Source organism: Motacilla alba, chromosome 1A (genome assembly GCF_015832195.1).
Source record: "Motacilla alba alba isolate MOTALB_02 chromosome 1A, Motacilla_alba_V1.0_pri, whole genome shotgun sequence".
In the NCBI taxonomy this organism is placed as follows: Eukaryota; Metazoa; Chordata; class Aves; order Passeriformes; family Motacillidae; genus Motacilla; species Motacilla alba.
In genome coordinates, this window is record NC_052031.1 from 28,526,119 (window position 1) to 28,648,014 (window position 121,896).

The window sequence follows — 121,896 nt, forward strand, 5'->3', positions numbered from 1 at the left end:
CAATACAACTTTCTCAGTGAAACCAGGCCACCAGACACCTGTTGCTTGGTAACAGTCTTTGGAGCAGAATAGGACTGGACACTGAGCTGGATTTTAAGCAGTGGCCTGAGGGTAGAAGCACCCATGTGTCCTAGTATTAAGTATTATTTTTCATGGATTTGACAGGGGGACTGCACTCTGGTCTGGCATGCTGAAAAGCAAAGACTGTATGAAAAGTTTCACCATTGAATACATCTCATGGGGGCCCAAAGACCCAAGGCACTTGCTTAGGCATGGCCAGCCCTCAAGTTCAAGTAATGCAAATCACTGCAAGCAGAAAGTTATGCCAACTAGCTAAGTCACCTGTTATGAACACACTGTTCTCTGTCTGTGAGGTTAAGATCATCACTGACTAAATTGTTCTTTTTTTATTTGTCAGCCAATTTTGCTTATCAGGATACTCACTATATCTTCCACAGCTCACAGGGGTCATCAACAAGGTCACTGGCAGGTGATGAGAAGACTTCTCAGCTGGACACAGATGACAGAATTCCTCATAAGTGTCTTCCCGCAAATTCACGAAACAATTTTTTTCATGATGGATTTTTGTTTCTGCCTGATGAAAACTTTACTGCGTCAGCACTGGCTGGACCAAAGACTTCAATTAAGATTTTACATCTTTGTGAACAGCACAGAGAATGCTTTTATGCACCCCTGCACCTCCTATTTTCACATGGGTCTGGAAGCAGAGTTGGGCATGACAAACACAACTTCTCCACTGCCATGTCTCTGTATTGGGAAGAGGAGAAATGCATCACTTAACAAAAGGTTATTCAGGAAGACTTTCAAACTGGGTCCTGTGCTTTTGAGATTAAGGTACTGGCAGTAAAGAACATCTTTTCAACATTTTGTCATACTTCTCAATATTTTGTCATACACAAAAATGGTACAGGAAAGATACGTGTCTCTTAAGAAAAGAAAAATTAAAAAAACAAGTTGGCTACAAATACTGACTCCACAACAGAGTTTCTTCCTTGACTGAAAAAAAAAATTACTACAGAAAAAATAAGGAGAAGAGTATCTTCTTTTATTTAAACTTACTCCTGCTGCAGTGACAAGGCACAATATCATTAATTTTATTTTTCTTTTATGGTTTTGGATCATTAGTTGTCATCATAGTAGATTGCACTAACTAGTTATGCACTTAAATATATGTAACTGGAAGTATGATCAGTAAATTTAATTTACTGGTTGCCTAATGGGCTCATCTCTATCTTCAGCTTGGTGAAATCAGTAGCAAGAAGCAGTTTAAAGGCCATCCAAGTTAGCTCAGGATTGTTTTCTTGGACTCCAAGACATTTGAGTCAGTATAAGAGCATGTCCATTGACAGATGTAAAAATACTTTACTAAAATATGAAACCACATTTTTCAGAGATGTCTTGGTGCATACATACATGCACTCATGCCATGTTGTATACAATGATACTATTTTGTGTGTATCAGCCTTTCATTTTACTTTCTAAAAGAGGTCTAAAGATAAAAAACAGTTTCAATGGCTAAATTCATGTATGTGCATAAAATGAACTGCTTTCAGTGTAATAGAAATTATGATAAGGTGTGTTTCCACATGTAATGAGGGACAGTATAAATTTTATGATTATGCTGTCTGGCAAATATATAATACAAATTGTTCAAAGGGCCCTTGCAGATATCAGGCAATACTTTGGTTTTGTAGCTTCCAGACTGCTATTGGTCTTGTGCTAGTGTTGTAAAACCCGAAAACACTACAGGAGCTGCTCTACTTTTTTCACTATTCTGCCTTTTGTACCAAACAGACATTAGTACCAGAGGTTGTGCAGAAACATTCTACTCTAGAGGATGAACCAAATGACTCATACTTTGTCACTTTTTTCAGTGATGTAGCTCTTAGAACTGTTCTCTGACCAGAAATACAGCATTAGAAATGCAGCAGTTCTTTAAGTAGTTTTCCACAGATAATCACTACTGAAGAAATGTAATCCCGCTTGATATTCAGTATATATTTTCTTATGACAGTTTTATGGTACAATTAAATTTCATACTTTCTTTTCTACCACTCTGAATATGCATTAGAAAGCCAAGCATCATAATTCTAAACCAATTGGGTTGATTTGCTTGTAAAAATTCAGTTATTGCTTCTTTATGTGCATTTCAAAAAAGGCCATTGCTTGTACCAGTATATTTAGAGTCAACACATGGTCACTAAAGGTCTAGGGTACATCAAAATGGTATTTCTAAGCTCAAGTTATGCACTTTATCTGAAAAATAAACTATGTAATTCTAAAATGGTTTCTTGGAGTAACAAACTGTAGAGAAACAATAGAGCTAATGGAAGGCTAGGGAAAGAGATTAGGAAACACATTGTGTATTACTTGAAAATTATACTGATATTTAGATGGACATAATAACTTAATAAGACTCATTTGAATGCAAAAGAATGAATGTTGAGCTGATATTAACTTTTAATGTTTGTCATTTTATGTTAATTTATATTTTAAAATTATAGTAATTTTTTTTTTTTGTAATCAGACTGGCTAATTATACCTCAAACATGTAAATTTGACATGATGGCAAAACCAAATTAAAAAAAACATTCAACTAAGTACTTGGTTATAAAGACCTATAATTCACTCAAACTGGATTCTGGCTGAGTTCCTCCAACCACACAAATTATTATGTTTCGCAGTAGCAGATTCATTCCGTTTCTCTGAGATTATTTCTGTAGTTGATTTTACAAGGCAACAATGCTAATCCAATGCTAATTTGTGCAATCTTTTCCTCATCACTGATTTGACAATTTTTGAAGAAATCCTTCATCTAACCATGATATTTGCAAATGCAGCTTTCAAAGATTCCCTCATGCTAAAAGCATTGTTAACAAAAATGTATTTTTCTAGCACCAAAATGGTCTCAAATTGGGATCACAAGCTCTGTTCTTAAATAGAACACAGTAAGGTATGTTTGTTCATACTTTTGCCATACATATTAAACAAAGTTATTGTATCTAAGCATGCCAAATTGATGGCAGATTATAAAGAAAAGTGAGCACTTTCTTTACTTACCTTATACTCTGGAATTAGAGTTTATTTCATTTCTTTTCTTGTGTTTCCAGGATTGAAATAACAAATTCCTTCTGTCAGCTCTGTTCAGATAGCTTTTTAAATGCTTATGACTCAGATGTCTTTAAAAAAAACTAAACATTTTATCTTGAATGACCTTGAACTCCATCAAATTAGGAGGTATGGTGTGTAAAGCTTTATGTACAATGCTGAGCTGATAACCTTGTAGCGACAGCCCTCTACTCATTTGAAGTTATTTGGGTTTTTTAGCAAGTATTTCTGTGATAGAACTCAATCACTAAATGAAATATTTTTTTCCTTGCATATGACTGAGCAGATGAGATGATTAACATATATATCAACTTGAAAATCCTTACTCCTTGAGCAAGCCATTCTTTCTCCTGCTTCTGCCTTCCTTTAGGGTCAGGGCTTTATTCATGTTGTCTTTTCCAACACAGATTGCAATGAAATCAGTAAGCTAAACAAGGAAAATATTCACTCCAGCAAAACACCAGTTGATTCAAAAGGGAAATTTCTCCTAAATAGTAATTGAAATTCGAAGTGTTGCTTTGGGGGTAAGAAAGTGTACAGTTAGTGCAAATAGCTATGTTAGGTGAAGTGAACCTCTCCTTCACTTACCTCCATGGAAATGTCAAAGAAAAAGTCTGTCCCTGAGCTTATGAAGTATTTTCCAATGCCATCATAATTCCTCCTCACTCATCCACGCCTATAATCCATGCAAAGTCCCGAGTGCACAAAGCTGCAGGTAGTGTCTCCTACAATGCTGAGAAAGCAGAAGTTCTCTGTGCTGCCTGCCTTTGCTGGGAAGGCTTTCGAGGAGCAGCAGGGTGTTACATTACTACCCTTGCTAAGGCACTGCAGAGCTGGGGCAAGCGTGCTACCAGGCCAGTGGCCCCACGAGCTCACCAGCTGCAGCCACAGGCTCCAGGGGCAGCAGCTCAGTGGTGGCTTTCCACCGCTGCCCACCAGGACAGCAGCAAAGCCACACACAGCCCAAGAGCCTTTTCCAGCACAGCAAAACTGTCAGACTGTGGTAGGAGCTTGGTCTGCCTTGCTTTCTCTAGCCTTTCTGTGTGTGTAGGTGGCCAGACTCACAGTAGCACCCACAGTTACTGCCTCCTTCAACAGAGGTTGTTCAAGCACTTGTAAATGGCTCTGCTCTGGCATCTTTTATCTGCTCTCCAACTCGACCCATAAAATGCATCTAATAGCAGTTACACAGCACCAAGGTTTACATACCCTCAAAGCAAAGCAGTGAAAATAGAAGAATTTTGAAATTTGCAGACCATCCTTATGATAAGAACATATCTTTTCAGTGGCTCAGAGCTGATTTTCTTTTATTAAAGCATCTTCCATAATAGCTAGTGCATACTTACAGTGCTAGTTACATTTTTGCAATTATGTTATTCAGAAATAATTGGATTTCTGGGTTTAATTGGGCTCTAAATTAGCCATAGCTTTCATAAAAGCTATTACAGAGATTTCTAATAGCAGCTTTTCCTGCTATTTAAGGACTGAGTCTTTCGATGAGAGTGATTCAGCAGTGTAAAAAGTCTTGGCTGCTGTGAACTCTAGCACAGGTTCAGATTAATTATGGCAATTTAGGTACCATCCTTTTGTAATTAAACATTTGCTCAAAACATTACCCAGAGTATATAACTGTGTCAAACAACTGGTTGTCCTTTAGAAATATATTATTTTGTTTTCCAACTCTTTGGAAGATTAGGGAGCTTTATGGCAGGTTGGTTCTTAATGATGGATTTCAGAGGCAGAATAAGCCATTGTTTGCTCTCACCAGTCTTTTCACCAGCTCACTTGGCAGGAGGGGTCCTGTGCTCCATTTGCTGACCACTGCTGCACACATGCTTGCGTGCAAACATCCCACTACTGGGAAAACAGAGAAGTAAAAATGCAATCAGCTGTTTTGGAGAATATCCTGAGGCAAGTCCTTTGACTTAGTTGCAGATGATTGAGGCATGATGATGAGGTGATTCAGAGTTAAGAGAAACAGACCTGACCCTTGTGCTTTTCCCTGGTTTCCGTCAGTAGCAGAAACCCGTGCAGAAACCTCTACTCCAGTGCAGCAGTATCTGTGATCCCCACAATCTTCACCATAAACTGTAGGCTGGGCTGCATTTTAGGCATCACTTTGATAAGGAATGGCCTTCTCCTACCAGACAATGTAACTCCTGGACCGTAATGATGCCTTCTGTATTTGCGTCCTAGCCTGGTGGGTGGACGAGAACAGCGATTGCCCAATGTGAACTGATCCCTGCTTGCTGCCTGGTCCCTGCATGCCGTGCTTGCTGCACTGGTTGAGACAGGCTAAGGTTTTGCTCAGTCTTTCCTCATTTAGCCTCAGGTGAAAAATTAAGCTACTCCCAGATGCACAACTCAAGACTACGCTCACTGTGCAATACCGGACTTGAGCATTGAGTGTGACCTGCCATGTCAAAATTCTGAAAGGATTGGAAAGGCAGACTGATTGGGTTCTGTTTTTCAGAGAACAAGTTAGCAAGCCTGTAACTGCTATTTTTTGCTTTGGAAAATGGATAATCTAAGAAAATTTAAAATGTATTGTGGTAAATTTGGCTTATTCTCTAATGCACTCACTCTTCTGATGAAGCCCACTTCTTTCCCAAGGATACTGCCAAAGGAAACAAGCCTCATATTTTTAAAATTATCCCCCAAAAACAGAACACTCTTCCAGTGATTCATATAAGTCTGAAAAATGTTTGCCCACATAACAAAGGTTAGAATACAGCCCCAGATGAAAACATGAGAACCTGCATGCCTATGAATATATATTTACATGTGAACTAGGTGGCCAAGCTTCTGTTTTATCTCTGCAGTTTCAGTCAGTACACCCACATGAGAAAAGGAGGATTAAGCCCACTGTACTACTGTAGCCACTTTAGGGCTCAGCTCTGTACCTGAATGCAGGTGCTCAGAGCTACCTGAGGGACCCTGGGGGATCCCAGCTGCCTTTTGGTGTTGATCCTGGAGGGTGCACATCTCCCAGGGTTCAAGTGTCACAACTGTAACCCCATGTCCAAGACGGGGGCACTTGAAGTGGCACAGGAATCCTGCATTTACACAAATGAACTGATATAAAGAAGGCAAAACATTGAAAGAACTTTGGACACTCAGGGACTTTATAGGACATCATAAGATATCACCATCAACTGAATTTATTATCTTACTATGAAGTCCAAACAATGTCTGACCTGAAAGACATGATGCAAGTCCAAATTTGCCAAAATTAAATATAAAGGTTGAAGCAATTCAGTTAAACTTCTGACTCTTCTTTTTTTCCCTCTTCCTTCAAAATGCTGGAGACTTTGCATTTTCTGGCAAAGAAATCCCCTAGTGACAGAGTTCTCTTTACAGGTATTCTTTAGGTAAATTGTGAGTGATAACATTTCAGTGTTCTGCTGAAGATGCTTTTTGGCTTTTTTTTATCCATAATAGCTTGGAGGACTCTGAGATCTACTGCAAGGCTGAGAAAGTTTTTTGGAAATTCATTTACTAAAGCACATTTTTTCAACTACCTGAGAAAGTTCAGGGCTCTTTTGTGTAAATAGGGAAAAAGGGTATCAAGGCATGTGTCAACCCTCAATCCTTTTCTAGACAACAGGAGTGTCACAACTGATTTCAACAGAAGCAAACTTAAACCTTCCAGTTCAATATTCCAGTTTGCCACAGACAAATAAAACCTTACTAAATTGTAAAATATTGAGTCAATTCAACTAGTTAAATAATTTTTAAAAAATCAGAAAAGTTGTCTTATTAAAAAGCAGTATTAAAGTACATGAACTTCTTTTGATGCCTGTTTCATGTAAGCAAAGATTTATCAATATTCATCAATAACATATTCACCTACGGTGACTGTGAATAATGTGATGTTTAATATTCCCTAAATTTTTTAGATAACCTTAGTGAAAAGTCATTAATTATAGTATTTATCTGCTACTCAAAAAAGAACATGATATAAAATGACAACTCAATTTTCCTCTTTGACATTTCAAATACAACTAGGTCACATTAATCAATCAATAGTGTGCTTATCATATCCTGTGGTCAATTATATCCCAACTATCAGTGACAGTTTTCTGGCTTGCAATCTGGACACATATACTGTCATGACAACTACATTCTTTTTAGCCCTTTTGTATTTTACAAGCAGTGCTCTTGCTTGAGGCACATCATAAATGTACAAAAAGGGCATCAGATACTTCATAATCCCAATTCCTTTTCTGGGTTATTAGTATATTGCCAAAGAATAAACTTTCAGTGCACTGAAATCCAAAAAAAAAAATTATAAGCTTCCCTTCTCTAAAGAGAAAGTTACATATTAAATAAAGCTGACTGCACTACAAATGGAGCATTTGCATTTGCTGATTGCAAGGTAGCAATTATAGCTTACCACTTTAATGAAGCCATAAACCAGTTGAGTGTACTTCTTTGGTTTATTGCACCATGATAACCTTTTATTTTGGAGTTGTAGCCATATAAACTATGATTATTAATGATATCTCTGTCAAAGACATTATTAATACTGTTTGCCAGGACATTATTTTTATTCTGGTCTAGCTGTAAAGATCAGACAGTATCTCCCAAATGAACTTCGATACAGTTTTAAATAGAACTTCTCACCTTCAGACAAATCATATAAATCTTAACCTTCCTGTTTTTATTGAAATTATTCTGAATGAATGATACACTCATCGATCTTATGATACAGTATTTCTCCACTGGAAAATGCTGACTGGTGAATGTTCTAATTGATTATTTCAACAATACTTGACACTAATTTCCCTTGGAAATACTTTCTGGTAAGGAACAATAGAACATATTCAATCTTTGGATGAGAACTTTTATATTTAAACGAACTTCTTTTCAAATATTTAAATATTTGAAAACTTATTTGACTTAATAACCCAGCATGAAGTAAAATTATGTAAGAAACAAGTCAAAAATAAATTATCCAGAATTTTTATTTTGACATATTTGCTCTGATTAGGCATTTGTTTCAAATTGCAGAGCTTCCCATGAAATAGAATAGGCAAGTTTTATGAGGCCACTGACTGATGAACCTTCTTCTCACAGAGGTTATAGATTCTGAATAACTATCCTCCATTATTTCCTGAAAATGAGAAAATATGACTTTTCATATATACTTTTTTTCATCTTTCTTACTTAAAGTTTGTTCCAACTGGCTCATAGATGGAGAGCTGAGAAGGGAGAAGATGTGTGAGTTCTCAGCCCTTCCAAGTGCATGATGAGACACATCATACATCTTCCTTTGTAAGTGCCAGCAGCAGAATATGGAAACGAGAGGAAATTTGAATATCAAAAATCATTCTCCAGTTTACCCACTCTTAAAGCCTGTCACAACACATTCCCAGTAGTAATTACCTACCCTGTTCCAATTCAGAAACAAGGGTATCACAGAGGTGGTTCAATGACCCTATCTGTGGCAAACTGTTAATTTATTCAGGATAAGAACAAAGAAAAAGGAATTAAAAACTATTGTACATACCTAACATTTCAATAATAGCTGTTTGCTTGGTTTTACTGTTTTTATATCTTGTTTTGATGCTGCTATACTCACTGGGACATTTAAAGGGTAATATAGTAATAATTTATGAAATAAGATAGTCTGATATGCAACAGTATTCCTAGCGGTGCATTTCATTTCATATTAGCAACACAAAACCCGTGAAAAGTTGATGGTGGCAGTGGTTCCCACTGAGACATACCCTATTACAGTAGTATCCATGCCAGCATGTCAGCTTTTTTGCTTTTTAATCACTGCTTTGACATTCAGTGACTGCAGTGTTTTTCATTCAAAAATCATAGAGGTTTTCACCCAGGAGCCGAAATCATTTAGATGACATTCCTTCTCCTCCATGAAAGCCAGTTAATGAAAGGAGTGCAGGTAAGTCCCATTGAGGAAGACAGATGTACCAATGCTATTTGTGTGGGAAGGCTGTAAAGGAAAAGCCCCTCCTTAACCCATAGCTTGAGCCCCACTTGGTGCTGCTGGGATATCTGAGAGTGGGGAGCATTCCTATGGAAAACTGAAGGTGCATTTCTTTTGTCCTCACAAACATGACGTTAGGCTACCAGTGCACAAATACACAAGAAAACTGTCGATGAAACCTGACCTCTTGATATTTACAAAACAAAGAAAGGCAAGACCCAGAAATTCTGACCTATAATTACAAAGCTAAAATTAAAATGTTGATGAGAGAGGTATGCTGATATATTGGTCAGCTCAAATAATTAGCTTGGTGAAAAATGGTCTTTCAATCCCTGGAAAAAAAATGTGATACTAATAAAGTTTAATAACTGTAATAAAATTTTCTCATCAGTTGTAAGAGAACTTTCTCTGAGACCTTTGCCATTGCCTGAAGTGTGGTCAGACTGCCAGCCAGAGATCTTGCTCCAGAGGGGGCAGAAAGCTTCCTGTACAAAGCCTTCTTTGGATTTTAGTGATGCTTTGAAAGGGAGATACTGCACGCCCACAGGAGAAAAGAGTAGGAGGTGGGCTTTGACAGATATGCATTGTGCAGTGGCATAGGCTCTGCCTTAGAATTACCTTATTTTCCCCAACAATGTCTTTAAAATTCAATCATCCTGGTTCTACAAAATCACTGAATCTATTATTCAACGTTTAGTTTCTTTTCTTTATAATTTCCAGATTTTTATTATGCTACCATCTTCCATCAGAGATCTCTTTCTTAGAGTAAACTGAAAGTCACTGGTTAGGACAAAAAGGAATTCCCATTAACAAGTAATCATCTAATAATTTTAGGATCTTTGTATCCTATTATCAGCTTCCTTATGAAATACCATTTCTTAATGACAGGGATTTGACTAATACCATGTGAACTCTGTTAACATAATTTGAAAGTTACAACCAAGTGTGTATTTACGGAATAAGCCATCATCTTTTTCATGCTTGCACATAATTTTAGCTTGTGATTTGATCAGGTGTGGATGTTGAAAGTTAATTTTCATCAAATCGACTGGGGAAGGAGGAATATAGTTATCACCATTTTCTGCTGGATTAAAACATCCTGGCATAGAATTCAAGGGGCCTCAAAGGGAATCAGATTTCCGTTCTCACTGTCCACAAGATTTCCTTTGTGGGTGACAGAGGCAATCTATCCATTTAGCACTTTTTTGAAGGCCATGGTACAGCTTGCATATGAGATATGCCACTTTTACTGTATTTCAGCTGGTTTCAATGAAGGCCAAGCATTAGGGAAAATCCAGGCCCCTTTGGTCTCAGTCTTAAACTCTATGCAATGAACTCAATGCCTGATTAATTTCCGCCACCTCCTGCACTCTGAAATGCCACATTTCTTTCCCCATGTTCCAACTGTTGCCAGTCCAGATTGATTTTACCTTAATCTGAGTTGTCTAAATCAGCTGTCCTGGCTCCCCAGGGTGTGGAAATTATACACTGCTGGAACACGTCACCTGATAACATAAGTCTACATGAAACCATGTTGAAATGGAGAAGAAATTTATCTCCTCTTCTTCTTTTTGTTCTGTATGTCTTGTTCCTCATATCTCTAAGTCAGGGACACACCACATTTATATTTAGTAGTTCACTTTCCATCCATCTGAAGACACATGTCTTAGGTAACATCTTGGGGGAAATGCTCTCCAAGTCAGAAAAACAAATTTATCAACTTTTTTTATTGTCTTGAAAAGACAATTTTGATTCCTTTCTCATTGATGATGTTCATACCACCCTTCCTAACATATTAAAAGAAAAAAGCCATTAATTTATTTTTAGAAAATAGAATCTTCTATAAGAAACCAACATTTTGGATCTATTTAAGAGATATATACTCTGCTAGTGGCAGATTGATTTCCGTGAGCCTTGCATCATGCTTTTACTTTCTAATTTGCAAAATCTGATAATTCACAGTACAGCCCATAGAGTTATTAATTTGAATTAGAGAAGTTCTCTACCTGATTGATTTTAAACCAATTTATATACGCTTGTCTGTTTAAGCTGTTAATGCTGTTGAAGATTACTATGATATTACTGCAGTCTGCAATATTTCAAAGCTTATGGAGCTGTATCTCACCAAATCCTCAAAAAGGATTTGACTTTCCACACCACTTCTAGTCATCTAGGAGCTATCACTTGTGAAACAAGCCCCTGAAAGCCTGGGCCAACTGTGCCAAGTGCCAGAAAACAGAATTTACTGTGCTGAAAGAGCCAGAGCAGGAATTCAACTACTCAGCATAAAAACAAAAAACACATTTTTATTTCATCCAACTTCAGGTACCTGGATAAACAGTTTGGTTAATTAAGGTGTAAAATTCTTTGCTGGATTTAGAGATTCTGATAGTTTTAGTGATTCAATGTTTAAATTCAACCTGTACTTTCCTTTGTGATTCATTCATTTTAGTGAATAATTACTCATTTAAAACAAGTACTGGTTTTGCAAACATGAAAGGAATACCTTAATAAATGTAAGTCACTTCTCTGCTCTAACTGCACTGGGAAGATAGATTAGTGTTGTAAATTAACCCACAAACAGACTTTATGCTCTCTTGCTCCTTAAAATAAAACCAATGCATGGCTAAGTAAACCATCCCTGAAAATATGTGGCTCCAATTTCTCAGCCAGTACAGAAAACATTATTAATACTCTCCAGTTTGAAAAGTTTAGTGAATGACAACAGCCTCTAGCAGAAAGGGAAACAGAGCACCATCTGCTGTACAGTCCTGCAAATGTTTCAGAACAAAAGCTGCAAGAAAACCATCTTTACCTTTAGTTTTCCAAATAGTTAGGATATATGGAAGGTCACTGTCATCCAACAATGCATGACCGTGAGCTTTGGATGGAGAGAGTCCAAAATTAGAGAGACACGTGAAGATCCAGGGTTCACAGTAAGTTGTCAAAAACTACAGGGAGAAAGCAAAGCATGGAGTTTTGTTTCTTTGGAGGGACTAGCATGGTTTTAAAACTACAGAATTTGACAGCCTATATATGTATATCTATATGCTACTATATTGACATGGCATCTGGCAGACGCGCTAGCTCAGGCTAAAACACTGCTATGATAAACCACTCAGAAGTCGTGTTAGTATCCCTACACCTCAGGAAAAGGAAAATTAATATGCTCAGGGCCCACATCTCTGTGCAAATCCTGCTCATGATCTGTAGCTATTTGAAGATGCACCTCTTGAGGGGCCTTTATTTGCCAAAGTTCTCTGGGGGAATCTCAAAAAGCAGATCAGGCTTAGGCATGCCCATCACAGGCTGCGGAGGATCTGAGAGTTAGGAAAAGTGATGCCAGTGACTCCTGAAGCACCCAGCAAGCCTGAGGGTAACCTGTCTTCAACATGTCCAACATGAACCATTGATCAGCACAAGAGTGATGGAAAGTGATTGATTTCTGTCCTATGAGTAGAAAAAAATCTTCACATTTCAGACTTCCAAATGTCCAAATCAACATCAAGACCATCTCCTGCAGAAGATGAGGAAAAACTACCTCTTTTACAGGCTATAGATTTCATAGTCACCAACTGAAAGAGCACATAAGGCGTGTAATGAATCCTTCCCAGTCCTGAAGAGAATGAGGGACTCTCCATAAGCCTGACATCCCAAGATATGCCCATCTTCCTTTACGAGTTGCTCAGAAGAGTCACCAAGGCTCTTCTAAATTGCCCACTAAACAATGGGCAATAAAAATCAGCATTAATCACACAATCACAGAATAGGTTGAGTTGGAAGGGACCCACAAATATAATCAAGTCCAACTCCTGGCCCTATACAGCACCATCCCCAAGAGTCACACCATGGTGCCTCAGAGCACTGTCCAAATACTTCTTGCACTCTGTCAGGCTGGTGCTGTGACCACTTCCCTGGGGAGCCTGTTCCAGTGTCCAAACACCCTCTGGGTGAAGAATCTTTGCCTGATATCCAACCTAACCCTCCCCTGACAAAATTTCAGGCCGCTCCCTCAAGTCCTGTCGCCACAGAGAAGAGATCAGCATCTGCCCCTCCTCTTCCCTTCACAAGGAAGTTGCAGACTGCAATGAGTTCTCCCCCTCAGTCTCCTCTTCTCCAGGCTGAGCAGACCAAGTGACCTTGGACACTCTCTAATTTACTTATATCTTTCTTAAATTGTGGCATCCCAGCACTCGAGGTGAGGCTGCCCCAGTGCAGAGCAGTGTGGGACAATCCCCTCCTGGCTGGCAATGCTGTGCCTATATTAGATCAATTTGTCCTCAGCTGGGACCTCCAGGTCGCTTTCTGCAGCACTGCTTTCCCCATCATCTCATTCCCCAGTCTGTCTGTACATCCAGGGCTGCCCTACCCCAGTTGCAGGATCTGGCACTTTCCCTTATTGAGCTTTATGTGTTTGGTGGTTGCCCGGCCCTCTCGTTTGTCGAGGTCTCTCTACCCAGCCACAGCAGCTCTAAGACTGGCAGTGGAACTGAGTCACAACTTAGAATATTTTGTCTTTGTCTTTACAAGAAAAGGCCCTAATGAAAACAGGAGTATCCTAGGGATCAGCACATGGTTGTGCTAATTACAGTATTACCAAAGAGGATTTGGTTCTTTGTTGTGGGGGAAGAATGTTATTACAGAGGTGAGGAATCATTCCTGAACTAGAAGATGGGGATAAGGATCAGAATGAAGCCCCCATATAATCCAGAAGGGAATGGTTAGAAATCTGCTACACCCCTTGGACACCCACAAGTCTATGGCACCAGATGGGACCCACACAAGGGTACTGAGGGAGCCGGTGGAATTTCCCACCAAGTCACTTTCTATCATGTATCGGCAGGTGTGGCCAGTGTGGAGGTCCCAGGTGACTGAAAGTTTGCAAATGTGATGCCCATCTACAAGAGGGACTGGAAAGAAGATCCAGGGAACTGGGGGAATCCTTCAGTTCAGTATCTTTATTGGTGATCTGAATGAGGGAATCAAGTGCACCCTCAGTGAGTTTGCAGGCAACACCAAGGTGGGGGGGAGGAAGGAAGGAAGGAAGGAAGGAAGGAAGGAAGGAAGGAAGGAAGGAAGGAAGGAAGGAAGGAAGGAAGGAAGGAAGGAAGGAAGGAAGTGTCGGAAGGAAGTGTCGGAAGGAAGTGTCGGAAGGAAGTGTCGGAAGGAAGGAAGGAAGTGTCGGAAGGAAGTGTCGGAAGGAAGTGTCGGAAGGAAGTGTCGGAAGGAAGGAAGGAAGTGTCGGAAGGAAGGAAGGAAGTGTCGGAAGGAAGGAAGGAAGTGTCGGAAGGAAGGAAGGAAGTGTCGGAAGGAAGGAAGGAAGTGTCGGAAGGAAGGAAGGAAGGAAGGAAGGAAGGAAGGAAGGAAGGAAGGAAGGAAGGAAGGAAGGAAGGAAGGAAGGAAGGAAGGAAGGAAGGAAGGAAGGAAGGAAGGAAGGAAGGAAGGAAGGAAGGAAGGAAGGAAGGAAGGAAGGAAGGAAGGAAGGAAGGAAGGAAGGAAGGAAGGAAGGAAGGAAGGAAGGAAGGAAGGCCCTGCAGAGGGATCTGGACAGGCTGGATCAATGGGCCAGGGCCAATTGTATGAGATTCTACAAGGCCAAGTGCCTTGGGACCCAAGGTCCTGCCTTTGGGTCACAACATCCCCAGGCCACACTACAGGCTAGGGGAAGAGTGGCTGAAAACCTCCTCATCAGAAAAGGACCTGGGGGTGTTGCTCAACAGCAGCTAAACATGATCCACTGTGTGCTCAGGTGGCCAAGGAGGCCAATGGCATCCCAGCTTGGATCAGAAATAGTGTGGCCAGAAGGACCAGGGCCATGATTGCTCCTCTGTACTCAGCACTGGTAAGGCCACACCTTGAATCCTGTATTTAATTTTGGGCTGCTGATTACAAGAATATGGAGGTACTGGCACATGTTCAAAGAAGGGCAACAAAGTGATCGATGCACAAAACCTGCACAAAAAATCCCCTAAACAACAGCAACCTAACAGTGTGAAATAAATAGAGAGGGTCTACATATTGATTAAAGCCTCCCAAGAGGAGTGAGAATGAAGAACAGAGGACTGTCTAAGCAGCTTTTCAGGTGGATAGATATCAACAAATGCAAACCTGGAAGCAGAGTGATCAAACATCTTTGTGACCTGCTGGAAAAGGCTGGCAATGTTCTGCTCACTTCAGCTCTGTCATTCACTTAGCATGGTTTCAGTGAAACCTATTAGAAAAAAGGTTGATTCAACCCTTCCCTACTTTTAAGAGCAGTAGGAATGTTTTGATTGCTTCCCGTGAGCTCTAAATCATGTCCATGATGTGTAAGGATATTTTATTGCATCAACAAGCCAGAAGAAACACAAGCCATTTCTGACTCCTTCTCCTAAAGGAAAAAGCTGTACTTTGCAATGTCACTGCCCTTCTACAGGCCTGTGTAAATAAGAAATTAGAGTTCCTTGCATAACTTACTTCATATCAATCATTACCAAGTCAGACAGCTCTATTAATAGCCTGCAGAGATCTACAATCCATGGTTTGGTCCAGTTTACAAAAGCACCTGGATAAGACCCCAGAATGAAAGAGTAGTCACGGTCTGGTCTGTAGGGAATCCTTAACTGGATGGAGCTACCATTGTCATCCTAATTTGGAGAGAGCTGCTTTTGTCATTGCCATTTCATTTGGACTTTGTGGGCTGCTGCTGTGTCAAGATCCCACTTATATGGTGGTTGGTTTATCTCAGAATTTATGCCCAGCAGCTGAAATTGTATAAAGCAGTAAAGAGCTGTCTCTTGCCATGAACTGGTGAATTAGGCTGATGGCAGCACATGAGGAGAGGTTGAAACAAATGAGAAGCAGAGGGGAGCGGACAGGTGGGTTTGCAGCCTCCATCACAGCCTCCCACACTGTGGGCTGAGCAAACAGGCTGAGTCACAGTGGAAACATTCCCATGAGGGTGACCCTAAGGATGGGATGGTGAGTCTGGAGGCCACGGGCAGACCACAGGGGGACACACAGATGGAGGGTGAAGGTGTGAGGCAGGTAGAGTGTTGGAACCCAGGGCATTCCTCTGACTGCCCTGGATGGCTCGAGACCCTGGCAGGGGGCTCAGAGACCTTGGCACAGTCAAAGACACCTGTGCCTTTGATTTTAACTCATGGGAAAAATTACCAGCTTTGTGTGAGGATTTACAAGCCACAAGAGTTTGAGTAGAATGATAGTTAATTCGTCACAGGGTGAAAAAGTAGAATTTTGGGGTTTTTTAGAATGGGGGTTCAAGAGGCAAGATGGAGGAATCTGTGTGTGTCCTGTCCTCCTTGTCCTTCTGGTCCTCCATCTTCTGCTGTGATGGTGACACTTTTGGATTGGTTTAGAGACAGACTGTCTAACATAGGTGATAGGTATTGGAAAATTATTGTAAATAAAGTGTATGCAGTTCTTAAAACTAACACTTTAGTTAGGGCGGTCAGTGCGCCACTAACTGACCTGCCAGACAGACCTCAGCAGGTCAGAGAAAGAATGTATTAGATAAGAGAAAATAAGAACCAGAGAGAACCAGAACAAAAGAGTCTCGGCTTCTTCTTCGGTCTCGGGGCTGGGAGAAGATGACTTTCTAACACCTCAGGAGTCATCACAGGCAAAGAATCCCAACGGCAGAGCGAACTGCAGGTGCCGGCAGGGGAGCACCACAAGTCCCAGGCAGAGCAGCCTGATGTGGAAGTGGCCCAGCCAGCAGCCCCCATCAGTCATGGCAACAAGGGAATGAATCCAGAGAGGAGATTAAAAAGAATAACAGTCAAGGGGAGACTACCAATTGGATTTTACTTTAACAGTTAAGCTGTCAGTGACTAGTGAAAACAACTAGACTAAAAGAACACCACCAAAAGTAGGCAGATTTCACCCTATAAGTGAGACCCCAACGTATAAATTTCAGCACTCCTCTGTCTCTTCCTCTTCACTGAGCACTTACACAGGATTCAGGAAGTCCAAGAGAAAAAACAGGAAAAGTCATTCTCCTTCCTTGGAGAGATGCAGTACTGTGATCCTTCACACTAGTCTGGGATGAAAACATCTGGATTAATTTTTTTTTTCCCATCTACTGAAGTAACAAAATCAAAATTGAATCATCTAGTTTATTCTGCAGTTATAGAGGCTAAAGAGATTTAGAACATCTTATTTCTTATAGCTATTGAATTTAGTGTGTTTTTCATTTTTCTGGGTTTACATCACTTCATTGGAATGAGTGACCAGTTGAAAGTCTACAGCATCTCTTTCCAAAAAAACAACCCGTCATGAAAACCTTCTCTAACAAAACAAAGGTTTTGGGCATCAAAAAACATGGCCATGTTCTTTCTGTTTTACTCCAGACCACAGAAAAATTTTGGATTTACACACAAGAAAACTGAAACTAATTTTATGTTTAATGTGCTTTCTTAGAAAACTCAGTTTTGCACCAAGTAACTTCTCTCAAAAATATACATATGAAGAAGTTCAAGGAACACAGCTTGTAGTAATACTCCTAATAGAACAGATTTAGAAAGCAAACAAAAAAGCTTCAGATAAACATGCATCTGATGCTATTAAAGTATCGCTGTTGTGCTCCCTTTCCCCTGAGATTCTGCTGAATCTAGGGCTCCTAGATGACTGTAAGCAGTAATGGTCTCTTAAAATTAAGACCAAATGTGGAGGAAATGCAAAGCAGTTTGTGAGCTCTTCCTGTCCACAGAACCAATTACATTCCACACTGCCAAACCATACTGTGTTTTAATTGCTGTTTGAGATTTCACTGCCTCCTGAAAAATAAAATTCTGTTTCCTTTTCAATTAGTGCCCCAGAGATATTTAAGAACAAAACTGCATGAAAACAATGATAACACTAGAGGTTTTATTGAGATGAATGCCACTTCATTTTCTTAATTTCATGCATTTCCCAAAAGAACACAACACCTAATTCTTTGCCTATCCCATGTTCTCTACAATTCCCAAATGTACCCCACCAATTTTCAGCCCATAGAGTGCAGGGTGAAGAAAAACAGTAACTTTATAGAGAAAATATTGATTTAAAACCCTTGATTCAAAGCCCTAGGGTATCAAAAGATTAGTTACTTTTAAGGACTGTATTAAAGGTGACTTTCAGCTACTTTATTATTGAAATGCAAAGCAAATTAATCCTGCTAGTCAAAGCAGCAAGATACCAATGTAAAAGCAGTTTAAAAACAAGCTGGTTTGACTCCCAACAGACCAGCAGTAAGAGACCCAAATAGGCATTGATAACGACTGTTACAGTAAATGCTACATCTTCCAGAGGCAAAAACCCCCCAAAACCTCAGTGTTTTAGTACCAACAGCCATGATGTGCAAAGGTTTCACACCAGCCCCTAATCCAGGGCTGGAGCTGACATCCTGCCTCACTGCAGCATGACTGTGGCTCACACTGGGTACTGTTGTCAGAGCCAGGTGAGCTGGGGGCTGCTGCAGGTTCACCCCACATTAATGGGGAGAGGAGTGGGGCACAAGGTGTGTTGGGTGTGCAGAGCTGCCACAGAGAGCCATGGTCATGGGGCAGGGGAAGCTCTGAATTCAGTGGAGCAAGCCCCAGGGAAAATGCCTGAGAGCACCAAAGGAAAAATAGTATTTAATCCACTCATAAGGCACTCCCAAAATCTCCTTATAAAACTCAGGACTTGTAGTAGTGAGGAAGGGCTACTGTCACTAAACCTTGTGTGGTAGAATGACCCTGGCTGGATGGCAGGTACCCACCAAAAGCCATATCACTCCCCTCCTCAGCTGGACACAGCAGAGAAAATAGCACATAAAGCTTGTAGGTCAGGATAAAGACAGGGAGAGATCACTGACTCACTGTCACGGGCAAAACAGCCTCAGCCTGGGGAAAAATTAACTCCTTACCAATGAAATCAGAGTAGAGCAGTGAGAAATAAAACCAAATCTTTAAAAACACCTTCCCCCAACCCCTCCCTTCTTCCCAGGCTCAAGGTCACTCCTGAATTCTCCCTTTCCTCTGCCCCTGCACAGGGGGATGAGGAATGGGGGCTGCAGTCAGTTCCTCACATGTCTCTGCTGCTCCTTCCTTCTCAGGGGGAGCTGGACACAGCACTCAAGATGCAGCCTCACCAGTGCTGAGTACAGGGGGACAATCACTGCCCTGGTCCTGCTGGCCACACTATTGCTGATACAGACCAGGTGCCATTGGCCTTCTTGGCCACCTGGGCACAGCTGGCTCATGTTCAGCTGCTGTCAAACAGCACCCCCAGGTCCTTTTCCACCAGGCCACTTTCCAGCCACTCTTCCCTCAATCTGTAGCATAGTGTGGGGTTATTGTGACCCATGTGGAGCCCTGGGCATTACTGAACTTCAGTACTGTCAGACTCAGCCCATTGATCCAGCCTGTCGAGATCCCTCTGCAGATCAGCATTCCCTCCCAACTTGGTGTCATCTGAAAACTTACTGAAGGTGCAATCAATGCTCTTGTCTGAATCACTGAAGACATTAAACAGAACTGGCCCCAATGCTGAGCCCTGGAGAACCCCACCGGCACCCACTTGCCAAGTGGATGTCACTCCATTCACCACCACTCTCTGAGCCTGGCCATCCATCCAGTTTTAACCCAGTGAAGACTGCAGCTGTCCAAACCATGGGAAGCCAGTTTCTTCAGGAGGGAACCATGGGATGCAGTTTCAAAGGCTTTACTGAAGTCCAGGGAAATTCCATCCACAGTCTTTTCTCACCCACCAAGTGGATGGCCTTGTCAAAAAATGTGTGCATGTTGCTCAAGCAGGACCTTCCTTTCTTAACCCCTGTTGGCTGGGCCTGATTCCCTGGTTGTCCTGTACATGTGGTATGACAGTTCTCAAGATGCTCTGGTCCATGCCCTTCCCTGGCACTGAGGTCAGGCTGAAGGCTTGTAGTTCCCTGGAGATACCTCAGCAGTTCCCTTTGCCCAGAAATTCAGTTACTTGGCCTTCTATGTCTACTCAACCCTGTATCACAGCAGGTGGGAGGTAGTAAATATGGTTTCTGTGCTGAAAATGCTGAAAATGAATCCAGATCTCGACTGTGGGCATTTGGCAGAGACTTGTTCAAGCTGCTGTCTAGCCAGTACTTATGAGCATACACAGAGCACAAATGAAAAGACAGTAACTTGTGGAAACATCTTAATTGGCTTTGTTGGCATAGATGGATTACTTCCCAGAAATGAAAGGCAGAAGGGTCTTCTATCAGTCTCTGAAGTTCAGTATTTTTTATTTTAATTATACATTACCTACACAAAGGCCTTCTTCTGTGATCAAAAGGACTTTGGGAAACAAACCAGCAGCCGGAATTAGAAATGCTGACTGAGGAGCAGACGTAGAGATTACCATAATTACATATCAGCCAAAACTCTCTGATCAGCAATAGTCTACAGATCTAATGTATAGATGCTGCAACAGTCAGTTGACCTGAAGATAATTTTCTTTAGAATCACTGAATATCTCCAGCCATAAAAGACCCATAAGGATCATTGTGCTCCACTCTCTCCTCCTCACAGGACAAACTAAACCAAAAGGCCAAGAGCATTGTCCAAATGTTCCTTGGGCTCTGGCAGGCTTGGGGCTGTGACCACTTCTCTGGGGAGCCTGTTCCCATGACTGACCATCTTCTTAAGGAAGAACCTTTTTCTAACACCCGATCCCAACTTCACTGATCATTGTTAGATCACCTTAGAGGTAGGTTACTAACAAGAGTAACACAAAGTGGCTTTTTCAGATATAGTAGCTAGGGGGAAAAAAATTACATTTGTATTTGCATCAGAAACCCTAATGCAGGATGTTATCCTGCCAGGAAGCGGAACACATATCACTTACTGATTTCTCTTTAACCACAGACCAACACTTAGCATTTCAATAATTCCAAAAATATTTCAGGAAGAAAAATTCTTTCCTGGACATATTCACAAATATTGGAATAGCAAGGAATAAACCTTAAATGGATCTGGCATTGGCTGGGATTCACCTCAGCTCACATTAGGAATCTGCATTGTGGCACTTGATTCTAAGCTCACTTTCTGATCTCTATCAGCAGGGGGAAAAAAACTGCTTTTAGAGTAAAATTTCTTTGATTTACATTATATGTCTACCTTAGGATGAGATGACTCAAGCTACAGAATTTCCTTTAAATGGTGGTCTAGAACCATTAATTCAGAGAATTTGGTGTTATGAATCCAATATATGTTTTCAGTAAAGGAGCTTTAAATTTCCTGATGCATGAGTCCCTCATTAAGGCTGTGTGAAAGACTGAAATGTTAAAGGTTAATGACTCAAACAATTGGCCACTTGCAAAAGCAGCAGGATGCTGTGCCCTAATCTGCCTCAGGTAACACCAAAGAATATTTGAAAAGTAGTACTTGGTATATTGTATGAACAACAGTCAAAAATCCTTCTCTTCCATTACAAAGTTATGAGGTTTAATATTATTACAGTGATAAAAAAGAACTGAGTTGCACCTAAATTTTACATGAATGCAACAGAAATAACTACTTGAGAACCGTTAGCCAATATAACTATACATGAGACCATCAACAATAATTACAATACAATAATAGTTTTGTATCAATTCAAGTTTGCAACTCAAAGAATTGCCATATAAAAACTAACTTACAGGCCCATTCAAGGACACCAGACACAAAAGCTAAAACACCCTGATAGAAATAAACTGAATATACTATTAGTAGCAGAAGTGTTTTCATGGAAAAACATCTCCATTCCTTAACAGTTCATCATTTGTTTATTTCCTAGTAATTTGCTGAGGTGATATAACTCGACTGTTAACTTTAAGGAGAAAATACACACACAAACTCTGTTCTGAAGCAGGTACCAGCCTCACCAGCAAAGTCTCTCCTTGTTGCTGTCTGAAGAGAATGGGCATTACGTACACTCCCTGAGGAGTTTGATTTTCAATAGTTTTAACAACAGGCACAAACTGACACGCAGAAGGTTCTCTCTCAACACCAGGAAAATTTTTTTTTTTACTGTGAGGGTGACCAAGCTCTGGCAAAGGTTGCCCTTGCGCATTGTGGAGTCCTTGGAGATATTCAGAAGCCAACTGGACACTGTCCTGGGCAAACAGCTCTGTGTAGCCCTGCCTAGGTGGTGGGGTCGAAGGTCCCTTCCAACCTCAATCCTTCTGTGATTCTTAGATGTTTCTAGAAGCTCAAGAAACCACTCTGTGTTTGGGTTCTGCTGCTTATGCTCTAAAATGTACTCTTATTCAGTTTACCAGCTGTTTCACATCCGTGAAAAGTGAATGCAACATCCATCATTCATTACTTTTTCATTCCCATGCTCAATCTGGATATTAAAAAATCTAGAAGGTGGGGAGAGGAATGTTCTTCCCTGTATCTTTGTACTACACACGTACAGGCAACTTTGTGCACAAAACAAAGAATGTGAGAGAAAGAGAGAGAAGGAAAGATAGGGATAAGGGTATTGATTTTTCGTTTGACTCAATACTGTGTCACAGCCTCTCTGAACCTTGTAGCATGATCCCAAAGCAAATAAATGACTAGGATATCTCCTTTTTTTTAGCAAGACATCACTCCAACACATCTCCAAGACACCACCTCTAAAATGATATTATGGTATTTGTGCTTACCAATGAATTAATTTGAAAAGCAACACTTCTTCCCACCACCTCCCTTCCCAATTAAGTGGGATGCTGTACTTTTGGGAATAAATTAAGAACTAAAGAAATTAAAACTGTGTTCATTACTAATTAATGTTGTTGATAATGTGAAGGCATTCAAGTAAGTCTTCTGAATTCAGAAATAAGTTTGCATCACATGTGAGTGTTGAAATACTTCCATGTCCATTAACAAACCAGAAGAAAGTTAAGCAAACATTGACCAAGTATAAACATTTCAAATTCAGCAGATCTAGACAATTTACAGTAGGAAATCATGAAAAAAATTTCTAGAAGAACACTGATGTTAATAGGTTCAACAAATCTTAGAATTCCCAGAAAACTCCACAAAACAATCTAAATAATTTTTATATTATTTAAAATACTGAGTAACTTTTAGTTAAGACTGCTGTGAGACTATTGTCATGCACACAAAAAAAATATTACAGAAGTTGCAACACAATTATCTGGAAAGAAATTAAAACAAAATAGTAGAATCAGAGGTAATCAATGTGCTTTCCAGGAAAATAAAGCTTGTCAAGCAAATATGATATTTATTCCTGAATATATTCTGTTGTTCCATGAAGCTGAAATTAGCTATGCAGACAAACCAGAAAAACAAAAAACCTGCAAGATTACCTGGCCACTCTCAACAAATAATCTTTGATAGAAAATCTTTATCAAAGAGATGTTTCCAGTGAAGTTATGAAGGACATTATTAGAAGCGTTCACCGGTAATTTGGAAGGAAATATAAAATCACAGCTGATGAAGTTTGCAGATGACAATACCTGGTAAGATGATAAACAGTGATAACAGCAGCAATTCCACAGCTGAAGCTGCATTACCGTGATGAAACAGCATTAGGCTGAGCTCACTCTAACAAAGACAAATGCCCCCACAGCCAGGAATGAAGATCCAAGCCCAGGAATGGAAAGTAAGCTAACATGAGCATTTAATGTACAAATTTAGAAAGTACTAGGAAAATTTTACCTATGTACTAAAATTACCAAACCCTTAACTATCCTGCATACCATACTGAAATCCTGCATACCATATTTTATGCTGTGCCCGTATTTTAAGGAGGCTTCTGGAAAATTGATGAAGGTATTAAAAAGAGCCACAAAACCTAAGAGATGTGTTTGAGCAAAAGTTCATGAACTCAATTTGTTTGAGTTATCCAAAATTAAACTGAGAAGTGATTTGATTGCTACATTTAAGTATCACCACAAGGAGAAAGTGCAGCATATTAAGGAGCTCTTTACCCCAGTGGGGAGAAGCATGAAAAGAATCCATGGCTGACACCTAATACCAGAAAAAATTCAAATGAGGCATGAGGCACACACTCATCACTGTGAGAGCAATGAACCATTGCAACAAGCAGGCAAGGGGAAGCATCCTCTTTCTTCATGCACTCAGACCAGGACTGGACATTTCTCAGAAAGGCATGGGCTAGCTGGACACAAGTTATCCTTCGGTGAAATAAATTACTGGGTTCATTACAGCTGTAGCAGGGAGAAATTTGATGGCCTGTGATATATGACTGATGAGACTAGATGAACTAACATCCTCCCCCCCATGGCCAAACTGTATTAATTGATTTATCAGTGCTTTAGGCTGCCATCCATTGCTAGGGTATCTGAACACTTTCATATTAAATCAATAGCAAAATCCTTAATGGACTTCAAGGAGCTTCTGACACAACTACTTTCAGGACTAAAACTAATTAGGGGAGGATTTCTGAAGAGGTCAGAAGGTCTGTATTTATCCTTCTTGTAGGAGACTGTGTATTACTGTATTTCCTCTGTGCTTATGGGGTATTTTGAAGCATGAGCCAGTGATTTCAGTCAGGCACAGTACTGCCAAATGGTTCTGTTTAAGAAACTCAGTTCAGTTTGTTTCCTCTAATGCCTACCAGGGTGCCAGTGGGTGTCATGACAAAATTCTCTGCATTTTTCAGTGCTGTTTAGGGTAACGAACACTTGCTTTATTGACACAAAAAATAAATTTGCATCCTCAGAGAGTCATAATTTAGATGAAAATGAAGAGTGCTGGTATGCACAATGCACCACATAAACGTGCTCCTCTAAAAATTACAGCTTTTCAGAGACACAATAGTATTCTATGTGGAGAGCAGCACTTTCACATCTAAGAGTTCTAAAGTTATGGTGTAGGATGTGGTGTTCTCAAAATACAAGTATTTTGAAAAAAGGTATCAATTGCACTTGGACTCTAAAATTTATAAAAATACTTAAGTTTATTTTGTGCAAATATATAAAAAATTGTCAATGTATTATTTGACAAATGTACACTAATAAAGTGACTTCTAATTAATTTAGAGACTGCTTGAGGTCTAGCACATAAAAAACCTGCAAATTTGCTAGCTGCTTCATTTTTCTTACAATAGAAAACTGTTAATGCTTTATTCTTCAAGTTAAATCAATTTTCATTAATTACACCCTATCCTTCTGGGCAAAGAATCATCAAAATAGGCAAAATAGGATTACTGCAAAAATAAGATATTGATCTAGTTTATAAGCAGTATCCTACCATGACTAACTTTTGCTCAGTTTAATCATTGTTTTTATGGACCAGTGAAGAAGGTACTTCTCAAAATCCTGTGTGTTTCAGTGGGCTATTTGCAGCCGTTAAATTTTCAGCAAGAAACATTTTATATACTGCACACTCTATTGTATTCAGCAATCCCTCTAAAACTTTATTTGGACCCTTTGAAGTCATAAATCAATTTTCTCTCCTTGTACCTTCACAGAAAGAAGAGTTAATTGAAGATTGCATCTTCCTTAGAGGTCATCCAGCACGTACAGGAACAGGGCACAGACCAAGCCCTTCTCTGACACCAGGTGCCCTGGCAGCCAGGTGCTCAGCTGCTCTCAGAAGCCCTGCTGAGCCTGCCTGCCTCAGGCAAGCAGAATGGCTCAGATCATCCCCTTTCAATTGAAATGGCTCCAACAGCCAAGCTTTCTTCCTGAAAGAAAGCCTCTGGTAAAAAGCCTTTATCTCTACAGCAAACTAAATATGGTTACAATTTTGTAATAGTCTATACAAAGCTGAAAGGGAAACTCAATTTATTCCCAAGTTGCAATGAAGAAGCACACAGAAGCTTGTGCACTACACTGGCTCAAGAACACGCCCAGACATGGTGCTCATGCAGCAGCTCTGTGGAGAAAGCAGCACTGCTGCTCCAGGGAACCCTCCTGGCTTGAACCTGCACAGTTACCTTATCCAACAAACAGCTCTGAAAGCACAGTTCTGCATCCTGGTGGCAGAACATCTGACAGGGAGATCCAGAAAGATCAGAGAGAGACAGTGACACCAACTCCTGGAGAAGACAGGCAGCAAGTAGGCTGGAGGGGTAGTGAAGAAAGGAGACAAACCTTTCTTTCAGGAAGAACAAGCAGAAAGGATGAGAAGTAGTAAACCCCAATGTGGTGCCTGAGGTCCCCAGGATGAGGGAAGAGATGAGGAATTTGACTCCATGTTCTCAGAAGGCTGATTTATTATTTTATGATATTCTATTATATTTAAAAATGCCATACTAAAACTATACTAAAGAAACAGACAAAAGAATACAGACAGAAGGCTAGAAAAAGAATGATAATGACACAGCTGATGGTGATTGGTCATTAAATTAAACAATTCACATGGAACCAATCAAACAATCACTTACCACATTCCAAAGCAGCAGATAATTATTGTTTACATTTCTATTCTGAGGCTTCTCAGCTTCTCAGGAAGAAAATCCTGGCAAGGGATTTTTCATAAAATATCGTGGCGACACCCCAATATATCAATTTTACCCACAAGATTGAAGAATAATATCAAATCAAAAGACAAACATACATAACACACTTTGGGTAGGAAAATTGGGTGGTTTTATTTCTTGGGCTTAGATCTGCAATCCAAATGCACCTTGAATAATACTATCCACGTCATCAAAATGTAAAACAAAAGAATAAAGTAAAACATAGACAATTTTTTAAAATTTAAAAAATAGCAATACCAGTGACTAGCCAGAACTGCATTGAATACTTCACAGAAGTTTCATGATATCCAATAGGCAAGCAGAGTTTCTTAGACACCACCTGCTCAGTGAGACACAGTAGGTCAGGTCAGCATTATAAGGCTAAAACATCAGCTTGAACTAAATTTGATTTCCTACTCTTAAATCATTTGTTGAAATGAATTATATTGCTTTAATTTTCTTGGAAGCCTAAAAAATCATGCCCTAAATACTCATTAATTCAACCACAAAGATTTGCATTTTAGGATAACTTCTACATCTACTTTTGTATTCCAAAGCTATTCTTATAAATATTACAGACTGATTTAATGTGAATTACTCTAGTAAAATGTGTACAGAAATGACTGGCAGAACATTAACATTCATATGACATAAAGGAAGAAATGGATCTGTTGTACTCAGATTATAATTCTGAAAATGAGGGCATGATATTAAATGACCCAAAGGAAGAACAGGAGGGAAAGTGACCTCCCAGAATATGAAGGTAGTAGAAAATGATAATAAATTGCTCATCTCAGTTTAATAATTTAATACAAGCTGCATAAAATAGAAAGGCCACTTAGGAAGGCACAAAAAGCATTTTTAGCTATCAGTGTTCAATGCCAGTAATGAGAAAATTAAAGACAGCACAATATAGCAGCACTTCTCCAAGTGGTGAGAAAGCCACAGGTAAACCCCAAGTTTTCACTCTGTGGCCTTAGAGAGGTCTAAGTGCAGAAACAACCCCTAGCAAATAAACTTCACACTCTCTTTTCTCCCCTTGCAAAATTCAGCTTGGTTTCAAGTGAACATTTATTAAAGCAAATTCTCAAATGTTTGCTTCGCTCTAAGGAGACAAACAAATCAATAAATTATCTGTGGAAAATAGGGAAGGGGAATTTGAGTGAGAATATTAGCTCAGCAGCTACCTTGAAAAGTCATCATAACACTTACAGGGTACTTACTTATAGGGTTATATTATATGTTTAAAGGCTTCTAACATACAAATAAAACCAGTACAACAATACAGCAGCAAGGGGGAAGTTATGCCTAGTTTCAGAGAGTTTAGATAGAGTGATACTAAGGATCTACAGTGACAAGTTACAGTTCTTTTCCTTGAAATTCACAGTAAACAAGGAATCAGTCTTTTAAGAATTATCTGCCCATCCCTCCACATAAGGGGCCGACACAGAGAAAAGTCAAATCATTTGACAAACAAAGGACACTAGCCCTTACATGCACCAAATCAGAAATTAGATTCAAGGATAGAGAACTATTTCAAATTTGTTAACTGTATCTCAGAAATCTGTAGTTATCTAGCTCCTGCTGTGAAAAATTGTGCACTCCTTGTTATCTCTCTATTTTATTCCTATGGATTAGCTGGAACTAAAACAAGGAAATTAAGTAACAGATGGACACCTTAGAGCAACCTTCTGGTACCTGAAGGGGGCCTGCAAGAGAGCTGGAGAGGGACTTTGTAAAAAGGCTTTAGTGGCAGGATAAGGGAATGGCTTTAAACTGGAAGAGGGAAGGTTTAGATGAGGTATCAGGGAAAGAATTCTTTATTGTGAAGATTGTGAGATGCTGGAACAGGTTGCCCAGAGCAGTTGTAGATGCCCCATCCCTGGAAATGTTGAAGGCCAGGTTGGATAGGGCTTTGAACAAGCTCCTTGGTCTAGTGGGAGGTGTCCCTGACCAGGAGAAGGGGTTGGAACTAGATCAGCTTTAAGGTCCCTTCCAACCCAAACCATTCTATGATTGTATGATCTGTAAGTGGAAATAGACTGGGTCCCTGGTTTGCGCAACTGAGGTGGCACCCAGATACAGGAGAAGCACTTGAAATCCAGATCTAACAGAACTGATGGTCATTGCTTTGATTAAAGAAACTTGCAATCATATGGGTAAAGGAGGCAGGCACCACCCATGCACCTACAATAAAAGAACAGATATTCAGAAAGAAACTACCAGAAAATTACTTTACTAATGGTTGCAAACTTCCTCCTACCTGAACATCATCAAATAGCAGTCTGAAGAAAAAATAAACTCCAACCATAGCAGGGATACAGGTCCTCCTTTAATTGCAGGGTTCTGCAAAGAGACCTGTAATAATACCTCCTGCAATTTTTATAAGCATTCAAATGAAAGAAGAGCTTAGTGATTATCTTTTAAAAGCAGTGCAGGGAAAAGGCAGAAGGGAGCATAAAGAAGCCCTGCAAAAATTTGCAAGCAAATATACAGGAAGATGCACATTCATAAGATTAAATGAGGACTCTCTCAAGAATTAACTGCAGCTGTGCATAAAGCAACCACAAAACTGAAGAGACACAACTGAATTTTAACACAAGACTTTCCAATTACTCAATATTCCTTCAAGAAACTTAAAATTTTAATAGGTCCATGAAGGCTTGAAAAGGCATAGGAGACAAACATATCTTAAATTTCATGACAACTTTGCTGGACAAGCTGTTCTTGTACAGATCCACTAAATGGCTACAAGAGAGAGATTTTGAGAACTACTTTAAAATGAGATTTCCTCCTCACTTCCTGAAGTGGAAAATTCACTATTACCTCTGTAAACATCTTCTGTTTTGAAACCTGAGTAATAGTTTTGAATACTCTACTAGGACTACAATGCAACTGTGAGGCAACCTGCATTTCTATAGGAAATTATCCTGCATTAAGATTTGGCAGCTGAATACAGAAAGCAAGCTGTCAAATGTTTCTCTGTAGTGTTAAAAAGATCAAACATTTTTTGTTTTCCTAAGGGAACCTAGGGTGCATAACTAAACTCATGTTTAGTTATTTTTTACTCACTGGGTTCACACTGCCTATTTGGACAACTGCCAGTAAATGGATATTGTTAAACCTGTTTACTAGTTGAAAATCCTTCAGTTTGAAGAAGAAAACAGACAATGAAAAATACCTTAAGCTTTCTAAGGAGTAGAAGTTCTACATATGTCTATACATTTGGAGACACCTTCATAAACCAGGCAGAAGAAACCAGAAGTCTAGTGTTTTCCTACAGGTAAGCTGAAGTTAGTGCTCAGTTTCACTCCATTTAATCTGCCACAAACATCATGACAGCCATAAATGTGAGTTAAAAAGCAGCAGTAATTAATTGTATTTCCACACCAAAAAAAAGCCCAAAAAAGCACATACAGCTAACACATTAGACCTTCAGCTATACCTCTTGCATGTTCTGCTTCTACACCTTCCAAGCAGACCCAGACCATCTCCTCCTCCCACCATTAGATTGTAGCTACTTCATTTTCCATGTTGAGTAGATAGGAAGTATAATTTGGGAGGAGGAAAAGGAAGACAGCTGGCTTCTTATTCATCCTCTTATGTAATGTGTACAGATGGAAGTGCGGAAAGCCTGAATGGTTGGAGTATGTCTGGTATGGACAGAAATCTGGTATAAATCAAGAAATACACTGACAGCTCAGTCTTCCAATCAGCATTTTGCCAGAAGTTTACAACTTGACCAAATTTAGGTCAAAGCCAGCACAAGGTAACTCCATACTCTTTTAAAATATGTTTAAAATAAGAATAACAAAAATATTTTCCCCCCCAAACCTGTTTTCTTAATCATTCTAAGCTTAAACCAAAAGCTTACCAAAACCAATTCAACTGGCATTAAAGGTCACCACAGTCTAAATTTCAGCAAAACTACAAATAACTGGACAGACATTTTCATAAGGCTTGTGCAGCCTTAGTAACTGGCAGAGGCACAAGCACCACACACGAGGACATTCAGTCCCATGAAGGGACAGCTTGCTTTTCATTCTGCCTACAGTGAGTGACAGAAGTTCATCCAGATAAGATATTAACATCTTCACACAGATCTCTTTACCATGAGACTGTGATCCCTTTAGAAGAGACAGAATAATGGTACCATGATATAGAGACTAATCAAGCATGAGGAAGATAGATTTATGGTCAGTTAAACTGAATGTATATTTCCCAATGTTTATATTTTTCTATTAAACTTTACACTTTATAATAACTTTATAGCAAATAAATAATTAAAATTTTGATTCCTAAAGGTCTGTAATTTGTTAGTACTCACGATGTTTGTAGAAAAAGCAATGTTTGTAAAACTAGAGAGATAAGAATCCCAAGGTAGATGTAACCTCTACACTTCTAAGCATCTAACCTTACAAATCAGGTACTGAAATGTTTGGGAGCATAACTGTTTCTATCACGTTATCTGGATTCCCAGTCTTTTTAGTGCCTCTAAATGTCTCCCTTATAAGCCAGATTTGGGTTTTTGTTCATAAAGGGAGGTCGTTTTCCTAAATTTAAAACACAAAATGTACTTGAAGCAGACAAATACTCTGCAGAATTACTTAATGGAAGCTTCTTGCTATTTTTTAAACTTTTCTAAAGTGTTCATGAGTGTTACCTGGAGGTGAACAGAGATGAGCTGCTTTCATTTCTATTTAAAAAATTAATCAAAACCCATGGCATAAGGCCATATTCTGCTTTTTGTAATATGGTAAGTAAACATTTCTAGTTATAAGCGCAAAGTAAGAATTTTTGTGCTACAATAAGCATCAATATTAATTCTTTTTGTTCTACTCCCCCATAAAATTTGAAATTTAAGTGGAAAGATTGCTGCTAAGGTCCACATTCCCCTTTTTTACTTAAATGGTCCATTAGGTTTTAAGAGTATCTTGACATGTGTACAACACATCAAAAAAAATTCAAAACTGAAAGATTCTGCAAAGACAAACACAAAAAACAAGTTGAAAGATTTTTTTAAATACAAACACATAGTACAAGTAAAAAGAAAAGCTGAAGACAAATTGATACAAAAATCAGTATTTATGTAAAAAAATAATGCACTGCATATTGTAAAATCAGTCAGTTACAGTATTCACCTTCACAGAGATTTCTACATTTTCAGGCTTCAAAAGGTTACACAGCAAGGAGAAGAGACCTACACGAGAGGCAGACTGCTTCCTAGATTCCATCCCAAAAACTGATACCCTGAGCCTGCAGGGAAATTAGAAGCAGGATACAAACTCTGCTGACAGTGGAGTGTGTTCTTGTACTGCTAAAGCAATTGTCCAGCTCACATGGATCTGGAAGTCAGAGCCAGTCTATCTTTGACAAGGAAACAGCTACAAAAATTAAGCTTCTAAAATGGGGTTGGGATGAAGGTGCAAATCAGTGAGTGGATCCTCCATGTTCAACACACAGGAACTGTCCTGGAATCCAAAAGCTCACTTTATGAAGACTTCATCTCACTTAGACAGGTTATCTAAGCTCATATATACTTTACAAATACATTTCATACCATGCAAGTTTAAATATTTTACTGTAACTCTAGAATTTAGCCCTTTTCTTCATGGTTTTCTCTGGAGAAAAAGTTTTTATTACTTAAACAGAAGTTTTTGTTTTTTCACTAAGATAATTGGAGGAAATTTAATCCTTTCCTGTTGCAAATCACTATCACCTTATCAACAGTAATGCATTCATGTAGTTGAGGGTCTGCCCCAAAACTATTTTAAAGCCATTTATTAAAAAAATATTATAACAGGATATATTCTCTAAAAAACCCCAGTTACTAGACAGTCTGATGAAACATCAGAACTCTTACTACAGTTCTTCACTTTTAGGTACTACATACTCCATAACAATCATCAGGTAATAATTCCTAGCATGGAAATACAACAGCAACAGCTTTCCACTACTGGGCTTTTCTTCTACTTCCAAAATGCCCAATAAAGCTGCAAAACCATGACATTTTTTAAAGTATTGTAAGACAAGCAACTTCAAACTGGATTTTTACTTAAAACCCCCTCAGTTCTGCTCTACCTTTTGGTGCTAATGGCTCTACAATGTTGAAACAAATTATTTTTAATATAAAGTCTCTGTATTTACTAGAGAGAAAACTAGTATCACATACTAGTCATTAATTTCTCAGAAAATCATATTTATAGTGTGCAGTTTACATCTGAGATAAACGAAACAAGATTGTCAGAACAGTACTTCAACATGTAAGAGATGAACATATAAAGGCACATACAGATTGTCAATGATTACAACACATTTCTTTGACAAGAGAGTATTTTCTGCACTTGTAAACAACTTTGTTTACATAAAGGCTCACACCTTTAAAGTGAGGTTAGTGCTGCTGACTCAGTTATTGCTACATTCACAGTTTAATAGAATTTTAGACAATATATGAGGTACACTCCCAAACAGAGCCATCTTCATTTCTTCCTTGTTCATTTATCATTAGATAACTGAATTATGCAGACTAAAATTACTGACCATAGAAGCCAGTAACACCCAAATCATCAGATATGAGACAAACATTAGCACTGATTAAACTTCAAAAAAACCAGAAAGTCACCGTTGCAGAAAAAAGTTCTTGCTCTTCATTACATGAATATTTTCTTCATTTTTATGTATGCTAGTAAACTTTTTTTCTGGGCACATCAAGAGCCCATTCAAGCTGTAATAGAATTCTTGCACCTTTTGACCAGCTATGTTAATTCAGTCTCTTGATGTAATAGCTAGGAGTCAAAAATCACCTTCCCTTTGATCTTCTGGCATACAAGTCTCTTATGCTTTTTGTTAGCTGCTTTATGAATACTTTGTATACTCTTCCACAGTATGTGTGCGTGGTTTTCTGTAACTCCTGTTCCAGGGGCTGCAGCAGTGAGTGAACCAGGTCATCTCCAAATGAATACTGTAAAGAGGTTAAGAAAATTTAAGGTTAATACGGAAAATTGTCACTACTCAAATGTATTAGAGTTTTATGAAAATTATTTTTAGCATCATATTTGCTGTCATTGGTTTATTAAATGTTTTCAAGAATTCACGAGTGCTTCTGAATGCAATAATTTAAAAACACCTCTAAATTAAAAAGTATACTCTCATGCTTTCTATAAACCTAACAAGAAAGATTTTTTTTTTATGCTAAGCAAATGAACGTATTCAGACAGGCAAGGAGGAAATATTTAAAATTACCTTACCCAATTAAAAATTTACAACTCTAAAATGATTTCTGGATGTTTTTTTTGTTGTACGGTAACTTTCTCAAATGACATACAACCTTTAAGTAACACAAGTCTTATCAAATTATAGTGAAACAGCAGTATAAAAAGTGCTACTGATGTTTCATTAAATTGAATGATAGTCAAACTCATACTATGTTTAACATGGGCATGAAATAAAGTTGTCATTAGCTCAACCCTGCAATGTTTTTTATAAACAAATGCTAAGTTAAAACAGCATTTTGAAGTAACATAATTTTGTTCACCTTATTACCATTGAATCAGTATTGGTTTACGTACTTTCTCTGACACATCCACGTACGAAATGGGATCATAAATAAAAGGAAAGAATTTTTTCTTCTATTTTTGACAATGCTCAAAGGAAACAAAGAAATAATATTTTTATGGAAATACAATCACTTTCCCTGCGATGTATTCTCAGACCCCCACAAGTAGTTTTCTTCATTTTTATACCTATATGACAATGTGTAATAAAGCAACATTAAAATATACTCTTGATTTTTGTAAGTTATACACACACAGTAGCCTGCTACATTAAAATGTGCATCAGTGCTAAGTTTTACAGCTCTTCAGTGAGTATAGTGATGTAGTGATAAATGGTTCATTAGATGACTTATTTGCAGAAGGAAAAGAAGTCATTGTGCTTAGTATTTAAAGGAACAGCAACATATTAATACACTGAATTTCTGGAAAAGGTCAAAATATAGTATATAAAAATTTTTACAATCCAAATTTAGATACAATTAGGTATTAAAGTGTTGCAGTAAATACATACAAACTTTGGGAGGATTTTTTTTCTGCACTTTAAAATCTCAAAAAAATGAATCTTCTGGTGATGGCTCGTTCAGTCTGTAGATAAAGATTGTCCCTCTCTACTCTGCACTGGTGGTGGCCTCACCTTGAATAAGTAGTGAGCACAGTTTTGGCCACAATGTAAGGATATAAAGCTTTCAGTGTCCAAAGGAGGACCACAAAGATGGTGAAGGGTCTTGAGGGAAAGCATGTAAGGAGTGGCTGAGGGCACTTGGTCTGCTCAGCCTGAAGGAGACTGACGGGAGGCTTCACTGCAGTTACAATTTCCTTGTTAGGGGAAGAGGAGGGGCAGACACTGATCTCTGCTCTGTGGTGAGCAGTGACAGGACCTGAGGGAATGGCCTGAAGTTGTGTCAGGGAAGTTTTAGGTTGGAAATTTGGAAAAGGTTCCAGAAGAGGGTGGCTGGGCACTGAAACAGGCTCCCCAGAGAAGTGGTCACAGCATGAAGCCTGGCACAGTGCAAGACATCTTGGGACAGTGCTCTCAGGTGTATGGTGTGACTCTCAGGGATGGCCTCATGCAGGGCCAGGTATTTGGATTTCAGTGATCATTTTCAGCCCCTTCCTATTCAGATATTCTAAGATGTCCAAATGCACAAGGAAACAATTCACCAGGTGATTTATTAAATAAATGAGAATAAAGCCTTTTAAACAAACACTGACAACTGGAGGCATGGTTCTAGAATCTTAACCTATATACAGTCTACACTCTGTATCACAAGATGCTCATCAAAACAGGAATATACTGGAACTCCATCCCAACAATAAAAGAGAAAAAAGTGGTAAAACACTTGATGTTACTTAAAAGTGAAAAAAATTACTTTGTTGCAATCAAGGAGAATATCAACATGCCCACATAATACATGTACTACTATAGATAAACACTCATGAAAGAATAACAAGTACAATGCAAAAATTGCTTACATTTCTTATTGCTTCATAGACAGCCCTAAAAGTTGGTTGTTTATCATCGTGGTAAACACCTCTATTTCCATGAAGAATGAATATACCCTCTTCTTCAGCTGCCTTACAATTGCTTCCATAGATGCAGTGGTCAGGCCGGTAATTCCATTGGCAAGGAAAGACATAAAGACTTTCTGCGTGGGAAAATGAGAGCTCTGGGTTAAGTATCAAAATTGTTTCAGGAAATAAACAAAATTTTTCTTTATTTATTTAGGACAGCTTTATAAATTTCTGTACAATTGTTTTGAAATCTAACAGTTAATTACACTCTAGCAAGCTCTGTACTCTAGCACTGTCTCAAATGTTTTCAGAGAATTAAAGTGAATAGTCCTTGAAGGCTTTTACCCAAAAACCTGCTTATTGAATATTTTCCTGGATTTTTTTCCTGGATATTTTTTCCCATGGAAAAGACAATTTCACAGTGTTAGGCTGAAAATCAAAGTGGATTTACCTGGATTGTGAAAAAACATAATGTTCAATAGATCCTGATCACCCCATGTTATGTTCAGCTTGTATTTCTTCAGTAGTGGCATCAGAATTTCTCCCCACTGTAACCGGACTGGTGTCATATCATTCTAATTAACAGAACAAAGCAAAACAACACACATTCAGGACAGTTACATCTATAGGGAAAGAAATGCCTTACAGAATTGCAGTAGCTTGCACTTCAAAGGTACAGATCTCAAAGGTATAGATAACTTCTTCCTTTTAAATCCACAAGCCTATCTAAGGAAACTCGTAACAAGAGATTTCCAATATGCTTTATTTCTCAATGATCAACTTACTACAAAATTTCCCTCTGACATCTTAAAACAAGAATTCTAACAATAGCAAGGGATTTTTTATACAGCAGTAGGATCAAATACCAAAACTGCATTTAAGTCATGCAGCAAATAGATGGGGACTATTTCAATATCCACACGTCATGCAATTTCTCTCTTTATCACAGTTATATTATACACGGGTTCTAACACTAACTGCAAAAATTCGGACCAGTTCAATTTAAAATTAATTCTTAAATAGTTCTGAACACATACAGATAAAAAATACTGGTTACAAAGTAGTGTATAAAAATACAGAAATCCTTCAAAGGTTTTCAGAAGTATTTTCATCAAGATGAACTTGTTTTATTCAGTTACTGAACTTGAATTTCCTCATCAACAGGACAACTTTTCACTAGCAAAAGTCAGTAAGAACTAAAACAATAGCTGATACCGAATTCCCAAATTCTTGATTTAGCAGAATCACTTCAAAAGAAAAGGAATTCTTCCAAGGTTCTGGTTGAGGAGCAGCAACTTGGAGTACATTGACCTACACTGAATTCCATGTTAACACAGGGATTCAAATCTGCAGTTTAAACAGTTACATATTCTAAAGCTAATCTCTTACCTTTACAGCTTATTTAAGCTCAACTAGAACAGAAAAGGAACAAGGCTGCTCACTTTGTACTCTCTACTTCACAGTTTTGAGTATGGATGGAAAAGCAGTAAGTCCCATAGAGAGAAAATTCCTGAACAAGTACAAGCATTGTATCCTTGCTTCTTTTTAAGCAAGTTGCCAAAAGAAAAATTATATCAGAACTCCAGTATAGTTTCAGATTTGCATATGGAATATCATGTTAAGAGACAGATTACCAGGAGCAAAATATTCAGTTTGAGATTTACAGTATCAAAGACTTCTTTCTCTGAGCTTTACACTGACAAACTAGAAAGTGCATAAAATTGCAGTTAAGATTTTACTCTTCCCTCAGATCATTTCAGCCATCAAATATGAAGGGCTTTCAGAACTGAAGACTAAACCAAGAAATACTACAAGATTTCAGACAAGAATTAATACAAAAAAAGATCTATACCTTATATTATGCAAGAAGTCAAACAGAATATTACAGTCTCTCCTCTCCTAAAAAATTTATGATTATGATTGCCTGCAAGTATTCAATGAGTGCAGGTGTAAGAAATGCACAAGAAAATTCTTCGCTAGTAAGAGTTATCACTGGATTCGATGCAAAGTGATTAAATGAAATAAAAGACAGGCTTTAACACTAAGCTAAACCCTTCCAAAAAAGCAAATAAATAATCACAGTCAGTAAAGATTACTCCCTTACATGAAATTTGCAATTCCCATATTGTTGACCTAAGGTTTGAGTTTAGGCAAAATGCTAAATATTAAAAACAGAATTAAATTACCTCACTCATACCAGGCAAATCATGGTACAAGAACATACAATAACAAATACAGTTTTAGAGCAACACATAGAAATAGAAGTTTAGATTGTTTAAGTCATTATTAAATAGAATTTTCTTTTCACTTGTAGAGTTTTAATAGCAGAGAAATCCAGAGGATATCCCAAGAAGATGCAAAGCAGATAAGAACATGCATCACATAGCCAGATGTCTAGAAGCAATACTACTTGACAAAAAGTGTTGTCAGATTTAAGAACTGGAAACTGTAATATTTCCATAACTTTTGCATAAATAGAAAAGAGCTATATCTTAATAAAATAGCAATGATACAATATGACACCAGTGTAGGAGCAAGAGAAACTACTTGAATAATTACTTGTTTCCTTTCTTTAAAATATTCCATTGTAAGGTGAAACAGCCTGCGAAGTAGGATTCTGATAGAAATGCCTTTTTGGAAGTTACTCAAGTAAAAAAACTCAAAGAAAAATGCTACATTAATTTTAAAATATCCAGAATATAAGCCTTCTCTCCAGTATTCCACAATACACAAATAATGTTAGTGATTTGAGAAGAAAACCCTAAATGATAGTAGGCATTTCTGTGATGACATCAAACTGATACAGACAGGTTCTTAAGAACTCTCAAAACTCTAATTTATTTGAGCAGAAGAAAATGTGCAAGAACAAAATATATGGAGGAACATCAAAGCACTTTCTGACATTTTGGGTTGGTTTTTTCTTTGTTTGTTTAGCTTGGTCATTACTCATTTCTGTACCAGTAAACTTCTGCCTGGCCAAGACTGAAGTTCGACTTACAAAAGCTGTAACATTTAGCCTTTACTATTTATAAAATTCTAAGAAGAAAATATAAAGCTGAGGAAAAATTCTCAAATCACGCAACAATGTCTAAACAAACTACAGCTGCATCCCACAAACAGCTGACCAATTTAAATTTCCTTAATGCCACGGGAGAGCGAGCCTTCTGTTTACATGATTCTACCCTGTTTTTACACTAATAATGTAGTGCTAACACTTACTGCATGTTTATGTAAGCTGATATATTTCAATAACCCAGCAGAGGGATTTCTTTTTTCTACTGTTAGCAAATTGAATTGAATCACAAAAAGGACTGAACTCCAAAGGCTACGACCAAGTAAATAAGAAAAGTATGGAAAAGCAGCTGGTAAGAGACAGGAACCTTCCTTTTAGAAGCAATTTGGTTTTGTGCAGGCTCACCATACTTCTTGAAACTACAGCCCTAAGCAACAATGAACGATAAAAAAAAGTTAAAATGGTTTGGGTCACAGAAGCTCTCTGAACTTTGTTGTTTTTTTTTCTTAAGCATACCTGTGAACCTCTACTTTGCACACTCTATCTGAAGTTAATTTATTTGAGGCTTGCTTGATTTTCTAAGAGCTTGTTGCCCTCCTTGACTGTCTGCATCTCAGGCATCAATAACCTTCTCAATAAATGTGATAGAAGTCACTCCTCTCTATTCACATTGCCCCACTGGTCTTTTTGTTTAAAAGCACCATACCTGTAGCATTTGCTATATCTCATTTTAAAAAAAATCTACATCTATATGTATACAAATACAAAAAAAGACACCTACTATTACCTCTTCAATATCCTTAACAGTCTTGAATGCTTTACATTCCCATTTTCTAACTGCTGCTTAGCAGAGACAACATGTAGGCACTAACCATCAGAAGCTTTACTATGAATTCTAGTGTCACGTGCAGTTATGCAGTATAATGAGCAGTACAATGCAGTACAACATTCAGTAATACATCTGTGCATGCACATCTAGCTGTGCATGTATTTGTGCTGTACAAACTCACAGAGACTCCACGCACAAGACAAATAAGACAAGACCAGAAGGAACAACATCCATTGGCACCACTGACACCCAAGGAGCTGGGATGCTTGTCTGAAAAGGCCTGATCTGACATCCTAAGAAAACTGAGGAGGCTCAAATAGGTAAGTGGATAAAAGATTACTTAATCCTGGAGCAGTACATGGAACTACAATGCAACCCAGATGAACATTATAACCACTGGCTAAAGTCTCTAGCTCTATTTTTTATTTATCCATCTTCTGGATCCTCCTGACTCTTAAAAATCAATGTGACAACAGAAGAAAGATGCTTAAAGGCCTCAAGCGGCTCAGCTTGTAATTTGGGCTACAACAGACAAAGAACCCACAGTTTTAAATCCATAGCACTGGAGGAATATCCTGATCCAAACCTTTCACTTCAGATAAATGCTCTAGCTCCACGGTATCATGCAAAAAGGTCTACGGGTATTTTAAAAAAAAATTTAAAAATTCACAGAACTTATATACTCCTTGAAGAATTTGCTGAGCCTCCTGAAAGAATATAAACAAATTCACACCCTCCCATAACACAAGGAAGCATTTTCTAGTTCTACTGTATTTCACTGGAATAGTTAATGGGACAGAACATGGAACTGTTACCTGTAAGGTCCAAAAGCATTTGCAGTGTCACTGGCAAGGGGTATTAGGACAGCCCCTACCCCTGAACTTGGTCTACCTCTTTTACAAAGGTTTGAGAATAGTCATTTAAGTCATTTATAGTCATTTAAGTCATTACTTAAAAGCAAAAGTCATACACTCTCAGGCCCACTGTGTATAGACTCAGATACATCAAGCTGTACTGTGAAGCCAAACCAGAATTCTGGTACAGTGTGAATAAAAGATCAACTTTATCTTAGTGCTTACCACACTGAAAATAAATCACTATACAGAAAATCACTGTCAGAGCTTAAGGTATATGTAGCTTTTAATGCCATGTTTTTCTCTTTATACTCTTCAGTATTTTCATTTCTCCATACGTTATAATCAGTAAGATTATAAAAGTAGACAATGCAAGACTTCACTAATGGTGTGTGTGTGTGTATATATATATATACACACACAATTATGAAAGGGAAATTTTCTTGGAGAAACTGCAGACATATACTACAGCTACTATAACTTTCTACTTTTAACTACAATGGAGACAATCCATTCTCCATTTCTCTTAAATTCTCTGAATTTCCTACCAAAAAAATACATAGCAAGAATGCTAGGATGAAAGCTGCTTATTACACTGGAAATGGAGGAGAATTAATGTCTTCTGCAAATTTATATTGCTCCTCTTAGATGCTTCTTCCAGAAATTTTTGACTGCATGATTATTTTTCCCTAATCAAACTTCTCTTAAACAGAGATGTACTTTCCCCAAGCATAATCACACAGCACTGCTTTTGTACTTGTGTTTCAAGTACATAAGAAAAAACTTCAAGTCTGAGGAGCAATGACCATTTCTACTGCTGTGTGCATTGCTTTCATGCATGTAGCAGTAGCTACTTTCATGAAAAACTTCTTTATCTACAAAAACTAGGACTTCAAAGCAAATAAAAAGATACTTAAGGTGATAATCACCTGGCTACAATGTAAAAGATCAAAATTTGGAAATCTTTGTTTTCAACAACTTACCAAATGTTTTAGCACCACCTCCTGGTCATACAACTACATACATTTTACAAGTTTACAATATTTGTTTTTCTGGGATGCCTGTAGTGAAGAAATAATGTGGGCATATCTACAGGCAAATGTAATTTACAGCAAATTGTATCAAGTCAAATGATCTCTCAGAACTAAGAAAAAATAAATCAATCAAGCACAGCTGAAATTCAAGTCTTACAGTGAATGACATTTAAAAAACAGATCCTATTTTAAACACAGTGTACTTTCAGAGCATTATTACAATTATAGAAAAAAACATTTTGAAAAATACATATGAATATGAAACAGAAATAGAATTAAAATATGGAAATCCACCAAAAATGCAATTGTGGCAACACACATACCTTGAAATATTTTCTTCTGATACGTGTCATATTCATGAGCATGACTCCAGAATTAATTCCAGTTACTCCATAATAGGGATGTCTAGCAAATCGATTATACCACCCAATACGAGGCTCTTCATGCTCTGGTGCCATTGCAGCAATTTGTGTGGAGTTGAACTTTCCCAGAAAAGACCAAATATCATCAACAGGCCTCAAAAACAAGATGTCAGTATCAACATACAGTAGCGAATCCACATTTTTGAGGATTAACTGTGAGGGAAAGAAATTTAAAACCAAAATTTTAAGTTTTATTGAACTTCTCTTAATAAAACACAAGAAAGTTAAACAAATTTTTGTCATATGAAAATAAATTCACTTGACACTGACAGTTTGCAGTCAATAAATTTGTCATCATTCCTTTTTCTCACATTTTAAAGAATTTCTGTAGAGGGAAATAATTTTCACATAGAACAGCATTGCAAAGGCACTCATTCTACATTTTATATGCCAGGGCTCCTTAGGAGTAGGTGGAGGCCAGGTGTCACCCCAACAGGAGCTGGCTCCTGCTCCCTGGCTTGCCCATGCAGCCTATCAAGCAAGTGTTAGGAGCCTGCCTTTGGGAGACAGCTGCCATGGCTCTAATTCCCCAAGCCTGAAGTATATCCTCTGACGTGTCTTAAATCAGCATATGCACAAAACACTGGCAACAAGAGCCCATTTCTTGCCTCCTTTTCTCTAGGACTTCTCAGACCCATGCATACAGGAGACTCTCCAATGGAAGGAGGAGATGATGAGGTACGATATCCATCTCACCTCTGAGATGATGACATAACCTACACCTCTTTCTGAGGATACTGTGCCATAATGCATCAAGTGAGAAAAAGGACTTTTATGCCACAGGGTACTAGTGCCACAGAAGAATGCTAAATTCAGAGGGTTTTTTCAGATGTCAAAAAGGAGTACTACTTTAAGGAGTAGTAGTAGTTCTTCATTTAAAACCAAACAGAAATCAGATTAACAAGTTCAGTTTGATGCTTCATAAACAGACTTCTGGATTGTCCTATTACAAAGTAACTTACTGGCAAAAATAGTCTTTGTGAAGCACATGGTTTAAACAATTTCTTCCATTCTGCTGCACTCTCAGATGGAAATGTTATTGGATATAATGTGTAATTAACTTTTCCTTCATAGGGGAATTCTTCAAGCTATGTGAAAAGAAATCACAAAAATTACTTCAATTCTATTACAAAAAAAATCAGTTCGCTATTCAAATTGATACTTGAACACAAGTGCAATGCTTCTTTTCTACAATAGAAATCCAAGAATTTGTCAGCTAATCAAAAGACTTGAACAAAAAGTGGCACCTGCAAGCCACTGTGAAGAAAACACATCATATCAGATCACATGCAAAAGGAACAGGAAGCAAAATAAATCAGGATTTACAAAAAGTAAGTACATTGATTAAAACTCTTCCTCTCTTAACTACTTACCACAGAACAAATACCTACGAAATATTTCCAAATTTAATCTTACTCCATTTTAATCACAGCTACTGTTTGCATAACAGTGTATATAAATTAGCATGTGTAACATACTAATGTCACAGTTAATATGACATTTTAAGCACAAAAACAGTCAAATCCTCCAGTTATAGCTTCACCAGCTTCTGAAACTGCTACTCCAGTCATAATGCAATTTTAATTAACTGAAATTTACTAAAATTAGGCATAACTGTATCTACCATATTCAAAAACAGGTGTTTCACTTTCTCTAAACAATATAAGACTGACTCATGCTGTAAGCACAGAGGCAAAAAAAGGACAGAACTATAATTTTTTCTTGTAAAGCCAACTCTAAATAAGCTCACACAAGGTAACTGTTTTGTGTTCAGAACATCAGGCTTGTATTTAACAAATTCAAGATGACAAATCAAAGTTTTGGTCTGTCTCTAGGAGAAACTCTGGTATCAGCAGCTGGCATTCTAACACATGAAAAAATTTCAAAGATCCCCATCCAACACCACGAATGCCTTATTACTTTAGAATCCTGCATTTCCAACACTACCGAACAAGTAAAATTGCTGTACATTGTGCTACAAATTGTGCTACAATTTGATTGAATACATTTTTGAATACTTACTATGTCTTTGAAACTCTCATGCAACTGGTCCTCAGCAAAAATATGAAAATGGAGAGGTTTGATGCTGAAAATAATGGCTGATCTCAACATAGTAACAGTCTCCTCCAGTCTTTCACCACAGGCCACCACTGCTAGATGCATTTTCTCAGAAGGATGTGTTTTCATATAATCATATCTGATACAAAAATATTTTTTCATTTGACATTATTTCTAGCACAGGCTTAAAGAAGAACTCTACTATTTACTGCAGTAAGTAATTAACAAAATATCTTTTACCATACTTAAACCAGCAAAGTGTAACTCAACAGAACATGCTCATATGTATGCTTACATTTAATCTGAACCATTCTCATAATCACTCCCACCACCCCAGCCTACAAGGGGGAAAAAAAAAGGTCTAGAAAATGCATACACAAACACTTATTGTTTACAATCTTACTATTTCCTTACTATTACTAGCAAGGAAATTCACCAAAATAGCTATGCTAAAAGAAAGACTACATGAAGTTCCATTAAAATGTCAAAGGGTGACAGTAGATTAAGTCTATACATGAGTTTTTTCCCTTTTCCCTGACTAAACACAGACATAGAAAAAAAATGACAAATACAGCAGAGTTGAACTCAACAACAAAAGTGAGATAACACCTACTTCCAAGAAGTTCTGTTAAGAACATTTTTGACTGATCTAGGTTTTGTTCATTTTCTGCTCCAGTAAGTCCTTTTTTGTCAAACACACCCTTCAGCACTTTGCCCAAGCACTGCCAAAACACAGAAAGCTTTCTCCTGTTCTTCTGTCTTGCAGGAGAACAATGTGGCTAAACCATTCAAGGAGTGGGGACTGGGAAATCCTTTATTCCTGAAGACACCTGTGCAACAGTTATCGTGAGATGTGCCTGGAATGGATTTTACAGGGCACATTTTAAAGTTATTTCACTACTTCAATACAATAGAATAAAATTGTCATCAGGCAAATACCATTAGCTGGTATTCAAAATCTCCTGTTAGCTGGTATTCAAAATCTCCTGGATTTCACAGATTTAGAAAGAAGACCTTTCAGAAAAGCTTTCAAAGCTTTTAAACACACATCAGCCCAAAGACCATGTGGAAAACAATATTATGCACTTGAGCTGTTTGCACAGACTATGGGAGGAGTGGGCTAAAAAGTATCTGAAGGTTTAAATTACAAGTTTAATGCCAAATTATGCACACAAATCCAATTCTGAAGTTAGAAAACACTTTACGAAACTAATAACAATGGAGAAATGCTTGACAAATTACACATTGTTAGAAACTTGTTGAAGAGAGACACTTCAAAACACAAATTACCAGATGTGATTCTTAGTGCATAATCTCTGCTCAATTTATGCAACCATGTAAATACATACAAGTTTTCCTTTAAATTTACAATAGATAATATGCAAATATGCCTCTTTTCTTTAAGGCACAGAAGACCTAGACACATTATTTGTACTTCCACAAGGCAAAATATAAGCAAAGTTATCACTGTAAAACTACTGAATAGTAATGCCAAAAAATAATGGCTGCATTTTAAAAATTCTGAGTTTTGAAAGAATTTAATACCCTGCAATTAATTTTTTTTTCAATCTTAAATCCTTTTTTTCAATCTTAAAGATCTTTTCAATCTTAAATCCCTGGATTTAAGATTAGTAAAATTTTAACAGATGATGCAGCCAGTCTTAAGTCAAGGTTCAGAGTATTATTAACAATCACATGGATGAAAGAATTCATAGGTCAGATTTAGATCCAAAATAGGGCACCTAAATGAAAATGCTAACCTCAACTGTGTCTGAAGTCTCATTAAAGCCAACAGAGATCCCGTGAGCAGGTTACAGAGTATAGAGAGTAATTCACCTTACTATAAAGTAAACACCTAAGGCTTCAATCAATTTTTAACATAAGTATAGTGCCATTTAGTAAGTCCTAGAATATCCCACTTGATCTCCAGATGCCAAAAAGACTGAGTATTTCAAAGATCATTTTGTTTCTACTAGTCCTGAAAAGATGTCTAGGATATCCAAGTGGTTCCAGATTAACACCAACCACTCACATCTCAGCAGCTAAATGGCTGGTCACTCGGATCATCCTCTATGCCCTTTCAATTTTAGTCACTGTTTAAGACCTAGCAGACACAGACACCAATTTGCAGACAGCTATATTGAGATTATTTAATCTGCAGATTGAAACCTTTTATAAATCTTGAAGCAAAATCTGCAAATTAGTTCAAGTTAACACGCACACAAAAAAAAGAATTTTGAAATATAATCAAGACATGCCCATTCAGACCTTTATATATAAAGCTAATTTAAACATCACACCACGTAGTCAGTAGTAAGGTAAAACACACAATGTAAGTTGAATATGATGAGGGTAGCTGAAACCCAGAAATAAGTACACTGCCACAGTGTGAACAAGCTGCAAGCAGCAGATTAGCCTCATCACTAATCCACTGAAAAGGGAATTACAATAATTAAGCCCTGAAGTCATGAGAGCCTACAGTGATATTACAAGGTCACGTGATAAATAAGGGCAAAACCTACACAAAATGCATAGCTGAAAGCCAAGCTCCTGAACTACATGTAACATACAGCTTTCCATAAATAAAGTATGACAAAAATTATGCTGAAGAGACTCTAAAGTGCACTAAGATTCAAAGACTGTAGTTTATTATTTCTACATCTAGTGATGTCTGTGAATAAAAGAACATTTTTAAGCCACACAACAAAAAACTGATTATGTTATAATGCTGTTACAGTCACTGTGCTCACACAACCTCTCATGTAACTTTCAGACTTACTGAGTTCAATACTTATAAATCTGTGCTTGAAAATTATTTCTTTAAATGAAAAAAAAAAAATTTAGAAACAAACAAAAAAATTTAGCTAACAAAAACTGAATTTCAGCTCATACCAAATGGGAAACAGCTGGACTCAGATCCATAAATTCACAAAAAGTTTTATCCCTGAAGCAGATGGAGCAAGAAGCCATTGGAAAGAAGAGGCCACCATCCCCTCTGTGGACTATTCACTACAAAGGGAATGAGACATACTAGATCTCAGAAACTTCTTAAGGCAAAAGGTAAGAGACTTTGGAGCTGTGGTCCTTACTCCAGACTCCATGGGAAGACATCCTTTATGATTATAAACTGCATTTGACTTCCCTGCATACAGACCAGTGGGAACCACAGCCTCCTTTTTAGCAAGCAGGCCTCAGTGCTGCTCCTCCCCCTTTCACACACACCTCTGTCCACCCCCAAAGAGAAATCTTATCCCCATCTCCATCCAGGAACTTTATTTACTGATAACCCTCAGTTGCCAGCATCTTTCATCGTTCTTTCCTCTTCCCGATGAAAATTGTTCAGGAGAGCTTAGCTTGAGCTCCGCAGCCTCACCTGCAATGTGAACATGTCCCACCCACAGAGCCAATTATGTTTTTCATTATTTGTTTCACTTCTTTCTTCAATATTATGTCGACATGCCCTTAGTTTTTCCACTGATTTTTTCCCATATTTTCTGCCTTCAGCCGCTCCCTTCTTTTCCCATCTCTGTAACCCTTCTCCCCATCTTTCTTCCACTGCAGCTATCTCCCCAGAAGCCAGGGAAAGGAAAACCATGCTCATTTAGATAACTGGTCTGGTATCTGTTATGACCAAGTGATACAATCTTTTGGCAATACTTTTTTTTTTTATCAGTTCAGTTACTGAGTTGACAATGAGCAAAATAAAATTTATTCTACAAGAAGAGTAACCTCTCTGAACCTTAACAGGTTTGGTATCAGGAATCACAGCTCTAGCATGAACCTTTAATGAAAATCAAATACAGGTCCTGAAAGGGTTAAGATGCTTTCAAAAGCAAGGAGATACTTTCAAAAAACTTGTTGAGAAGCAGAAAAACACAAATGTAAATTTTTTATATGCACATTTCTAATTACTAATACCTTATCTTCTGGTGTGGGAGAACCTAGTGGAAAAGCTGGGGAAAAGCAACAATAGAGTGAAATACAAACTGTATTTTAGTAAGGATGTTGGATAGACTAACAAAGAAAACTTGACAGACCCAATTTCTAAAAAAAAAAACAAACTGCCAATAATGTGGGAGTCCTAGCTCCAGCAGGGAAAGAAAAACTTCTGGTAATTAAAATGGAAGAGAAAGAAGGCATCTGCAACCCAGTAAAAGATACTGAACAGAATGCCATGACAGGGTTTGAGTCTTTAGGAAGAAATAAGAGAATTTAATTTTTTTGAGGATACTCATTACAGATGAGGGGTAAGGGCAGTAAAAATAAACAAAACACTTGAGACAAACCTCCACACATACTTCCATGAATTTAGGAAACACATTTAAAACAATTCACTTTTGACAATGTGAGTAAAAAACATGTACGTTAAAACATGCTACTCAGCAGCAGCAAAAGGCCAGGTACAAGCCTTATCCCAAAGTATTTCTGTGCCAAGTGTAGCCCCTCATTCTATACTGATTAATTGTGCTGTTAATAACCTCTGAGAGAAGAACATAGGATATTCTCAGTGAATCTGCTGTAACAAGGTTTTCCAGAGCCTGTCTGTCAAGACACTGCCTTATATTTAAAGATGTTTACCATGACACATTGTATATTAAATTAGCATTTCCAGGTCAATTACAGCTACGAAGCTGTAATTTGATAGTAAGCTACAGAGGTATGTTTTGACAGGTTGTACTTTTCTAGAACCTTCATGGCATCCCAGCTGCACTTCCTGGGCAAAAATAAAAACAACATAAATTTTATTGGCACTAAAATACCCACCAGCTCCACAAAAAGCTTAGCTCAGTCCTTTAGACTTGACACAAGGAACTGCAGTAGAGTTCACCTTTATTTGTATAAGGGTAAAGTTCTCCTATTCTCACAGAATACATGGAAATCACAGCTGAGAGGGTACCAAAATCTCAGGAATATCCTTTATACAGTTCCATCTAATTTGGTGTAATATAAGTGGTTTTCATCATTAGCATAAAAAAAAATCTTAATTATATCCATTAAACTGTGAAGGGAAAGTATTTTCATATGATCAAACTGTATTATTTCAAAGCTGACACTACAATATACCTCAGAGAATCAAATGGTAGATATGTAAGTACAATACAGATGGCTTATTGCATCCTTTTTCCTTTTAATGCCCTGTTTGATCTAAATCAATCAACCACTAAGAAGCCTAACCTGGCAGCCTTTAGTCACCAGAAAAACAAAGCAAATAGGCAGAGAAAGAAGGCAGCAAAGCTACACTGATTAAAATCCAGCTGTTAAATCACTCCCACACTTATTACAAGTAGGACCAAGGTAACTACAGATACTATCTGGATTTGAAAGTGATGAAAATTCTAGTTTTTACTCAGCTTTACATGCTACTACAGCACTGCATGTAAAACATGTCATAATCAAGAGCTTATTTTGTAAAAGTACCCTAATGATACCACTGCATATGATGTCCAAATGTAATCTACTCAATGCCGACTCAATTAGTAGATTAGATTTGAAGTTACAATATATAAGTAATTTTAAATTGACTATAAAAATAGAAGCCCCATTCTCCAATGAGCCTGCTAATTTAGAGAAACTCCTTTTTTCACAACCATCAGAATTAATTTCAATATAACCACACCACGTGAAGCTCAATATACCCAAAAACTTAGTGAAACTTTCTACTTTAGCAGGCAACACAAGTTAAAAACCACTTAGTTGCAACATCCAACAACTGAAATCAGCCTGGTCAGACAGCCATAGTAATGGCCCCTAAGAACTTCTTCTTAGTCAGTCGCATTAGGAAATAAGCAGCCATACCAGCTAGACAACACTGAGCACCTTGAAAGGTGTACTAGAAAAGAAAAGCATCATCTAGACCATGCAAAATCTGAGTATCATGTTATCTTTATCAGCATTTTAAAAATTTTGATAAAATCTATACCACTGTATGTAAAAGCAATCTCATGCTTCTTCTGTCAAGGTGAAAGCTGACAAATACTCTGTGCCAGAATAAAGTTGATAATCAGAATGGTGGTGAAAAAATGTGAGTGCAGAATAGCTACAAAATCCTTCCCACATACAGCAAAAGCAATTGATCTTACACTGATTGACCTGAAGATCCTTATTATTCATTATTAGAACCAGCACCTGTTCAGAGGTCATCAATTTCAAATGTTTTTCAACTATTGCATGACTCATACTGAAGTCTATATACACATCTCTCTCAAAAATTTTCTAGATTTTTTTCTGTATGTCTTCAACATTTCTATCACACATACTTGAATCACAAAAATCCATATAACTCTAGTTTTTACTTATACCCTTAGAGCTACTTAGAGGAAATAATGTAGAAAGCTGCATTTCAAGAGTGTCTATGCCAAGTTCTACCAAGGGTAAACAAACCCCTGTGGTTCTGATATCCAGGAAAAAAAACTAAGTGGAATTACAAGTTAGAAACAGACAGATAACAAGATTTTTTTCAAAAGAAATACTTAAAAATCCAAAAGCTCACAATGTTTTAAAAACTTAGAGACATTCTAACTCTGATATAAATTAGAGCATCTAACTGAGGAATTCAACAAGCACTGATGAGCACAACATATGGGGAATAATTAATTAGTAAGATATTATAAAACAATCCAGCTTAATGTGAAATGTTTAATCTGAACACCACACACCCTTTACTCATTTAAGCAGCTTTTTTTCTTTCAATTTCAAAATGTATAAACATGAAATTCTGCAAACCTTAGGGGCTTACCATGAACCATGTTTCATCATGAAAGTGGACTCATCCATTAAAGTCATAATCAACGCATACTTCAACAGAATTGTCTTCACAGCCACATATGGAATTCTTAATAGATTAATACAAATTACAGCTTAAGGTATGTGCAAATAAACTGCATGGGATTTGTCCATTTCTGGTTCCAAGGTTCCACTTGCCTCAAGCCTGACAGAATATCCAGAAAAGACATTTTCTGCTATTTTTGTGCATTACTTTGTATTCATGGACTTCTTCATGCTTAGTGGGGTCAGAAGACAGCAAGACCCTCTCCTATCTCAACACTACAAGTGTTAGACTGGCCCAGATGTCTAAGGATTAAATGAAGCTTACAGTCACATCCTGTCCCTCCACCTAGCATAAACTAAGCTCTACACCCTCAATCACAACATTTCATTTATCCCACTGTGCTAAACTTCATAAAGCTAAACTTCCAAAACATAACATATGAGGAAAAAAAGCTGTTTCTGTCTATTCAGATAGCTAAATCAGCCTACCAAAGTCATGTGCATCCCTGTGGATTGACACAGTATGGACTGCTACCAATGGCAACGAGAAAAACTCAGCAGCCCCAAATTGCAGATGAAGCTCACTAAGAGAATAAAAATCAATCTTTAAAGAATTTCTTGACAACTGTTGAGCTTCAAAAGCACTGATAACACACAAGCAGAGAGGAATAAGAGATCTAAAGCCTTTCCCACATTAATTTTCAAAAAAAATAGTAAGTCTTGTGAAGCTAAGCTTTTTTCCTCTTTCCTTTCCCAGAAATATTCAAGCTTCATACTAACAGGAAAAGATAACCATATCAAAGGATGATCAGCAAAATTTTAAATGTAAGAAAAATTGACTTACAACTTTGGTTATATACTGAAGAGAACTATGCAGGTCAGAGAGCTACCTCACAAGTAGCTTACTTCTTTTCAAGCTACCTGTGTAATGTGACAGCCTAAAACATCTGAGCCACCAGGTCAAAACATTTAAACTTATTGTTAAAGATGCAGCATTAAGGTAGACAGGCTATTCTTTAATATACTAAATGTTAAAGTACATTCAAAATGGCCTCTTCAGTGCTTTTGGATGGAGTACCCTCCTTAAATTCTATAAAACATGTAACTTGAATTTTAAAAATCCACATGTACTTACTAAGCATATAATTTTATCACAAGTTGTAACATCGGAATTAGTGTGCAGCAAGTATTATTTTAGGAAGATAATTTATCATTAACTTTTCAGACTATACTCAGACAGGCTTTTAACAGATGTTAGCGAGCTTCGATTTAATGAAGCAATATAATTGAAAAAATCTACCCTTGGTAGTAACACTTGAGTCTACAATTCCAGAACATAACGTAACATGAAAAAACCCAGCTAAAGGCAACCACAATATAAGCAGGTGAAATGCATGAGAAGCAATCAAGATATTTTGTTTTGCCACCTTGCTAAAGAGCCAAAAAACATCAGCTACATCTGTCTGCAATCAAACATAAAGTACTATTTAACAACATCCTACCTAAAAGCAGCTTCCCAAAAGCAGTTCATTCCACAAACATCAGAGGGCAGCATCCAATAGGAATTCCAGAAAGATACAGACAAATTCTTACACCTAACAGAATAAGACAAAAAAACCCTATATAAATGTTACTGGTTTTATGACAAACTTAAATGGACAGTCTCCTAGCTCAAGCATAACTTGAACAGTTAATTAGTTGGCAGAAAACTGGCTATGTAATGCAACTTGAATACAAAGGAGAAAGTATTAGAAGCCAATCAGAATTTTTTAAAGGTACAATGGTCCCATCCTTTAGCCTTTCCTCTTCATATATTTTCAGAATGCGAAAAACAGAGGGGCTCAGATTTTTTAGGATCCTTCTATGTTCTAGGCTTAAATTAAGCCCATAGGTAATGAGTAATGAGTGAATGGCAACACCTATTGCTAGAAAGAACTCCACCTTTTCAATACCTTTGTCTACTCAAGGCAGAGGAGCAACTGAAACTTTTCATTTTTGAGGTTACATTGTTCATTTAACACAAGCCCTATTCACCCATTACTCTTGTCAGCGCAAACGTGCAAATCGGATTTTCAATAAAAAACAGGACTTAGCAGCACCAAGGAATTCCATTGTTTCGTAACAAATAGTTAATGCAATACAGAAATAATCACAACATTTCACAAGTTTTCTTTCTACATACTAAAAGCAAGACTAATAATTTATTGACTTGAACTACATTAACAGCTAAAAAAAAAAGCAGGGTTTACTAGTTCACCTCTACATTTTATGCAACAGCAATATAGGAAATATTTTTAAATAGAAACAAAAGTGTGAATTTCAAAGGCTCTGGTGAGAAAATCAATATCAAGAATTATGATCTGAAATGAGTAAGCAGAATATTGTAGAGTAAGAGATAGTCTTGAGTGACCTTCTCTGCTCCCTGCTCTGGTAATACAGAGCCAGTAGTGTTTATTCTCCTTTGAAAGTTAGTATCTGTGAATGAAAGACGTGTGCAAGAAAACCGACACAAAAGCTGCCGATTTTCATCAGCAGTATTTAAGGACTACAGCTCAGAACTCTACTGAAAGTTGGCTTTGCAAGGTTGAAATTAATCAGTACCATCTTGGTAACATAATCTGAAACCTGTGAAGGCCAATGTTTCGCAAATACCAGACAATAATAGCTTAATGTAGCATCAAAAATGTCAAGATTAGTAATTTCTGCTTTTTGTAACACTTGAGAATAACGACCTGATAAACACAGTGTTTCACAAGGCCTCATTTAAGTGCTGTGGGGGATGGTGCAGTTCTTTGCTAGATCACAGGAAATCCTTGTATTCTGTAGATAAATGTGTTGGCTAGAATTTTCAAGTACTTTTATTTCATGACTTAAGAATGCTCTCCACAAATAAATACCCAGGTACAAAAAATGAAAATACAGATTGCAACTCTATTTCAGGGATAGCTGCACTACTCTTTACCAAAGTATAAAACCACGAGTTTCCTCTGCCAGATTCTTTCTTGCATTACTCTTTGTGGCTTTTTGAAGTTTTATAAAAACTCCAAGGCACATAAGATCTTGCACTTATCCGAAGAACAATCTTTACGATCTCTACTACTAGCTTTTTGAAGTAACCGTTTCTCATTACTTTTAAGATAAATTAATAGACAATCTCTCCAAAAGAGTTTTGTGGTTTGGAAGACTATTACGCTATTATTACAGGGGATTCCTCTTTCAGTTGTCAACAAGAGTTTTCTTGGCTGTCTCGAGTATTACCCTACCCAAACTACCAAGGCAAGAGGCAAATCTGGAGTAATGGCTGTGTCACTTCCCTGACACATTGGGCCTTTCCAACATTCCATTTAGCACAAGATTATCAGCCTTGGGTTTGATTCATAAACTGCATATTTAAAACCAAAGTGTTACTAGGATACGTATGTATGCAATTTACCTAATGTCACCTCAAGACATTCTCCTGTCAACAGCAATCTCTCTCAGTTGACTACATGCTGCCATGTTCCCCAAAGTGTTTTCATATAAAGGATTAAGATACTGGAAGAATTGGACAACATTTTCTTCTTGTTATTCACATTAAGATCATTTAAAATGCCACTCATTAAGGTATTTTTTTACTTGAAATGAAATGTGATGAAAGCTTGGACTACAAACAATTGCTTTTATATGCACTGTACCTGTTCACAAACAGGTACAGTCATTGTTACCTCAGAGAGTTACTAGTCAGACAGGAATGGTCACCTTCAGAACTATGGAGGGATATTTTGCTCACACCTATTATTGTTATGTGATTAAAGGCCAGTTCCCACAAATAGAAAGCAAAAAATTATGTAAGGTGGAACAAACTAAACAGGGCACAAGGAGTATCCTAACATAGCCCAAATTCACAAGGGCAGAGAGAGCCCATGAACCAGGCAGATGATCCATCCACTAGCCTAGGTAACAAGAGAGACTCTCCAGGCCAGTTTACCAGCTGTCTGATGGGGTTACTGCCTGAAAGGGTGTAGGACTCATTGTGCGATCTAAGGTGAGCTGGGGAGGAAGGGGAACACAAAAACCAGAGAGATGACAAGAGGTCCCAGTCACACGCGAAGACTCCTGTTTTCCTGGTTGTGGAAATGGCTCCATTCCATCTGCACATGCAGAAGCCAGAGTGGTTGCAAGTGAGAAGACGGCCACAGATCCAGGGGCCTCGAGCCTGCAGAGCCGGGACTGGAGAGATGCGTGTGCACAGCGTGCGTGGGTGGCTGCATCTGGGGCACATAAGCACCAGCCACCAGACCGGCCTGCAAGCAGGGCAGGAGGCTGCGGAGCCAGGTGTCACACAGGCCCTAAGACTGGGCCAGATTCTGCAGAGAACAGCAAGTCTGAGCTACTGAAAGAACCTCTCTCATAGCCACAAGAGATTAGGGTCTGAGGGATGGCAACTGGAGGCACCAGAAAGTCTGAGCTGGCCACCTGGCATTTGAGGAGTGGCTGATGTTTAAGGCTGCAGGTCAGGACCAGCTATACAGAAGACTCCCTTTCATGAGACAATCCTGTGGCCAGCTGCCACAAGGCAGCCAGTAACAAGAAAGGTCCAGCCATTTCCAAGGCAGTAACTGGAAAGGTCCAGCACATTCACGTGTACATGTGTCTGTCTACTCACACCAAGAGGGCGTGAGTACCAGAAACTGAATTGGGTCGGCAAGCCTCAAGGATTCACACACTCAGGTCAGCAACAGCAGAGGCCAGAGGATCAGGAGCCTGTTCCTGGATGGACCAGGTGTCTAAGGCCAGTTACTGGAGGAATCCACCTTACATACATTGATGTATTTTTCATTAAAACCTTTCACCCTGATCAGTCAGAGAAGAGAACAGGATCAGGATGCTTGTTTGTGGTTGTGCAAGCACTATTTCCTATGTGCTGATCTCTGTGGCCAGGCATGCGTGTTTGCACTAAGAACCTATGATCCCACTGGAATAAATGCTCCACATTGCTACTGCCAGGACACCCAGGAACATGGAAATGCAGCAGCATTTCTCCATCACACTACCGGGCTGGACAATTACTAATACCACTGTCAAAAATATAAAAAAAGAAGAAATATGAAGTTTCAAAATTCACTGGTGTCACGAAGAAGCATTCTCAGTGATCTGTTTGTCAATTCAAAGCATCTCTTCCTTAAGCAACCAGCCATTTCTTAACTACCTCTATCAGTTAATCTAGCTTCAACATCCCTGGGTAGCAGAAATTTTAGTATTGCAGACATAGAAAAAGTGTCTATATTGTGACCTGAAAACTTTTCAGAACAAAAGGACAATTTCAAATTAATTTGTGAAATACATAGCAGTGCATAAGTTGCAGTCATGAAGACTGAGACGCTGTGCTCAGGCAAGTCAAGTTTTAACCATAAGAAATCCCTCAACAATCAGTGGTAACCTCCTTTTGTTAATGGAGATCATCGTTGTTAGAAACACTTTTCAATCCATGTGGCATGTTTGTAACTCCACAGCAAACTCAGCAGATGTCCAAATGGTGAGGGGAGCAGCCCTAATTACTATGGTCCTGTCAAAATTCCTTTCATTAACAACCTAAGTTTTATCAACTGCATGAACCAACCAACAGACAGACTCATGTCTCTCCTACAGCATAGTCCACAAATGCAGCAAAACAGGAAAGATGCATTTCCTTCCTACTTATAATCACACGGGAGTAAAAAACTGGGATGATAAATGCTTAATTCAACTCCAAAACACACTAAGAATTTCTAATTCACTAAGAATTTCTAATTCTCTTCAACAGCTTTTCTGAACGTTTGCAGCAACACCACAAATTTGTTATGACATATTTTGTCATAGAAGCAATGGCTTTATTAGATAGGAGATAGTCGATGCAATGCTAGATGTCTGATGCCTTAACTTTTAAACTGGAAAAATCTTGATAATATTTCATTGCCTCACAACATTCCTATGCAAATAATATTTGCCGGTCAAATGCTTGTCAAATTCAGCAGAGTTTTTAAATGAAGTTTCAATTTCAAATCATTGAACGTTTCATCATTTTAAGTTTACCTCATATTTTGAAGTTCTTTGACAGGTTCTGGACCAATTTCTTAAAATAAGAATAGCTGAGAAGCAAACTGATGAAACTGCTGGTAAGCTCTGATACCAAAGAAAACACCTGTGTACAGGCCAAGGAAAGAACCAGCTACCTGTTATAATCACCCTCCTCTGCTAAGGAGGGATATACTTGTGGATATACTTTCTACCATTTTCCATGCACTATAGCCCACTTAACTCGCCCTCTGCCAGAACAGTCAGAGAGCAAGAGACCGGTACAAACATCAGTGCCACACATAGCAGAATGGTATAGCTGGCAGCACAAAAATGCTAAACTACAGTGTAAGGGAAACATGTTCCATTTTAATAAGGTAAAATTCACTGACCTCACTAAATTCACAGAACTGACAACAGACTGATTCCTTCTGTATATCTCAAAATGGCTGTTATTAGAATAGCACTTTTTTGGACCTGAATAGAAAGATGAACATTATCTGCCCTCGAATGAAGTGGCAGTACTGACAAAATACTGCCTTCAAGGGAGTCAACAGCTCCTCCCAATTTTGTATCATCTGCAAACTTGCTTAGTATCCCTTCCAGTCCTGCATCCAAGGCATTTATGAAAATGTTTAGCTATTAAATTCTTAAAGTGTTCTTCAGCTGTTTATACCAAGTCTCAAGACACAAGCCTTCAGTCTCCAGTCCTCTTGTTCTTCCAGCTAGAGTAGTAGTTTGAAACAAACAACTCCTTACTAAACTGATTACCCAATAAATTCCTGTGAATTATTATGTTTATTGGAGGACCCTGCCTCAACCTGTAATCCTAGTTTCAATATGGTGCTTCCTTTTAAGTTATTTTCTTCTTAAACATGTCACCACCATTGCTAAATTCTTCCAGGTGTAGTATTCCAAAGCCTTATTCCATGCTTGAAGTTTTCATGTTTGCATGTTTCCAAAAACTACCAGAAAACTCAACGTTTCCCTCCCCTATTCCAGAGCATGAGCGAGCTCTTTCTGCCCTTGTGGAATATACCAAACTAGACTGTTCAGGCAAAGAAAACACTTCTTGGCTAAAGAAAACAGAAAAACACTGCCGAGTGTATGAATGCCTTCAGATGATAGTTAGATTTGCTCTGCTGAACTATATTTTAAAGCTGTCAGTGAACACAGCTGAAGCAACCCATTTATGAAAGTGACTATTAATGCATACAAAATGTTAAACTTCAAGGATTAGGCAGTTTACTCTGTAAGGTTATGCACCCTTCAGGATATTACATGATCACCAGACAGCCAGAGGTGGCCATATGATATGTGGCCATAGTGCTCAGTCTCTACTGGAGAGGTAGCTGATGTATAAAAACTGAAAAACACCAATACATTCAGCAAGACGTGTGCGTCACTTATGATAGTGAATGCAATGCAGTTTAACACTCAAAAATAATTTACAAATGCATCTAAAGGAACATTCAGTGGGACATTTCTTAGCTCCCACAGGACAGAACTTTTCCTTAAACAAAAGCCTTTTCTCTTTTCTAAGAGTCTGACTCACAAATAAGTTTTGCACAAGCACTTTTTGCACAAAAAAGCAAATTTCAATAACTTACAACAGGGGATGTTTATCCTGAGCCTTCAGCTTGACAGCAGTTTATAGGTAAAGAATTCCCACACAGGTGACAACACTCACTGGTTTTGCAAGGATATACACCCCCAAAAAACTGTATACAGTGGAATGCTTTGTGGCACTTGAGACCTCTAGAAAAGAACTTTATCAGTTAGTGAAACTTTTCTATTTGACAACATGGGGGAGAATGATATCTCATCTGATATAACGGCAGCAAGAAGCTTCTTGCACCTTGCTGAGGCTCTTCTCCACTCATATATTTAATTTAAAACCTACACTTTTAGTACAAATACTAGAACAGTATAGCTTTTAAAATAAACTTGGTTCTTCTTTTGCTTACTAGCAATATGATACAGCTTAAAGTAATTTCAGTGTTCAATAGTATAAATCATTTATTTACATTATTATCTTCTACCCAACAGAAGTTTGCTTCATTTAAAGCAAACTGCATGTTTTCTTTAGTAAAACAAGTATCATACACATGTTTTTTCTCATCGTATTTTTATTTAGAACTAGTAGATTTCAACCACTCACAAGAAGTTCTTCATGACAAACTAAGTGAGGCACAATTGTCCTTACTTTTTTTTTCATGTTAAAATCTGCATTAACTTGAACTCACACAAAAACATGGGGGGGGGGGAAATCTTTTAAGTAGTTACACCAGTCGAGAGCTGGGTTTCACATTTCAGCTGACTCCACCTCTAGTAACTCAGAATGCTGTTTCATGGTATTCCAAGATTATTAAGTCAGAGTTTGTCATCCTGCCATCCTCCCTAAATCCTTTACAACAGCATCAACACCTTCATTATTACATGACGAGGCAATACATGATGAGCGCTGAGTTGGCCAAAAACTAGTTGGTTTTCAATCAGCTCACCACAGCAGATCAACTTACTCGTATGCCCAAGAGGAGCACAAGCAGCACAAGGACTGAGGGGCGCCAGAGCTTCTACAGCACTGGGAAGCAGTGACCATTGCCAAGCCAATAAACTCACTTGGCTTTAAACTGCTCTGCAATCTGAGCAGAGGTAGAGCCAGACTGGCCCAGAATGGTCTGGTCCTAATTTTTCCTCCGTTTTCAGTAACAGATTTCTCATCACTCCACTCTTCCTGGCTTTAGGGTTCCAGTAGACACAGGTGAACAGGATTATGAAACTATAATCTAAAGGAAAACTAGTAATTTCCATTCCATAATCTGAATCACCACTTGGCCGCACTAAAATTTCTGCTGACAGAGGACAACAGAACTTTGCAGTGTGTGAGATGCTCGGATACGCACCCCTTTAATTACAGAACTGAACTCACTGGTTTCTGTGAGAAGACTGGCTGTATTAGGTATCCCATAACAAACAGTTTTGCTCCACTGAAGTTATATTTGAGAATCTCAAAGTTACTAAGTTTCAGTCTTGACGGAGCACCGTGAAATTTTCTCTTTTTGGAAGAAGGAAAGCAACCTCGTCGCTTCACTCGCGCTGCCCCACCAAGCAGCAGCCAGGCACGGGCTTAGCGCCGCGGGGACGCGCACGGGGGCGGCCTCGGTCGCCACTCCTGAAAGTTTTCCTCGCTTGTTTAAGGCTTCCCCAGCCGCCGTCCTCCAGTACCCGGCCCGCAGGAGGCCGGGAGGGAGCGCACCACCGCCCGCTGCCCCCGAAAGCGCCGCCAGGCCTCGGCACCGCAGCCGGGGGCGCCCGCGGCCCCGCTCGGCCCGCGGCCGGCACGGAGAGCGGCGCGCTCCCGCGGCCCCCGGCCCTCCCCGCAGGAATGCGGCGGGAACCGCCGCCCGCGCCCGGCCCCGGCCCCGGCCCCATCCCCGGCCCCGCGTACCTGCCGCTCCCCGCCTCGCCTCGGCCCGCGCTCTCCGCCTGCCGCCGGGCGCCGGGCGTGGCGGGCTCTCGGGCCTGCCTCTCGCGGCCGCCGCCGCCGGGCTCCTGCTCCAGCGAGAGGGCCAGCTGGCTGAGGCCGTAGAGCAGCGAGCACACGGCGCAGCCCAGGCACAGCAGCGCCACCCGCGCCAAGCGCCGCATCCTCCCGCCCGGCGCCGGCACAGCCGGGCGGGCCCGCGGCTCCGGCGGCAGCGGCAGCACCCGGGAGCGGCCGCGGCGCGATCCCAGCGCGGCCCCGGCGTGCGAGGGGCGGGGGGGGGGGCGGCCGGGGCGGGAGCGGGGCCGGGCGGGCCGCAGGGCGGAGCCGTAGTGGCGCCCGCTGTTTATTTGCCCCAAAAGTGAGAAAAGGCGCCGCCCTGTTTTCCTGCTGCGTCCCTCCCTCCATCGCGGCTCGGGCCTCAGCCTGGTCTCGCCCCCATTCAGGCCTCCCGAAGTTGGGCTCTGGGAGAAGTCGAGCGATGAAGTATGCGAAGTAGAGACGGTGGCAGTCCCGGTCTGCTCCGCACTGGCGCGGCCTCACCTTGAATCTCGCGTGCAGTTTTGAGAGCCTTAGTACAATAAGAACGTAAAGCTGTTAGAGGGTGTGCGAATTCTTCATTAAGGGCTAAAGCTCCCTCAAAATGACGCTCGTTCCTCGTTCTCAATGTTTCTGTTGCACTAACTTTTCCTGTGTGAAAGCTTCACAGCTGCTTCTGCACAAGGATATTCTATACGTATAAATATCTAAAGGGAGGGTGCCAAGAAGATGGAGACAAGCTCTTCTTGGTGGTGCCAAACAATAGGACAAGAGGCAATGGGAGAAATTTGTACACAGGAAGTTCCACCTGAATATGAGGAAGAACTTCTTTACTGTGCAGGTGACTGAGCACTGGAACAGATTTACAGAGAGGATGTGGAGTCTCCCTCACTGTAGATATTCCAGAACCATATGGACACAATCCTGTGCAATGTGTTCTAGGAGGACCCTCTGGTCCAGGGAGGGTGGACCAGATGACCCACTGTGGTCCCTTCCAACCTTTACCCATTTTGTGATATGCCCACTCATTCCTTAGGCAGCTGAAGTTACACGGATGTTCTTTCTCCTTGTACAGACACAGTCTGAGCATGCAAATCACTTTGGACTCCAGGCCCCTTCCCTCCGCTGGCCTTGGCACACAGGCAGAGGAACAGATGGGTGCTGCTGGGCAAGGGAGATGCTGGGCTGGAGGAGCTTGGAGAACTGAGCCTGGAGGATTTGTTTGCAGTAACTAGCAAAGATAGGGGTGTTTTAGCTCACCAAGTCATGCTTCTGGACAAAAATTGTAGGTCTGGGAATGGGGGAGTATTGGTTGGGTTTCAGCTGAATCCAACACAGTAGCGCATCCTCTCTCTCTAGCCCAGACCACTGAGCAAAAGGCCTACTAACAGTTTAACTAACCTATACTGTTGCCAAGGTAAGTATTTTAAAGTCGTTATTCAGTGCTGCTCCCTCAGCTTCTGGCACTGGTTTAAAAAAAAAATACAAATTTGGAATAATTCTGCTTACTTCGTTGTCCTTACAGTGCATTTGGCTCACATTTTTTTCTATGGACTAGAAACATCCTTTTTTAGAACAAGTGATAATATCCCCATTCAGGACCCTGCATTTTAAGAAAAATGCCAACATGATTTCCAATAAACCATAAAAAATAGTTCTGTTATAGCTTTTGTGGTCTAAGAATGTATGTTATATATAAATGCCCATAAAACCTGAGCCATAGCTTAGTGCTGTTCTTGGGTGTGCTTGAAAGAAGGGGAAAGCAGGATGCCAGCTGGCAACTCTGGTAGCTGGAAGACAGGTAATGGCAAAATTGTTCATCACCTCTTCCTCAAAATAAAAAAATGAGGAGAAAAGGTAGCTCTCAGAAAATATGGGCTACTCAACTTTGTTTGCAGTGGAGATACTGGGATGATTATCAAAAGATATAAGCAGGGAAATTGAGGCTGAGAAAAAAAACAAAACATAGAATTCAAGAGAAATAAGGAACTAGGGAGAACAAAGAGAAATCAGGGCCAAAGATGGCAGGGTGGTAATGGGAGAGTAATAGATTAAATGGCAGAGAATTTGTAAAAAGTACTCTGGAAGGAGGTTACTGGCTTGCATTGCAGGAAGAGCTAGCTCTGAAAGCACCACTCAGGGTCTTAGCTGGGCTTTCTGCCACAGCCTGCCATTCAGCTTCCCTGATGTTGTGTTTGTGCCCAAAATTGGTTTCATTGCTCTCACTGCACCTGCTGACCTGTGTCATGAATTCTTGCACTCTCCCACTTCACAGCACTTTACACACACTGTCAAGTCCAAATGGCAGGACATGACTAACACAGACATGAGAATCAGAGTAGACAGATATAATGGAGTATTTACTGACAGCAAGCTTAAAAGCAGAGACCACTTATTCCCTGCTGAGGTGTGACACTTGTCTTTTATATGGAAGAGTGTTCCAGCCAGGGAAAATGAGGTCTGAAGGGTGTTATAGTGGCACCAAAAATAAATGTGGCAGATGGGTAGTAATCATGGTCTCATGCTTCAAAAGAAGAAATTATATTTTTTAGAGGAGAAAATAAATAAGGAGTGCTAAAGAGAGGTGACAGAGGGAGATTTTTTTTATTATTATCAACCATGTCATTACCCAAGTATGAATTTAAGGACTTCTCTTCATTCAGTGCTGTTCAATAATATGTGAATAATTAATGAATGAGAATATATCTGCAGTGTTCTAAGAATATAACTAAGGCAAGGTCAGAGAGAAAGCATCTTTGTTAAGTCCTCTGTTGCTATTGGGGAGAAAAAAACAGCTAAACGTACACACACACAAGGCTTTTTTTTTCAAACTGCAAAATCTGTCCATTTAATCTAAGTATCAGTCTGATAAAAGATAAAATGCTTCTTACTACAAACATGGCCTTATGAATAAGGAAAATAAGCAAAAGTTACTGAAATGCCATATCTAAATTGTATCAGTGAGGAAAAATCCATTATCAGATGGTATATAATTACCCAATTAAGTTTATAAATTCTTTAAAGATTAATAATTATATATCTTTATTACTCACCATGAATAGTTTATGAACAAAATGTGACATTTTATGCTACAAGGTCTGCTAGTCTTTAATTAACTTAAAACATGAAGAGTTACAATCAGATGCAAGATTCTGTCCTTTTATTGATTCTAAATCTTTAATCCTTTTCTTGACTAGAATTTAGTTATTTAGCCATGTATCTTTAGTATTCAATTCTATTTACTGCTTCCAAAAAACAGCTCAAATCCAGAAAAAAACTATCTTAATAAACTACAGGTCACAATTTTTTTGAAGAATCAGCATCTGATATTTCTGCAAGAGTGTTCATAAGGGTCATAAGAGCAGTCACTGTGAGCCAGGAAAGGAAACCAACATTCTAACAACTCATTAGGTAAAGAGATAAATCAGATCAACTTAAATTAAAAAAAACAATCCTAATCAGATGCACTTGTATCATTCCCCCTGGTTTTGTTCTTTCATAAAATTAAACCATTAATTGAGTTGGCAAAGCAGTAAGATTTTGTGCTAATAGATTTGTGTCAACACTGCCCTGTATGCAAAGCAGTTATGGGTTTTCAAAGGCAAAGACACTTCCTTTGATGTTCACGTGCCCTTTCGTACAAGCTGCAGTGTCAGCACTTGGTATGATAGATTGCCAGGTTGGGAAACTGCTTTGCTGCCATGTGTTGTACATATGGTATCATCAGACTTCTTGGGGCAATGACCCTTTTCTCTTGCTGCCAGAAATCACTTCTTTCCCTGCCTATTAACTTTTAGGAAAAAGACTTAGTTTACTACAATTGCCTTCACTCTTACTGCATCTACCCCTTCAAATTTCCTAATGTATAAAAATATTAACAAAAATTCTCAAAATCAATTTTCATTGATAACAAAAATAATATTGCCTTACCCCATTCCTTCCCTATTTAGCTCTCATTGTTTAGCATTGTAGTATGTCCAACTTATTTCAAGCAGGAGCTTAAAATATTTTTCAGTTATTGTTGATAATCACAATAACACCCAAGGACAATAGAAATAGGAAAAACATCTGGGACAATACTGTACAAAATTAAGTAAGCTGCCTTGTAAACTGTTTAGGAAGTGGTGTGATACTTTGCAAATTTCCTAATTTCTTCTAATTTGAATCAATTATTTCTTTATCAATAGTACACTTCAAAATTTATTTAATAGATCCTCTGTGAACAATTGTAAGTTCTTAAGAAAGTTCAAATTTCATGCTCTAAATCAAAAAGCATCTATATATGTAGACTTGCACACTATTTAGTAGTTTACTACATTAAAAAAGAAGAATGAATACTTTCTAGGAGCACAAAGATAATTTTCTTTTTATTTTTTTTCAATTTTTTTGTGTCAAGTGCTATTTTTTCTGAAAAGATTTCTACATTTGGAGCTCCTGAACATCAGTCCAGAAGGGGTTCTCAATGGTGAACTTTTGTTTCTTTGCATCATCTAAAGCCTTCTAAAGACCGTACCTTGCATGGATATAATAAAGAGGAGACAGGTGACAGCCAATATGGCTTTACTAAGGGCAAATTGTGCCTGACAAATTTGGTGGCCTTCTGCAGTGGGCTTAGAGTATTGATGATGAGGGAAGTGCAGAGATGCCATATACCTGCACTTGTGCAAAACACTGGAAACATCCCACGCGATATCCTTGTCTCTAAACCAGAGGTTGACGAGAAGCTCAACATGACCCAGCAACGTGTGCTCGCAGCCCAGAAAGCCAAAGGGTCCTGAGCTGCATGAAAGCTGTGTGGCCAGCAGAGCAACAGAGGGGATTCTGCCCCTCTACTCCACTCTCATTAGACCCCACCTGTAGTACTGTGTCCAGCTCTGGGGTGCCCAACCTAAGAAGGCCATGGACCTGCTGAGAGAGTCCAGAGGAGGGCTGTGAAGATGACCGAGGGCTGGAGGATCTCTCCTGTGAAGACAGGCTGAGAGAGCTGGGCTCATTCAGCCAGGAGAAGGCTCTGGGGAGACCTAACTGCAGCCCCCCAGTATCTAAAGGGGCCAAAAAGAGAGCTGGAGAGGGACTTCTTACAAGAGTAAGTTATTGGTAAGACAAGGGGGAATGGCCTTAATCTGAAAGAAGGTTGGTTTAGGTTAGATGTAAGAAAAAATTTGCTTTGAAGATGTAGAACATCAGAACAAGTTGCCCAGAGAAGATGTGGATGCCCCATCCCTAGAAGTTTTCAAAGCCAGGTTGAATGGGGCTTTGAGCAACCTGGTCTAGAGGAAGACCATGGCAGAGGGGTTGGAACTACATGACCTTTAAGGTCCCTTCCAACCCAAACCATTCTGTGATTCCATGATTTGTGTTCAAAGTACTTTTGCAAAGAGTCAAAGCAAACGTACTTACTTACGCAAATACATACCATATACAATAAATATAGAAATAAGGCCTGAAGGGCTGGTGTTTACTTGTTTATTTATTTATAACTATATTTAAGTTTAAAAGTCCTTATTGTGTCCTGCTATTGTTTGCTACAGCATCAGGTGTTTTGAGTCCCGACACCCAGATCAGGGTTTTTTAATTTCTATAATTATATATATATATATATATATATATATATATATCTAATAGAAAAAAATATTTACTAGCAGTAACCATGCACAACAGTAACTTCACATTATGCCTTGAAAGTTCAATTTTTAAGATTAAATGTATCAAATAATCTGAAAGTAGTTATCTAAGGTATTTTTTACCTTTTCCATTTCACAGTAACAGTGCAGATTCCACACAGTGAATTTATACTACTTGTACTAAGTATGTTATCCTGTTCACTTTTTTTAAGATCTTTAAAATTAATGCATTAGCCCAGGAAATATTCAGACCATAAACAAAAACCCCCACCCTTTTATTTTAGGGGTGGGATTTATTTCATATTTGATGTAAAAATTTTATGCATTTTATTATTATTTCCAATCAAAAAAGCTGCATGTCTTGGAAAGCAAAACTACATCTAGCAAACAGCTAAAATGAAAAAAAAAATTAGATGACAACTGCCAGCTGTCTTCATAAGTGGAAACAGAGGTATAGGAGAGTTGTCAGGTCTCTGAGAGCCATTTAGCACTGCAAGCCAGATGATACACTGGAGACAGTAGCTCCTATTTCGAATGGAAAAGACAACAGATGGTCATTCAATAAAGAGGTGTTTTGGAAAGTGGTCAGTCAGTCAAACCAGGTAAAGTGTTGACTGACTTTGCAAATTTATTTACCCTTATATTTTGTTAATCTGTACCCTCACTTTACTTCCCCTTCAAGTAGAATTTTACATGCAAACCAATGTAGAGACAATGTCAGAGATAGAGAAATAAAATCCTACTGTTTGTCTCTCTACATCTTTTTTCTCTAAGGGTTGCTCAATTTTCATAAATAAAAATTCAAAACCATGACTGCTTCAAAAGCAGTCAAATGTGGTAGTTGTTTAAAACACTTAGTACTTGAACTTACACCGCCTATACTATGGTGTCAATTGGGTTGCTCCCAGACCATTCTGCAGCACCAGTGGCAGCAGAGCCTGGAGGAGTTGGGATATTGTGTTGCACTGAACTTTGAGCCTGATACACCCAAAATAATTTGAAGTTTTGCTGACTCAGGATTGTATGTACACATAACTCAGCCTTCCTTTGCCCATCTTTAATCTGTAGCTTTACAAATTTAGTTTTTACTTTTTTTTTTCTTTTTTTAGTTTTTCAGGACAAGAAAGGGTAAAATAAAATTGGACACTGTCCTAAACTATCTCCAGGCACCAGGCCCATATCTGCGGGGGAATGCTGTGATCTCCCATGGCTGCCAAAACATTTGTGTGGAATTTAAGAAGTTTGTTTTGATCTTCAGACCCATAATTGTGTAGCAGTCTTGCCGAACAGTCAATAGCGGAAAGAAATGAATAAAAGGGTGATAGAAGGGCTTAACAACTTGCTCTCCTCTTTTGAATCCCTCCTGTTCTTGCAAAATAGATGAGTAAGTAAGACTAAATTGGACCCCTTTAATTAGTGACAATAGCTCCATTCTGGTATCTGATGCCAATTTAGTCAGTATTTCTGCTAGTATCAAATTTGGTAGTTAGGTCAACAGTTTCCCAACACTTGTTGCTTGCACTTGGGGATCTGTGCCCAATAATAACAGGTGGCATTTAAAGCATTCTGCACCCAAAGAGGTACCAGCCTCACATGCTGCCTCCTGGGAGCGGGGATGAGCTCCTATACTTATGGCCAACACTTCAGTTACCTGCTACACAAATGGGAAACTCCAATGGTCTTGACAAGAGAATAGCTTCTTTCCAGAATGCCTTGTAGGAGCTTTGCCTCATGCTGCAAAGCAACAATTCAGAGAACTGAACATGGGAACTGTAGAATTGAAGACAAATTGAGAGAATAGACCACTGTTTTACAACCTGCTTCACTGGCAAAGCACAGTTTTTATATACAATGAGATGAAGCCTTAGACAAAGCCTCCTTCTCAAGTTTCTTACCTCATTGGTTAATTTGCAAGCATGGATGCTTTCATAGTTTCTTGCTTCAGAAGCAGTACTCCCAGGAATAGCTCAACTTCCATCATAACCAAAAGCGGTAATGAATCATCTCTGCTAATAAATTAGCAGAGGCTTCTTGGCATCTTGAGATCAAATTCCCAAAGTCTGCTGTTTATCCCCAAATAGCCCACTTGTACTTCTTGCACTTTCTCCTAGACAGTACAAATAATGCATTGAGAGAGGGGTTCTGAACAACTTAATAATTTTATTTACCATTTTATCATAACACACCCTAAGCATCACCAATGCCAGTCAAGATTGTAGTCCACTTACATTAGTTTTCACCAAAAATATTTCCTTATCAGATTGTTCACAGGCAAGAAATAATAATTTATTCCTGGGAATAGCATTTCAATGTGTGCCACTATTCTAGGCATCAAAAACATCTATTTATGCTCCTCTGAAATCAACAATATGTCACCAGTGTGAAGTAACTATAGGGATGTAAATTTTTAAACAATTCCATTATCATTAATTGTGTACCATTTATCATAGTAAAAAAAAAAAAATAGTCTTTGCACTGTGATTCCTTCTGTTCCTTTCTTTCCAGACAGTTCCCCTCAGCTTTCCTGCTGAGCTTTCAGAATTTTAAATTGTTTAATATAGTCTTTGAACTGAGGTCAGGAAGAGGTCAGTTGGAGGCAGTATACCAATGGGTTAATGTATGGTCATCTTTAAAGGAGTGCTATGATAGAATTGAACATAGTTTATCAGACAGAAAATTTGTAGCATCTCATGATGTAAATTGTACTTTCTGAGTGTTACACAAAGACCTTTTTAGTAGATCAATATACCGTGTTTTTCTTAGAGTACCTTTAGAATTTTTAAATTAAATTTGTGTATATTAAAAAATTACAACCACACAAGATCTTTCATTCACAGAGATGTTTATTTTTGTCTTCAATGTTTGTAGGGAATACGATTTCACTACAAAAGTGTCTCAGAGAAACTCCATTCAAAGTCTAGGCTTAAGAATGAAGGGAAAATATACTTTCAGCTGTACCAGTCCTGAGCAAAGTTTAAAAAAAAATTTTTAAAATCCACTAGAGATAGGAAGCAGCACCAATTAAACCAGAGGGCCTCTTACTGATATCTGCTCATGCTTTCTTTTCTGCTTGAGAATTGGTAAAAACTTAGGTAGGAAAATTTACTTTATTAGAATGTGGACACAAGATTCACAGTCCCAATCTCTCACCAAATACTACCCTTTTTTTAATAGTTAGAGTCCAGGGCCTCAGTTTTACTTTCCATTAAGTAGTCAGGACTGCTAACAGCAAGACTGTTGCCCCCATGGTGTAACATTTTCTCTTACTCTAATTGGTAAATAAATATTTATTTAATATACTCCTTCTAATAAATATTTATTTCCTATCAATATCAAGTTTCTGAAAAGTTACATTGTTCTTAGAAGTATACTACTCATAGCAGTTATAAAACTTCTGATAACATCAGGTCTCAAAACAATTCAAGTGGCTTACAATCTGTCTCTTGTTGTTTCAGTGAAAGGATTTCAAGCCATTGGTAACACTTGGTACTTAATAGTTGGTTTATCCAGGACATTCAGATTCAATCTGACAAAGTAAATACTTCTAAGAGTCAGAACAGAAAAGGCACTTACTCATTTTGGGGAAGACACCTGGCAGGTAAGATTTTTGTTTTCAAAACAACAAGCCCTTTTTCTAATAATAAAATCCTTAAAAAACTAGTTGGATAAACACAATCCCTATGAACAAAACCAACTTAGGTACCCCTTCCCAAGAAAGGTAATACTGTCCTTGACTGAGAAATGTGAAAGCATCCAGAAATACTCACAAGTTTTATTCACTTCTGTGATATTCCAGTAGACCATCACAATTGGCTAGAAGAAAAAAATCTCCTCCAAACAATGGGTGTTTTACAAATTGAAAGCCTCCAAAATTTCTGCACTGTTATTTATTAGGTACTCGTATCAGCAATAAAATGTAAGATTCTAATGTGTATAACCAGGAACATAACCTTGGTTACAGCCAACAACCTGTGACTTCAACCAAAGGAGTAAATCTTTTATCAAACTTCCTTGCAATTGACTCATTGCCTCAGTGATGCTCTGTGTAAGGCACTTAGTAAATTTTAAGAGCATCTGACAGTACTGTTGGTAGTTTTGATTTGTTTGTGAGGATGCTCTAACAATGCTTCAAGATTAACAGGTTAAGGTGTGGAATAATCACTGAAAACAGCCATATGAATTACTGGCCACAAAACTCTTCAGAAGCCACATCCATTCTAGTCCAGGTTCATATCACCCTTGCAACATAAAGCTATCCTTTTCTCAGCAGTCCAGGAATTAGACCCTTTAAAATAGTGTAGTAGCTAATTGTATGAGAGGAATTTTGTTCCTAATTCTTCCATCTAAACTTCCATCCTTTCAATAAATAACTTGTATGCAAGAGTGAAATATTCATGGTATTTACTATTTAATTCAGAAACCCTACATCTTGAGGCCAAATGTCATTCAACCAACAGCCTTCAAGAATTATAAAGCAAGACACACTTCTAAGTGTGTGTTGCCTACTTCCAATACAGTACACAGAGAAAGGAACACTAAACGGACAAAAAAGACAAAGAGGCCATTATATGGCTCTTCTAGGGATTATTCTGAAAATAATTTTCTTTGTTCTTCCTTCCCCCCTCCTTATTACTCTTTTTTTGTTGTTGTTGTTGGACTGAGGGTTTTTGAAGGTGTTTGACATTTTAGAAACAGAAGTTTCCTACTTGAAATTTCTATAGGAAAGCAGAGAAAGCACTCAGTATCTGTGCATGCTCCTCAGATCTCCTTCTCCAGTGGGGACTAAAAGCATTTTACTTGGCAACATTTGCCTCCATCAGCTGGAAAGAATTTTGCTTATTTTGCCACATTTGGAAGCCTCCCAGCATAGAATAATACCATTTGCAGAAATGCAGATAATTGGCATCCCAGAATGCCAGGTATCTCAGACAGAGTGAATGGTACGCAACCAGTGTAACTGAGTTTGCTCAGCAAGAATCTCTTCAGGTAGTCAATTATATAGAAACAAAGACAACAGTGACAAAATTGATATTGACCTCTAAGCTCCCACATACCATTATTCTGTATGACCATGCTGATCTTAAAGAAACCAAAATATAGTTCAAGAACTGGGAACAACAGTCAAATTCCTCACTTAAAAAAGCAGGCATAAATGAATTATTTCAAACTCACTGCATCCACTTTTACTATAAATGTACATAAGAGAAACAAAAGAGAGAAGAAGGTATCAGAAATCAGAATGTGTTTCCTTCAGAGGTGGGAATAATAACAATACATGTAACCTAAAGAGATTTCCCTTGCCTAGATTAATTCATAGCTGAAGGCTGTTACAGAAAGAGATGATCAGTCAGATGCCAGACTTTCCTGCTCAGAGATCTGTGCCATCAGGAACTGAGCTTGACATTGAAGCATTTTTATTTATTCTGTGCAAAGAAGAATCAGCTTGAAATAGATTATTCATGGATGACAGCTATATATTAGATGCATATAAATGGCAAATTAGATCTCTGTGTTCGCAAGTGGGTATTCAGAAAGTAGAACTGGCCTTACCCCTCACTTGTCTTAACAGATGCAGAGTGATTGAACAACTCCATCCTTCTTTAGTGACAAATACCTGGGACTGTCTTTGAACCAAACAGAATTTGCAGTTTGTAGAATCTAGTGATCTTGGGAAGAGGGTAATGAGCTACATTTCATTAGCCTGGATCACATTTACTTCCTTTTTCTGCATCCTTTTGCTTCTTCATACAGAAGGGGAAAATTGCATGCATGTGGTTAGCAAGCTATCAAAAAAATACATTAATAGTCTCCTTTCCTCAGCTATCTTCTCAGTAACTTCACTGTAAATTAGAGCTCCATTGGTCTACAGCTACACATCTTTAAAGCATCTAAAAAGGAAGCACGTTCACTTGGCTTTGACCATGACCGTTTATAAACAGATGTGCTGGTTTTGGCTGGGATAGTTAATTTTTTTCACAGTAGCTGGCATGGGGCTGTGTTTTAGATTTGTGCTGGAAACACTGTTGATTACACAGAGATATTTCAGCTGTTGCTGACCAGAGGTTACACAGAGTCAAGGCCTCTTCTGTTTCTCCTACTGTCACACCAGTGAGGAGGCAGGGGGTGCATAAGGAATTGTGAGGGGACACCTGATCCCAACTGACCACAGGGATAACCCAGACCATGTGGTGGTGTGCTCAGCACATAGAGCTGAGGGGAGAAGAAGGAAGAGGAGAATGTTTGGAGGGATGGTGTTTGTCTACTCCAGTCACTGTTACCTGTGATGGAGCTCTGCTTTCCTGAGGATGGCTGAACAACTGCCTGCTCATGGGAAGTGGTGAATGTTTTGCTTTGCATGCATGTGCAGCTTTTGCTTTACCTGTTAAATTGTCTTTATCCCAACCCATGAGTTTTCTGACTCTTACTCTTCGAATTCTCTCCCCCACTCACAGAGGGAGAATGCACAAAGGACTGTGAGGTACTTGCCAGCTGGGGTTAAACCATGACAGGAAACAGTGCAACCAAAGACTACACTTTTCCAGATGGCCTAGATCCTAAAAACATAATCCTGCTCAAATAGTCCTCCATCTGCCAAGATATGCCATACTTTCTAGAAAATAATTAAAATTTTAAAACTACTTTTTAGAATATTGTTACTGAACAATATTTTTTGGTGGTAATTTTCTTTTTAAGCATATAGGACAAAGACCGATTAGATAAGGTTGTCTAATTTTGTGTTTTACAAAACCCCAAATGGGACAGCAATCTCTTGTAATCATTCTTAATAATAATCATTAAGAGCTATGCTTTTGCCGTTCATCTTCCAGGTTTAACTTCTTAAAAGTACACATAATACTTCCTGTGTCCATTAAACTGTCGGCTTTAAAATCTGCCATTAGCAGACAGAGCAAGTTCATTTTGATGACTTTTATCTGTTTCCCATAATAAAAGGGGCAAGATTAGGATTGGATACCTCAGTGGTAGTTTGTTTTTATTCATTTTTACCAACACAGTTAAATAGAGGCTGTAATAAGCTCCTGCATTACTAAGACTCTAGGTTCTGAGAGGAATTTGTTTTTTCACTGCATTTTCTGTCACTGTTTGCATCTAATGGTACAGTTTAGGCTGCATTCACAGACATATCACAATCTTTTGGCATAACGTCTTAGGAAAGTCATGTAAACATCACTTGCTGCTGGATAATAATATTTTCCAGCAAGTATGCAGATTTCCATTGCTGTTGTACCATTTACTCCATTCTAGACAGGCAGTTACAAAAATTTCTATAGAGCAGTTACAAATAATTTCTATAAATAAATCAGTATTTGTAATTAACTTATTAAGTAATTTTCCAAGTTTAATTAGTGGTCAAATCCTGTTAATTATTGTTAAAACATGGGTTCTTTAGATGTCAAGCTAAGCTCAATATGATTGTGGTCTTAGACAAGTCTTCTAAGTGTCTTTTAACAGTTTCTCCTCTTTTTAAAACTTTAACAGCACAAAAAAACCCATCTGAGCTTCTACAGTTTGACTGATTTTACTGTACAGTTTTTGCTAGTTTGAAGTTACAACCTTTCAAACTGAGACTACTCTGCCATAAGCTGGGGCATAATTTCAGGTTAAGAAAACCTCTGAAAGCTCAAGCTATGTTTCCAGCACACCCAAATCTTAAAATTGAGATAAAAGTAGGCATTTTTAAAATGCCATATTTGACTGACTGGTCCACTAGCCAAAACCAGCATTAACTTAGTATCTTATCTTATTCCTGAGTAAGCGCAGGCTAAATTTACTCTAAGTATAGCACTTGCTGTTGCCTTTGGAGAAATTAAATGTAAATGCCTTTACTTCCCTACAGTTTCTGATTTTGAATGAATTATACCCAGACTCCCTAGGAGGGAGAAGAGCCAAATAAAGGCATGTCACAGAAAAGAAAAAAAAAAAAAAAAAAAACAGATACAGTTAAAGAACCCTGGATAAAAAGTACACAATAGACAGTTTCATGCCAAATCAATCCTGTTAACAAAGTAAAATCAATCAGCAAAACATAGGAAACTGTCAGGCTTTTGAGACAGGAGAGGAAAGAAGTAAAGAACTTAAGATGCAAGATGTGAAGTTTAGAAGACCTGCCAAAACACTACAGTGAACCAATTGAACAAATTCTAGAAAGTACTGTCTTGCATGGCTACTTGAAAATGTGCTATTCATAATATTAAAAAAATGTAAAGTGCACAAATTATAAAATCAAACTATTTTTGAGATTTTACAATCTATGCCCCAAAACACCAAATATCTAGATAAAAACATAATAGGTTAAAACTTCAGTCATATTCTTAATTATTGACTCTTAATAGCAAGAATTTTAAATTTTGAAATGTAATTTATTTATTACTACCTCCTTTGTTGGAATCAAGATTTTATATGGTATAATTCAACCTGCCACTGAGTAGAAGAATTTTTATCTCCAATACGTAGACTTAAATTAATGAAAAAAAGAGATCAGTCAACTGTGTATTTGTTCTTTTTCTTATACCACCTATAATTAATAGCAAAGTTAGGAAGATAAGAGACTGAATTACTGTACACTTTATCAATGAACTATTTATACTTATTTTCCCCCATTTCTCCCCCCTTTTCCTTTCTGAAACCAGACAATCAATCAGCACATAAAGGAACTCATTTACATGGAACACTATCACACTTGTCCTTGTGGGGCCACCATTTCATGAACATCCCAGGATGTATGGCTGTTGAAGACTGATGCATATATAGATTTAACAAATAACAGTTCTTATGCAGAGAGCAATCACAGCGAAAAATACCTAATCAGAACACATTACAACATTAAATTTTCACTTTTATAAATGGAGTAAAGATGCTTTTAAATATATTTACAGTTAGAAAAAAGGATTTAGGATTACTACAAGTCAAAAACATTTAGAAATTATGAAAGTGACGTTCATTTAAATTATATTATGAACAGACTCAAATGCAGTATTTTGCTTAGAATTTGTCTACTCTGCTGTCAGTATTGTCATATTCTTTTAATCACCAACAGGCAAAAACTTAACTTTGCTTAATGCTAAAACAAGCATCATTGCAATAAAACTCTAGCAACCTAATTGTTCAGTTAAAACCACCACAGCTTTTAAGATCCTAGGTGACTTCTGTAGCACCTGTAGTAGAAATTGCTCTTCAATGTCTTGTTCCATAATGAACAGTGAGACTTTCTGTATTATTTTTGATAACCATACTTGTACCACATTTCTGAGATTATTCTCTAGAGACAGCTGAATCATAGTAAAATCCACTCCATCCTTCCTTTCAAACCAAATAGCTACTTAATTCTGAAGACAGAGTCCTTTTGTTGGCAACGCTGGGTGGTTTATTCACAAAAACTTAAATAAAAATACATTTCCCATTTAGTGAAATACTGGTAATAGATTACTATTTCTTTGCAAGGAATTCTGAAATGTGTTAGCATTCATTAAATTTCAAATTAGAAACACATTTCATAAAACTTCTTGCAATGATATTTACTATCCTTAAACTGCTTACTTTAAACAGTTTCAGCTCTTTTGTAATCCATTACATCAGTATATTCTGCAAATAGTCCCACCTAAAAATAAAATATAAAAAAATAAAGTTGAGAAGCATGTATTTTTTCTTTTAAAAACTAGTGTATGTTATTCTGAACACTAGCCCGGCCCCAAAAACATTTAAGAACCTTAAAAAGCATGTTTTACAGGTACTAAATTTGGCCAGGTAACAGCAATGAACAGACATCCTATTTTTAGTAAGATAAAGCAGACTACATAATAAACAGGTCAGTAGTTATCCATCTGAAACAGCCTATAATTAACATTTGATGTCTAAAAAGTTTAAACAGCAACACCAAGGAATGAGGTATGTATGTTCTCAGATATCACATCAGACTCTCATTTTATGCAACTAACTGTATTTCACAACTAGCATCTTACAAAATAGAGCAGTACCATTGTGCCTGTAGAAGTACTGCATTAAAAACAGAAAAATACATTACTACAAGAAACCACCAAACATCACAATTGTCAGGGGCTACAAAAATCCATTATTTTAAGCCATTAAGAAGACATATCATATGTGGGTAATAATTTGGGGCTGGATTCACTACTGAGAAGGTCCATCCAACTTTCACATAGGCTTAAAAATATATTTACTTTGAATGAAAAAGAAAAGGCTCACAGGAGTGTAAGTGCCCTACCTCACTAAAAGGAGCTAAATGGACTTTTGTACTGAACCAGATTATATAATTTAAAATCTATACATGAATTGTATGTATGTATCAAAACACTTATTGGTTGTAAACAAAAATGCAAAATCTGTATTCACAAAAATATTTTATTGGTAATTTTACATAATACCAGATGGTATTGTAAATAGTTCTGCTCTTTATCAGTATATTGCTAAGTGCATAAATGTTGACAGCTTATGCCATAAAGTAGGATACTGAGTCTTTTTCAAATGATTTACGACATAATGTATTCTACCAGGCCAATTCAATATTAAAGAAATTGATTCAGGAACAAAAAAAAAATAGAACTATTATTTCCTTATTCTTGTGCAACATCTGATATTCCTGTACTGAAATGATAAGTGACTATGTGACACTAGAAAAATCTGGGGCAGGGAAACAGCACTAAGCAGAAATGAGAACTGCAGATCTGTTCTTTTTAAAGCTTTTCCAAACTTTCATATTTCCAAATAGTTTTTGCCAAATGCATCACCATCTGAGGTTCAGTATTTGTTACACAACACAAAATACCAGTGTACAGCGACAATGCAGTACTTTACCTGAATTGCAAGGTTAACTAATCAATGCTTAGAATGTGTTTTCTATTTTGCTTGTAAACATTACAATAAGTGTTTTAAGTGTCAAAAAATATTGGTAAAACCATCAACATAATTCAGTAACAGTAATCTAGTAAAATGCGTCAAATATTGGCAAAAATCCATACAAATGTTTTCTTTAATAGCATTTTTCCTATTTAACCACACCAAGTACCAGCAGGTGTTTTTAAGAAGATAATTATTATGAAAATTCTGTTGCAGCAATAATTGATTAAGTTGATCTTTGACTTGCATACATATAACTATGTTTCACAATTCTCAAATAATACATATTTAGGCAGCTTGAACTATGTTATAAAAATTTAAATTCAGTACATGCCAATAGTAGAGATTCCAAGAGTTGTGTTAGAAGTCACTAAACTAAAAGTGAAAATGGACATACCAATAACACTGCATAATGAACATTCAAACCACATTTTCATGGCACCCTTACACATGTAGATTAAAAAGTTGGTCTGAAGATGCTTCATAAGCATTTGTAGATAGCATTTAAATTACTACAGAATCACAAAATAAGCTGAGTTGGAAGGGACCAAAAAGGATCATTGAGTCCAAATTCTGGCCCTGCACAGGACAGCCCCAAGAGTCACACCATGCACCTGAGAGCGTTGTCCAAATGCTTCCTGAACTCTGCCAGGCTGGTGCTGTGACCACTTCCCTGGGGAGCCTGTTCCAGTGCCCAGCCACCCTCTGGGTGAGAAACCTTTTGTGGTAAAGGTTCTAATCTAAACCTCCCCTGACTCAGCTTCATGCTGTTACTGCTTCTATCACTGCACTTTTTTTCTTTCTTTTTTTTTTAACTGTATTATGTTCCAGTCAACATATCAATTATGCATGACTAATCTGTCATGAAAATGTGGTGACAGAACTTACATATTTGCATGTTTTGAAGAGACTAATGAAACTGGAGGAAATAAACTTTAATGAGATTCCCCGTTCAGTGACGACGCTTCTCCTCTGGGTGAAGATGACCTGGACATTCCCCTCTCTGTGTTGTCAGAGCTAGAACCACTCTGACTGTGTTGATCTGCAGAAGCAGCACTGGAAGCAGGTGGTGACTTAGTTTTCTCCTTAAAGTCTGTAATAATGACTGTCAGATCTCCAACGGTAACTTCCAAATGCTGAGCACTACTTCGATCCACATTTTTCAACCTTGGCCTAAATAAAGCAAATAATCATATTAAAAGCACACACACCATCTTATTACCTTGTCTCCCTCCTACTTTTTAGGAGCTCAGGAGAACAAATGTGTATGTAAGACTTCTTTTTGCAATACGTAATATGTAGGAAAACAAAGTACCAGAAGTATTAACAGTGGAATCTTTCCTAGTATATTTTACATTGAAATAGTTGAATATAACACATTAGCATCTCCTAAAACTATTTAGAAGTTGACATTTTGAATAACATCACTATGCAGCAATATGTGAAGGTTTTTACTTTTAAAACCCAATTCTTTTTTTATTGTGACTATGGAAAGTTATAAATTTGATCCAGGGAAACATTCATCTCTGCAGCAGCCTGAAGCAACAATTTTAAGTAGAAAATGATGTTCAGTAATGAAGATGTTGGTGTCTGTCTTTTGATTTCAACGTCACAGACAGTGTTAACTTTCAGCAGGTGTTACCTCATTTCAAAACCTCACTAGGACCACTAGTATACTATTTGAACTGGACTTTGTGTTCATAGTATAACTCTGGTATTCCTGGTATAGGCTCTGTCTTAAATTATGCAGAGATTAATGATACATAGTGTTGACAGAGTAAGTAAGTAAGTATCTTCATTCAATCTTTCAATTGTTTGATTTTTCACAACAAAAAGAACTAAAGAATAATTTTACTTATGTTTTGCCATCATATTTTTGCTAGTGACATGCATAAAATACTTTCAATTTAATCCTTTCCCATGATCACCATGAAAAACTGATACCAGACAGCTGAATTCATACAAGCAGTTATGAAAAGCACAGTTTATGCACTCCACAGCTACCACTGGCTCAAGCTGCAATAAAATAATGACACCACATGTTTGCAGGTGTGATAACAGCAAAGCTCTGACCTTTACCCTATCATCAACTTTGTTTGAAGTAGAATTGGTTCCCATTCACTTCAGCTGAAACAACTCATGTCTTTTCTCCACTACAACTGAGATGGGCTTTGACATCATGCTCCCCTGAGGCTGAAGCAGCAGGACTGAAGCAACTCAGAAAAAACTGAAAATCTGCTGATGTGCATCATGGGAATAGAGTGAAATCTTCAGAATTATTAACTTGTGCAAGTGCTGTGTACCTGGAGCTTATTAATTATACTGAATGTGCATGAAGATTTTTGCAGTTGTTTCCAGCAATAATATACACATTTTAAGGCAAAAAGAAAAGGATATCCTTTTCTCAAAGAATACTGAAGAAATCTGCCTCAACTAATCAAGCATTCTTAACTTACTATCGTACCTAGTGAAACAATTCTTGGAAAAAATTACCTGTTTGAAGCATTAAAAAAAAAAAAAATCAATTCTTAATGCAAGGTCATACTGGTATTTCGGTCCAAGATTTTATTTTAGTTATTTTTCAAATTTCCTTAATCTTTCCCTACCTCACTTTTTGCATTTTTGCTGTATAGTTGCAATTTACTCATTAATATTTCAATTTATAATTGACTCAACTAAAGCTCACTATGCTAACATCAAATGCCTCATAACTGAAGTACTTCAGCTGCATGAGGTTAGCTTGTAAATTTGAGTATTTGAAAAAGAAAAATGAAAGGAAGTAACACCTCAGTGTCCTTAATCCTAACCATGACTTTCCTAATGACTGCTCTCTACTGACTCTCAGTCTCTCCCTTGTTCTGATCCTGATGATCCTATTTCAGGCACAACAAAAGCATCTACTACTTCTCTGCATAACTAATCCCAAAGGATATTTCTTGGCTGGGCTATTTTGGAGTGCTTCCAAAAAAAAAAAAAATCAATAGTTCCTCCCACATTTGTTTAGACTACATATCTTATACATTTTTCAGCTTTTTCAACACAGCATTCTTGCCACAATAACTTTATGCTTAGATTATGAAGAATTAGGGGTTAAACCTGCTGCTTTTGTTTAGCAGTTTGCACCCTCCTTCCCTATAGCAAGATCAAGGCTTTTACAACTGCTTGTCTGTACTGAAATATTTCGTGTTTTCACTTCTAAGAATCCTTCAGCATCCCAGATGTGGCATAGTTCTATCACTAGGTAAATGACATACCTTATCCTGTCACATTAATTTATGCCCTAGTTCAGCCCTTCAAAGCTGAAGGGTTCTACAAGGCTGTCAATAACTAAGTTATTTGCCCTATCCATCTGTAGTCTGGTACTGGCTCTCTCTCCTCCCACAACTATTTTACATGAAAACTAATCACTCCCATCCCCTCTTTTTTTTCCAGAGATTAATATCATCAATTTGTTTATCAACAATTTTGTATGGTACGAAAAATACTTCTATAAACCCTTAAAACAATATACTAAATAACCCTTAAAAAGTCTTTCTTTCTTTTTCTGTTCAGCTGATCTCCATCTTCTGGCCACAAATATGCACTGCAGGTCTTCTTCGTATTTTATAGACAGCCTAAACCAATAAAACTTCACACCAATATATAACCTAACTGTTTGCCACAGCACTTAGAAATCAGTAAAATCAAAGAACACTTTCTTATTTTTGTTTGTAAATAACATTTTATGAATACTTCAAAAGTTTCTAAATTTTTTACCTGGTTTTCTTATGACTGTTCTTTTTGCTTGTTGTTTCCTTTTCACTTTTTTCCTTTTCTACTTTGTCTTTTTTCTCTTTCTTTGATTGTGTAGGGGGCACAAATTGCTGAGGAACCTGTTGTGCAACCAGCTGAGAGACAGGTCGAGGTTTCCTGTGTGCACATATATATAGACATGCATAATGCTTAGACTTTTCTAGTCTCAAACTGTCTACACTTCAGTTATTAACATTAACCATCACTGCAAGCAGAAATATTGTTTAAACATATCTTGCTGCTAATACTGCATTAAGACAGCATATAAAATTTAAACCCATTACAACCTTTTGTTTCACTTACTTGCATTATCAACAAATGAGATTCTCTTTTTTTATTTTACAGCCCTTAGAGACCATATTTGCAATGAGCCCTCTTCTCATAGCTGTCATATCCAGACAGAGAGCTCAGAGTGAGCTCCAAAAGATAATTCTTCCAGAAATTACATTACCACCCACTCCCACCCCTTCAAATGTTGGAATGGTCTGGTTTGAGTCTACTCCAATACAGAAGTAGACAATCCTTATCACAAAAAGGAAAAAGCTGACCTTTGAGGTATCAGAGCTAAAGCCATTGTTTGCTTTATAAAATAAAATTCAAGTGTTTTCAGCTCAAACAAATTTATTGGAGGCAATAATAAATCCTGTTCTGTATAATTTTATCATGTTGTTCACTGGAAAAAAAGACACTGCTAATTAGTATGTAGGATATAGCTGTCAGAACACATATACTTTGAAAGCTGGAAACAGAAACATAAGACCACATTCCATCAGTAGACATAGTGCAGGTTTCATTTCCAAGTTTTGATCCAAACTAAAAAACAGTATGAAAAGAGCAACAGCAGGCAAAAGAATTTCAACAGTTTATTATTTTTACATTTTCCAAAATATTATTTTGAAGTGGATTAATTTTTTCTTCTGTTTTGTATTGGAATACAATGATCCTAGTTTGAAGTGAAATTTTTACTCATTCCATTTGCAAGTGTATTTACTTGTTCTGCAGTTTCAGAATTAAGAAATTTCAAGTCATGATATATAAAAATTTCTGTTATTAACACTTTGAAGTTGTAAATTTCTTCTCCAAAAGAATGCTTACCCTGCCAAGCTCTTGGGTTTTGTTAGTTGGATTGTGATGTAAGGTCTTTTAAAATAGAAAAAGCACAAATTATATGCACTGTGATACTCTGAAAATACAAAACCGTTATCAAAGCAACAGAAGTTATCAGCTCACACACATACTTAGCTATCCCAGCTCACAGGATCACACTACTGGCACTTCTTGCTTGGGTGAAGAAGAGATGAAAAAAATAACAAGTGCAGGAAATCAAGGCAGCTCCCATTAACAAGTTATAGTTTCAGTAATGATTGCAACAGTTCAAGTTACAGACTGAAAGCCAAATTACAAGAACTCATAAAGGGTAGGAAAGAGTTAATATAAATCAGCTGAGATTTCATGAGTCTTCACAGTAAGTTCTTAATGAATTAAAATAAATTAAAAGAAAGACTATTAATAAATTGTCAATAAAACAGAACTTTAGGTTAAAAACTAGACTACCCCTTACCCACTCATGAACTGAGCCTACATTGACTCATGGAGGGATGAAGAATAGGAACAAATCCCTTTAGTGAAAACTACCCAGCTTATAGCACTAGAACCTTACAAAGCACACACTGTAGTGAGCCCACAGTGAACAACTCAAATGGACTCAACAGACTACAAATGTGCAGGTTAACAGAGTACATAAGACATTTTTAAGAAAACTTGCCTCAGAATTTTTTCAACCTTTTGTCACAGTAGTTCATAACAGAGCAAGAACGACCAAGGTGTAATTGATGCACAGGTTCATAATTTCAGGTGAAAAACAGTTTTGATATATAAAGGAAACTGATGATCTGTCTTGAATTGAAGATTGCTCCAGGAGATACAGTTTGTCATGACAGTCAAGTGACAATCCCATCATTACTACACAGTGACCTGAGAGAATGATCGGACATGTTACTTAGGAACTAAGACACTTGTGAACTTGACATACAAGGAATTGTTTCCCAGGAGCATGGACAACACCATGATTATGGAAACTTGTTAGAAAGGGGTAGAGAGGGGAAAAAAATCTTAGCCAAGTAAGAGCTGAGTTTATAACCATTTCAGTTCCTGAGGGCAAACTAGATAATTTCTGTTAGAGTACAGATGGGAAATTAGGCTTAGTTCTAAGTCCCAGTCTTTGGACTTTTTTCCTAATTCCATAAAACAAATGGGACTGAAAAAAAAATCCTTGCAACAAGGAGCAGAAGTCAGTTAAGACCAAAAAAAACCACAGAGAAATCATATTTTGGAAGATGCACTAAGAATTAATCAAGAGGTTCTATGTGGCTTTGCTGTGACAAGAGATTCCTTCCATTAAACAGCCATATTTTTTGTTGTATATTTTTTCTATAGCTATCAGTTACATCTCTGTTCTAAATTTTATTACCTGCTTTCTCACGTTCTGATTTATTAAATGAGGCATTCAAAGTTCCTGTATTAAAAACACTGAGAAAGAAAGTAATTCATCTCTCAACACTAGAAATGCCTTTCAAGTGCTCAATTTTTTTCCCCAGGTACTCAAAAGGGGCTAATGAACTGCCACGAAACACTTCACAAGCCATGCAGGTGTCAGGAGAGAACTCTACTACATTCATGAAGCTTGAACCTGATAGAATTGCTCCTGCTTAGTGGTAGTTGAATCATGTCATTCAAGCATGAATAAATTCATAGAGAAAACGCTATTTCAGAGAAGATAAAAGTAAGAGAAACTATACCTGTAACAGGAAATTGATTTTGATGATTTGCCAAAATACAACATTTTAAATTACTCGTTTTCAAAGCCAGTTAAAGACTCCTTGCAATATGCTGCTACAGATTAAGTAGATATGATGTTAACACAGCCTTCTGTTTATATTTATGGTGATTTGCTCTTTAAGAATATTCAAGACCACCTGAGCTAACTGGTGTTTAGAAAGAAGCTCTATAATCTTCTGCATTAAGATTACAAGCATTTTTGCCTCTATCACTGGACCACTATTGGACCACCACAGCTGAACAATCCAGAACTGCAAGCAGAAATGTTCATAAAAACAATACCTATTATTTAGCCAGCCACTAAAAGCTTTGTATTTTTGCCTAGTAATTCCACTTTAGTCATTCAAAGGACAACACTAAGAAATGGATACACTGTTACAGAAGATAAGTGATGGCAATTCTTTCCAGAGGTGAACTTCATGCTTCAATATCAAGAAACTGATTTACTGAGCTTCCAAGAGATCTGTAAACATCACATCTCTGAATATTGCACTCCCCTTCTCTACCTAGTTTTCCTTTTCAGACAGTGTTATCTTTCTTCTAAGTTGACATGATGCCACACTTGTACCTACACTTCTATTCCAATCTCATCCATTACAGTTTTTTTAATTATCTAATTCCAATTCTGTTTTCAAGGTTCTACTTGATAGGCACTCCATAGTCTCCTTTAAAAAATTAGGAAAACTAACCTTTTTGGTCCTTTAACAGCCAATAGCCATTAAGACATACATACAAGGATAAAGTTTTCATCTTCCCTTAAATTCGCAAAAATGCTCAAAAACCAGGATGTCATAATTTTAACTCTAGTCTTTTTGTTGCAGGATGTAACTACATTTTACCTTTCCAGGTTTGATGTAGCTGCTGGTTTAGAAAGCATATTCATAGAGGATGCAGAAACTTGTCTTTGCTTTAGCATTTGTGCGCAGAAACTCATTCAGTACTGACACTGAAATATTTAATACTGTGAAGGATGATCTGGTTTTCATTGCCGACATTCTTTAAAAAAAATCTTTCTAGCACAGAAATTTACATGCCTAGAGATGAAAAATACTCAAGAAGACCACATGATATCTGGAACTGCTGCTCTGAGTCATTTCCATTACCCAGAGCTCAACACAATACCTTCGTGCACATAAATAATTTTGGACATCTCACAGCAGTACATGCTTCCTTGATTTCCCTCACCTAGTATTCACTAATAACCTATGTTAATAGTATTTTGACTAATTTGATACAGTGAATAACTTGGTCTCATTACAGTAAAGCAGATCCATTTTGAGAACCAAAATAAACAAAAAATATCTATACAATACTGATGACCAACATAGACACCAGAAGTACAGTAAACTCTCAGTTGCCTGAGTTGTGCATCAAACATGCAGACAACCAAACTGGCTTCATGTTGAAGCATCTTGGTGTTCAGCTGAATTTAATTTATATAGAGCACAACTACATTTGCACAATTCTGCTTCTGTAGCCATTAAAGTCCACAAAGCATCTAATGTCTTCTGCACAACTCAGAGTATAAGCTCCTATTCTGACAGACCTGAACTACTTATCTGTCAATCAGCTTTACGGTTCATCTGCCACAGTCTGGAAACAAGGAGCACGATGGGGCCAACTGTGATAATTTTTCTGTGAGCCAACCCCAAACCTACCTACAACTCAAGAGAGTTCTGTGTTAGCATGAGCTACCCCTGCACATAAAGTTGCAAATTGATTTGTCCATTTGGTGCCACATAGCCTGAATGGCCAGAGCCAGCCAAATAAGACTGCCAAGACAGTGCCACCAAGCAAGTGAGACTGCTGAAAGCACAGACATTAACAGTCCAACAGAGCAGCCAACACATTCACTTTGATTTAGGGGGAGCCATCTTGAAGTGGTCCACAGAGAACCGGTACTCATATCCTCCCATTATCCACAGATGTAAGAACATAACCTATACTTTTCTATACAAAAATCTAGATGCTATAATTAAATCCCAGTGCTTTTTCCAACCTGTTGAGGGAATCCATTATGTGCAGTTTAGAGGCTTCAGACATCCTGAAGAAAGGGCAACTTACAGCTTCAGGAAATAGTGTGCCTTTGAGTATCTCCTGTTTTGCGTATTTCACTACTGCAGAAATATGAAAATTACAGTTTCCCAATTGAAACTCAATGGGTCTAGATTAAGGAAATGCTGTCACCTCAGCATTCAAGCAAGCTGAAAGATGTTCTTTAACAGAAAACCTGGATCCAGAATATCCTTCCATTTTGCTTAAAATGGAAGAAAAGCTTCCATTTTAATGTGATCTTTTCCTTCCCTTTCCTCAAGTCCACCACCTGCTGGTTTCAATTGAGGCCAATAGCTCTTGGCAGAGGCTCATCCTGTCTCAAGTGGCAAATTATGTGTTTTCTAAAGCTAGGGACACACACAACTTATCTAAAAACTTAAAACCACACATTAGACCTGATACTTAAGTCTGCTACTAGGCTCTGGTCAACTTACTTGCCAAACTTTTGCTCCAATAACTAGAGAATAATGTAGTCCAGTTTTACTTAGCTATCAAAAATCTGATACCATTTTAATTAAAAATTCCTCTTAATTCCTGGTTTCCTATTAAACTTGTCCTATCTTAAAAATCAGGAAGAAACTGTCCGTGAAACACTGTTCCTACAGAAGGATGTTATGTCTTAGCTGCCCAAGATGGTATTGATTTATTCTGGATTCATGGACTCAAATTTCTCTTCCAAATACTAATCAGTTACCTCTTGAATGACAGCAGGATTCAATGAGAGAGGTAATATGGAATCAAAGAATCATTTAGGTTGGAAAAGACCTCTATGATCATGACAATACTATCAAACAGAAGGGGTAACTGCTATATGGAATTGTCTATTCATCAGAACACTTCAAGACTGATCAGCAATATTCCATCTCCTACCATGTTTTTCTTCCCAGAAGAAGAAAAGCTCCCAAGAAAAACAAAGCCTGTGGTATTTCTTCATATTTTTTCACATTTTTAAATATAGAATCTCTACATGATATCACATACATTTCAAAATTCCAACTTTGCAAATGAATGTCATCCTTTTCTCCACTTCTTAGAAAAAACAACTACCACTAAACCAAATCTGGCTTCAGCGACTTAAAGAGGTTTTATTCAAAGACACTCCTAATCCTTCAGCAGTACCATTTATCTACACTTATCTTCCCTGCAAGGAGACATGGACTTTTTGTTCAAGACAGCAGATTTATTCCTCAAGAAAGAGAAGTTAGAAATATCTGGAGCAGAAACCTGACTGATTTCATCTTACCGTTGGTCATAGACTCCTTTGCTCAAAAATGAAAAATCTTGAAATATAAAGTTTTCTTCCCTTTCAGGTGATTCAGGAGGACAGAATAAATGCTTCTAAGCTAATGTAAGTTCCCACATCTTCTACTCAACTTCTTGCTGCTTTTAGGCCCTCACTGCACAGGGCCTAGGCAGTGAATTCAGCATGTTTCTGAACATCAGTTTCTTTCTGTCCCACCAGCATGGCATGACAGGACTCATTCTTTGGAAACCTGTAGTCTAGTCAATTAGCGCCCTGAATTTTACTCTCCAGGGTTTTACAGGAATTAGCAAAATTGCTATAGTCAAGAGGTCTCACAAGTAGTAAATAATCCATTTATATATGTCATCTTTGGTCAAACTCATGAAGCTGGCCTCTAACAAATAGAATCAGTACAAAAAAAGAAATGTTTTTGCCATTAGTTTCCACATATGACTTTTTCTATGGTGCCTCCTTGGGAAAGTCTTGGAGATCATTCTAAAAACTGCATCGTAAACACAGGGTAAGCTGATGCCTTATGGATTAAACCTACAACACTTGTCACAGTTCTGAGTAACATAATAGAAACTCTAAAATCAAAGTCAGGCATTCCCAATTCAGTATCTTTGTGCAAAGCATAAAAGAACAAGGTCAACCAGCTGGTAGGAAAAAATACCTAGAACTACTCACTGGGCTTCAGAGAAAGTCAGTCAGCTCCTCCAACTAACCACTGAAGTGTTCCTGAATCCCACCTTCCTCTTCATTTACTACTTATGAAGGACAATTTCTTAAAAAGCAACCTTCTGTAAATAGAAGAGATGATTGTATCCCTCTCTCATTCATGCCCATCTCCTTTCTATCTGCTCCTTTGTTTCTTACTGAGCTGACTCAGCTAATATTTTTAATGGAATTCCAGCATCATTCTTATACTAGTTTTCTTCCTCCACCAGCTTTTGCTACTCCCTCATCTAGTAATGATTTCAGAAATGCCTTGTAAACATTCCAAACCCTGATAAAAATCCTGATGTTTGTTTCATACATGTCTTTTTAAAGTCTAAACAGAATACAGTTAAGGGCATTAAAATCCTGTTGAGAACAAAGCTGAATCATTCAAATTCTACTCTGTTCTTTCATTACTACACTGGGTCATCCTGCAATACAAATGTACAGACTTTAAATATCTTATAATTTATTTGAAGATCATTTTCCACTCACATCTATCCTAAATATTAATGTCTTAAGAGGCTAATAGAAATCTGATATCCACAGTAATACTGTAATCTCCATTTTTCCAGTCATTACTGGAATGTCAAGAAAAGCTTATCTTCACATACTTTCTACTTCCTCATAATATTCTAGCTAGTCTCTACTAAAAACTCCTTCAGCACATGTCCTCATTTCTCTAAGGTCCACATTCTCAAATATCTCTCAACACAGTAACTAGAGCAATTAATTTAAAAATAAAAGTTTGTTACTAATCTTGAAAGCAAGCAATATATACAGGCAGACAAATAGAAAGAGGCATGATTTTACAGTAAGCCACTTTTTAAACAAATTGAAGGATGTGAAGAAGTGGTTTTAAGCAGAAGATTTTCTAAGGTATGGATACTCCTGTAACATATCAGAACACCTTCACACAGATATGAATGTTTTGAGCAATTCTTACAGCATTTATTTCAGTAACTTTTACAGGGCACGTCTATAGTTGAGTATTGCACCAATATTAGAGTATGAAGCTTCCTGTGCATTTTCAAAAAGGCATTAATTATACTAAGTTCTAACTCTAACTTTGTAATAGAGCTTAGACAGCTTTTCACTCAGCAAATCACAGAACAGTTTGCAACCAGCAGCTTTGGAATGTGACTTTCCATGATGGATCAATGATGTCGATTTAGATGGCAGAATGTCTAGATGGCTCCAGAACAAAAGAAAGATACTTTAAATTCAGTTTCTGCAACAAGTAACACATTACCTTGAAGACGCCTTACTAAGAAGTCAATAAACTTTCCTCCCACCCATTAGCCAGGTCTTTTTGAGGGTTACTTCCCTTCTCCCACCCCCATATACTAAGTTACTATGTCAAGCAAGCAATTAACATTTCCAATTCCTCAGGCATGTTTTCACTCTTTATCAGAGTGAAAAACTCTTTCTGCAAAATAGGTACAATAATACTAGTGATTTTTTTTGATCTATGTCTCTTCCAGAGTCTCTTTTCCCTCCCAAAGTAACTGGCTTTAAAGACAAAAAATGTAAGCAACTTCACCTAAACATTCACCTAAAACTTAAGCATATACACAGCTGACTCTTCCCTGCTTTGAGCTAACCTCTGCCTCTGAAGAGCTCAACTTCAAAGAGACTGCTCTTCTTTTCAAGTCTAGGAATTCACAAAAATGCTGGAAGGCTGAGGCCTACATTTGTATAGACATTGAAATGGTATTGTCAATATTAAGTAAAATAAACAGGACCAAATTAAATTTTGCATCATAATCTTACCAAGGCTTAAAATGCAAAAGAATTTCCTAGGAGTCAAGAAATTGTTACCTGAATGCTTTATAATACAGAAAAAAATAACTACAACCAAGACATGCATACATGTATTCAGGCACTTCAGTAGCTGTCCTAAAGTAAAAATGCTGCCAATCAACAACCAATTTGACACATAGAGAGTGGCACTTCTATTAAACTACTGAGTAAGAAGGCAAAAGTTTAACTTTTCAATTTTAGGCTGTTCATTCCAGTTTATGCTTAAATCTGTGCCATTAAGGTGTAAGTATATGCAATCTGGCTGCACAGAAACCAAGCAAAAAGTTCCCTACCTTTTTTACTGATCTTTCTTTGTGCTTCAAGACAATGAAATTTTCCAATGTTAGTTTGACAATAAACACTTAAAAGCATGCAATGTTTTTTAAACTTCAATAGTAGAGAGACTATTTTTGTCAAATGTAAAACACTCCCAAATAATTAGAAAATCATTAAGCATTTGTACACAAAAATTGCACAACAGATTTTAATATATCCTTCCATATATTTGCAGACTAGTAGCTACAGCATTTCAGACTTTATTTTCTTCTATCAGGCAATTTTTCAACTAACTTAACTTTTTTTTTTCTAGATTGGATACATAAGCAAAAAAAATTCATACAAAAGCAAAAATTTGCTTTTTAAAATTACACTTAACTTTTTATTGACTATCACATCTAGTTCACAATCTCTTTCTGCAGCACCTTGTACAAGAGCTTTTAGGTTCTGCCAAACATTATTCCATAACAAAGGAAGTTGCTTTTTCAACTTCATTATAAATCAAGCACAAACCTTTGTTCCATTACTATTGCTGGTTTTTGAGATCAAGTTCCAGTAAGCCACAACTTGCCTCCTAATAAAAAAGGCTCACATCAATGACTACTAAGTAGATCATGGTTATTATTTAAAGTGAATAGGAAATCATCAGGCACGCTGTGTATACTAAGTAGTACTGCAAATGCTGTGGCCAGTTAGATCTTGCAAACTGTGTTCTACACAGAAGCAAGCCGCTCATGTTGTGATGCCACTCCTAATTTTCAACAGTTTAAGTCCTGTGAAAAGTAAAAAATATTTCCTACTGCCAAGTTATTGTAATGCAAGAACAAGTTGCTAGCAATTAAATTAAATCACTACCAAGAGCAGCAGTCTTTGGGCTCTGACACAGATCAGCTCACTCTCCCTCAGTCATCAGTACTCTATTAAGCTATTCATAGAATAAAAACTATCAGATTAAACTACATTTAGCCTGCTGTGTCACATGAATATGACCTCACTAATCACCACACAAAGCCATCCTGTGAGAAACTAGTCTTTATTGCTACATTGAAGCAGTTCATGATTAAATGCATCTTCAACACTTTGCTATCCAAAAAGTCTTTTTTCTCATTACCATTACTTCTGTCATATGCTAGAGTGTTAACAGGCCATTTCACTGCCTCACAAATAATGCAAGTGAATAATTATGACAGTGCAAACAACGGAGCTAGTGGTCTGTATGAAAAAACATGATATAGATCCATCTGCATATAGCAGAGTAGCAATGCAATCTCTTTACACATCCTATGTATATTTGAATTCTAACTTTCAGACAGTTCTGATTTGTGCTTTCATATTCATAGCTGTTTTACAGTATGAATCATTTACTTGGAATACATCCATTCAGTGCATTTCTAGCAATTCCATCTTTCAATAGAAGCTGATTCAATTAGAATAGACTCACATGACCCATATGGTTTTATCAGTCACTGTAAAAATGTGCAGAAAACTACCCCTTGAGGCAGTGTCCCTGTTTAATCATTCCCTTAAAGGGAATACCCTATTTTCCAGATGACATTTAACAGATGAGGCCAGCAAGTCTCCTGAAGACAACTGGTACAGTGCACAACAGCCTGCTCTAAGAACTATCTGTATCAGGACCTTTAGAAAGACAAAGTTCATCTTCATGGATAGTTTCCAAAGCAGCATCAAATGTTACTTCTCCAACAACCAGTTAAAAGGCTCCAACCTCTTGCATATTGTTGTTAGAATTTTTCCTCACATGCCACAAGCTGTGGTGCACCAATGCTCAGTGTGACAGCAATATTGAAGATACCCGGCCTGAGAAACATATTGGTATCAACTAATTTGTATTTCCTAGATGACAACGAGCTACATATGAGCAGGGGTCAGGAAGCTCAATGTCCTCTAACAATATTCACTGAGGAGGCAGTGTTTGGGAGTCTACAGAAAAAGAGTGGTTACAGTCTCCTAGACCCCTAGATTCCTGGGATACATGGGAAAGTGACCTCTTCCAAATGCCAATCTCACAAAGGATTGCATCCTGCACGCTGCTCCTCTGTCCCTCTCGTGCAGAAACTGTGAAACCTTGCACCTATGCAAAAAGACGTACAAAATATGAGGATATGCATCACACTGATGCAGCAGCACAGTCATTGTTGCACTGAACAGGGCCAATACTTGGTACAGCTAGTTTTGTGATCAAACTGGAAAGAGCTTGCTTCTGACCTATCATATCTGTTCTGCACTGCAGGTGTCACCTTCCCAGAAGCTGGCAGCAATCTAGAAAGTTCTTCCATTCAGAGCCAGCCCCACAAAGATTTTTTTGAGATAGATTTAGAAGAGGTAAATTTCCTCTACCTTAAGCAGAGGAAAAGGCTACACTTTCCCTAAAAAAAATTAAGTATCCATAATATTCTTCATTAAGATGAATATTAATCTAAAAAAATGCCCACAGCATGAGTTGTCACAGTCTCTTTTATCCTTCTCATTCAATTACAGAATTTCTAGTGCATGATCCTGATCACAGATTTTAATGATAGCCATAACAAGTAACTTTCCTTTCACAGCACGTGCTACACCAACTTTTTTCAGCTTTTAGAGTTGGAAACTCTATTTCCATAGTGAATTTTCAAACCCCTACTCATTCACACAATATTTTTTCTACTAGGCACTGTCATATGAGCTATATGGTACAGTGAATGTATAGTCAAGCATTTTGGAAAAGTTTAAAGACAGACCTTCAGTAAGTTAGAATAGGAAAATTTTTCCATTGCTTGTTTCCTCCCCACTCCTCAATTCCTAAGAAAACAAGAAAAAACTTGTAGTAGACATCAAGGTCATATCTTCTAGTCTTCAATCTGACTTTTGATGGAGAGTTTGCCAGCCAAAAGCATCCCAACAACATTCTGCAGCTGAACTCTCCAAGTTCAAGCCTGCTCTACATCAGCATACCACATACCAGTGGAATGCACTTCAGAGAACAGACAATCCTCAGGATCTCTCTGTCCTACTTAAACCAGGATAAGCCACTGCGTGAAAGTATAAAAATTGAACACTTAGTATTTTGTTCTAACTCGCCTACTTCAAAAGTATCTTGTAGCTGACTGTATGAGCCAAGAAAAGACATCATTTGATACTCTGAGGATGTGCTGCAAAGCATACTGTTCATTCTAACCTGACTTTCAAGATGAAAAGTACAGATATTTCTATCAAGTTTTAAACAGGAACAGGCATAGTGAGCTGTCACAGCAATCAAGGAAAAATTGGATAAAAAGTTAGGGGCAGAAAATGCAAATTCTTATCACTTTACAAGTGACACAAGAGCTTTCTTTTTGCCAGCTAATCTTCAACATACCTCATATTAGGTGTTTATTCACATCCTAGTAGCTTTTAGTCTAGGACAGACCATTTTCCCTATAAAAGATGCACAGAATACCCCTGGTGGCACTAAAAACAAAGATGACATTTCCACCAAAAAAACAAAAAAAAAACCAAAAAAAACCAAAAACAAAAACCAGCAAGCAAAGCTACATATATCAAAACACACACTTACTTATGCCCCAAAGGAAAGTACTTAATCATGGAAAAAAGCAAATACTGGAAGGTGCAAAGTCTTCTTTACTTCAGTACCCACACAAAAGTTTAATTCCATATAACCAAATTAAACAAGGGAGTATGAGTTCAAGCTAGAATAAAAGAAATAGACCACTGAATGTTATTTATGGCAGTCAACAGCCTCTAATGAAATTCACCCTCAGAAAAAGATGATTAGAGAATACAGGAAAGCTGAAAGAAGTCATCAAGTACTGCAAAAAAAAAAAGGGAAAAAATCATAAGATGGGCAAATAGAAACTTCAACCTAATTCAATTTCAGAAAGATACTAGAAAGAAATTATTTAAGAATTGGGAGTATTAAAGGATAAAGCCTATTGGATCACAGTCTAGTTTCTTTCTTTAATGGCTATGAAAAAATAAATACATGTTGCCAGTCTTGACTTGCAACACAGTAAAAATATATTCTCCCACTTAAGCTAAACTATGATGAGGACAAAGTTGTGCAGAATTAAGTTCAAAATTTGAATCTGCTTGCTTAATAGTTCCCAATAACCAGCTGTAGATATATTTACATTGTATCTATGGGGTAGCATTTATAGTGAGGTTCTACAGGGATACTATTTAATATTTTTAATTAAAATTTGACAAAGGTATAAGGAATAGAACAAGAATCAAGCTGAGAGGTGGTGAGAACTATCTGACAAGACAATCCTGCATGAAGGTGACTCAAAATGAAAATTATGAATTCCAAAAAAGCACAAAGCACAGCAGGCCCCACAACGACATGAAAAAAAGCCCTACTTAAGTAACAACAAGATACAAAAGGATACCAGACCATAGTGAATCAAGTAGATTACAATTTTTATGAGCTTCTTAGAGCAACAAATTAAAATACCTGTCAGGTTCAAAACTACAAAGATTTTACATGAGATTTAACCTCAAAAAAAATCAACAATACTCTCCCTACTCCTCTCTAAAATACAGACTTGATGTTCTTTCGGTTGGCTGCCCATTGCATTCTCTATTGCAATACAAGCTCCACCTATGAGGAGCATCTAACAGAGCCACCCAATCAATGAAAATTAATTCATTGTTTTATAACAACATTGAAAATTATGTGTGCAGAATTCTTAAGTTTCACTATATTTTTCAGGAAAAACAATTCCTAAATAAATTCCTAAACAATTCCAAAGGTTACTTTTTAAAAACTCTTTATAAAAATAAGACTGGAAGTCCAGAATGACTGGATTACTCAACAGCTATGACAGAGCAAAAGAGAACTATTTATTCTTGCTCCTCTTCATAATTTAATATTAACACTAAACCATAAAACTTGTAATATACAACCCATATTTTGCCAAGCTCTGTATGACTTTTCCACTCACTTCATTCCTGCAAATATTCCCTTCTCTAAACTACCACAAGCAATGAACAGCTCTTGAGTCTGTTGAGCTTGATTCAGCCATGTATTTGTAAAATCAGCATGACAGGCAGCTCTTCCTCTTTTTCTCCTTCCCAACCTTCCCCCGACACGCATGTGCACACACAGAGGCTGCATTCTGCAAGGCAGGAGAGTCCTTAACAAGCTGTTGTGAAACAGACATGTTAAACCAGATATACAAGAGAAGTACCAACTCTCTGTCTTCAGCAGTACTGCATTTCAACAGAAATACAAATACCAGATTTGATTAAATGTAACTGATTTGTGCTTATAAACATCCAGATGGTACATGACTAAACACATTGCACATGTTTTCTGAAGAAAAATGACCTTGATATCCAAGATAAAAAATTAAACATTTTATTTATGAGTCTCAAAGCACAAAACAAACTCACAGCAGTTCCAAGAAGAGACCTGTATCTCATATTTAGGAGATCATCAGATATGATTATAAAATACATTAGAGGGCCAAACTCTCAGGCACAGTCAAGGAACATCAACCAAATACCAAGGAAATATACAAAGATTCTATCCCAGTTCACACTCTTAGATGTCTGGTGGGATTTAAATTTGGCTTTTCATATCTTAGCCTGTGAGAAAAGGAACAATTCAGTGATGAAGATCAATAGATCATAGAATCATAGAATGCAGAAGCCATGCCCCCATTTGGCTGGTTATATATTATGTCTACTTCAGCAGTAAAGGGCATTAAGAGGTATAGATCCCAAATCCACAAAAATTCATCCTTACTAAACATGACTGTCTCATTCTGGCTACAAATTTCAGAGACTATTTTATAAATGATATTACATATAAGAGCTCACTCAACATGTGTATCAAATAGGAATCTCTTATAAAACCACCCTAAATCCAAATTTAAAAAAAAAAAGGAAAACACCACAAAACTTCACAGAAGTCATTTGTACCTCTCTCATCTCCTTAGCCTCCCTTTCCCCCAGTCAAAAAAAAAAAAGTTTGAACAGCAGGCACTAAGACTCAGATTCATTGACAAGATTAAGGGGTTTTTTTTAATTTAAAGCAAGTAATGAAAGTAGTTCTAAAAAATAAAACTATAACAATTATAAAATACATGTTTGTATTACAAATCTTCCCCTACTACTAGCCAAGAGAGTTTTCACTATTAGTGAAAACCTTCTTTTATCTTTAAAGGGCCACATTTGTGGCCACTTTCCCTAATTTAAAAATCACAGAATGCTATCAGGTCAAAAAAGGAGAAATTGATCCCATGTCCCTGCATCCTTTTTTTTGTTTTGTTTACACAGCAGAATATCATTACAAGCACTTCAAAGTTTAAAAAGCCAGTATTTGCAGTTCCTCCTGCAGCTCTCGCTACACTGCTCTGGATACTCATCATTCACACTGAAAGGAGAAGTGGTTTTTAACAGCATGGAAAAAAGAATAGGATCCTGCAGCTAGAGATCAGACCACATGCATAAAAAACACATGAAGGAAAGCAAAGTGACAGGTAATTTTAAATCTTGATGCTATTGCTAACTGAATAACAAGAGCTTTAATAACACTTCTGAGGAAGTTGGAGCAGAGATATGACAATAGGGCAGTAATGCAGCCTCCTAGAAGGCAGCAGAGTAGGAAACATGCACTCCTTTAGAGGGAATGCCAATCCTCTTGTGTACTTCTTCCCAGCAACACAAACTCTTAATCTTGAGCTTTACAACACATCTAAATTACAGTGACTAATGGTGTTAGCTGGCAAGGAAAGCAAAATCCAAACATCTATTAAAGGACTGACAAACTAGGAGCAAATACTTGCTGCAGTAAGGTCTGTCCAAGGATCCAGCCCAATTCTTGAAGGTCAACCAGTATTGGTACACTCCTGATTCAGACAGTGCCATGAAGAACAGAAGAAGAAATGGTAGCTTGCCAGTGGAGGCAACTGTCTTTTGACAAAGCAGTAACTGTGAGAGCCAACCCAAATTCAGCAACCCCATTATAACCTCCCCAGAAGCCATGTAATTCTGTGTTTTCAGCAAACCATCATTGCCTCTGTTGCTTTTACACAGTTCCAGTCTGGGCTTTTTTAGTGCTCTAGCACAGATTTTTCTGTACAGCATGAGTGACAGAGGGGGAATGAAGATTTTCAAGTGATTTAATCTCAGCAAAACTTAATTTCATGGGGCAAGGAAAGCAGACCACTTATTTAGCCTAAAGACTTTTCCTCTTGCCAAACTACAATGGCTTTTGCAAACAACAAACCTTCTCAAAAAGGTCACACAGTTTCTTTATAATGGAAACTATTAGGCAACCTAAATATAGCAGCTGCTACTAGTTCCCTCTATAATACAGTACATTATGGTACTATTCAGTATTCCTTACTTGTGCTTCTAATGAACTTCAGCAGGAAATTTGTTCAAGAAAGGAGTACTTATTACAGTCCTATGTTCCTTACATTTATATAACATCTTTCATCTAGAAAGATTTCAAAATGTCTTAAAGGTCACATGTAGAAAATTACTATACTCAGTTCCTCTCCTATCAAGAGGAACATAGTAATTTCTCAGTACCCAAGCAACAAAACAGAACAATTTAGGTTAGAAAGTAAATAGTAAAGCCATGTGTATATGGAGAGTTTAGATCCTCAGTGACATTACCAAACTAAGGTCTGGCAATAGTCGTAGAGTAAAAGGCAGAGGGATATCCATCTGGCAGATGGGATCTTAGTTTTACATCTGACTCGTGGCACACTAACTGGCACCATGCTGGGGCACTGCTTTAGTACTAGGTGGGAATCAGTTACACCACTTCCTGCAGCATCCAGGATTTCCCTTGGGACATCTCCCTCCAAGGACAGCCCAGTTTAACCATGCAATGCAATACTGCCATAGACAAAAACTTAATTCAACTCCATGATCTCATCTCTTTTGAAAATTCAGTCTAGAACTAAAACATAATAAAGACATTTGCACTAATCTTAACAATTCTATCAATTACTAAAGAACATAAACTACTTCTAGCCTCTGGCACAAAAGATAACTCTTTCAGAGAGAAGAAATTATTCAACAGTGAAAACACCCACAAACCCTACCCATACCTTTTACTTCTGTAAAGGCAAATGTGCGCAATCAGTAAAAAAAAAAAAAAAAAAAAGTTTTAATCAACTTTGCACCTAATTTCCAATGGCCTTCAAACCCACTTAGCTTCAATATAATTGCCTGTTTTTCCACCAGCAAATCTAGTCACATTTAATGAAGTTTAATAAGCAGAATCAGGTATTACACATTTCAACACAAAGAAAGAGATTGCTCTGAATTTAAAAAAAGAAATGTAGCATTTTACAATGTCTTATAGACAAAGCTCTAATCAGTAAAAAAAACCCCACAGTTAAAACTTTTAAGTAAGAACCATTGCACAGCAACAACCATGCTGATGCATCACCTTAATCTAACATCAAGCTTCAAAATGGAAGACTAAAATAAATAAATAAATAATGCATTCTCAGTGCCATCAAAACATGGTAGTCCATGTTGATGAAAACCATTTTGTCCTATAGGCAACACCAACAAATGCTTTACCAAGGTAATAATTTGGTCACTTGGACTCCAGGTCCTTAGGAAAAAAAAAAAAAAAAAAGCCAAAAAAAACCACCCAGCTGGCCTTTTGTGCTTCTTTGGCAACCTAATGATTCTCTTCATGGACACAAAGGTCTGCTTACTGGCTCAAATCATATATCAGAACTGGAAACAAAAGCTGCCTGGCCTAAAACTTCAACTTTTATCTACCTCATGTCATGTGTAAAACCTGGATTTTGCAGTCAGATGAAGATGCAACCCATCTAAACCTTAGGGGGAAAAAGAGTCCCATGAACCTACTCAGGGACACATTGTGAAAAAAAAAAAAACAACCTCTCAACTACAGCTCATGTACCAGGTTACTGTCAGGGAGAAAGTGGAAACCAAAGAAAGAAAAGAGACACTTTGATGCAAAATTATTTAAAAGATTAAATATTCAAGTAGGGAAACTAGAAGACAATGAAAATATTTGTTTCTCAGGAGCTCCATTTTTTGTTTGTTTGTTAAGTTTCAGTGCTTTTATCCAGCTGAGTTTCCAAAGCCATGAAACATAATTTTAAACTGACTTTTCTTATCAAACTGACTGGATGCTAAACAGGCTTTTTTCATTATGTTTTTAAAGACTTTGCATTAATTCATCAGTCTTATTTTGCTGAACAATACCAATCTGTAGACATCTCTCTGCGATATAAATATAATGCCATTGTTATAACTGGAAACCATAATATATGTGACAGATGCAATTCCCTCTTGTCACATTTACCTCTGATTTCCTTTGTAAAGAAACAAAAACAAACACACCAAACAAACCGTAACACTCCCTATTCACAACTGAAGTTATGAGATGTCCTTCCAATATTTATTCTGATTTTCAGAAATCAAGGAAACTAGCTCCAGAAAGAAAGAATAATCATTTTTGTCAAGTAATTGGACCCAACCTCCCAATTACAATTTCAAACGTGTAACATTTATTGCAAGTCATACCCAGCACTGCTTTGACCAATATCTACAATGTAATTGCGGCTTTCGATAGGATTGCAACTTGATTGCCATTTAAACTTCTCTCGCCGATGGGATTAACCCATAGGTAGGGTAAGAAAGGATTCCTGAGCAATGCTCTCTTCCATTAGCATGCATGGCTACAAGTGCACTCAAGTTCGTGTGTAAAAAGCCTCCATTCCCCAAGCACACATGTTCAGGCCACCGGCAGGCACAGGAACCAGTTAATCCACCGCAAGCTTTGTAACTGGTGTATAGAGAAAAGGTCCTCCTGGCAAGGCACGGTTACACAGGGAGACAATTCCATAAAGCGCAATTCGGCTAACAATTTCTCCCTAAACACTGAAGGGTTATAATCTATCCCCTACAGCCCTCGGAAACCTGCACGGTGATGCTCTGTGATGAAAAGCAAATTAAAATAACACTAATACTACCAATAATAATCAAACAAAGGGGTTATGTATGAGGCAAAGTTAAACTCGTGGGAAAAAAAATTAAAATAAATTTAAAAAAAAAAATTAAAGGGTGAGTGTCTTAGCAGGCACACCCTAGGGGATAGTTCTTTTTCGTGAGAGGGCACAATCTCTCCAGGGTTACGCTGTGCAGGCAATTATGCCCTTCCTGGTATTTATTATTTCTGTTTCTACACGCGCCGGCGCAGCGCCGGGTCAGGTTCACCGAGGAGCCCCGGGCCGGGGGAGGCTGTGTGTTCCCGCCCCCACCCCTGAGAAACGAGACCCGATTCCTGTCACGGCCGCCCTCCCTCACGCCCTGGGGATGCACCGCGGCCCCCCCGGCCCCAATTCCTGTCACGGCCGCACGGCCGCTCCCCCGCCGCCCCCGCTCCCCCTCCGCCGGCGACCCACCGTGTGGAGGTGCCCTTCCTCACGTCGCACATCAAGCACTTGAAGGCCTCGGCGCTGTTGCGGAAGGTGCAGACGCTGCAGTCCCAGTACCCCTCGTCCGAGGAGGGTTTCGGCTGCCGCTTCGGCCTGCGGAGACACACGCGCGCCAGGGGCAGCACCGGCCGCGACGCGCCCGCCGCCCCCGGGGCGCCCCCGCCGCCGCCGGCCCCGCGCTCCCGGAGGGCCCGGGGGAACGAGAAAGCGCCGCCGCTGCCCCTACCTGGTCGGGCTCTTCTTGTCTCCCATGCCGGCTCCAGACGCGTCCCGGCCCGGCCCCGGCGCGGCCCTTTGTGCGTTTGTCAATAAGGAGGAGCGCGGGGGGTCTCTGGGCTCTAGCGGGGACCCGGGGAGGAGGAGCCGCCGCCGCAACCTCCAGCTGTCGGGGAAACTCCCGCTGCTGCCGCCGCCGCCGCTGCCGCCGCCTCCCCGCTCACGTGTCCCCCCGCCGCCAACCAGCGGCGCCCGCAGGCCGCGGCGCCCGGCGGGCCGCGCACGGCGGCACCTTCGCTCCGCCGGCGGCTCGGGCGCTGCGAGCGGCGGCGGGGCCGGGGCAACGCGGGGGCTGCTGGGGGCGGCGGGCGGAGCGGGGGCGGTACCGGCGCCGGGGGGGCGGCCCCGGCGGGGAGGCGGTGCTGGGCAGGACGGGCAGACCGGCGGTGTGAGTGACTGCCGGCGGCCTGCAGGCGCTTCCCGTAAAGCCGCCCTCGTTATCGCCCAAGGTTGCTCGCGTTGGCGTCTAGATTGTCTTGTGCTTCTTCCCACAGAAATTGCTCCAGGCCGCGTTTTACAGTAAGAAACAAACGGGAATAAACTGAATACGAACTTCTGCCTGGAAGTCTTGCTCTAAAGCATCCTGTTGGCCTGAGGCCAAGGGAGGACCCGATGGGTACCAGTACAAAACCAGGTGTTACCTTGTCCCTGTGTGCAGGGTGCTACTTTTGCACTTAAAAGCTTGCAAGTACAGCATGGTTCTCATGCATCATAGCAACCTCAGACAGGACGCGGGTGTTATCACCTCTATTATCAGAGTGCACCAGAGCCCAGTCACAGACTAGGATGCCATTTTGCAGGATGCTGTGCAAACAGAACAAAGAGCACATGTCCTAAGAACCTAACAAAGACAGCAGTAAGACACAGGTAGAGAGTAGAATGCAAGCGGACAATGAAATTATACCGGTCATCATCTCAGTGGCCAAAGCTATTACTGATGTATTGCCAAGAAATTCTGGGTTTTCGAGAACAAAATATGCCCGAGGGGAGTTTTACTGAAGTGTGTAAAGACATAGATGTGTCTAAAAATTAAGCAAGTGGACAACAGAGAAACTTTCTGATTCTGAAGGCAAAGTTGTCAAGACAAATTTCAGCTAGAAATACTGGGATAGAGAGGGAAAATATAGGTAAAGTACTTGACACATTAGGGAAGCAATTAAAGACCCCTTAATTGGGATTTAGCATTTATGCATAACTAACACTTTTACATGATTCACATTTTTTTCTGTCTCTCTAGGAATGCTGTGTGTCAGCAATTGGAAAGCTGTGTAGGATTTACTTGTGTCTGGCCATTTTTCCTGAATTCCTTCTGCATTCACATCCAGCTTCCACTGTTGCCATTTTCCTCACCTTATGGTTCTCTTTCTGTATTTGCCTCACCTTTCCCTTTCTTTCTCTATTGCACTTTCTTTCTTCCTTATCTCTTTATGCTTCTCATGCAGTCTTCTGTAAATTATAAATAAAATGTATGGATTGCAGATCTGAGGGTGAGTCATGCCACACACAGACAGCTGGCCTGGGTTCATTTGCATTTAGTTAGACATCTACATGGACTAGGAGCCCAGACCCAGCTCTCAGCAGGAGAAACAAGCTCATGCTGAAGGTGATTGATCTCATGCTAAGACAGGAATACAATTCTCTCACTTAAGGAGACTATTTCTTTCCATTGACTATAAAGAGTGCTTTGCACCCATAAGTCCAGAAGTGGATGTTTAAAATTACAGAATTATATGAGGTATCCCACCTGTGCTTGAATGTGACATTATGTAGAATCTCTTGATAGGAAGCAGTGGAGAAACCTGTCTCCTTATGCCCTTTTCCACAGCACACTCTTTCTACTGTATAAACAACCATTATTTCCCCACTTTTGGAAAGTAATTATTTTGAAACTACTGCTTTCTCTTGACCTTTCCCCTGTCACAGCCTACTTTCTCCATACCGATTGTGGGAAACTGAACTTCCACTGATGGTTACAAAGCACCGAGATATGTTGTAATCCCTCAGGAACCATTCTTGGAGAGGACCACTTCTAATCAGGAGGAGGAAATGCAACTGCCAGCCATAAATGTTATCCCTAACAGAAGAGTAATCTTTCTGGCTGTTGTGCTCCAGACCTTCTGCTTCAAGGTCATCACCCAGATCACCATGCCTAAAAATTATCATGTTTTCCCAGCAGCATTGGACCTCTTTCCCCTGAGCTCTAACTAACCTTTATTTTGGGAGCTGAAATGTGATTTGGATGGTACATTCAAAAGTTGAGGTGTGTGGGTCATGGTGCAACTCACAGTGGCCATGGGTCTGTGCAAGTGTGGGTCTTATTCTTCAATAATCCTGAAAAGGAAAGAAGGACTATTTTCCTTGCATCCTTATTCCGTCATCAAATAAGAACACCAGAGGAGACCACTGAAAGCATCAAGCCATCCCATGTCATTTCTGCAACTGGAACAGTGATGGAAGGCAGCATTTAGCAGCAATGCTGGAAAGCACATGTAAGAGGTGTGTGTAATAGTCAGATACTGAAGAGATTCAGGGGGATTTTGATAAACTGAAGAAGTCGAGAATTCCAGACTCAGATATTTTGTGGTATTCATGTGAACCCAGAAAACTCATCTGTCTTTGCTAAATATTTGTATGGCACATGATCTAGAAAGTTTGAAGGACAAAATTGATGGCATCAGTATTAGCAATCTTTTAAAAAATTTCTGAGAAACAAAAGGGATGAATGAACCATCATTTTGAGTACTCTTAAATTTTGACTTTGTCTAGTGCAGTTGTTCCAGAGCAATTGTTTGCCCCCTGTTTTAATTCAGCTGTGCTAAAGTAAACTCATATTTGAGACAGAAGGGATGGGCAATATAATTGTGTCTTTTCACATCAGGCATCACTCTCTAGCTAGTGTTTGGTCTCTTATTATCTTAAAATTGTCTTTTTTTGTAGCATTGTACAAAGGAAATGCTCATTGTATGATTATGATATTGAAAATTATATGTGCTGATAGCTTTGTGGAAGTTATACATTTCAATGTGTGGTATAAATGTTCTGGCGTTCATGACTTCTCAGCTAAAAGTTTATTCATAATAAAGAGGATGTGAAAGAGGATGGTAGCAATTTTTAAGCACCTATTGTGTGAAAATTCTTACTGCAGAGAAAATTGCAGTTGTTCCCAAAAAAAAGGTGTTCACATACAAGGTTATTAAGAACAAGCTGGTGCTGTGTAAATCCATACAAAGACTTGCCATTTAGTCAATACTTGAACTATCACTGTGCACATCAAACCTATGCCAGTTGCTGCATTATCAGCATCTTGAGCAATTAAGTAATCACTTTGTCACTGCTTGAGCTTAAAAAACTCTGTATAAAGATGATTATCATTATGTTGTAGAAAAACCACATTTTAATCCCTATTCATGAAAAGGAATACTACATAAGTATAAAATTGTACTGGAACAAATGCATGTTATTCCAGCACGGTGTATGTGTTTTGTTTGGGTTGCACTGGTGTAATAAAATTAATACAATTAAATCAATTAATGGCAATTTGACTGGCGAGGGGTTTTTTGACATGTTAGGTATAATAAGGCCTGAATCATTTCTATGTGATACTGAGTGGGGAAAAATTAAAAATCAGAGATAGTGAAAAGTGAAAGCTGCTTACAGACTCTATAATAAAGAGAATAAGATTGGTCTATGTTTGCTCCAGCCGCGGGAGCAGCCCATTGAGTACTCATGCTCCTCTTACTAGTGTGTGGAGGCAGGAGAGTGAAATTCTGCTTTAGAAAGGGCCAGAACAGAGAAGGACCACACCTAGAATACTTCATAACATCAGAGAGCCTACAAGCTGTTTTAAAAGAGTTTTCACTTCCTTGCATGTACAAGTCTGATGTAAACATACTGTATATTTTTTAGGGAACTATAGCACTTATGAGAGTTGATTCATCAGCATATCCTTCAGGTTTCACACAGAATGGCCCCAACATCAGCAGGGATATGCTGTCATGAACCTTGAGTAACATGGTGGTAATTAAGTCCAGGAGTCTGTCTAGGGTCATTATTTGACTGTATGCTTATGCAAATTTGGTTCCAAATTCATGAGTCAGAAGATTATACACAGAACTCTTGCAGGTTGCAGCACAGCAGCCATAGCTGCATGTGTAAGATCAATAAAAATCTGATCAGAATGGTTTGGTTTTTATATTTGTCCTCTGTGAACTGGAATGAAATTATCAAACCACTTACTTTCGGGTACTTGGTAACAATCAAGTAATTATTTCAATAACTGCTTACTTGTCATTCACTCTCCTAGTTTGGGCCCAGCCTTTATCCTTTCAGATTTTGTAGTGAATTTTAAAGTTGTTCAGCTCTATAGTTTCTTTAAATCCTCTGCTTCATCACAGAAAGGGCTTATAGTAGAAGTTTCCCTACTTTTTCCATTTAGCCCCTCCCTCCCTGAGGTAATCCAATAGTGAATGATCACTGGTAGGAATGAAAGAACATTCTCAACATTCACTAAATATTTCTGGTCCTTTTGCTGGGATTTGGTGGCACACATGACAGTCTTCTAGACTGAAGAAAATTTATTTTGGATAGGTCAGATTGTTAATAAATAACACTCATACTTAATTCTATCATACCTCATACAGAAAAGGTTTGCTAAAAACTGCCTGTGAATGCTAAATTGAAGGTATGCCAGGAGATTGCTTCAGACACTGGAAAGGCATTCACACCCTTTGTCTGGACTTGAGGAACCAGTGGAAGTTTTCAACCCAACAAATGGTGAAAGAATGGCTCCTCCAGGGCAAATCCTTCAAAGTGGCAAAGCCGGATTTTGCTTTGAACTATCTATAAAGGAAGCAGAGGGAGACAGGGCTCACTGGCATCTGTGAATTTGGATCTCCAGGGTTTAAGAAATTCTGGTGAAGCTGCCTTTATCTATCAACTATTTAAATTCGGGGCTGAATCTTTCCCTATCTGCTCCTATCAAGGTGAATTGAGATAGTGTCGGGTACACAGAACTTTGCAGAAAAACTAAACCAAGATTTTCCTGAACTTCCTAAACAAAAGGTATTTTCCTCAAAGTTTATTAACTGCTACAGAGGTTGGACACGGGTGTCAAAGAGATCACCTCAAACACAGACACCAACAGATAGTGCTTTGACTATCAAGATTAATCTTAAATGTGGTATTGCATCATTTAATTAGTAATTTTAGTGTTCAGGTATTTATTAATGTACTGGGGATTTGCTTTGTTTCCATGCATTTGCTGAAGAGTCTCAGATCTGGTCAGAGATATGTATATTTTCAAGGTGTTTAATTTCTAGGATTTGGCCATTTATTTCTTCAAGGAAAAGCCCAGCTTTACTGAATTCACTGAGGAAACATCCTCATACTTTAAACTATCAAATAAACAAAAAAGAAGTGTCTTGATGGGAAAAATAAATATAGCTGAAAAATATTTGCACATAGGCAAATTTCCAAGCATATTTTATATATAGGAAATCAATAAATGTGAAAAGGTCTATTTTGGAAAGGAATTCCCTCATCAGCTAGAAATAAAGATGTATTCATTTTACCACTCTGCCTTCACTTTCTTGCAGAGGGCAAGAGAGAAACACTTGTCTCCTGTCTCCTTCGAAGTTTAATATCATATAATGTCAGGACCATGCCAAGGTGAAATTTGGCATAAATAGTGCAACATATCAACCATTTTCTCAAAATCACATTACATTTTCTCTGTTTTTTCAGAGTTAAGATAAAGAAGTCTAAATATATGGAGGTTATGCTTAAGGGCACTGTCACAAATTACATAAGTTCTGTTGCAGACAAATTTTTATTGATTTTATACTTCCTTTTATGTGTGTACACCCTTGCCAAGGGGGGATGTATTTGGGCAAAGCCAGTTTCCTGAGGAGGAATAGGTATGCATTGCTAAGGGTCCTTTAAACAGAAAAAAAAATCTCAACTGCCACTTCTTGCTGACATCAGCAAAAGATCTAGCTGGTTACAGGGGTGAACACATAGATACCTCAATTAGCAAGCCAAGCTCCCTTGGGGTTATAGGAGAGAAAAAAATCACACTCTCAATGCTATCTGTTCACATCTGCTCCTTGATTTCATCATGTGCCTTGATCCCTCTTAATCTGCTCCCTCATTGCTTTTCTGCTATTTGTCATCTTCCTGGTTGTGTTTTTTCTCCTCCTCTTTATGTATTGATTCATTCTCCTTCCTGTTTTCTTTTCCTCCTTGTCTTTATGTCTGAGATTTGTCTTTCTACCTGGTCTTCTGTATTACTAATTCTGCCTGCTCCATCCTTCAAGTTCCTTTTCTGTCGTGTCTCACTCTTCTCTTGCTTGATTTTCACTTTCACTGATGCTCTCCCTTTTAGAAGCTGTTTTAAAGTGTTAAAATTTGACAGGAGGTTGACTTTCCTAGTTTTGTGTCACGCAGGTGGCAGGCTTCCTACGGAATTAATGCCAAAGGAAGAACAGCAGCCCAAAGGAGATTTCACAGTTTACAGCAATATTTAAAGCATTCTGAATCTGATTAGGGAATATGGCTAAAAGTCACATAGCTTCTTGGTCCTACATAGCATTTTTCAAAGGCTGTCAGAGAAAAAAATGAAATTCTGGAACTAAAGCCTCTAAGCCAGTTCCAAGCTTAGTTCAGTGCTCCAATATTGTTTCAAGATAGCATGCAAACACCTACTGCAATGGCTGGATTCAAAGTGCCATAAGCTGCCTTTGGATCAAATGTGCTGTTCAATCTTTCTCACTGTAAATCTCTTTTATGAATTCCTACAGATTTACTCTGAGATCAGAATTTGACTTACAGGCATTATCTGACTAATAATGGGAAAAAGGTGAATGTGTCTGCATTGTGGGATCAGTAGGAAGAAAAGATATTGCAGATGTACTGATTTTTTCAGATGTAACAGAAGTAATGAATGAATAAACCAACCTTCTGTCAGAAAAAAAACACACAGAGATGATTAGTCCTTGAGAAGAATGCCTTTCTGTATGTAGTAAAAAGCATATTTCATTGCTTATAATTATATATACATGCATACAAACACAGAGACATGGTTACTTAAACATTCAAAAGAATTGCAAATTTTTCTTGAAAGATATTCCATATCAGCTCACTACATTTTCTTTATGAAATATTCTGAGGAAAGAGCTCTCCATGAGAAACCTCATGAGTCCCTTTTTTCCCAATTTCCATATTATTTTAGGTAAGGACGATAATGATGAATGTCATAGAAGCACAGCATGCAGGAGCACTGGTAAGAGATCTCACTTTTCTTTTTTGGCTTGGAATTATTTGCTTGGTCTCAGTTTGCCAAACCTTATCCCCTTCATGACATAATATATATCAGTATCTTCTGCCTCCAGCTCCAGTGTTACATTTCCATTTTTTGTTGGTTTTTTTTTCCTCCAACTTCGAATTAAATTGAATACAAAATATAGAATCCAAAAAACAAAAATGAAGAAAAAAAAAAAAGAACAGGTGTGGCCTTCAAAATCAAGGCCAGATGGGGAAGCCTCTTCCCTGAGGAGAAGACAATTTCCTTACCACTGTCCTAAGGTTATTGCAATGCCAATATCCCTAAATAACCATGCACTGCATCTTACCACTCTTTTGTCCCTCTTCCTATCCTTTTGCCTCTCTTCCCATACTTTGGCTTGGACTTGTACTGTTGCCATGTGCAGGGCTGGACTGTGTAGACTCAATATTGCATTAGAGTGTTTTACAGAGCTTCTTTTTCAAAATAAATTTGAAATATTAATTTCAAAATGAGTATATTATTGAGAAAAAGAAAGAAAAATTAAGTTCTTTAATTAATGTGGAGTGTACCCTCAGGCTTTTCCTGTAGGTTTAGAGCACTGTTTACAGTGAGCCTGTTACAGAGCACTGTTTACTGCACTGACAGGTGATCTAGGGCTGGAAGAAGCAGAAACCTCCCAGAGGAACCTGTCAGTTGACACAGATCAGTATTGATTCCTCCTGTTAGGTAACTGCTCAAGTAGAAGATTCTCCAAACTGCTCAGAATTCAGGAAAAACATATAAAAATAAAAGACTATTGAAACTTGCAGTGCTGCTACTTTTAAGATGACTCAAACATTTAAAAATGCCATGGAAAATAATACTGCAATTATCAAGATGATCATCACAGATCACCATCACTGGAAGTTGAACACTGAGATGAGATGACTTCTTCACACAGCAGCTACTCCACGGGGTTTGATGAGGGCTGTCAGGCCAGCAAATGACTGTGAGGCTGCATAGTTAATGATGCAAAGGCACATCATTTATGCAAAAGCTCTGCTCCCAAACTAAGCTGCTGCCCTCTGGCTATTATAAAAAAAAAAAAAAAAAAAAAAAAGGACACATAATTACACAAAATGGAGTTTGAAAAATGACAAATTTTGTTACAAGTTGAATATGAGTCAACAGTGTGGCCTGGCAGCCAGGAGGGCCAACAATGTTCTGAGATGCAGCGTCAGGAGCCAGGACAAAGGAGGGGATTATCCCACTCTGCTCTGCACTGGGGAGGCCTCACCTTGAGAACTGGGGGCAGTTTTGGGTGCCACAATGTGAGAAAAATATTAATCTATTAGAAAGTGTCCAAAGGAGGGCAACAAAGAGGGCAAAGGGCCTTGAGGGGAAGCATTTTGTGGAGCAGCTGAGGTCACTTGGTCTGTTCAGCCTGGGGAAGAGGAGACTGAGGGGAGACCTCATTGCAGACTGCAACTTCCTTGTGAGGGGAAGAGGAGGAGCAGACACTGATCTCTTCACTCTCATGACCAGTGACAGAACCCAAGGCAAGGGCCAAAAGCTGAGTCAGGGGAAGGTTAGGTTGGACATCAGGAAAAGGTTTCTCACCCCGAGGATGCTTGTGCACTGGAACAGGCTCCCCAGGGAAGTGGTCACAGCACCAGCCTCACAGAGGGCAAGAAGTGTTTGGGCAACATTCTCAGACACCTGATGTAATTCTTGGGGTGTCCTGTGCTGGGCCAGGAGTTGGACTCAATCATCCTGATGGGTCCCTTACAAACCCTCATATTTGATGATGAATTCTGTGCCAGAGTTATCATCTTCTGTAGCTGTTACATACACTTGACTAATCCTCAGAATGCTCTCTTACAGCCCTACAAAGAAATCTTCAAAGAAACCCTGAGATCAAGGCAGTGTTAGCACAAGCTTTAAGTCAGCTTTGAGTGACAGTTTCTGATTTATATTTTCAAACATACCAACCAGGTCTCTGTCTCAGTTTGTTCATTACCACTTGCAAAATAAATAACAGCATTCATTGCCTTAATGTATCTTTTCCACAATAAAGTCTTCATACATAATCTATTAAATTATATATTTCAGAGAAGAATTGCTCTTTCCTGAAGACTGGATTTATGAAAAGACTATCTAGAATCTTCTCTTTTTAATTAATTGCAAATTCTGTAGTATCCCAGGCAACTCTAATGTCAAAATTTGTTCTCACCAAATCTATATAGCTACTACCATTTTCATATAAACCTTGATAAATATTGCTAAGAATGAAGAGTTGAATGTCCTTTTTATCATATCAGTAGAATATATAGCAAAGGCATTTCCCTTATCCTTGAGGAAGTACTTAAGTAGATAAAGTAATTAATAATGTGAGATACTAGCTCATCTATTAACAACAGAATATTTGTTAGCTGCACTTATAAGAAGATTTTAAACAAGTTCAGACATTTTAGATGTACTGGAATCATTTGAAGGAAAAAAATCCTATAATTGGATTTATTTGTTGTAAAAAAGCTATTGCACAGTTAAGAAGAGAGACATGTATCTGAAACTCTTCAGCCATGTCTCTCATTAGTGTGCAGTAGAATGCAGTAGATACTGTCCTTGGGTTAACCATCACACCTTTTTGTGAGCCATTCAAACTCCAGGTAACTCCAGGTAAGAGTGTCCCTGTGTAACTAGAAGATAACTAACTGTATAGCAGACATAGGAAAGAAGCAGTTCCATGAGAAAGTGTCACGAAAAATGGATTGACTTTGTCTTCATTTGGTAACTTCAGGAGGTCAAATAAGAGAAGTTGTGAAACTTCAAAGTCTAAAAATTGTGTGTATTCTAAGAGCTGTTTGTTCTGTCTTCTTAGGAGTCTGCCTGGGACATGAGCCAGAATAGCACTGCAACAGCACCTGACAGATAAAATTAAAGCATGAATCATAATCTCTCTGGTGTGCCAAAATGAGCTTTATTCAAGTTGTAGCTTTAAGATGGATTACAGTTTGATGGCATGTCCTGAAGTTAACTATCCCTTAATTTCAAATGGTGTTGTGAGAAGGTTGTGTATTGGCACTGGGGTACAAACGTGGGTTTGTGTGATGAGAATTGAGTGAAGGGAGTTCAAATTGTAATGGCTTCTGTTGTGTAAATTTAAATGAAATATCAGCTGGATATTTGCCAGGATGAGATATCATTCTGACAGAACAGAGAATTTAAGTATATTGAGTGAGCTCTTTGGACTAGTCTTAAAGAATAAAGGGCACTGTAACATTCAAGGCAGAGAAAATGTAGAATGCTTCAAAAACAAGCATTCAAAATAGCATTGATAATAAATTATTTAAATAGAATTTGGAATGTGGAATTCTTGATGTTTGGAGTCTTTTTCTTAGGTATGAGGAAGAACAGCAGACTCAACATGGAAGAAAGCCCATTATAAGGAGGCAAAAGGGTATTATTTTCATTAATGCTAACATTAATGATAAGCCAATCTTCCAAAACAAATCTACATGATCTATAATCTTTGAAGCTATAGAATTGGTTGGTTTCCACAGTAAGTATCATCCTTACAATTTTTATTTTAGACACTGTAGTAATCAAAGGGTGATATAGCTTCAAAGAGTATTGTGACATAGGCTGAAGTTCAATTTAGCATGCTGGTAATGAACAAAGCACTGGGATTTTTCAGTTGGCTTGACTGGGACAAGGGATGGACATACAGAAGTCTTCAATCATCAGATTACTTTGATATGCATGACTGAATACAGGCTTAGTTAAAATAAGCAGTTTCTAATTGCCAACAAACTGCCTGCTTTATTATAACCAACAAAAAAGACAAATTCAGTCTAAGAGGTTCGTAGATTTGTATATCTTAACAATTTTCTAATCCATCAATCAAAGGATAGTATAGAAACAAAACAGACTATTCAGTTTACAATTCAAATCATTCTTACATTTGAGATATCAACTCACAAAAAATAAAATATCTAGCAGACTTCCGTGCAAGAATATGCATTTACTTGTAAATTGGTAGTGTTTATTGAGGACCTGATATTCAGTTCATTGATTGCAGATACAACCAAATCTGGGAAAATTTGGAGCCTGATTTTGATAAGAGTAGCCATCAGTAGCTGCAGCTAGTATCTTCTCCAGGATTACTTTCACTTAAATTACTGATACACATTCTTAACATTGACTCTAATTTAACAATGATTTTTGTTTGAGAATTTTACATGTGAATATTTAATCAGAAAGCCTGTGAGGAAACCCAGTAGGACACAATAAAGGTACCATAAAGCCTCACAAAACCTGAAGATATAAATGCAGAATCTTGGCTCAGCTGTAAAACACTTGAAGTTTTGAGCCAGATTCATCAGTGGGCACTGGCTGCTTTGTGCTGCCACATATCAAGGCAAAGGGCCTTGAGAAGTTAGGCCAGATCTACTGATCAGCTGCTTTGCATTGCTAGGTGAAAGAACACCTGTCAGAGACTGATCATCAACTGACCAGCAGGCAGGCACAGACATGCTTACAAGAGTGGCATTGGGGACCAGGTAGTAATCATGTGTGTTGTCAGGGAGAGCTATTAACAGATGAGGCCAGTGTCCCCAGTTGCTTTCGCCCAGCTGAGCTGATCATGCAAATCAGTGAGTGAGGAAGCATGACACTTGACTGTTTTCTCCAGGTATTGGTGTATAGATACACCTATATAGAGATGCATATATACACTAAGGTATAGATCTGCACCTGCTTATTTCTTATTGCAGCTTCCACTGCAGTTGTTAACACCATACCATCAATGTATGCCCTCCATATGAAGCCTACGTGTGACATTTCAGGAGATTTAACACTAAGAAAAGTTTGAATGCTCCTAAGTTTTCACATTATTGAACAAAATAATGAACAAAAAAGTTGCATCCTCTGCATGCACCAGAAAGGATGTGGCAACCCAGACAGAGCTCCACGAAAACATGCAGCCAGGTCTTAGGCTGCAGATGTTGTCTACCTAAACTTTTAGTAAAGCATTTGACACCATTTCCCACCTCATTCTCCTGGAGAAACTAGCTTCCCATGGTGTGGATAGGGGCTGGGTAAAAAAACTGGCTGGATGGCTGGGCCCAGAGAGTGGTGGTGAGTGGAGTTACATCCAGCTGGTGGCCAGTCACCAGTGGGATTCCCCAGGGCTCAGTACTGGCCATTCCTGTTTAATATCTTCGTTGATGATCTGCACAAGGGGGTCAAATACATTCTCAGTTGGTTTGCAGATGACACCAAGCTTGGTGGGAGTGTTGATCTACTGGAAGGTAAGAAGGCTTACCTTGATCCAAGGGATCAGGACAGGCCGGATCAACAGACCAAGGCCAGCTGGATAAGACTCAACAAGGCAAAGTGCTTGGTCCTGCACTTGGGTCACAACAACCTCACACAGTGCTGCAAGCTGACAGAAGAGTGGGTGGAAAGCTGCTCATAAGAAAAGGACTTCAACAGCAGCTGAACATGAGCCAGTGTGTGCCCAGGTGGCCAAGAAGGCTAATGGCACCCAGCCTGTATCAGGAATAGTGTAGCCAGCAGGACCAGGGCAGTGATTGTCCCCTTGTACTTTGCACTGGTGAAGTCACACCTTGAGCACTGTGTCCAATTCTGGGCCCCTCACTAGAACAAGAACACTGAGGGGCTGAAGCGTGTTCATGAAACTGGTGAAGAGTCTGGAACTCAACTCAAATGAGGAGCAGCTGAGGGAGCTGGGGGTGTTCATCCTGCAGAAAAGGAGGCTCAGGGGAAACCTTATGGCTCTCTACAACTACCTGAAAGAAGGCTGTGGTGATGTGGGGGGCTCAGCCTCTTCTCCCCTGTAATGGGGAACATTTAGAAAATATATTTGGAGAAATTTCTTCATAGAAATGATTGTCAAGCATTGGAACAACCTGCTCAGCAAAGTGGTAGGATCACCATCCTAAACATTTTCAAAAAACCTATGTGGAAACAGCTCTTGACAACATGGGTTGGTGGTCAATTTGTTTGGTGCTAGGTGATGGTTGGACTTGATGATCTTGGAGGTCTTTTCCACTCTGAATGGTTGTATGATTCTAGTAGAGAATGTGAGATAAAAGACTGGAAAATGACAAATTTCTGAAGTGACTGGTTTAGGTTTTTTTGCTTTCTATGTTAAGTTAAAAATTAGTTAAAACATTCTATCAGTAAATTGTCAGAAACAGTGCTGTACTTGAAGGATAGGTGATGCAGCCTATGACACATCCTTGGTGATGCATCCTACAATCCATACAAAAGGATCTTGAACTTTGATATGTACAAAGCAAAGAAGTTTTGAATCATTCTCTCAGATCTCTATATGAAGACACATACTAGAATCACACCAGTACTCTATGTTCCTTACAGTACATCGAAAGTCTGGAACTGGGAGGAAAAAAATAATTCACCTGTGGTGATGATTTTACACATTATATAAGCTTTCTCTGATGTTCAAAAGTTGTAGGAAAGGGCTGCCATAGTAGGCATAGTTAGGATGATCTCTAGCAGCATGCTGCCATTTCAGTATGAAGTCCTCAGTAAAGAGCTTGGAAGAATTATTTCTGGCCAGTTGAATCACAGTGTCTTAGATGTGCTGATGAATGGTGTTGCTATACAAAACCTCTGAGTTCAGAAGCAACCTTAAAATGTCTGTTTCCAGTGTTATCAAAGATGGGAAGTATTGTAAAGCTAATGTTACCCATATAAAGATGAACAGCAGGAACATCAGTGATCATATGAGCATGTCACAGCTGTACCTGGACAGTGGGAAAGCCAGGGAATTAAAAGCAAGAGACACAATGCGTTCTATAAGACGGTCTGGGTGAAACTTTACTTTTACTGTGTGGTATGTTTCATTTTTAATTAGCAATGAACAAGGTTCAGAAAGACCCAGAGCCTACAGCTTCAGGGACATTGGGCCTGGAAAAGGCATACCAAGGAGAACACAGCATTACAGCAATATTCCTTCTTCCTGAAGGAATCATTCTTACCTGGGCCACCCATGGAACTTGGAACCTTCATCCTAAATGCCAAGGTTTAACCTAAACAATTAGTTTTAGGGGTGGGAGTCAGACAACGAGCAGGCATACAGCTCCACAGACACTGGAGCTTGAAAAGAGATACCACAGTAAGCAGGACACTGCACCTTCCACATTTTCTAACCTGGGCCACTCATAGTACCTGGTACATTGGCCTCAACCCCAAGCTGCCTTTAGGGTAAAAGGGTTGGGGGTTAGGGTTCAGAGAATCACAAAGAAAACAGTCCCAGGGATTCCTGGTCTGAAAAAGGCGAGGCAAGGAGAACATGCACTGCACCAACTTTGCTCTCTCCGTATCTTTCTGGTCTGGGCCAGCCATGGCACCTGAGACCTCAGTCTGAACCAAAAGCCACAATTAGAGTTAGGATGAGGGTTCAGAGAACCACAAAGCCTACCACAACAGGGACACTGAGGCTTGAAAAGGCATGCCAAGGAGAGCACAGGGCAGCACAAACATTGACACTTCCTACATATTTCTTATCTCAGTCATCCATAGAACATGGGGTCTCAGTCAATACCAAAACCCATTGTTAGTGTCAAGGGGTAGGGTCTGGGTTCAGAGACCCGCAATGTTTATGGCTCTATGGACACTGGGGCTGTAAAAGACATAGCAAGGGGAGCACAGCAATGCACTAGCATTAGTCTCTCCACATCTCTCTTATGTTGGCCACTCATGGTGCTGGGACCTCAGTTTCAACCCCAAGTCTCCCTTAGGTTTAGAGTTACAGGTTCATGTCCCCTCCATGGACAGTGGGAGTGGAAAAGGCATATCAAGGAGAGCCCAGCAGTGTGCCAACATTGCTTACTTCACATGTTTGTAATCTCAGCCTCCTATATTACTGGAGACCTCCGTTTCAGACCTCCTACACATTTAGGGATTACATGACTCTTCTATAATCCAAGATATTTTATGTACAAAGTATATCAGTTTAGTTTTTTATTTTCTTGGAAAAGAAGTACCAGCTTCAGTTCCTTTAGTAGATACTTAAAAAAAAAACCAAAACAAAAACACAAAGAATATTACCCAGGGGGTAGCAACTGTATCTTTTTTCCTGTTGCACATGAAATATTTTATACAGACAGATGTGATTTCAGAGTCATTCTTTGTGTTTAAAATGAAATAGAGGTGTAAGAATCAGAGCAGCTGTAAAAGTAGTAATACACTAGGTTGTTTGAATTTTTTGTAGCTGTCCTCACAACAAATAAATTCTCAAATTCATGGCAGTGTTCTCCTTTACTCCAGCCTGGTTTGATCAGCTGATCACTGGACCTTAGTCTACTATATTCCCTCAGTGAGCCAGTTGAGAACCCTTCTCTTGGTAGCTGACAGGATCAAATTTACTGCCTGAATTGATTCACAGACTGTATTTCAAGATAGCATTATGTGTTTACACTGAAATAAACAGTGCCCACAAGTTCACTCTTCTTTAAACTTGCTTTGAGGTTGTTTACATGTGTTCCTAACTCAACCCTGGAGTTCTCCGAGTTCTTGTCTGCCTGCCACTGCAAATCTTCAGTGACTCTGCTTAAATCCAAGCACTCACTCTGGATTTTGAAGAGATTTAAATGGATGCAGACTTGTCAGTTTTATCTTCTCTGGGTTTCCTTTTCCACCTGAAATAAAGTAAGCAGATGGAATCTCAAGTCTTCTGAGAATAACCGCAGGGAAGTTATTTTCTGTGGGTGTGCAAAAACAAGCTAGGGGATAATTTGGAATTTATTGCTGCTGAGTCTGGAATAACTGTACCACTTCTGAGAAGCCTGGGGAGTCATGGGGAAAGCACATATTAACATGAAAACTTTGCTAGGAAAAAGAGCCACATCAAATGGGTCAGTTTCCACAAAAATTGCTGATGTGGAAATAGAGAAATGGTTTGGGGTTTTTTTATTATGTTAAACAATGTATAGACTAAGTTGTATCACAACTCCCAAATTTACAGCTTCTGTGTTTAGAAACCTGTGTTAATGGATATGAATACATACATTAAGAGTGACTTGTTTATTGACAGCCAAAGTATTCTGACATAATTATAGCACTCCACAGTCTTCCTTAATGGATAGTGTTAAATTTGAAGTCTATCTATGTCAGAAATCACTCTCTGTATTAATAGATGCCAGCTGTGAGATAAGCCTCTGACAGCTTCTTAAAAATAGTGTTATTCATTCACACTGACTTCATGTGTAGCTAATCACTGCACTTGTTGCCGAAAGCTAAAAAGAAAATCACCACTTCACTCTACTATTGTAAATATTTAACTGATGAAATATAAAATATTCTCTGGCTTGGTTTTGTTCTCTGTCAAATGAAAAAATATTTTTAAATAATCATTTTCTCCTGTTACATTTGTTGGATGAAGAAGTTATGATAGAGTGTCTTACCGGCTCTGCAGCTTCACAGGAAATTTCTCATAGAATATTTTTGTGTGCAAAATCACCCGAAGAAAAATTTTAATGCAAGTACTTCTGAAGAGCAGACAGTAACTAATCGTGCTGTTTCACAAGCCCTTTTTGCAAGGGCTGCCACCCAAGGGAGCATTCCCTTTCCCTGCCCAGTGGTCTGTTCCTGTCCCCCTCATGCATTGGCTGCCTTAGGGACAGGGCAGGGCATGGGGACAGGGATCACTGTAACCCCTCTGCTGGGTTTGCTGCAGAGTTCATTTTCTCTGCTCTGATCTGTGAGCTAGTCCAGCTCAGCCCACAGCTGTTTGATTGGAAACAGCAGGAGCTTGCAACCAGAGGCAGGGAGGAGAGAGCTGGCCTCTTCTTTCTAGGCTTCATTGCACACAAGTCAGCAACATAAATATAAATATAGGTAACCTCAGCATTGGAGGTTGCACTGAAAATCAGTCAAGAAAACCAAATTGTTCCAACAACAAAAAGGATGAATCTGACCTATGATCAAAAAAGACAGAAAAGTCTTTTTTGACCTTTTTGACCAAAAAAGTCTTTTTTGTCAAAAAAGACAGAAAAATCTCCAACCAGGCAACTTCTGGGGAGTGAAAAGCTCTTTGTAGTTTATCACTTATTTAATAGCAGAGACATAAGTGGTACTTCACAGAGACACAACTTGATTCCTGGCACTCACAACTTGAGCTCTCAGCCTTTACATTGCAAGACGGAGGCACAGAGACCAGCTGACATCACGGGGTTGCAGTCCTAAAGGATCAGATGGCGTATTAAATAATTAAACATGATAATGGGAGAACTGACCCAGACAGTAGATGCATCCACATTAACTTACAAGAATAAAACTGTACTAGCTCTCAGCTTGCTTATGCTAGAAGCAAAGGCCCTGCTTTTGGAAGTTTTTTTTCCTGGCTGGGTGGCCCCACCTTTTTTTGGCCCCACCCATTTTTTTCACTGTCTGATCCATGCATGAGCCAGACCAGCTCATGAGGCAGTTTTCTACCAGCTCAGCCAGCAGATCCCAAAAATTTTGGGACCATGTGATCAGTTAGAAGAACCAGAGAGACTGACAGAATGGAAACCATCCCTCGGTGAACAACTAGGCATCCTATTGTCTCAGCTGTAATGGGAACCCTCCCCCAAGTCCCCCAAAGCACTAATTATTTGCATTCAATTGATAGCATTAGTGACAGCTATAACCAGCTACAGCTGGTTATTTTTTACTTAAAAAAATAAAAATCACAGGGTAATTCAAGTTAGAAGGATCTCGAGAGGTCCCTGGTCCAATCTCCTGTTCAAAGCAGAGAATTCAGACTGGTTTGCTTAGGTTTTTGTTCTTTCTTGCCCTCAAAAAGAACTCTCTTTATTTGAAAAGATGCAAAATTTATATAAAGTTTGTCGTATTTTCCAGGGAAAGGCCCCTTTCTCTATCACAAGAGCATCTAATATAGCTTTAGGGAGAGAACAAAATGTCCACTGTCCTCCTGTTTGGGCTGCTAAGGTGTTGGCAGAAGAGCACTCTGGAAATGCCTCTTTGCAAACAGCTCACTGACACAACTTTATCCTCCTCTGTCAGGAAGAATCAGTTCATGGGAAGCATTTCTCAGGGTCTGATGAGAGAGTTATAAACCTCCTGGGAAGCCTTACTTTCCTCTAACCATTTCAACTTGAATGAAGCCGGTCAATGAAGCCTCCTGCTCCACCTGTCTAACCTGGAACAATTTTGTTCCAACCTTAGAGGTGGACAGCAGGCTCAGCCTGTGGGTACCAGGGAGCAGGAACATTTCCTGGGGAAGGGGTGGGTGACTGTGAACTCTTCACCCCAGCACTGCTGGATCTGGAAAAGTACACCTGCCCATAATGTGGGACACACATATATGGTTGCACCTTCTTTAAAATGTTTGTTGTTGTTTTTTGGTGAGGTTTTTTTTTGGTTTTTGGTTTTTTTGTTTTTTTTTTTAAGAAGCAAGAAACCTACTCAAAAAGCCTGTTATGTGGGTAGCAAAGTCAGCCACCCAAAAATCATGAGATGCCAGGTGACTACACGACCTTGACTCAGTCCCCTGTGCAAAGTGCATTATGCAGGATCAGCACATATTGCTCCTCCACGGGATCTCCATCTGCTTCAGTGCAGAATACAGATGAAAAAAGATTAACAAGGGGATCCTAAACTTGCTACTTTCTAACATTCAAAAGCTTCACCTTGGCCATTATATCCTTATTAATATTCCTGTAATTATTAATATTAATATTCCTGTAATGCTGGGTAACATGCAGTACATGCATGATGTGTGGACACACATGTATACTTTGGAGAAAGTTCTTACCTGAAAGAAAAGTAAAAATGTCTTGAAAAAGACAGAAAAAAAAATGATTAATGATGAAATTCGACTTTATCTCTCTCTATAATTCATGTTAACTGTAGACTTTCAAGGTCATGTTAAACAATTTATATAGAAAACAGTAAATCAGCTTATCATAGCAAACATAAAACAAATATAACCAAACTCGGACATGACTATGTGAACAGTCACACGGGGAGAAATCTAGGCAGCTGCCTTCAAGTAACCATTATTGTCCCAAGGGTGAGCAGATAAGAGAATGGCCTAAGGCCACAAAGAGCCAGACCCTCTGTACTCCAGAAGATGCAACACCAAGGAAGCTGAGATGATGCAAAAAGCTGAGAGCTCACATAGAGTGGCATCTTTTGATACTAATTCTGCCCTTTTTCCAACTCTCTTAACTCCTTCAAGGTTTTTTTTTTTGTTGTTGTTGTTTTCTTTGTTTGCTTTTTAAATTTTCCTCTGATTTTTTTTTCTCTTCTTCCAGAGTCTGAAGTAAATTTCAGAAGGCACCATGTGCATAATATCAGATGCATTAAAAATTTTAATTGTTTAAGACTCAGAGCTATTTTCAGATAAAATGTCTTATCCTGCTGTGATTCTTGTGAAAGGCCAAGAAATTTCTAGAATGGACTTAAAGGTGGGAAATCTCTGCTACATATGGAGTTCAGCAACACTCTTGTCTAGCCTATCTCTTTACTGTTTTGTTTTGCCTTTGTGAATGACATATAGGGACTTGATATATTGGATTTTGTTTTGTCCCCTAATTCCTGTTAAGAAGATGAGGGAATTGTAACTACTTGTTAGCAACAGACACTGGACAAAGAAGTACAGTGGGAAGGTGAACAGGAGGTTTTCCACTAATTTCATGTGATCAAGATTTACACTACTCTTTAAAAAAAAAAAAAAAAATTGATTTCTAAATGTCCCTACAATTAAAGGGCCAAAAGGTGCCTGCATTTAATCAGAAAGACACATGGAAAAGAAAAACACTGTAAAATATGAAAGACCTTCTGACATAAATAAGATGTCTTTAAAAATACTATTTTAATTCAGATCAGGTGTTTGTCAATTAAGAGCGTTAACTAGGGACACAGTTATCCCAACCAGCATATGCATTCATCCATAGACATAGCCTGGAGGGGTGGTGATCAATTATTCAGCATGGCATTTTATGCTGCCTCCACCTTTCATAGCACATCATGCACCAGATTGTGATCAGTAGCAAATATCCAAACAGAAGCAACTGAGAAAACAGTATTTTTGGTTGACCTGAATGAGATTTTAATTTCTTCACTAAAAACTCTCATCAGTCACTAGATAATGGAAAATGCATGAGCCTGGCTCCTTCTGTTCTTCTAAAAGAGCTGAGCTGGAGATTTCCCATTCTCCAAATATCCCATATGCTTTAGCATTCAAACCTTTCAGAATTCTGCCTCTTCTATCACATTTATTGTCACCTCCTCCTCCCCCAAATCTTTACTGCTGGTCCAGCAGCATATTGATAGAGAGCAGCATATTGATAGAGAACAACTCTCCCTGTGTGCTTTTCCAGTTTTGAAGCTGCCTAAGAGTGCGGTCAAAAATGCTGCTCCAGCTAAAGCTGATGGAAGCAATGAGGTCACCCCCACACACCCACCAGTTTCTTCCCCATCTTCCCCACCTATCTCCAGCTCAGATCTCTTGGGCAACCCCCATGCTAACTACCCCACTAAAAACCTGCTTATTTTCTGTTGGATCAGGGAAGCTGATTCACCCTGAAGCTGCATAATCCCTTGATGTAAGGCAAGGAAAAGAACAGGGACATACATGGGAGCGGGGACATGAAGACAGAAAGGCTGCCATCTTTGGTGGCAGCCCACATTTGTACAAGACTAAGAGCAGCATGAACCATTCCTGGAGAAGAATGTGTTGACCACAATTTTTCTACTGAAAGAAAAAAAATATTTTTAAGGTAACATAAGCTACTTCCTACTCTTTTTTGAGTTCTTTAGTTTGCTTTTCACTTCTCAGCTGGAGACACAGTCTATGGACTTGTGAAATGAAATACATGTGAGAATTCCTTCAAATTAAATGCAAATTTGTTTTGGTGGGTTTTTTTTTTTTTCATTTTTTCTTAAACTGTCACAAACACATTCCTGACTGAAACTATGGAGGACTCTTTCTGTACTTATTCTCTCACTGAGTTATTTATACTTCATGCCCTTGCCTTTTAGCACGAGGTAGGCTGTACAGTATTTTTTTTTGTAGCAAATAGCTTTTTTTCCCCCTTATGACAGGAAAAACATACCAGAGATCATTATAAAACAATCAAGATCATTAATCCTACTCCTCTCCTGGGGGACCTGCCTTGTGTTTCTGTTGCTCCAGGGCATTCATCACTCAGAAGTGCATATTCAGCACTTCCTCCTTTTATTTCTTGTTGTCTTGGGTAATATCAGTATGGAGTAGGACACCTGGGTGAAATTGCAGTATGTTTTAATCTTCCTCACTCTCTCTGAGGGGGTTAGGGATAGAAGCAACATTGCTTGGGAAGCAGCATATTAGCTGGTCTTTTTGTGGGTAATTGTTATCTGCATTGTTAGGTGCATTTGCCTATCATCTGGAAAACGCATGGCAGATTCCAAACTGAGTTCAACATTTGGGAAAGAAAATGTGTTCTACCGTGAAATTAAAATGAACTGGTACCTCTCTAAGGAGCTCAGTATCTCTGTAAGAAGTAAACTGTGCAGTTCTTGCTTTTGAGTTAATAATCATGCCTAGACCTA

At 38.4% G+C, this 121,896-nt stretch overlaps 2 protein-coding genes across 3 annotated transcripts; both read right to left on the minus strand.

The window, feature by feature from the left end:
- Positions 1 to 27,733: 27,733 nt before the first annotated feature.
- On the minus strand, positions 27,734 to 60,314 carry GXYLT1 (glucoside xylosyltransferase 1). Of its 2 annotated transcripts, XM_038154341.1 has the most exons (8): positions 60,031 to 60,314; positions 52,049 to 52,141; positions 43,743 to 43,917; positions 42,683 to 42,808; positions 41,622 to 41,873; positions 36,020 to 36,143; positions 35,530 to 35,702; positions 27,734 to 33,464 (listed from the first exon to the last, which is right to left on the minus strand). In XM_038154341.1, exons 1-8 carry the CDS (start codon positions 60,228 to 60,230, stop codon positions 33,303 to 33,305), a joined length of 1,305 nt encoding a protein of 434 aa, XP_038010269.1. In that variant the 5' UTR covers positions 60,231 to 60,314; the 3' UTR covers positions 27,734 to 33,302. The 2 variants fall into 2 exon arrangements, with proteins under 2 accessions (XP_038010269.1, XP_038010270.1); XM_038154342.1 differs by lacking the exon at positions 52,049 to 52,141.
- An 8,240-nt stretch (positions 60,315 to 68,554) lies between these two features.
- YAF2 (YY1 associated factor 2) lies at positions 68,555 to 100,292 on the minus strand. Its single transcript, XM_038153803.1, has 4 exons — positions 99,994 to 100,292; positions 99,735 to 99,860; positions 80,358 to 80,510; positions 68,555 to 77,774 (listed from the first exon to the last, which is right to left on the minus strand). Exons 1-4 carry the CDS (start codon positions 100,017 to 100,019, stop codon positions 77,537 to 77,539), a joined length of 543 nt encoding a protein of 180 aa, XP_038009731.1. The 5' UTR covers positions 100,020 to 100,292; the 3' UTR covers positions 68,555 to 77,536.
- Positions 100,293 to 121,896: the final 21,604 nt, after the last annotated feature.

Bases quoted from the DNA above. Each gene is read 5' to 3' on its own strand.
- YAF2 (XM_038153803.1), bottom strand. From the start codon at position 100,019: ATGGGAGACAAGAAGAGCCCGACCAG. The intron at 99,861-99,993 runs GTAGGGGCAGCG...GTGTCTCCGCAG, and splicing joins GACAAGAAGAGCCCGACCAG to GCCGAAGCGGCAGCCGAAAC. The intron at 80,511-99,734 runs GTGGGTCGCCGG...ATGTGCACACAG, and splicing joins AGGAAGGGCACCTCCACACG to GAAACCTCGACCTGTCTCTC.
- GXYLT1 (XM_038154341.1), bottom strand. From the start codon at position 60,230: ATGCGGCGCTTGGCGCGGGTGGCGCTGCTGTGCCTGGGCTGCGCCGTG. The intron at 36,144-41,621 runs GTATGTGTGTTG...TCTGTTAATTAG, and splicing joins TCAGAAGAAAATATTTCAAG to AATGATATGACACCAGTCCG. The intron at 35,703-36,019 runs GTAAATCCACTT...TTTCCCACGCAG, and splicing joins TATGTTTTTTCACAATCCAG to AAAGTCTTTATGTCTTTCCT.